The sequence below is a fragment of the Pinus tabuliformis genome, chromosome 1_1, assembly GCF_031772625.1.
Source record: "Pinus tabuliformis cultivar Carrire ecotype Pingquan chromosome 1_1, CPIR1, whole genome shotgun sequence".
Classification (NCBI taxonomy): Eukaryota; Viridiplantae; Streptophyta; class Pinopsida; order Pinales; family Pinaceae; genus Pinus; species Pinus tabuliformis.
The window spans coordinates 217,591,761-217,735,939 of NC_142297.1; positions in this window are offsets into that span (position 1 = coordinate 217,591,761).

A 144,179-nucleotide genomic window follows, 5' to 3' on the forward strand; every position below is an offset into this window, starting at 1 on the left:
GATGGATCAAAGTGTGTGGGACAATGGTGCCATTGATGTGCACATCTACTATAGGGCTTCCAGGGTCCAAATACTTTGGACAAATTACCTGCCCCAGCATTAAGTCAGCCAATTTTCCAATGACATTAATGGTAGGGGCATATCTTTTTCGCCTCCCTAGATGCTTGAAACACTTCTCCTTAATCAACTTGTTGTAAATAGGTACATCCTTGATGGCTTGGGGAAGTGGAATCTTGACACATAGGTTTTTCAATTCTCCCAGAAGTTCAGTATCTTCTGGGGTAGGCTGGAGTGGTTGAGTTAATCTCTCAGCAAAGGGTGGATTTACTTTAAGAATTTTTTCCTCTCTTTCTTCTTCAACCTCCCTGGGTGGAGGTGGAGGTTGGCTATCTAGGAGAAATCTCACAGATCACAGGTTAATTTCTTAGATTTCCACTGCATAAGTTGGATATGATGTCTCTCCACTGTATACTTGTTGTACCTTCTGTTGTTCGGGTTTGGAGTTGTCTGGGTAGGAACCTAGGGTTGTTTAAGTGGAGGAGAGTGTAACAGTTGTGGATGGATAGGTGGTGAAGGCAATAAAGTAGGAACATTATTGTATTGGGGCATCCCCCCGTGGGATGGTGCATTCCACTGAGGTTGTGGCGGAGCATATGGTTGAAATGACTAGTTGGCTAGTTGGGAATGATACTGAGATGCAAAGGACCAAGGAGGAGGTGTAGACCAAGAAGGATGAGTAGGAGGTCCCCAAGAAGGTATGGATGTGGTCTGGCTGGGGTTGTAATATGCATGGGATGACCCTTGCATTCCCTCCTAGTATGGCATATGCCCATGAGGTCTCCTTTGGTTTATGTAACAGAGTTGTTCAGTGGCCCCTTCAACTCCTTGATATACAACTTTGAGTACAAGAAAAGAAGGGAACTTTTCCGTGGAGTGGTTTTCTTCATAGACTGAGAAAATCTCAATAGAACTCAATGGACATTCATTCCTAGGGCGTCTCCTGCTACATTTAGGTCAGAAAATGGCCAAGGCTCTCTCTACTTCCTCCCGCTTTCTCCTAATGTTCATAGTGTCCATCTGTAAGGCAAGGGTTTGCAGCATCTCACTCTTGAAATCTTCCAGCACATTTCCAATTTCACCCTTGATGTGTGAATTAGAAGAGGATGTACTGACCATAGGTTGACTTCCCCTACCCTTTTTCCTAGCTGCCCTAGAATGGTTTCTAAAGAAAGTCTTGATATCCTCATAGGGTAACTGGTATATATCTCCTCTTGCTAACAAGTGTAGGGTATCCAAAAGGTCTTCCCTTACTCCTCTAAGCAAGACCAACTTTAGTGACTCAGGGTCAAGTGTGCACCTAGCCCTTTTGTAACTAAGCTGGAATATTTCTTCATAATCCTCTAGGGATTCATCATTACCTAAGGTCATCCTAAAAATTTCTTCTTTAGTATCCTTAGACCTACAGTAGTCTCGATACTTGTTGTTGAAGGCTTGTTGCATCTGAACCCAAGTTGTGATGCTATCCCTAGGTAAACCCATGAACCAGCACAAAGCTGCATCCTTGAGGGTAGATGGAAATAGTTTCAACTTCTGCTCATCATTTGTATAGTCATAGGTTCGGCATATAACAACAAACTCAAATAGGAAAGTGTCGGGATCTTCTGTGGTCAGGCCATGGAAATGAGGAAGGGCAGAGGGGCTTATATTTTTCATCTTAGTGTCCCCATTGGTTTCCCTAATAGGTAAGGCACCCTCAAGTCTCTCTCTATTCCCTCTGTCATTTCTATTTCCAGTCATTGGCTCTGTAGGAATGAGTTCTTTTTCTTCCCCTATAGGTTCTTCAAATATGTTTGGTTGCTCACCTAAGGGTTCCTCCAGTTCACAACCATTGAAGAAGAGAGAAGGTTGGTTGTTTGATGCAGTGGGGATATTTGGAAAAAATTTCCCTAAGTTATCCCTATTCCTACGAGGCATGAAAGGAAATGTTTTTGTTTTGGTTTTGTGATTTTTTAAAACTTTGAAAGTGCTTTGCAGAACTGAAATTGCAGATTGAATGAAAACTATTGACTGAATGAAAAACTAATTGTTGAATGGAAACCTAACTTGCAGAATTGAAATTGCAAATTGAATGAGAACTACTGACTAAATGAAAAACTAATTGCTGAATTGAAATCTAACTTGCAGAATTGAAATTGCAAATTGAAAAGGAAGCAAACTAAATTACGTTTGCAGAAATGAAACTAATGGAAGAATATTAGAAACAAGAAATAGAAGAAAGAAAACAGTAATCACACATTACTTAGACACCTCCCCGGCAACAGTGCCAAAAAGTGATGAGCACCAATATTGTAGCAAGAATGCTGCAACTCTTGAGCTACCAGCTTTACTTTATCAACCTGGGGTTCGTACAAACTTGGAGGTGACAATGCTGTATGCGCAAGTAAAAGTGATGGTTCTTCCTTTTGTCACTGTTCAGCTGGCGAGAGACCACTAGGGTTTGTAAGCCAGACTTTTATGGATTCAAAAGAAGCTTGTTTCCTTGATGAAAGAAATAGAAATATACCCTAAGAGAGAGCTAATCTACTGCAATAATGAAATTCAATGTTAGGGCACACCATTTCCTAATTAACTACTAAGAGATATGCTTTACAATGATGATAAATTAACATCAACAAAATGCCACTATCCTAAGCATGGAAGTTAAAAACATCAAACACAACTGTTATGCATGTAAAGGACTGTAATAAATCTGTTTTGTCCTTTTATGCTTTCCATGAAAAATCAAGTGTGCAAACTAATCTCTTTTGGTGATGTGGCAGGTGGTTTAGGGATGTTGGTGGATGGTTGGAAGGTTCAGGAGATGGTTGGAAGGTTTGGGAGACCCTTGGGTGACCTTGGGAGGCTTCCTAGAGGTTTTCCCTCAATTCAGCCTCAAAATAGGCCACTACAGGAAAACCTACAAGATGTACTAGAAACCTACAGGATTCCTTGTATTTCTACAAGATACAGTCGTGAGCAAAACGATGGGTGTTGGAGGTGATGGAAGGCTTAGGGAAGGTGGTTGATGGGTGGAATGGAGTGAGAAAAGGCCTAGGATCACTCAAAACCCAAAACCAAGTTTAGGAGATGGTTGGATTTGCTCAAAATGCTTGAGGAAATTTCTATGTAAAATGATGAAATTGGTGAAGGTTTTGATGAAAACAAGGAATGCCTATGGGTGGATGAAATTGGAAGGTGGTTTCTTGCTATGAGATCTTTTTCTACTTCTGAAGCACCTATTCTACATAAAACATGTGTAATTTCCAAAAAGCTATGTAAACAAGAAGAATTCTCATGAACTAGAAAAGAAGAGTTTAATGAACTAATTGTCTACCTTATGCATGGAGAAATTGCTAAATAACATGGAGTCATGGATGAGATATACTACAAGAATGAAGATGGAAGAGATGGAAATGAAATCCTACTTTGAAAAACTGATCAAATGCTAGTTTAAGTACAACAAAATCTAAATATCGTGAAAGAAATGGAAATCTGTCTTTTTGGGCTCAATAAGGGTATTTTCCTCAAATCATGATTCCAGAAGGAAGAAGTGAGGCCAAGACACCTACTGACAGCTTTGTGATGCTTCTTTGATCCCTTCTAACCTACTACTGAAGTAAGGCATAGATGGAAGCAAACTAATAAGCAATTAAACAAATCTACACTACTTGCAATGTAGTACTTCTAAAGACAGTTCAATCATGAATCTATGAAACTAAGCTAAGCATAAAGATACAAGAAGAGGAGCCTTTGATGCTAGGGTTGGGCCCTAACCCAAGAGATTCAGCCCTCTGAGTTAACTCAGTACTGAATCAAGGAAAATCTCATTCTTATTACCAAAACAAAAAATTACATCAAAAGTCTTCCACAAATCTGGAGCCCGAAAATAACTAGTGTTTTTGCAATAAAAAATTCGAATCCTAATGAGGCTCTAGGCCTCTCTACTTATAAAACTGAAGTCCCCAATGACTTCCTTAAATTTAGGGAGGCTTGGCTCCCAAACTTGAGATGAACTAACTCTTTTTCTATCACTTGCTCGACTGCCTTCTAATCTTCATGACTTGGTTGTTTTCACTCCGAGCTGGTGTGATTAATGGAGGAATATTCGAGTGGAGGAGGAGTAAATGAGGAGGATTTACCTCCTACAATCTCTCTCCCTTGTCCCATTCAAGTTTCAAACCTTAGTCTTGCCAAAATTCCTTGATTTTCTCTTCCAAACCTGCATTCAATGCATATTAATCCACTAGGCATAATATCTCACTTTAAATCATCTCATTAAACAAAATATAATCAAAACATGTAATAAGTTGTGAGAAAAGTTGGTTTGACTAAGCTAGGAGGTGAATTAAGGCCCATATAATTACCCAATGATGAGGCTCATTATGAGGCTCGACCATATATTGAATCAATGTTTTTACAACAAAGCATATGTTAGGACGAGAGTTGACCAAAAATATCAAGGCCCCCACAAGTTGACGATACTCAGTATGGTTCGCCAATTTGGGCCTAGCAGCACTTTTGAGTTCCATCAAAGTAGCCATGGACTTGTATTCCACCATCCCACATATCTCACATAGCTTCACAATATATTTTCCTTGAGAAAGGAAAATCTCACCTGGCTTTTGTAAGACCTCCAACCCTAGGAAGAAAACTCCTTCTTGCATTGATGAATGAGAGGGTCATCACCAGTCAGAAAGGGATCATCCACATAAATGACCAAAATGAGAGGTATGTATGTTTCAACCTTGAATTATAGGTTTGGGTTAGCATCGCTTCTTTTAAATCCCATCTTCATAAGATAGCTATCGATCCTATCATACCATGCCCTAGGGCCTTGCTTCAACCCATAGAAGGATTTCTTCAACCTGCATACATGAGTCTCACGATCTTGAACCTTGAACCCCTTGGGTTGTTCCACATACACTTCCACCTTAAGAAAACCATGCAAGAAGGCAGTTTTGACATCCATCCAGTGTAGGTTCCATCCTTGCGAGGTAGAAGGGGATATAATTGAAATGATGGTGGTATATCAAGCAACTGGGGAAAATATCTCATCATAGTCTACTCCTTCCTTTTGAGAGAAGCCTCAAGCTACAAATCTGGCCCTGAATTTCTTAGCACTCCCATCAGCTTCATGTTTGATCTTCTAGATCCATTTCGAAGTGACAGCTAAGTACCCTTAGTACTTATTTGGCTTCTTACTTTCACAAAATGTCTCCCTCGATGAAATATGTTTCTCGGAATATTCAAGAGTATCTTTGAGCCACAAAGGCATTTTCATTGAAGTAGAGGTCTCACTAGGAGGTGGATCAATGGGATCCATCAGACCTTAAACATTATGCATTGGTTCATCAAGCGTAGGTTCATCCTGCTTTTCTGCATCAACATCATCATTGTCTCTACATCCCTTTGACCAGGCACATAGATTCTATCTGCCTTCGAAGTTTCACTATAGCCCAAAAACGTTCCTTTCTTCCCAAATGTGTCTATTTTGTTTATTTTCTCTTTCAACACATGAAAGAATATGAGACAACCAAAAATTCTAAAATGAGAAACATCGGGTTTCTTACCGGTGAATACTTCTTCAGGTGTCTTGAAGTCAAAAGCTTGATGTGGGCATCAGTTTTGGACATAGACAACAATGTTGGCATCTTCTCCCCATAAGAAATTCAAAATACCTTGATCATGAAGCATAGCACGGGTGGCTTTTATGATAATGCGATTCTTCCTTTCGGCAACACCATTTTGTTCAGGAGTATATGTGGTAGTAGCGTCCCTCTTAATGTCAGCTTCTCTAGAATAGTCTTTGAATTCATTTGACTCATATTCGGTCGCAATATTGGTCCTCAATATTCTAATCTTCTTCCCTATTTAATTCTCGACCAAGGCTTTGAAGGAGTGAAACGATTTGAATACTTCATCCTTCTTCTTTAAGAAATAGATCCATGTTTTGTGAGAGAAATCATCCATAAAAATAGCATAATACAAATATCCACCCAATGATGTCACGGGAAACATACTTGATAGATCATAATGGACCAATTGAAGAATATCGGTGGTTTGAGTCACACTTGAGGGGAATGGCCCCCTTGTATGTTTTCTAGCTTCACATCCTTGACAAACACCTTCATGATTTAATTTGAATTCAGACATCCATGTGATCATCTTCCTTACATCAGGTAAGGCTTTTAAATGAAGGTCAACAAATCTTAGGTGTCATAGTTTAGATTGAAGAGAAGTATCACAAGTCATTTCTCCCAACAGACTTCCTCCAACCTAATAGAGACCTTCAACCTTGAATCCAAGAGTGAATGCATCTATTGGGTTCCTTTGCCAAACTCGAACCTTCCCATCAATGGATGTCACCTTGAAACCTTTGTCTTCCATCACGGAAATAGAAACCAAGTTCTTTTTTAGATCAGGTACATATAGCACTTCTTGCAAATGAAGAGTTTGGCCTTGATTTAAGTGGAGAGTAATGGTCACAATTCCTTTCACGGGAGAAGTAGCATTATCCCCAAGTATAATCTCCATATTCATCTTCTTTTTAACCAAGTTTCATAGAGCTTCTTTGTACCCAGTGAAGTGCCTTGAGGTACCACTATCAATTAACTGATAGTCCAATGTATTCAGAGGAAAGCCAATGGAGAGGGTAGAAATAAGATAAAATTATTTTTTCTTTACAAGATTAACTTCATCATACCTTGAGTTTCTCGACTTCTTGGGAGGAAGGCCAATTCAATTTCGAGTTGCGGGAGAATTATTTTTTCCTTTGTTATTGAACCTGTTGTTCCTTTGATTGCCACTGCCTTTGAAGTTGTCGTTATTGTTGTCATCATCTCTTGGAGTATCCTTCCTGTGAGGAAACTCTCTAGTGAAGTGGCCAAACCTGTTATAATTGAAGCATCTTCCTTTCCTTCCTTCTTTGAATCCTTGTCCTTGATTTCTTGGACCAACATTATTCCTTCTCTTAGAATGAGTAGAGAAGGCAGTAGTATTGTTTCCATTTGTGGGCTTCTCTCTTTCCATCATCTTTATTTCCTCTTGAGTGCATCCGGCCAATAGTTCATCAAATCCTGAAATCCTTTCATGCTTGAGAATGGTAGATTTGAACACATCCCAATCTCTTGTAAGGCACCCAAGTGCAATAAGAGAGAGCTCCTAATCACTGTGACTTCACCAATAGATAGGAGATCATTCTTAGTCTCAATAATCCATGTGAAGTAATTTTGGGTGGATTCTCCTCTATCCATCTTGATATCTTTCAACTTGTTCTTGAGAAAGAGAATTTGATTTGCATTGTTTACTTTGAATAGCCCAACCTATTTTTCATACATCTCCTTATATGTTTCCAAATCTGAAATATATGCAACAAAAGGCTTATGAATGGAATCAACAATAATCTTCTTAGCTTTTACCTCACCTTTCGTGTACTTTGTTTGTGCAACAACGGATGCATTTGAACAAGTCTTTGCTATTTTTCCTTTGACATAGTACATGTCATCATTCTCTTCCAAATTCAAATCCAAAGTCATCTTCCATTCATCATAGTCATATTTTTCCTTAAGCTTATCCTCTGATTTGAAGAAATATGTAGTCATCATTGGGACTAGTTCCAAATCCTTGTTCAACAACTTCTCTTAGTGATTTCTTTGCTTGGCTCTTGATTGGGCTTTCTCTTCACCTAAGCTCTGATACCATGTTAATTTTAGATAACAATGGTATGTTCTATGCTTAAGCATAATTTACTTCAATGTTCCTTTAGCAACCCAATGACAGTTTCCAATTATATCTAGTAGCAATCACATTAACTTATAAACTTTGGCAGTAAATGTAGATAGAACATAAAATCATACGCAAAAGACAAGCCAATACTAGAGGACACAAGATGTGGTAGATGTGAGAGACAAACCCCAATGTGGGGAAACCCTTCGATCAAATCTTCTTATTATTCTTCTATAGTTAAGTAGAGAGGGAGAGTACAAATATCATAAACAAAAGCCCAAAACAGATCTTCTAAATTAGTAGTCAATGCAGCCCTAACTAGATAGACAACGATGGTTAAAGCTTCCCCAAATCATCCTCTAATTTGCTCGGTCAACGAATGAAAAATGTAGCCTCCAAAGAGGGTCAAAGTGATCTGAAATTGATTGCTAGTTAATGTTGTGCTAGTATCATTTCCAGATATAAATTTTTCTTTGCTTTGGTTTGCTTATCCATAAAGAATTTATCCATGAGCATGTGATTTTCAATTCATCTAACTTGGTGAAATTTAGTGTTTTGAATGAACTTAAAAGGACGAATTTAAATGGTTGAACAACCGAATATAAAAACATACCAAGCACAAATAAAAAATCTCAATACACAATTTTTTGTTGAAGGAGTTCACGCCTCCTGGGCTACATATCCTTGGTCCAGCTTCATAGTGTGGGCCTTTGTATTAGATTCAATAGTGCTAAAATCGTTGTTACATGCATCCAATGCTCTTGGAACCTGCTCCAATGAGTTTATAACATCAAAATATATTAGAAATGACTATTTTGTTACTCAATTTGGTTACTAGCTGCTCTGGGAATGGCCTCCAACACCTGGTGGCCCTAGGCTTCAAAAATCTTCAAGTGACCAAACACACCTATATATGACCTCTTATACCTCTGAAACCTGCTACAATCAAATCCCAGCATTCCAATTAGCCAAAAATGACTATTCATTTTTGAAAATTTGTTGAGAATTGAGTAAGTTATGGCTCAAACGGTTTTTCCTAGAAAACCTCCGCTAAATCTGGAGAGACTAGAGTTAAGTCCACCAAGTTTGGTGGCGGTTCCGGATTTAGTGGCTCCACCATAAATTCTGCCAACTTAATTATGGATTAATTAAATTCTAATCCTGATTATGGCGCTAATCCCACTTCCGTTCTGGCCCTTGGTCATGTGGTTGAGGTCACATGAAGAGGGGGCTGGCCCCGCGAGTCTTTTTTTTTTTACCAAACTTTTAGAAGCTCTAACTTTTGCATATGATGTCAGTTTTTCGAACCATTCATGGCACTGGAATCCTGGTGACGAACTCTATCTAGTAATTTAGGTCTAAAGAAATTCTAATCACTTTTATTTTTTAGCTAAAACACTAATCCCTGATCATTCCTCCGCACTAGAAGCCTTTTGGACCCCAAAAGCTCTCTTGATCACTGATTATGTTGATGAGGGGGTTGTTCCCTCATCCTTCCAGTATTTATCCATTGAAATTTTCCTAATTTCATCATTTGGAGCTTTTCATACAAAGTCAAATTTTTCCTTGATTCCGATGACCATCTATTGTTGTCTTTAACACTGTCATGCTACAATATTTCTGAATTTGCAGAACAACAATCTAATTTTGTAGAAAACACCTCGTTCCTACCTTGGTCAAAAATCAAAGGAAACTTGGAATCTTTCTCACCTTGTACTTTATCTCTATGGCAATTTTTTGCTGCTTTTGCCTTGTACTTGAGTCGACTCTTGCCCAAGTTTCTTTGCCATTGTAATGTGCCTTTGAAAACTAGCAATGAAAATTTGTGAAACCCATGCCTTCTTTGCCAAGCTACTTTTGTCCTCTTCTCTTTGTCCTTTGCAGCTTCTTGCACCGACCCCTTGTTTTCAACACTACTCAACACCAATGTTAGCTGCTGCAAATGTTTTTCGCCTTCTTTCAAAGGAAACCTATTATCATTCTGAAACAACTCATTACAAATATAAGCATCTTTATGAAAAGTATGATTCAGAAAATCTCTTTGTTTTATCATCAACAATGTCAAGTTCTGACTTGCATTCACTAGCCTCTTCACTTTCCCTGCATTAACTAAAGAAATGTTCAGTTTCTTGCAATGAGCTCTCATAATATACTTCACCCCATCTTTAAGAAAATGATATTTGTGCTCATAGCGATGAAACACTGCTTTCTTGTCATACAAATATGGACTTCCCAAGACAATTCCATAAATGTCAAGTGGAACCATGTCTAACTCGACTTCATCAACAAAGTTTACAGTAATATCAAATCTAAAAATGTATTTCCTTGAAACCTGTATATTGGCATCCTTAACTATACAACCCAAAGGGTATGGTTTATGATGTGGTATGGTTTCAAGTTTAAGCTCTTTAACTAAGTCTTCTGAAATTAGGTTTGCTTGCGATCCACTATCAAAGAGTGCATCAATCTTGGTATGATTTGAGATTACTCTAACAGTGAACAACTCATCTCTTTTGTCTTCATTTGGAGTGTTGTTGTGACTATTTGAGGAACAAGTACTTTCAACATGTTGACCTTTCAAACCCATAGCTGTATTTTTTGTCTCGTCTCCTGAATTTGACCCTAAGTCCTTTTCAACTATAGCAACAGTTTTGCCCTTCTCTTTGGTTTTCAATCTATTTGGTTTTAATTCTAGATGAAGTTGCCAACAATGGTCTTCATCATGGCCAGTCTTTGAACAGTTTTTGCATGTGAGTTTTTCCTTCTCTTTTTTGATACTTGCATTCTTCTTTCCCTTCCATTTTCCTCCCTTCTCTTTTCCCTTACCCTCACTTTCACCTTTCTCCTCTATGTTTTGTTTTCCCCTTGCCTCAAGATGCGTGGCTTGCACACATACTTCATCTAAGTTTCTTGGGTTAAACATAAGGATAATATGCTACAAATAGGAATGTAAACCTCCAATATATTTCAAGAGTGTGTCTTGTGAATTCAAGTTTACTCCCAATAACAAAGTCCTTTTTCTAAACTCCTGAGTATAATCTTGGACTGTTTGACCTTCAAGCTGCCTAAAATTCTGCCAACTCATAATGACCTTTTTCATATAGGCTAAAGGATAAAATTGTCTTTTAATTGTACAAACAAATTCAACCTCAGAAATGGATATCTTACCATGGATTCGCATTTCCTCTTGAGTCCTTGCTTCCCACCAAACTAGTGCAGCTCCTTCTAGCCTCAATGAAGCCAACTGGATCTTTATGTCATCCTCTTGAAGATTCTGAATTCTGCAGTATACCTCCAACTGTCAAATCCAATTGTCTAACTTTTCTGCATTCACTTTTCCATTGTACATGGGAAGTTCAAATTTTATGTCCAATTTCAGTAATGGAGTTTTTCCTTTTGGGGTTTTTGAATGAGTATGGGCAGTAGTGGTAGTGGAAGATGATGTTGTGTGAAATGGTGAAGATGATGAGGAAGATGATGAGGATGGTGGAGATGGAGGTGGCTTTCCATCATTCCCTTTGGAATCCTTCTTCTCATCTTTTTTATCCTCTGAGCTTCCTTCTCCATGTGAAGGTTTAGAACTCTCTCCAACCATTCTGGCGTTCCTCTCTTCATAGAGGACTTTAACCATCTCAGTCAAAGCATTGAAAGCTTTCTTGAATTCTTCCTCTTCTGAAGAGGGACATTTAGACTTCTTTCTCCAGACATAATGGCTATGGATTCAAGCTCAGAATTTTGTACTGATTGTACCTCTTCAATCACTTCAGCCTCTTATGTAATATGTGCCTCTTCTATCTCAACAAATGAAGATGGAACTTGAGGTGATTCATGTGCTGCCTTCAGTGGTCCTTTGGGTGAGGATGGTGCTTTCTCGGCCTTCTTCCTTCTTGTCCTAATCTCAGGACTAGCTATCAGTAGCTTCCCTTCTCCTATCTGCAACTTGAACCTTGTAATCATAACAACAATTGCAACTATTAAACCCTTCAAGAAAATCAAGCAAGCAACCTTGTGCTCCGATACCAACTTGATCTAAATTGATTTCTATATAATGTTGTGCTAGTACCATTTCCAGATATAAAATTTTCTTTGCTTTGGTTTGCTTATCCATAAAGAGTTTATCCATGAGCATGTGATTGTCAATTCATCTAACTTGGTGAAATTTAGTGTTTTGCATGAACTTAAAAGCATGAATTTAAATGTCTGAACAACAACATATAAAAACACAACAAGCACAAATAATAGAGCTCAATACACAAATTTTTGTTGAAGGAGTTCACCCCTCCTGGGCTACATCTCCTTGGTCCAGCTTCATAGTGTGGGCCTTTGTATTAGCTTCAATAGTGCTCAAATTGTTGTTACATGCATCCAATGCTCTTGGAACCTATTCCAATGAGTTTAAAACATTCAAATATATCATAAATGACTATTTTTTACTCAATTTGGTTACCAGCTGCTCTGGGAATGACCTCCAACACCTGGTGGCCCTAGGCTTCAAAAATATTCAAGTGACCAAAAACACTTGTAGATGACCTCTTCTGCCTCTACAACCTACTCCAATCAATTCCCAGCATGCAAATTAGCCAAAAATGACTATTCATTTTCGAAATTTGGTTGAGAATTGAGTAAGTTATGGCTCAAACAGTTTTTCCTAGAAAACCTTCACTAAATCTAGAGAGGCTCCAGTTAAGTCCGCCAAGTTTGGTGGAGGTTCCGGATTTAGTGGCTTCGCCATAAATTCCGCCAAATTAATTATGGATTAATTAAATGATAATCCTCATTATGGCACTAATCCCATTTCCATTCTGGCCCCTGTTCATGTGGTTGAGGTCACATGGAGAGGGGGTTGGCTCCACGGGGTTTTTTTTACCAAACTTTCAGAAGCTCTAACTTTTGCATATGATGTCGGTTTTTTGAACCGTTCATGGTGTTGGAATCCTGGCAACGAACTCTATCCATTCATTCATGTCTAAGTAATTCTAAGCATTTTCATTTTTTTAGATAAAATACTGATCTCTGATCACAAAGTCAACCCAAAACAGCTCTGTCAACCCAAACAAACCTTGTTGTAATTTTTGTGGTCCTAGAAAGTCAACTTTATAGTAAACACGGTCAAACAATCCCCAATCACCTCGAATTTCCTTCCAAAGAATGCGGTTTGAAAATATCAAAATTATGACTCCAAAACATAAGACAACGCATGGTCAAAGTGCCCAAGTCAAAGCTAGTCAACGCTGACCTAATCACATAAATTTTGGCCTCCAAAACTAGTCCATAAATCTGCCTTTCATCCACACGTGCGAAGAAGAGAGAGCCTCCAAGTGTACGAACCAATCAAGAGAGGAGAGAGAAGATGATGTGATGAGATGACTGATGTCCAAATGAGAGAAGGATCACTCCTATGTATTCAATTCATTGAGGGTGAGGAGACACATCCATTGGGCTTCATGAGCCTACATTTGACTGAGGTCGACCTTGAAAATTATCCATGAGAATGAATTTATTTCTGCTTGTCAAAATGAGATGATCTTTATATCAAAATTGTACATCTCTAAAAGAGGAACCCAATGCAATAATCATTCCCATCATATGAGTTGCCCTAAGGTGAAAGTTGGCCCTAGTTTCCAATTTTAACATACTTTGTTTTCTTGTGCGTGAAATTTCTGTGTTTTTAAGATCGTGTCTAGTTGCGATTTGATCTCCGCAACTGAATTCTTGAGGAAAAGACTCCTCTCCTCTGTCCCCCAAATTCTTTCATTTTGTCTCCCCTACCCATTAAATAGGGTGTCCACATCTTTGGAGTTTTTGAAGCTTTTGTTGTGAATACAAATTCTAATTCGAGGTTCGCATTTTCTAAGTTCTACCGAGAAACACCTCGTCTAGCTAAGAATTTCTTTTGTTGCTTTGAGATTTAAACTGTAGTTTTGAGCCATGAGCTTCCTTAGAACTTGGTGAACTGAAATGTCACTTATAGGTCATGAATAACTCGTAATCTTTTTGAAATGATACAATTTGTTTTTAAGAAATGAGTATTCAATTATAGCTCCAAGAATTTGTTCACTCACATGAGGGCTTCAAACTATTTTTTTTCTTTTATTAACAGGTTTAATGCATTATCTTTCTGCCATATTTTTTATAACTGTACATGCAAAAGGAATTTCTTTCTACTTAAAGTTATTATATTTTATATCTAATATGTGAATATTTTAATTATTGTTTCATTAACCCTAGACCCTAAGCTAATAACCGATGAATCTGGTACTTCGAGTTCTAGGTTATATTATTAAAAAGAATGCATACTTTTGTGAATACTGGTCGGTCTTCTATTCTAGTCCAAACTAATATTTTTTTTATTAACATTTTTAATGCATTATACTTTCTGTCATATTTGTTATAATTGTAAATGCGAAAGCAATTTCTTTCTAGTTAAAATTATTATATGAAAGATTTATATCTAATATGTGAATATTTTAATTATTGTTTCATTAACCCTAGACCCTTAAGGTAATAAGGGGTGAATCTGATACTTATGTGAATATTTTAATTATGGTTTCATTAACCATAGACCCTTAAGGTAATAAGGGGTGAATCTGATACTTACCTGAATATTTTAATTATGGTTTCATTAACCCTAGACCCTTAAGGTACTTAGGGTGAATCTGATACTTCCAAGGCTATATTATTAAAAAGAATGCATATTTTTGTGAATACTGGTTTTATGAACTCAGATAGTTTTGATTTTCATAGACCCTAACCCTTAGGGTTTGTAACTAATTTTGCCAATACTATCCATTCTGTTACAATCAGTTGTGATTCAACAATATAGTCGATACTATCCATTCTCTTACAATCAATTTTGATTCAACAAATATCTATATATATATAAATTATTTTTTTACTGTAAACAAAGACGTACTCAAAGATAGATATACTCCTTTTGACTCAAGGAGATCATTATTTTTGTCATTCAATGTTTGTTTATATATATATCAACGTTCACTTTGTAAATACTTATGTTGAGTTAATGTTACACCCAGTGTAACTTTTAGTGCATTTACTTTATTATTTATTTCTATACCATGATTATTGTAATTCGATTCGAGATATATATATATATATATATATATATATATATATGTAGGTAGTTAGTTTAGTTATCACACAATCGCTTTTGTTCTTTTTCTCGTTCTATATGTTTTTATGTTTTTATGTTCAACTACAGTTGTTTAATTATTTTTGTATCTTTGCCTACTACGTAGATTCTTTACAGAGTTTAAAGTTAGATTATTTATTCATTTTTATTAAAGTTATTACGATTGCTACAATTGGTAGGCAGGACCTGACCTGATCTATTTTAGTGACCTGCCATTAGCCCTTCTGTAATGCTTAGATATAAATAGTTATAGAAATTTAGATGTTTCCATTAATAGACTTTTGTCTATAAAATTGGAACCAACCAGATTCCACAACTTATTATAATAGCGGTAACTCATACAACACTTTCTTTCTATAAATGGTTAAAAAAATCAGAACTTACAGAAATCTAGACTATTTTCTATTCCAGACTTATCTCTGTTAAATTGGAACCAACCAGATTCCACACTAATTATAATAGAAGTGACCAATACAACATACAAGTTTCTTTCTATTCTAGAGTAACACAACAATATTTCTTCTTTACATATCAAATCCTTCAACAACATTGGTTACATATTATCACAATTAAAATTAAATATAAAGTTATAATTATCTTAATTGATATGATCAACAATTATGTAATAGCCTATGTTTTATATTTCTATATTTATAAATATTTTTATTTTTAATTATATATTTATTAATTAAATTTATTAAGTTTCTTTATTTTTATTAATTATATGTTTTGAATTTTATGATTAAATATTATTATTTAAATTTATATTAATGTGATATGGATTATGAATTTTTTTTAAAGAAATTGTTTATAATTTTATTAGGAAAAACAAAATTACAATACAACAAATTGAATTGAATTGATTTTACTTTTTTCATTAAGGTAAAAATATATTAATAACACAAAATTAATTTGAACCATAAATAAAATATTTTAATGTCCATTTTAAATTATATATATATATATATATATATAATTAAAAAAAAAATCTTATATTTTTACTTTTCATTGTGAGGGAGATGTGTAATTTATTTTAGTGGTAATATGGAGTTGATTTATAATATTTAAAAAATATTAATATAAATAAATTTAATGTTGAATATAAATCAAATATTTCAATATGTATGTTGAGTATATCCCCATGGGTTAGCTCAATTGGTCAAGTTCCCATCACTAAAGCACCTTGCTAATGGGAAGAAGGTCATAGGGTCAAATCTCCTTGACCCGAGTATTTCAATGTCAACTATTTATATAAAAATAATGGGAGGGAGATCATTGGGTCATGTCAACTATGTATATAAAAATAATGGGAGCAAGGTCATGGGGCAATTCTCCTGAAACCTGGAGTATTTCAATGTCAACTATGTATATAAAAATAAAATATTTTTTATAGTTAAATCATTTTATTAGTGTACAACATAGATCCATTATCATTTCAAACTTACCAAAAATCAACGAATCAAAAAATAAAATATGTCAAATATTTATATAAAAATAATGGGAGGGAGATCATAGGGTCATGGAAACTATGTATATAAAAATAATGGGAGGGAGGTCATGGGTCAATTCTCCTGAACCCAAAGTATTTCAATGTCAACTATGTATATAAAAATAAAATATTTTTTATAGTTAAATCATTTTATTAGTGTACAACATAGATCCATTATCATTTCAAACTTACCAAAAATCAATGAATCAAAAAATAAAATATGTCAACTATGTATATAAAAATAAAATATTTTTTATAGTTAAATCATTTTATTAGTGTACAACATAGATCCATTATCACTTCAAACTTACCAACAATCAATGAATCAAATATGTCTAGGTGCAAACATTTCCTTAAGTTTTGCACTCAAAAAGAGATTTGCATCTTGAGAGATTTCGTCCCTCTTAGAGTTTGGGAGGTGGACACTTAAAATGGATCTATACTAATTATTAATAATTATATAAAAGAATTATCATATGAGTTAAACATATACACATTTAAAATATATATAATAAAAAAAGCATAGTGAAGAAACAATAAGGAATAAGAGTTCAGTGCCATAAATAAAAGCCAAATGGAAACTTGTGTACATGACAATTTTATGAATGACATGAATATTTTTGGAATTAGAAAAACAACTTCAAATCGAACTATGGAAAGGTGTTGAATGATAACCCTCCCTTCTGATACAAACCATTTGATGCTAAACTCACATAAAGATTAAAGCCTCCCAAATTAAAATCTCGACAAATGACTTACTAAATAATTGCTTTAAAAAGTTGTTTTAAACTTATACCAATTATAGATTCTAGGATATTCCTAGAATCTGAAAGTTAGAAGAGAGATCAATTCTGGTCACCCTCCCTTTTAATACACGCCACCACATGTTAAACTCGCATGAAGAATGTCCAATTTATCTCAACTATAGATTTTTGAGAATATCTTAGAATATGAAGATTAGGAGAGGGGTCAAATAATTGACCTCTCTCCTAAGGTCATATTCTAGGATGTTCCCAAAATCTACAATATACCATCCCAGGTTTTCACCATAAGCATTACATTATAAAACGAAGTGAAACCAAAATTGTCCATCCTGAATTTTCACCATGAATATTAAATTATAAAACCTAGTGAAACCAAAACTTGATGAAATTAAAAACCACTTTCAACCAATCCGTGGCTTATGTTTACCACATGAAATGGAAACCTAATGAAGTTAAAAACCACCTTGAACCAACCTTCTCGCTTCTTATGTAAAAAAACATCCTTCACCCCAACTTTTGATTCTTCTTACCATATGAAAACCGAAGCCAAACGAAGTAAAAAAAACACCTTGAACCAACCTTCCTTTCTTATTCCATTCTATATCATGAGAGAATAACAATGAAAATCACTAACCACCCTTGGCGTCTTCTTACCACCTGAAAATGAAACCTAGCAATGTAAAAAGGTGCACTGACCCAACTTTTCGCTTTTTCTTCCTCTCTATATTAAGAGAGAAATATCAGTTTTAAGAATTGTCTTAGTTTTTTTGTCTACAAAAGAGAGGCTAAGCATATTCATATTTGAAAAGTAACAAATTTCAAATTTGCAAGCAATTGTGAGTCTCTTTTACATATTTGTCGCGTTCACAACTGTTATGATGGATTGAGAACAACATCAAGAGCATAATTGAATCTATGAGAAAAGGGTGGTTGGTAATGCATCTCAATCTCTTTTCATGGATAATTGATATTTTTGTCATTGGGCCTTTGAATATCACTTAACATGACCTTGAAAATGAAGCAATAGGTTTTTCTTAGCAATTTCATACTTGTTGGTTTGATCAAATGTGGATCTTTAAATTATGTTTTTTAATATTTTTGAGTGTTTAGTAATATGTTTATAAGCCATTTAATTTATATGGTTGTCTTAGTTTTGTTGATTTGATAAAATGTGGAACTTAAAACTAATATGTTTATGAGACATTTAATTTATATCGTTATCTTAGTCTTTAGTTAAAATGAAAAGTAAAAATATAATTATACTTGTCTATGCTACCATCTGCATTAAATTTTGTCTTGTAAACCCATTTTGATCCTATAGGGACTTTATTTTCACGTAATTTTGTTAATTCCCAAGTTTCATTTTTCATTATAGAGTCATATTCTTCTTTCATAGCTTCCATCCATTCTTTATGATTTTTAGCTTGTTCATAATTTAAAGGCTCAAAAACAGTCATTACTTGAGACATTAAAGCATAATATTTATACTTGATAGGGGTTTGAATCTGTCATGTTGACCTTCTTAGATGTTCAATACATTGTGGAGTACCTTCTCCTCTTCTTCTTCTCTATGGAGTGCCTTCATCACTTATTTGTGGACTTTGACTTCTTTGCATGTCTTCTAGAATGTCCATGCTTTCTTGATTTTGAGATGATTCCACAACTTCTTTTTCTTCCTTAAAGTTATCATAAGGAGGATGACATACATTATGTTCATCTTCTTTTATTTGTTTATATGCATGCTCATGAAATATAACATATCTACTTGCAAAGACCTTGTGAGTACTTGGATCATACATTTTATATGACTTTTTATCAATACAATATCCAATTAAAATGCATTTGATGGATTTGGCTTCTAATTTTCTCCTATCCTCTTTAGGAATATAAGCAAAGGCCTTGCATCCAAATATCCTCAAATGACTAAATTTAGGTTTAAAAGCATAAAATGCTTCAAATTGTGCTTTGTGCTCATGATACTTGGTAAGGATTCTATGTTTTAGATATACAACTGTATTAATGGCTTCAGCCCAAAAACTATTGGAAAGTCCTTTACTTTTTAACACACTACGAGCACATTAAACTAATGTTCTATTATTTCTCTTAGCTACTCCATTTTGCTGAGGTGTATGTGGTACTATAAATTGTTGCATAATTCCATTTTGTGTGCAGTGTTTGACAAAAGCTCCTGAAGTGTACTCACCACCTTTATCTTATCAAAGAATTTGAATGCTCTTTCTTGTTTTCCTTTCAACCATACTCTTGAATTCTTTAAAGTATTCAAACACATCACTTATATTCCTTATAAAGTACACGCAGGTGTATCTAGTGGTAACATCAATAAACATAAGAAAGTAATATGCTCTACCAAGTGACTTAGTTTACATTGGACCACATACATCAGTATGCACTAGTTCAAGTATTTCACGTTTTCTTCTATTTTAATGCACATGGAATTCTTCCCTATGTTGTTTTCCTAGTGTGCAACCTTCACATTCAAAATGTTCACCATTAATATTTGGAAGGCCTTCTACCATCAATTTCTTTTGTAGTAACATTAGGTAATTTTGATTTAAGTGTCCATACCTTTGACACCAAAACTCTATATTTGACATGCTTGTTAAAGCCAAAGATTAATGTCCATTCTTAATTACATCCAACTTGTATAATCCTCCAACTCTCATTCCTTTTGCAACAACCTTGTAGTTGTCATGTACATCCTTTACCAAACAATGTGATTTCACAAATTCAACTTTTAAATGTTGATTTGTAATAGCAGATACTGAAATTAAGTTCTTCTTTAATTGTTGAACAGACATCACATTTTGAATTTGTTTTTCTTTTCCATTATGCATCATAACACTCATATCACCATATCCTTTAATTTCATGTGATCTATTATCTCCTAAATATATATGTGCACCATTAATAACTTCATGATAATTATGAAAACAATATCATTTGCATGACATGTGGATTGATGCACCATAATCTATAAGCCAAACATTATCATCATCAGTTTCTGCTAATAAAGCGGGATTGGACACAAAAAACTTAATATTGCTAAATTCATGACTGATTTCTTCATCTCTATCAACATAATTCCCTAAATTTCTTCTTTGTTTAAATTGATTAGACCTTCTTTTTATGCAATTCTTAGCAAAATGACCAAGTTTTCCATAGTAATAGCACCCATCATCTCTACCTGATTTGGAATTTTTCCTTGGTGAAGGTGTACCTTGAAATGATTTTACTTGTGGGATTTTGCCTTTATTTTTCTCCCATTGTTTTCCTTTGAAGGACTGCTTCCCTTTAGCCATCAATGTTAAATCTAAACTCGGAGATTTTTGTTTAAGACTTCTTCTCCACTCTTCTTCCTGCATAAGTATACCTTCCAACTCATCAAACATAGGAGCCTTCTCTCTAGATGAAAGACCAATGATAAACATTTTATATTCATCAAGCATTCCATTTAATGTCACAGTAACCAAGTCTATACTAGATATTGTTTCACCAATGTCACCTAATTTATCCTTTAGATCCTTAATTCTAGTAATAAAAATTACTGACATTTTCATTTTCTTCCATCTTAATTGAAAGAAGCTTACTCTTAAAATAAAATAATTGATTTGTAGTCTTCGTCTCATACAAATTTTTTAGAGTGTCCCATGTCTCCTTGGATGTTTTGCACTCTTTGGTGTGTGGAATAATGTTGTCCTTAACAGACATCTGCAAATGAAACTTCATTTTGTTTTCCCATCGTTCCCAATCTTAAATTGAAGCATTTATGGCTTGAGGTGATATTGGCTTAACTTTAGTTCCAGACACAATCATCCATATATTGTACCCTTTCATCAAAGTCTGCAGAAACTTCCAATTTGCTTAATTTTCACCATCTAGCTTATTAGGGTCAGATAAATAAGATTTCTCCAATACATTAGCCATGATACTAATCTTATGAGTCCTCCAATCACTAAATATCAAGATACTAATTTACAAAAATAATTTCCTCACACATATAAACCCTCAAGCATAAGCCATAAAATTTATATGGTTGCCCTCCTTTTTTTCAAAAACACTTTTTTATTGTTTTCTTTTAATTCTCATTTTTAAATTATATATATAGTTTTTTATTCCTTAATCACAAAAACGAACCATTCACGGGCCATGGCTAATAAAAAATGCCCATTTCAAAATCTTAAGAACCCACACTCTAATTTTTTTATTATAAATCATAGACAATGATCGCCACTGCTTTTCACAAATTTCAAACTTTAAGCTTGGGGTTAATAAGATGATTAGTCATTAAAGATTAGATAGCTTCCTAAAGATTTTTTATAACACGGTTATTTATCCTTTGCAATATTTTCTGTAACTTCTAGAAGATTTTAGAACACTAGAGATAACTAGAAACAAGTCAATAAACCATAACGATGGACAAATGACAACAACTAGTGAACATTCAATTTACCCTTCAATTTCACACACAACACCTTCTCCAACTTGAACAGAATGGCATCTTCGTCTGAGTGGCCTCTCTTACCATCACTCCAACTTCACGCAGATGTTCTCAATGGTTTGACTTCCTCCAACAAGCATCACGAAGTAGTCTTCCACACCAACACACTCTTACGTTCTTGTACAAAAAAACTCATACATAGCAAGGCAATAACCTCAATCCTTCATCCAGCTCACCCTTCACTGAGACCTTTAGGCACCACACATAGACTTTATGCAATAGACCTTCAACAATCTCTCACTCTCAATCTAATCACCCACATAGAACCTCACACTCTCGAGACTTAACCTGTCTCTGATACCAAATCAGAGAATGCAGATAACACAACAAAACTTGGACTTTACATTGCCATCAAATGATTTTTATACATGCTTGATGAAGTTTCTCGATTCTCTGGATTGTCGGTGGAAATAGTTTCTTTAGGAAGCTATCTGAGACTTCCTCCTAAACTCTCCAGAAGAAACTAACTTCCTACCTAACACATTTAATGCAGACGACAGTTGGAATTAATGTTTTCCAACAATTTTTTCATTGGAAGCTTTGAAGGTAAGGAGGACTATGAACAGTTTGAATCATATCGCAACTTATTTTGACAAGTTTGGGAGTCCTATGTTATATTTTCTTCTATAGTAACTAGGGTTTGAGCATACACTCCATTGCCTCCATCCACCAAAGTTTTGAGGCTTGACATGATAGAACATGGGAATAATGGTTGACCCTGACTCCTATTTCGACTTCAGCATGAACAACAACTCATCCACACACCAATGTGACTTGCAATAACTAGTAGAGAAAATAGCTATATGGACATTGGCAGTCTCAGTAAGACCTTTCATCTAAGGAGTTAAATTATTTGTTATGCAACCAACTCACAAAATAGAAGAAAGAAATAGATCAACGACTTGAAATGTAGCCTCTTCGAGGGGGAAACCTCCTTTACATTAAAAAAAATTAACAATTCTTGGATGATACAAATGATAAGACCTCCTTTCTATATATAGGAGTCTAAGGAGTCACAATATAATTAGAGCTGACATAACAATAATAATGTAAGGGCACAAAAATAACAATAAGGGGTACAATGGAAATAATAATAAGAGAACACACTAGTATTATAGGGACCTAACATGCCCCTCTCCTTTAAAAAATTGTTGTCCTCAACATTTGAGTAGTTCTGGATGCTTCTATATAAAATTCTCATCCTCCCATGTAGAATATTCGGTGGGTAATTTCTTCCGCTTGATGAGATACTCTGAAATTGATCAAATTCATAGCTGTCGAGTTCTTGTTTCTATGACTGCTTCAGGTTCCAATATGATTTTCCATTCCTCGTCAAGCTCTAGCAATATTGCTTGAACTGGGAGCTTGTCACCTATAACCTTCTTTAAGCATGAAACATGGAAAACTGGGTGCACTCAGGAAGATGTAGGAAGTTCCAATTTGTATGCCATAGTACCAATCTTTTGCAACACCTTGTATGGACAATAATACTTTGGTGATAATTTATTATCCTTCTTAGCTTGTTTGAGGGACATTTTTTTGTATGGGGGTAGACATAGAAATACCCAATCACCTACATCAAAGCTTCTTTCGTTGCAATGTTGATCTGCCTGTTTTTTCATTCTATTCTGCACCAAAATGAGGTTATCCTTTAAGAGTTAGAGAAACCTTTTTTGATGCTCAATTTGATCTTATATTGCTTGAACCTTAGAATTTTCTTTGAAATATGATGTGATGGACAGTGGATGATATCCTTAAAGTGCTATAAGTGGGCTCATTTTTGTTGTAGTATGGAAGGAAGTGTTATATCACCATTCAGCGATAGGCAACCATTTGACCCATTGTGTCTGTTTATAAACAAAGCAACATAGATATCCTTCCAAACATTTGTACATTATCTCAGTTTGCCCATCGAATTGAGGATGATAAGATGAGCTATGAGCTAACTGAGTACCTGGTGGGCCCCAGTATTGTAGCAATAATGCTACAACTCCTGGAACTCCCTTCTTTAATTTTATCAACCCGGTAGTTCGTAACAAACTTGGAAGCGACGGTGCTGTATGCACAAGTACTAGCTCTTGCCGCAGCTGTCACTTGGTCAACTGGCACAAGTCCGCTAGGGGCTCAAGCCAACTTCTATGAGCTCTTAGAAGAAGCTTTTTAATTGATGGACGAAAGCTAACTCAAAGGAAGCTAATCTACTTGCGGAAAGAAACTGAAAGCCAAAAAGAAATACAAACCCTAGCAAACCCTAATTCTACTAACTAGTCCTACTGATGCAAAAAGGAGAATGCAAACTACGAGAAGAGATGCCTTACTTCTAGGAAGGTAAAATGCATGTGTCTAAGTTATTACTATCTGAAGAAAACATATTTTTGTATTTTTGCTTAAGTTGTTGAAATTATCATGCATGGGCTTCTAACTAGTTCTCCACTGTGCAGGGATGGATCAAGGGATGAAATGCTTTGGGAAAGGTTGGGATGGTACAGAGAGGGTCTAAGGGATCCCTAACATTCTTTCTGAGAGTTTCACAAAGTCTGGATGACATGCAACCGTGTCTATGAACTTCTACAGGAAGTCTGCAGGGGTTTCTACAGGATGTTCTGCAATTCTTCTACAGGATGTTTCAAAATGGGATGTTTGAGGATGGATGGTTGATGGAAGATGCATGGATGGTTATGGAGGTAGGATGGGGGTCTGAAGTGACCCAGGAACTGATGGATGGAGTGGTGAGATGATGTGGAAGGCTGACTTGCATCAACGAAGGTGTAGGCAGTGGAAAAGCAAGAAGGTAGGGTTTCGTGGCAAAAGAGCAGATGGGAGATGAGGAAACAGACTTGGTGATGGAGGAGCTGATCTGGACGAGGCTCAGATGAATGAGGAGGTGATGAAGGTAATAGAGATGCCCTGCACAATGCTCATTCAAACGAATCAAAGAATCCTTGCAAACAAACCAAGTCCTAGCTAACTTAATCCAACTGTCAATGAAATGAATAAACAACAGCTTTGTTTGGAAACAGAACCATGTACATCACGTGAGTAAGAACATTCAAAAAGATCTAAATGCATGACAAACTCCTACCAATCGATTCTAACCATAAAAAGCTACTTTAACCATCAAAAACAACCACAATAACAAAACAAGATCTAAAGAGCAGATTTCATTTTAAGAACACAGCAAACACATAAAGATAGTCAAGGGAGGTACTGAGCGCTTGAGATGGGCCCAACCCCAAGAGCTACAGCCTCCCAAGAGAGATTTAGAGCTGGTGCAAAGCTGGATTCATCTTTATTAATCAAGGATGAAGAGTTACATCAAAACTGTCCACAAGGAGAACTTGAAAATGAGCTGACAGCAAAACTAATCTATTGCCTAAAAATCGAATTACAAAATGACTACAACAAGACTATGAAATGACTAACTACCAGCTACAAAATGACTAACCACTAGCTAACCAAAATGAGGCCCCAAGCCTTCTTATTTATACAATTTGAGGACCCAACAGTCCTCCTAAAAGTTAGGGACTTGGCTGCCCAAGACTTGTAGTTAACAGCAGTCCTACTTGACTTGCTTGGCTGCCCTTGTGCTCATTGATTTGGTGGCCTTTGAACTCCAAGCTGATGGTGGAGAATTCGAGGTAAGGGCCCATAAATGAGGGGGACACCTTCCTACAAATCCTCTAGCTTGTCTTCCCACGAATTTGGCTGCCAAGTGCTCCTTAAGACCTTCAATTTTGTCTCCAAGTTGACCAAAAAGGCTACACAAAGAACCCATTAGACTTGTTGGCATAATGACTAACCAAATTCACTCTATTAACATAAAAATAATCAAAAACATGCAATAAACCAATGAGAATGGTGGATTAAGTCAAATTAGGAGGTTGAATGAGCCCAAATAATTGTCCATTTTTGGGGCTCATCATCACCCCCCTACTGAAAGTGTTGCTCATCCTCTGAGCAACCAATCTCTCTCCTCATCTTTGATGGCCCTGGTGGCCTCCTTTTCATGCCAAGCTTCTGAAGTGATGTCCTCTTTTCTGTCATGAAACCATGCTTCTTTGCTTCTTCCCACTGCATGTTCCTTTTCCTAGTGAATTCTCAGCCTTGGTATGATTGTGCAAGTATATTCAATCTGATGGCGGCAATGGTGGTGAAAGGATATGAAACCAGTGGAGGATGGAAGAAAAGAGTGGTTGCATGCCTCCTCAACAGACTTCAAGCTTCCAATCCCTCTCCATAATTGATTCTGGCCTGCCCAAAGGCTTCTACAGGATGTTTCTGCTAAAAATACAGAACTTCCTATAGAAAGTCCTGTAGCTTCCTTTACAACTGTCTCAGCTTCCTGTAGAACTGTCTTTGAGTCCATCATCTTGATTTGCTCTCTTTAGGTGAAGGCTTTTAGCTTCCTCATTCCTAGATGAAGGAGACTCTTTCTTTTGTTTAGCTTGTGTGTCCTCAATGACAATTTGCTTCTTTGACTGTGGTTTGGGGTCTGCCAATTCTTATCTGCATGCCCTTTCTTGCCTTAAAAAATAGTGGAAGCTCCCTCTTTTACTTCTCCTTCGGCTTGGGAGAGGTACTTAGGGTGGCCAGCACAACTGCTGCCTCCCTAGCTAGGATGTCCGCCTTCTTCTCCTTGGGTTTCGCCTTTTTAAGGCTTCCTGTAGAAGACCCTGTTTTAGCCAATTTCGGGCTTCCTGTAGAAGCCTGTTTCTGCTTTCCTGTAGACACGGGTGTCACCACCTTTGCTTGCTTTGCTGCATGGGTTTTGCTTTTTGGTTTGGTTGCAGGTGCTGATGAGGTACTTGGGCTGATGTGGACCACCTCAGCTTTGTCCATTCTGCTCTTCAACCTCTTTTCTCTTGCTGACAAGATGGGTGTGTCACCTTCTTCTTTGTCATCCTTTTTCTCATGCTTCCTCTTTTGTTCTTTCTTCTGCACTGTGGTCGGGGTCTTCTGTCCTGTTTCTTTCTTTCCCTCGGCCACTGCTTCTTTTTCCTCACTGCTGGAGGAAGTGTAAGTTCACATGACAACCATGGATAATGCAGAATCATGAATCCCCCTGGCATGGTAAGAGTGCTCCCTTTTTCTTATTATTTTTTCAGAAACAGAAGTGTTGTTTATAGTTTCCCCCTGGACTCAAGGAAGAATTCATCAGCTGTTTGATATCAATGAACAACAATTCCCTCGTTTCAAGACTTTTGCTGCCCAAATACTCGACTGTCAGAAGGGAATTAGGCTCCCACAAACAAAGTGTAGAGCTTAATTTTCATCCCCAGCACGCATACAACCACATAAATTTCACATCCTTCATGCACATGTTAGTCCTCACAGTGCTTTAACTTTTGTACAGGAGAAATTTGTTAATAGGACCTATGGAGGGGAATGTGATGCATAACCAACTGAAAAATTTCATGTATCACACAGGAAAACTACCATTCTTGACCCACAGACAGATTTCTTTCCTACTTTCTTATTAAAAAATAGTTTTAATTCACCACCTTTCAGATGTATCATGCATGGAAGAGTGTTTTTTCAAGCCTACCACTTTCGGGATTCCCAATTTGTCGAAGAAAAATCCAAGCTTTTCTGCTCTAGAAGGCTCTGTTGTACTTTCCTGTAGAACGTCTTCCTGTAGAAACGCCTGTAGAGTGCGACAGGCGGGAATTGTTTAAGTAACTGTAGAGATCTCGAGAAAAAAGGGCAGAAATCGTGTAGAGCACCATCGGTTAACTGATCTGGAAAGGGTTTCACTTGACTGCAGTTGAATGGTGAGAGTTTCAGCTGAGCGTTGATTAAATTACTGCGTGATTTTTGGAGTGAGGTGGCACATACGTGTGCTGGCTTATACGACTGTTGTCTCCACTGCAGTGTAATTATGAACTGTAGTCCCCTTCTATTTGTTAATCAACTGATGCCCTGTTCACTGGAGTTCAACACATCTACCATTGCCGGTACTTTTCAACTTCCACGTGAATCTCATCCACGCATGCTACGTGATTTTTCAGGAGTGCTAGAGAAGACAATCGGTTGAGCCTTGCTAATCCATGGCTTAATTCCACCATTCCATCAATTCATGCAGTTTTCAAATTAAATCTATGCAATAGAAGAATGAGATCAGTCACATACCTCGAAGTTGAATGGCTGTCGTGAGCTTTTTGCTGCTGCCTGCTTTGATTCTGCTGCTGCATGCTTAATTTTTCTAATTGCATGTGGCTTGGCTGCTAATCCTTGATTGCTTTTCCTTGTGCAGGTGTCATCTGGCCGGATCTGAGCTGCATGCAATCGTTTCCACGTTCAACTCTGCCCGTTCAAGCTGCTGTTGCTGCATGGTCACAAAACCAGAACTTCTTTTTGCCATTTCTCCCAAACGGTAGATCGGATTGATCTTAAACTTGGTGAGCATGTTCCTACCATCATTATGCATCTCCCATAGCAAAATTGTGATCAATGAATGCACGGATTTCGAGAAAAATGGAAAATGGCTGAAGATTTCAGAGCTCGATTTCTCGGAAACCATGCATCGGAATCGGCTGAAACTGCTTGGGTAGGCTACTATCACCCATGTGCATCTCCCCATGAAACAGGTTTTAAAACGGATGCACGGATATGGAGAAAATGCAAAAATGGCTGATGGTGATGGAGGTTGATTTCTTGGAAACCGTGCACCGGAATTGCATGAAACTGCTCAGGCATGTTGTCATCAACCTTGTACAATTCCCAATAAAACGGTTTGTCAAATGGATGCATGGTTTTCAAGTTATGGCATAAACAAATTATGCTCTATGTGTTTTTGCTTCAAGGCACTTTGCATTTTGGTTGCATGTTATGACAAAATGAATTTTGGTTGTGATGCAGGTATGGAGATGATGGAGGAGGAGTTGGAAGATTGCAGGAGGACTTCTGAACCTTTGAGGAAGCTACCATGCTTGCCAAACCACTTTTTGAAATGCATGCCTAGTTTCCCACAATTTCTACAGGAAGTTCCTGTAGAAGCACAATGAGAAGCACAAGGAGGTGGAAAAAATGATGGATAAAGGCAAGGGATGGACACACAAGTGCTTGTATGCCTAATCAACAGATTCCCACCATTAGATTCACTTTTGAAATTGGATTTGGCTCGTCCAAAGGTTCTACAGGATGTTTCCTGTAGAAATACAGAGCTTCCTGTAGAAGGCAAAAAAATCCTTTGACCTTGATTTGAGTGCTCCTCCTGTCATGAAATGTCCTTCTTGCAACCTGCAATGTCATTGCTGAAACATGAAATTATTCAATGGAGATTAGCTTTATTTTTCTTTTTCTTTTTCTTTTTTTTTGAAAAACAACTAGGGCGCCTCATGGAGGTTTTCACCCTAATTGCCTGCCCTGGGCGCCTCCAAGGGAGGTTTTCACCCAGAGATCTTATTCTCTTTTCTCTTTTTTTTCCAACCCATTGACCGCCTCATGGAGGTTTTCAATCAATAAGCCAATCTAAGGCACCTCCGAGGAGGTTTTCACCTTAGATTTCTATTTTCCTCTTTTTTCATTTTTTCTTTTTCTTTTTTCTTTTTTCTTTTTTCTTTTTTCCTACCCTACCCTACTCGAAAAACAAAATCATTTTCAAGTATAAGAATACTTCCAATGGAGCCATGTGCACATCGAGATTAGAGACAAGATGATGTGAAGGCTCGGAATGCATGCTTTGACAACTATCCAAATTTCAGAGACAAAATGATCTGACTTTGAAAGTACAAAACATAGCTGAGGAGGAGAGTACTGCTGCAACTTAGTGACTGTCTGGAACCATGTCTCAATATAGCTTTGATATCCTTGGTCCTTTTGCTGATCTGGATCATGTTTCATGTCACCTTCGATCATGACCTTCTCATCTTCCTCTTTTTGTTGATCTTTCTCTTGAGTACATGGAGGATTCGATGGTAACCATGAAGGAACTCTCTCGATCTCTGATTCTAATCTCTTCTCTTCATCAAGTGCAGCCCATGGTTCTTTGATCTCCTCTTTGGAATCTTCTTTTGCTTTTGGTCCTTCAATGTTGTCAATATAATCTCTGCTTTGCAACACTCTTCCTGAGCTTTGGTGAAGATCATTGGGCTCAAGAGGAGTTGTTCGGATATGTTGTGCCTTAGATTTGCAATGGGGTTGAGCTGCTCCATTGTGTGGATTTTGAAATGGTGGTATGGGTAGCTGAGTGGAAGTGTGAAATTGAGATGGAGATGGATGGCATTGTGGTTGGGTAGGCATTTGGGGTTGCCTTGGTGGAGGAGGAAGCGATGGTTGTGGATGAGCAGGTGGTGGAGGAAAATGAGCGGGATGAGAGTTGTACTGGGGCCTCCATTCCTGATAAGGTGCATTCCACTAAGGCTGTGGCTGAGCATAAGAGTGAAATGAATGAGCAACTGGTTGGGCATAATATGGATCTGTGAAGGAACAAGGAGGATATGACCAAGGAGGAGGTGTAGACCAGGAAGGATGAGCAGGGGGGCCCCAAGGAGGCATGAAAGTGGCTTGATAGGGGTCATAATAGGTCTCGGGTGTCCCTTGCAGTTCCTGCTGGTAAGATCTAGGTCCATGCGGCCAACTTTGGTTCATGTAATAGAGTGATTCAGTGGCTCCTTTGGCTCTCTGATATGCAGCTTTGAATCTGGGTAAGGAAGGGCATTGATCTGTAGGATGGTATTCTTCACAGACAAAACACACTTCTATGGAGTACAATGGACATTCGTTCCTAGGATGCTTTCTAGTGCACCTAGGACAAAAAATGACCAAAGCCCTCTTGGCTTCTTCTTGCTTCTTTTGGATCCGCAAGGTATCCAGTTGCATGGCAAGAAACTGCCTCATATCACTCTTGAAATCCTCGATCTGATTTTCAAATTCATCTTTGGACAAGATGCTGCTCCCAACATTTATGCTTGTAGCCATTTTCTCCAGAGGAATGTTTTCTTCTTCTTCTCCCCTAGAGGTTCTTTAAATATGCCTTGATGTCCACCCAGGGGTTCTTCAATCACAGCCATCGAAGAAGAGAGAATCTTGGTTGTGTGGAGCAGTGGGGGTGTTGTGCAATCATTTTTCTAACTTATCTCTACTCCTACAAGGCATGAAATGAAATCTTTTTGGTTGATTTTTGTTTTTTTTCTACTTCTACTTGCAAAACTGAAATAGACTGAACTGAAACTAACTATCTTGCTAAAATGAAAATGAGGAATTGAAATGAAAGCAGGAAATGACTAATCTATTTTGCTCAAATGAAATTGCAGGAATGAAATGCTAGTCTAAGCTTGCGGAATTGAAATGCTAATCTACGCTTGCATAAATGAAATTGCGGAATTGAAATGCTAATCTATGAAAGCGGGAAAGGCTAATCTATGAAAGCGGGAAATGCTAATCTACTTTTGCATAAACGAAATTGCATAATGGAAATGAAATAAACTACTTAGAAGAAGTTTGTAGTGGAAAATAGAAGAAAAGCGACAATCACCAATACTCTGACGCTTCCCCGGCAACGGCGCCAAAAAGATGGTGGGCCCCAGTATTGTAGCAATAATGCTACAACTCCTGGAACTCCCTTCTTTAATTTTATCAACCCGGTAGTTCGTAACAAACTTGGAAGCGACGGTGCTGTATGCACAAGTACTAGCTCTTGCCGCAGCTGTCACTTGGTCAGCTAGCACAAGTCTGCTAGGGGCTCAAGCCAACTTCTATGAGCTCTTAGAAGAAGCTTTTTAATTGATGGACGAAAGCTAACTCAAAGGAAGCTAATCTACTTGCGGAAAGAAACTGAAAGCCAAAAAGAAATACAAACCCTAGCAAACCCTAATTCTACTAACTAGTCCTACTGATGCAAAAAGGAGAATGCAAACTACGAGAAGAGATGCCTTACTTCTAGGAAGGTAAAATGCATGTGTCTAAGTTATTACTATCTGAAGAAAACATATTTTTGTATTTTTGCTTAAGTTGTTGAAATTATCATGCATGGGCTTCTAACTAGTTCTCCACTGTGCAGGGATGGATCAAGGGATGAAATGCTTTGGGAAATGTTGGGATGGTACAGAGAGGGTCTAAGGGATCCCTAACATTCTTTCTGAGAGTTTCACAAAGTCTGGATGACATGCAACCGTGTCTATGAACTTCTACAGGAAGTTTGCAGGGGTTTCTACAAGATGTTCTGCAATTCTTCTACAGGATGTTTCAAAATGGGATGTTTGAGGATGGATGGTTGATTGAAGATGCATGGATGGTTATGGAGGTAGGATGGGGGTCTGAAGTGACCCAGGAACTGATGGATGGAGTGGTGAGATGATGTGGAAGGCTGACTTGCATCAACGAAGGTGTAGGCAATGGAAAAGAAAGAAGGTAGGGTTTCGTGGCAAAAGAGCAGATGGGAGATGAGGAAACAGACTTGGTGATGGAGGAGCTGATCTGGATGAGGCTCAGATGAACGAGGAGGTGATGAAGGTGATAGAGATGCCCTGCACAATGCTCATTCAAACGAATCAATGAATCCTTGCAAACAAACCAAGTCCTAGCTAACTTAATCCAACTGTCAATGAAATGAATAAACAACAGCTTTGTTTGGAAAGAGAACCATGTACATCACGTGAGTAAGAACATTCAAAAAGATCTAAATGCATGACAAACTCCTACCAATCGATTCTAACCATAAAAAGCTACTTTAACCATCAAAAACAACCACAATAACAAAGCAAGATCTAAAGAGCAGATTTCATTTTAAGAACACAGCAAACACATAAAGATAGTCAAGGGAGGTACTGAGCGCTTGAGATGGGCCCAACCCCAAGAGCTACAGCCTCCCAAGAGAGATTTAGAGCTGGTGCAAAGCTGGATTCATCTTTATTAATCAAGAATGAAGAGTTACATCAAAACTGTCCACAAGGAGAACTTGAAAATGAGCTGACAGCAAAACTAATCTATTGCCTAAAAATCGAATTACAAAATGACTACAACAAGACTATGAAATGACTAACTACCAGCTACAAAATGACTAACCACTAGCTAACCAAAATGAGGCCCCAAGCCTTCTTATTTATACAATTTGAGGACCCAACAGTCCTCCTAAAAGTTAGGGACTTGGCTACCCAAGACTTGTAGTTAACAGCAGTCCTACTTGACTTGCTTGGCTGCCCTTGTGCTCATTGATTTGGTGGCCTTTGAACTCCGAGCTGATGGTGGAGAATTCGAGGTAAGGGCCCATAAATGAGGGGGACACCTTCCTACAAATCCTCTAGCTTGTCTTCCCACGAATTTGGCTGCCAAGTGCTCCTTAAGACCTTCAATTTTGTCTCCAAGTTGACCAAAAAGGCTACACAAAGCACCCATTAGACTTGTTGGCATAATGACTAACCAAATTCACTCTATTAACATAAAAATAATCAAAAACATGCAATAAACCAATGAGAATGGTGGATTAAGTCAAATTAGGAGGTTGAATGAGCCCAAATAATTGTCCATTTTTGGGGCTCATCAATACCCAGACAAGAAAATACTTTTGTCCAAAAATTTCGAGTAAAAATACGATATTTGTCACTTACAATAATCTTTGGGTTTCCATTTCACTTTTGAATTGTTTCCATAAATGCAATAGCAATTGTACTGGCTTTAAATGGATGAGATAATGCAAAAAAGTGTGCATATTTGGTAAGTCTATCAACTACCACCATGATGACACTCTTTCCTTTGGATTTGGGTAAACCTATGATAAAATCCATTGAAACCTCCTCCCAAAGTTGGCTTGGAATGGCCAAAGGTTGTAATAAACCTGGGGTCTTAATTGTCTCAAATTTATTTTGTTGGCAAACCAAACATTCTTCCACAAACTTTTGAATATCAGATTTAAGGCCATTCCAAAAAAATTCCTTCATGACCCTTTCGTAAGTTTTTAAAAATCATAAATGCTATCCTATGGGAGATGTGTGCAATTCCCTAAGAATTTTTTGTTTGAGTTGGTAATTCTTACAGAGGTATAAGCGATCTTTGTACCATAACAAATCATTTTTCTAGCTAAATGTATTAGATGTATTGGGATCTTGCTGTAACTTTTGAATGAGTGCCCATACTTCTTCGTCATTCTTCCATTCATCCCTTGCTTCATTTATCCAATCTGGTTGGATAATAGGAATGGCACAAAGCAATGCTTCCACTTCCTCATCCTTTCTCAAGGGTGCATATGTAACAAAATTTTGCTTCCCTTTTTTGTAGATGATTTCAAAGCCATAACCCAAAATATTTGTGACCCATTTTTGCTGCTCTTCTAAAGATAATATTCATTATATAAAGTATTTAAGACTGTCATGATCTGTTTCTACCTTGAAGTTCCTTCCCATTAGGTAAGGTCGCCATTTCTTAAGTGCATGTAGTATTTCCAACATTTCCTTCTCATAAATAGCTTTGTGTAAATATTTTCCTTTGATTGGACGACTTTTGAAAGCAATGGGTCTTTCTTCTTGCATTAAAAAAACACCAATTCAATTTCCTGGGGCATCACATTCCACAATAAAGGGTTTTGTGAAGTCTAGCGTAGCTAAGACTGGTGCTTGGTACATTGCCTGTTGAAGATGTTGAAAGGCCTTCGTTGCTTCCGAAGTCCAAGAAAATGCATATTTCTTCAGTAATTTTGTTAGAGGTGCCACTATTCTCCCATAATTCTTAACAAACTTGCGATAATACCCTATCAACCAGAGAAATCCTCGCAGATGATTTATGGATGTGGGGATTTTCCATTCCTTAATGGATTTAATTTTTCTAGGGTGTACCTTAACACCGTTATGAGATACAATATGACCCAAATATTTCACCTCTTGTACTCCAAAGAAACATTTGGAGGTTTTTGCATATAATTGTTTCTCCTCCAATAGTTTGAGCACTCTATCAACATGTTGAACATGATCCTTCCAAGACTTGTTGTAGATTAGTATATCATCAAACAATACTAACAAAAATTTTCAAAGGAAGGGTTTGAAAATGGAATTCATCAAACCTTGAAATTTAGAAGGTGAATTGGTAAGGCCAAAAGGCATGACCAAAAATTCATAATGACCCTCATGAGTTCTAAATGTTGTTTTCAGAACGTCTTCAGTATTCATTCTCATTTGATGATATCCTGAACAAAGGTCTAACTTGGTGAAGTAAATTTCTTCGTGCAATTCATCCAATAATATTCATCAATGACAAGAATGGGGAACTTATCTTTAATAGTGAGCTTGTTGATCTCCCTATAATCCAGAAACATGCGGCATGATCCATCCTTCTTGTGCACCAATACTACTGGAGTAGAGAAACAACTTTGACTAGGTTGAATTATACCAACCTCTAGCATTTCTGCAACTGTACATTCAATTTCACTCTTTTGGGCATAGGGATATCTGTAAGACCTGATGTTTGGAGGAAAACTTCCTAGAATAAAATGAATAGCATGATCATGATCATGAATAGATGGGAGGCCTTTGGGAGTCTCAAATACCTTGTAATGATTGTCCAAGACCTTTTGGAGGTATGGAGAAATAGATGATTCCAATGTGGGAACCTCTAGTGAAAATAATTGTGCAATTACGCCTCATTGTTCTTTCTTTAGAAGATTTTTCATGCTATTAGAGCTGATTATATTTCCCGGTTTCCCTATGATATCCCTTAATTAAACTTCCTTTCCTTCCGAAACAAATTTCAAGAAAAGTTCTTGAAAATTAAAAGTTATCGTACCCAAAGATTGTAGCCATTAGACTCCTAATACAATATCAGCAACACCCATTGGAATGGAAAGCATTGGACTATTTAACACATATCTCCCATGGATAGCTTGATATTATAGCACTTTCCAAAGCAATTTATGGTTCCTCCATTTGAAACCATCACTTGACACTCTGGTGTTGGATATAGGAACCAATTCAATTCATTGGCTATCTTACAATGAATAAAATTATGGGCACTACATGAATCAATCGACACTATTACCTTTTTCTTCTTGATATGTCCTTCTATCTTGATACTTTGAGGAGTGGTAATTCCGGCCAATGCATTACAAGATATAGTCGAATTCATTTCTTCTTTCTCTAGGGTTTGTTCCTAGTCTGTATCCTCTTCTTTTGATGTTTCTTATTCCTTTTCTTCCTCCTCTTCACAATCTATGTAAAATAATTTCTTCTCAGCACACTTATGACCTTTAGTGTACTTGCTATCACAATTGTAACAAATCCCTTTTGCTCCTTTTTCTTCCAATTGTTGTGGTGTCAACCTTGTAGGTTGTGGAAGGCTAGGGGCAACAACACTTCCATCTTTATAGTTGTGAGTAGTAGGGTTCCTTGTTGCCATAATTTTGCTTTCAATTTTTCTTGCCAACCTGAATGCCTTCTCTAATGAATCAAGTTCCCGAAGGCGAACCTCATGTTGGATGATATCCTTTAAAGTCCCTATGAACACTTCAATCCTATGCTCCTCTGGAATATATTTTATCCTCATATTCAATTTTTTGAAGTCCTCAATGTGCTCCACCATTGAAACCTTTTGCTTGAGAATTATCAATTGGCTAAAAAAGGTGTTTTTTATTGTATCCTCATAATGTGATATCATTTCTTCCATAAAATATTCCCAACTGATAATTTCTTTATGAGAGAAAAACCATCGATACCATACAAACATTTGGGTTCCAAATATGAAGTTACAATGTGTATGTTTTATGTGCTTTGCACATTATGGAGATCGAAATATTGCTCCATCTATAGTATCCATGTTATGGGATCCTTGTCATCAAACTTCCTCATATCGATCTTTGGAACATGGCGGGTCTTCAATCCAACGTTAGAGTCTATGAAATTGTTACTAACATTTATTTTGTTCTCAACAAGAGTTTCCTTTACTACTCTTTCACCATTAGTAAGCATTTCTTGTAGAAACTTTGTCAAATCTATCTTCAAATATTCCATGTTTCCATCCATCTTAGGTTCAATTACTTTTTATGAGAGCAAAATTTGTTGCACTTGGTCTCTTAATTTTGATATATCATGTTGCATTTCTTCCTCTTCTTCATGTGTCATAGTAGAGATTTCAGGTTTCTTACTAGGTGTTTCCATTTTCTTTCTTCAGGTCATCAATGAATAATAATTATGCTTCACAATTCCCTTTGAATCACTTCAAACTACTTTCTCAAACAAGGCTTATGAAAATTAAAAAAAAAAAAACTACACACTTTTTTTTTTCCGCTTTGTATGAGCTCGATCTTGAAATGCCTGTAACTCTGTAATTTTGGATCTCCAAGTTCTAAAATTTCGGCCTATGATATCCCTCTGAGTATTCTTTCCAACCCCACAAGTTTGATCACAATTGGATTCCCGAAGAAAGAGTTATTCCCAATCTCCCACAATGACCTAATTATAGACTGATTCAGTAGAGTGAACTTGTACAACATACCATGTGTCACTGTTTCAACCTTAGGTTCTAAAAGAGATACCCAACAAACCAATGTTCGTCTTATTTTTGTCACTTTTTACGAAATTTGAATCAAATTCTCAAAGAGAAAGTTATGACGATTTTCCCAAGGTGACATGTTTGAGATCTAATTCGGGAGCCTGCAAAAACCCTAATGTCCTCAGTTCATATCTCTAAAAATATAGTAAGACAAGATCTGAAATTCAGTCATGCAATTCATCATGATTTCATCTCAAATGGGTTTTAATTTCACCTTCTGAAGCTTCCTAGAATAAACATTATAGCGAAATTTCCACGATGGCTTGTTTGAAGTAGTGAAACCATAGAATCCAAATCTCTGATACCAATTGTTATGCAACCAGCTCACAAAAAAGAAGAAAGAGAAAGATCAACGACTTAAAACGTAGGCTATTTGAGGGGGAAACCTCCTCTACATTACATAAATGAACAATTCTTAGATGATACAAATGAGAATACCTCCTTTCTATATATAGGAGTCTAAGAGGTCACAATATAATTAGAGCCAACATAACAATAATAATGTAAGGGCACAACAATAACAATAGTGGGCTTCTATGGGGCACAATAATAATGATATGAGGACAACATGGGAACAACAATAACAATAAGGGTTACAATGAGAATAATAATAAGGGATTGCACTAGTATTATAGGGACCTAACATTATCTCCCTTCTGCAACTCTTCCTGGTCCAGGAAAACTCGCAACCGGTGTAAGTCGAGGCCATGGTCAATATGGCTAGAAAATGGGGGCTATTGGCCAAAACACATGGAGGCTGAAAGGGAGGAAGATGCCATGGGAAGAAAAATAATAAAGTAACACCGAGATTGGTAATGCCGACTCCATCATCTTAATTATGTGAAAGGCATTTCTTAAAGGGGGACCTTTTGACTAAATCAAGTGCAAGCTAAAAGGGAGAAATATGCCATGGGAAGCAAAATAATAAAGTAACATTGAATACTTTGAATGCACAGTTGATCATCTTAAGTGTCAAAGGCATTTCTTAAATGTGGGCTTTTGACTAAAACAGGTGAAGGTTGATAGGGAGGACTATGCAATGGGAAGAAAGGGAGAAAGATGCCATGGGAAGTAAAATAGTAAACTAACACGGGAGATTTTGAATGCGCAGTTGATCATCTTAATTATGCTAAAGGAATTTCTTAAATGTGGGCTTTTGACTCAAATCGGTGGAGGCTGAAAGGCAGGAAGATGCTATGCGAAGCAAAATAATAAAGTAACGTGAGAGATTGAGAATGCGCACTCCATCATTTGAATTATGTGGAACAAATTCTTAAAATGGTTTTCTTCACTAATACAACTAATTTAAACCATCTACCTATTGTTGTTTTTGTTTTTGGAGCTAAGTTGATTTTCTTATTTTTTTATATGTGGTTTTTATTTTTAATCTTTATTCTCAACCTTTCTTCATAACTAGATAGCAATTAAATCTCACAAAAACCAATTGATTTACACAATATTCCCTAATCAATGTGTTGATTCTCCTATACCATATTTCCATCTCTTTTCTGCAACCCTGGAAAAACTAATCTCTTTTTGCAACCTTGGAAACACTAAAGTTGTTGGGAGTGTCATTGTCATGGTTGTGATAGCAGTCATTATTTCTTTCTCCTCATCTACCTACTTCAAGTTCACTACTAGCTGATTGCTCTAATATTTCTCACCATGGTAATCCATTGTTGCCTACTTCAAGTTCACTACTAGTCGGTTGCTTTGATATTTCTCACCTTGGTAATCCATTGTTTCCACACAGCTCGATCGAAAGCCATCTAGCTATGCTGTTTGTTGTCTCTCTTTCTTATTATCTTGTGCCTCATGCATCGGATATTGCATTCAATTTTTAGTGAAACTCATATTAGTTTGGTTTTGACCAAAAAAAATTAAACATTTTTTAGCTATAAAAATGAAGATATTATTAGTCATTTTATTGATTAATAAACCAAAATACACAAGTTCCATCATATCTTCACTAACCATTCTGATTACTAATGTATCATAATATTATAAATTTACACAATTTTAATGGCATTGTCTTTATACAGTGACAATTAGTGATATAAAATGACAATTACGTCTTGGACTAATTGTAGGTAACCTTTATCTGACAACCTGTCCTATCAATGCAAACGAAAATTTCATACTCAAAATTTCATCACCATCAAATAAGGTTAGAGAATAAATCATATATCATAATATTTGGAAAACTTCCTCTGACACTGCGGAGACTCTACGTTGTACGAACTAATAAATCTCACCAATATTTTTTTTGGATGGGAAAAAACGCGACGATGAATGTGGTTTATCGAACTCTAGTTGGAGTGAGTTCGAAGGTCTCTATACATTCTAGAGCATGCATTAAACTCACTTCAATGCTTCCAACAAGTGTCACCTTACATTGATAATCTCATCATACCCTTCATTTTTATAGTTTTGAAAAGTTGATAATTTAATTACTATATTAGGGAAATTACTAAAACAAATAAATAGGATGTGATTTTAAAAATATTTCTTATTATTGAAAAGCAAATCTATAAATATTATTTTGGTAACAAGTTAATTTCTAACTGTGAAATAAATATTTGTGAAAATTTTCCAAAAATCACATTGTTTAGATTTTCTTTTTTCAAAATTTCAAAATCATAAAATTCAAAATTTAATTAAATATTAAAACAACTAAATATTTATGATAAAATACTCTAATTATATTTAAGGAAAACATATTATATCTTCTCTATTTTAAAAATATAATATTAATATTTAAAATACAATAAATAATATACTAAAATGTATATTTTGATTAGAGATAAAGAAAAGCATGCTAAGCAGAGTATTTATGATAGTTTTATAGGCGGATTTTCTATCACATCCCAGTGAATATTAAGGCTATCATGATTCCATAGCTTTGGATCCAATTCAATTTTCTATCATTGAGATCAGATTTATATTTGTTTTTTGTATTATGTCATTTGCAGGCAATAATATTAAATTCACAATATTTGAGGATTTTTCTTTTATGTACTAAAATATTAAGTCGTCTCCTTCTTTTTTTTCTTAATTTTATTTGTAAAAAAAAAAAAAAAAAACAAAAAAAAACTTAAACATAAAAAATTCTATACAAATATGATGAATAACCAAAACTTTTCTCTATATAACACTTTTACTATACACAATATATGTGTTTCCTTTTCTATTAATTCCAAGAAATAAGACATTCCCACCTTATAATTTATAAAAAATAAGAGAAAACAATAATAATAATTTTTTGAAATTAATAATTAAAATTTAATATAATAATAATTTCATATTAAAGAATAAAAAGTATGGTTATTCACCTTTAATTCACATATATAATAAATATATATATAATCTTTTCAATATCTTTATCTTCCAATAATACAACTAATAAAACCATATATTTAATCAATAACCAATCATGTATATATAAGTTATTTTAGAACACTATAATAAAATATATAGATTAAAGAAAGTATAAATTTATGATGAAACTTTTAAGATAAACGTTTTAATGAAATCACTTTTTAGCTTAATCATGATAAAGAGTAATGGTGGATGAATTCATATTTCAACCAATCAAATTAATAACAAAATTGTTGGTACTTGTCAACAATACATAATTACAATTAAAAAAATATTTTAATTTACAAACTTAAATTAACTAAATTCTAAACTTTAACGCTAACTTAAATTCAGTATTTTTACTTTAATTTAACTATATTTAAAGTAAACCACCAAAACTAATTACATAAATAATAAAAAATTAACTATTACATAACCCTTATTTAAAAATGTTTTATACGTCATTTTTATTTTTAACTCAATTAGTTGGAAATATTATAGCCGTGTAAACTCCGGACTCATACCTAACCATTTTTTGTTAGCAACGTGGATTTTTTATTGACCGCTGGGACTTAATCCATGGAACCATACGGATTATCACGGGCTAAGGCATTTGTGTGAACTAGACCCGGCTCAACTGACTGCATATCAGAATCTAAGGATACCCACTGCATAGGGATAAGAGTCACACCATGTGAATATATATATATAAAAGAAAGTGAGAAAATTTGTTATAATTTATTTGTTAAATTAATAGTAAGGATGGTTATTATTTATTATTATTGACTTATTGTGATTCAAAACACTATTTTATCTAAAATTATTAATAACTTCAGTTTCATTCTAAAAAACAATTTTAAACCATACTATTGCATAATATTATAACATATTATTGAATTAAAAAAATGAGAGAACAATTTTTTTAGAAATTAAAAAAAAAATCCAAATTTATATTTTTTTGAAATTAAAAAAAATTAATTTTTCAAATCTTTTTATAAACATTAATTTTGATATTTAAGAGTTAGCAATCTTGCCAAACATTTTTAATTTAACTTCTTATTCATTATATTTTTAATTACATATTCGACACTTCTCGGGTCATTGTTTATTATGGTTTTATAATCTTTAAAAATATGTATGATATTTGAGGTTAGTTGATGCTTATTATTAGATTCAATATTTATTAGTTTAGTCTTTTATTAAATTCAAATTCTAATTACATATTTTGGAGTTTTAAGGCCATTTTTTTAAGACCAATAGTTTCTTAATCGGTTAGACTAAGAAATCTGATTTTCAACCATATTGACAGATTAGTATCAAATCTTAAGAGATATCAAGACAATAATTATAATTTTTAAAAATATATTTGATTTATGGAGCAAGTTATATATATATATATATATATATATATATATATATATATATATATATATATTAAATCTGCACAAATTTAAGTTATTAACTTTATTGCTATTTTTTTTCTGAAAAAGGCCAAAACCTAGAACTTTTAGACTTTATTATTAGCATTTAGTGAAGTCTAATATTTATGTAAGGGTCTTTAAAAAGTACTAAAGAATTGCTTAATTTAAGTCATTAACTTTATAGTTTTTTCTTTTCTTTTCTTTTTTGTTGTGAAAAAGCCCAAAACCTAGAACTTTTAGAATTTATTATTAGCATTTAGTGAAGTCTAATATTTATGTAAGGGTTTTTAAAAGTACTAAAGAATTACTTAATTTGTTTGGAAATTTTGGTTATATGTTAAAAATTATTTTAGATAAATATTTTTATTACCTTAGTTTTGATTAGTCAAAATATTAGGAAGGTTGGTATTGAAACAAATATTTTGAAATTAAGACTTAATACAAATGTATGTATTACATTTTAAAATGTGCTTTTCATTTCAACTTTCTCAGAGTTGATTTTTTTACCCCTAAGATTTTAAGAATCCTCCAACACCCAATTTCACTATAAAGTTCACCCCAATTTGTTGATATTTTAATAAATGCTGATTTTCTCTTTTATAAAAGATTTTATGGTAGTCTAGATTAAGTATTGATCACCTCCTTGCAATATTTTAATTTTATTTAATCCTTAAACTCTTTATTACACCATAAATTCTCCTTCAATTTACTTCCTAGTTTCTTATTTTATATTTTTCAAATTTATTTTCATTCAATGAATTTATTTGAAGTTAAGGAATACTTCAATAATATCAACTATATTTATTTAATTAAATTAGTCAAAACATGCTTGAATTGTGGAGTAAGTTAATGATGATGTTATGGTAATCATTAGTGTATTTAAATGGTCTATGTCTTGGTATTTTTTGGGTAAATTTATAATTAATGGGTTTAAATTTGCCAAAAATTTAAATCATTGAATTTATAGCCAATTTTTTTGTGAAAAAGGCCAAAATCTACAACTTTTAGACTCAACCATTATTAACATTTACTAAGACCTAATATTTATGTGCAAGGACCTAACTTTTAGAATTACATAGTTGATCCAAACTTATGTAGGAACACAACAAAATACATAAATACATATATACAAAGAGATGCAGCAGAAATAAAACTTCATTTCATTAGTATCAAAGAACTTAAATATGCTTACATATATAAATAGAAATAAACTTGCTCGGGCGATGGTAACTTATATCGAAGAAGAGATGTGGCGGCTACATGTCTTTGAACTTTGTTACAATGAGTCTTGAAGTCTCATTTATTATTAAGAAACAATGGAAAACCCTAAACATCCAAAAACCTAACCCGAGGAGATGAAATGCCAAAACTATGGGCCCAGTTTGGGTAAATGGGTACATCAACTTCCCTGGGTTGTAATTTTGGCGTACGATCTCCGTTTGACACGTACAACACCTCGTTAGAAAGATTTATTTGAGGGATACAACTTTTGGCTGCAAACGTTATTTAAATAATTATGTTTTCCCATTTTCCAAAAAAAATCATTTAGGGCCTCAAAACGACTTTGGAAGTTCAGGACCCGGAAAATTGCCAAAAATAGTATAGTGTGCTACAATTAATGAAACTAAAAAACTGAAAGAAACAATGGTGGGGGTTGAGGTGGAACGGGCAGGTGGCTACCAATATCCACTTGGATCAATCCTCTCCCCTTAGGAAGTAATAGTCCCCATTGTGTTTAGTGCCTCCATGAGATGAGGAAGCTTTTGATGAACTTCATCCCTAGTGAGCCACTTACCTTGGTGCAAGAGTTGGCGAGCTTCGACAAACTGATATAGTTGGATCCTATGTTGGCGAGTATTTTTGATCTTTGTGTCCATGATCCGATCAGTTGTGGAATGTTCCATGTAGTTTGAGTTTAAGTTTGTTGGTGTGAGTTGTTTTGCAATGTCGAATGTGTCCAGTAATGGTAGAATGTTGAGCATGAAAGTATTATCCCCTACAACCTTAGTGATGGTGTAAGGCCCATATCAAAGCGGGTGAAGCTTGTGATGGGGCCCTGCGAGGCACTCCCACTGCAAATGTAACCAAGCTTTGTCACCCACCTGTAACTTGTCTGGCACCCAATGTTGATAATGACGTTGCTTGTACTTAGCATTGATTCTGTCCAATATGTCATGGACCTGCTGGTGGATGTGATGAATGTGCTCAAAACGTTGTTATTCCTGTCACCTTCAGACTGCACATGAGTTGAATCTGTTGAGTAGCTGCAAATGGTATGGCCACAACAATGGAACATAATGGTTGGAATCCCAACCCCACCTAAAAGGGGTTGTGGCCAGTTGAGTAATAGAGAGTTATTTTGTAGTTGTACTGGACACAGTGGAGGATTTCATCCCATGTGTGTCGATACTTGAAGTTTACATGCTCAGAATGTGCACAATCATCCTGTTCACGACCTATGTTTTGCCATCATTTTGGTGGTGAAAAGTTGTGGACTTAGTGAACTTGGTATCCAGCATCGACCAGAGACTTGACCAAAATGTACTTAGGAACCTGTTGTCCCAATCTGAGATAATGCACTGTGGGATCCCAAAGTGCACCCACACCCATTCAAAGAAGATCTTAGTAGTGGCTTTTGTTGTGATACTCTTCTTGCAAGCCGCCAAAATGGCCATCTTAGAGAATCTGTCGATGACCACGAAAACAATGTCATTGGCATGCTTAGTAGAAGGAAGGCCTAACATGTAATCCATGGAGATGGATTCCCAAGGTTGACTAGGAGTAATCAAAGGAGTATATAGGCCTTGCTTCTTTATGGTTGGTTTGGCAATGGCATAGGCAGTGTAGGATCTGATGTAATTCGCAACATCTTGTCGAAGTTTCGGCCAGTAAAAATACTTTTGCAGCACTACCACTGCTTTTTCTACCCCGAAATGTCTAGCGACCTGACTGTAGTGCACCTCCCAAATCATGTTGGCATGCTCGCTTGAAGGAACACAAAAGTGTCCCAGGTGGTATACCAGTCCATCCTGGAGGTGAAAATTTGGAACTTTCTTTCCTTACAGGAGCATATTCTATGCGTTGCCAAATTTTGGATCGCTCTTGTAAAGATGCGACCACCCCGTAGTCTCATGCCCACAAGAATCGAGCATAGTGGTCAACGCCATGACCGATAGTTGACTAAGGCAGTTTGTAACATTGTTGGTTTTGCCTATCTTGTACTTAATGTTTAAATGGAACCATTGAAGGTATGTGGACCATTTCTGATGGCGATTGTTCTGCAACTTCCCTTATGTTTGTATGAACTTCAAGGGTCGGTGGTCTGTGTGAATGATTGTTTCCTTCCCTAGAATGTAATGCTTCCATTATCAGCAAGCCTACATAATGGAATACATATCTTTGTCATAGGTGGGATACTTTTAGACTATGTTTGAAAGTGTCTCACTGTGATATGCCACTATATTCCCATATTGAGTAAGAACTACGCCAATAACATAGTCAGAGGCATCTATCTCGATCTAAAATAGTCACTGCAAGCCTGGTAATGTGAGCACTAGTGAAAAGAAGAGGTGATTCTTCAACTCGGCAAATTCCCTTTGTGGGGATTTGGACCAAAAGAACTTTTCTTTCGCTCCTCCCTTGGTGACTTGAATCAAAGGCCAGGTGATATGAGATAACCCCAACAAGAACCTGCATTAGAAGTTGGCAAGACCCATAAATCTAGAAGCTTTGTTAGAGTGGTTGGGGCTACCTAATCCCGAATGACTTGTATCTTGGATGGGTCCACATGCACACCATGCTCATCAATTATGTACCCCAAATATTGAACTTGTTGGGTGTGGAGCCTAATTATCTTTTGTATTCAAAGGTATCGCCGCATTGGACCCCAGTTCATAATGGGGCGGAAACGCCTCCTGTAAAATATTTGCTGCAGGCAGGGTCTAGGGGGAGTAGTTGTGACCTTTTGGGAGCCTCCCCCTGGCGGGGGGATCGAGGGTAGTGCCCCTGAAGCTAAGAATAGATGTAGAATTGCCTTGTAAAATGTGTAATTTCGTAGTCAATCTAGGTCGTTCATTGGGTGGAGATTTGAGGGTAGAAGTGGTGTTTAATTTAGGGTTTTCTTCCCTAGAAGGAAACCCCTCGCTATATATGAGGGAATTGTATTGCATCTATGTATATCTTTATTCTGAGTGAGGGAGAGAGAGGAGATTGAGAGTGAGAAGGGAGTTATAGCGGATCTGTTGTAGGTTGTATCTCTTCAATTTGTTGGATAATATAAAAAGAAGGACTGCTTGTTTCTCTGTGGATGTAGCCCAAACTGGGTGAACCATGTATATCTGTGTCTCTCTTGGTTTATGCATTTTATGTGCTTATATTTCTACAATATTTTATGTGTTTCATTGATTGGTAATATATAATTTTCTAACAATTGGTATCAGAGCTGAAGGTCTATTTCGCTGATAAACTCGCAGGAGAGAAGGGTTCCTGATTCGAGTGGGAACAATGGTGGAAGATGGTAGGTTTAGGTTCAAAAAATTCAACGGCCAAAACTACCAGCTTGGAAGATGCAAATGGAAGATTATCGGTATTAGAGAGATCTGTACCAACCATTGATCGGAAAGACAAATAAGCTGACGAGTATGACAGACACAGAATGGGATATTCTTGACAGAAAAGCACTTGGAACAATATGGCTGTGCCTAGCAGTGTCGGTAGCGTTTAATATTTCAAAGGAAACAACAACACAGGGTTTAATGTCGACATTGGCCAAACTATATGAAAAACCCTCGGCCTCAAATAAGGTATTTCTTATGAAGCCTTTATTTAATATGAATATGTTAGAAGGTGGATCTGTCGCTGATCATTTAAATGAATTTAATACAGTTACCAGTCAGTTAAGTTTTGTAGGGGTAAATTTTGATGATGAAGTTAGGGCTCTTTTACTTTTGTGCTCATTGCCAGAAAGTTGGAATGGTTTAGTTATGGACATCAGTAACTCTATCTCTGGATCTAGTACTTTAAAGTTTGATGATGTTGTTGATGCAATCATTCGCGAGGAAATGCAATGGAAAAGCGACAGTGAGACATCAGGTAATGCTTTGACTACAAAGACTAGGGGAAGAAAAATGGAAAGAGGAAGGAGCCCAAGATATCACAATAAGTCAAGAAAAGGCAGGTCCAAGTCAATTGGGGATAGTGTGCTAGAAATGCGGGAAGAGAGGACACCTGAAGAAAGACTGCAAGTCTCGAAAGGGAAAAGAAGGAGATGCGCAACAAGAAACTAATCATGATGCGAACGTAACAGGTGATGTGTTTCAAGATGCTTTGATTCTTTCATTAGAAAATATTATTGATGCCTAGGTGTTAGATTCAGGGGCCTCATTCCATGCCACACCTGATAGGAAAAAAATTTATGATTATGTTAAAGGAAATTTTGGATAGGTTGGATTAGGTGATGATAAACCCTGTAAAATCATTGGAATGGGTACACTTTTCATAAAACAAAAAAATGGAAATCAGTGGCTATTAAAGGAGGTAAGGCATGTTCTAGATCTAAAGAAAAATCTGATTTCAACAGGGCAGTTGGGAGGTGAACGTTGCGTAACTACTTTCACAGATAAAACCTAGAAGGTCACAAAAGGATCCCTGGCAATAGAAAAAGGAGAAAAGGTTGGTACATTGTATTTATGCAATGGTATTTCTAATTCTGTTAATTCTTTAACCTCTCAGGATAATATACGGCATTGTGGCATCATAGGCTCGGGCACATGAGTGAGAAGGGGATGTAGATTCTTCACTCAAGAAATTTTTTGCAAGGTTTGAAGCATGTTTATTTAAAATTATGTGAGAATTGTGTTTATGGAAAACAGAAGAGAGTCAGATTCCTCAAAGTTGGGAAAGAAAAGAAGAGCGAAAAATTAGAGCTTGTGCACATAGATGTATGGGGACCTACTCAGGTATCATCTCTTAGTGGATCTCATTATTATGTTACTTTTATTGATGATGCAACAAAAAAAACCTGGATTTATTGTATTCGAAATAAATCTGATGTATTTGATACTTTCAAGAAATGGAAAGCTTTGGTTGAAAATGAGACATGAAAAAGGTTTTGTATAAGGTGTTAGAGCCTAGATTTACCTCAGGCTAAAAAGGTAAGCTTCTAGGTTCACATCAAACCACACTCAACCCCATAGCTAGCCCTACGAGGACAGGAGAGGGCTCTCTCCAAGTCAACTCAGCGAAATATAATCACTAAAGGCTTGAGATGACTGATTTAAATACTGATCTTAGGCTAGGTATATGTGTACAAAAGGTTGATTGAATTTTAATTGATGATTTGTTGGCTCAGGTGAGAAGGCAGATTTTGGGTGCGGGGATGAGGCACAGTCCTGCCTAGTTCTCAATGGGGCTGTTGACACCTAATCCTCTGCGATTGGGTGAATTTAAGTAAATATTTAAATTAGGAATGTGAACAGTCATCAGGAGATGAACTGAGCAGTCACACCCTTTGTATATATATCAATAGCATACTTAATGGAATGAATCGAATCATATTTTCTACCTAATGGAGTTACTACCTGTCCTGACCTGGTATCAGAGCCAGCTCCTTGTTTTAGCTATTATGCTCCTGTAACTCCTCTGTCCTGTCCTGAGTTACCTTCCAGCGCTGCTCTGCCTCTGCCATATTCTCCACTGTCCTGACATAACCTGCCTCTGCCATATTCTTTTCCAGCGCTGCCTCATAATGCCTCTGTCCTCTGCGTTGTGATTCATTTCCTCAACGCCTGACCGCTCCTCCTTGTTGCTTGGTTAACGCTTGAATTGAACCCTGAATGATATACGTTTGCTGCTTTTCGGTGAACTGTTATACTACCCTCCATCTGTCTGAACGGTGAATACGAGCTTCTGCACACTCTGCGTACCTCCATTCCCAGCAACCCCGCTATGGAACAATTTCGCTCCTCCAAACTTTGAGCTCCAAGTATTTGCCGCCATGCCGCCAGAAAATGGAGCTAAACTCCAGCCGAATTGGAAAGAACTCGGAGAGGATCGAATATGATAAGAGTAAAGATTTTCTCCTCCCACGGAAAGGATACTCGGACAGTGAAAGCATTGCATTTTGAAGATCTGGAACGTTCCACAAGCTTTTTTAGAATATTGTAGAATATGGCTGCGAGTAAATGGCAGGAGACTTAAATTGCTCGCATTCTACACAACTGTGGACGCCATTGTGAGCATGATTTTAAATGTTGCTGTTTATTTCAAATACGTTTTGAATGATGCCATTTCAAATAAGTTCGAATGTGGATGTTTCAAATAAGTTCGAATGTTGTTGTTGTATTTAAAGGCTAACTGTTCATGTATTTATACGCTGGCCTGTTCATGTATTTAAAGGCTAATGGTTGAAATGGTATTTGAAACGCTGACATGGTATTAACGCTGTTGAATGGTCCAGCGTATATATGGTATTGAACTGTGCGGTTGAAATGGTATTTGAACTGCGGCTTTATTGAGTGATATACACCGCTTATGAACTGCATTTGAATCCGTTGAATGGTCCAGCGAATGGTCTAGCGTATATATATTGAATGGTATATATATTGAATGGTTTCCATTTGAATCCTTTGTTGACTTTATATGTGCATGGAGCTCTTGTTTAAAAGAAAAAAAAGGAGGTGATATGGAAATATTATATGAGGATGTTTTTATAAACATTGGAGGGATTTGAAGAAAACATAGTGCATAAAGTATTTGAAATCTTTTTGCCCTTTTGAGTACAATTTCACTGTATATCAGCAGAAGTATTTTTTCTATCAACAGAAGTATTTTTTTTTACAGAATGCATTCAATCATCTCTATGGCAGGAATAGTTCTCACTGGCAAGGAAAACTATCCTGAATGGTCCTGAATGATAAAACACACCCTCATCTTCAATGAGTTGTGGAAAGGAGTGTGTGTCGGAGAAGGAGACAATGACCCTGTACAGCCTACCTCAGACAAAGAGCTCGTCATTTGGGAAAACAAGAACAGCAAAGCCTATGCATTAATCGCAGCATCTGTAAATGAAGAGGTGAGTTGTCATATTTCATCATATTCAATTGCCTTTGAAGCTTTACAAAAGTTGAAAGAACTCTATGACTCACATTATGCACTTGAAGTTGTTCAGCTCATGATTAAACTCTTCACTCTTGAACTGAAAAATAATGATCCTCTTGCTCTTGCATCTGAAGTAAAGTCTATAATGCATGATATCAAATCCACTAAGGTTGAGCTGGATATCCCTCTTATTTCTTTTCTCAAGGCACTCTATCCTACTTACTCCAATTATCTTGAGTCTTTACAAGCAAATGGAAATCTTAAAGATATAACCTTTGATTCTCTTGTGAAAAAGTTTGCTGAAAGAGAGAAAGCCTTTGGAAAGAAAACAACCCCTGAATCTTCTGAAGAGACTGTGTGCCTTGCTCATAAAGAAAAGCATCCTGCTCAAGATTCTACAAGAGGAAGAGGTGGACGAAGAGGAAGAGGAAGATATTTCAGAGGCCGGGGGGGCAGACATTCTCAAGGAGAAAAGGAAGACTTACACTGCATTCGCTGCAAAAGAAATGGATCACATGATACCTCTACATGCAAGCTACCATGGGACAAAATTGAGCAGAAACGAAACGAACAGAAAGGTAAAATTGATGATACAGACAAAGGTAAAGAAGGTAAAGTACCTGAATCCGCTCACTATATTGAGGCACAATGTAACATTGGAGTAAATGAAGATTTGTTTAATGCTTCACTAGCTTCTTCGAAAAATGATTGGTTTCTTGATTCAGGAGCAACCTGTCACATGACTCATAGAAAATATTTTTTTGAAGATTTCACTGACAATGTTGATGGAGTAGTATACTTTGCAGATCAGTCAAAAATCAAGCCATCAGGGCTTGGCACAATCAGGCTTAAACTGCCTGGTCTTCCAGACTTTCTTTTGGATCATGTTCTATATCTCCCACAGCTCAAGAGAAACTTGTTGTCCTTGGTCCACATCCACCAGCAAGGTCACTCCATTCATATGTTTGATGGCAAGCTTGAGGTAAGAAAAGCATCTGACCACTCACTTGTCATGAGGGGAATAGAAGAAGAAAGGCTTCTCAAATTGCAAGGAACCTCTGCTCATACACAACATTTCTCATATATTTCTCATCATGAAGAAGGTACACTTCCATCAAGTTTATTATGGCATGCTATATTTGGACATTTAAACTATGACACTATCCACTTATTGAAGAAAAATGTTGTTGCTGGTTTGCCTACAATTCCTAGGAAACATAAGCAATGTGATGCTTGCATTCTAGGAAAGCATAGCAAACAATCTTTTCATGATTCACAATCAAGAGCACATAGGAAGCTTGAACTCATTCATTCAAATTTATGTGGTCCAATGCCTGTTCCTTCTGCAAATGGAAATAAATATATCACGACATTTATTGATGATTACACCAGAATGTGTTGGGTTTATTTATTGAAGAACAAATCTGATGCTTTTCAAACATTCAAGAATTTTCATAAATGGATTGAAAATGATGCACAATCTCATATTGGGTCTATTCACACTGATAATGGAAAAGAATATACATCAAATGAATTTGAAAACTATCTTCGCCAACATGGGATCAAACATCAAACAACTGTGCCTTATAATCCCCAACAGAGTGGTGTAGCTGAGAGAATGAATAGAACAGTCTTGAATATGGTATGATCCATGCTTTTCTTCAAAAATGTAAATATAATGTTTTGGGCTGATGTTGTTCTATGTGCTGCATATATAAAGAATAGATGTCCATCTAATGCTATAAGAAACAAGACTCCTTATGAATTATGGTATGGACATGTTCCTTCGCTAAAACATCTCAGGATCTTTGGTTCCACCTATTATGCTTTGATACCAAAGGTACATAGAAACAAACTTGGTGCTAGAAGTCGTAAGTGTATCTTCCTGGGGTATTCAAACACCTCCAAAGCATACCGCCTCTATGATGAAGTAAATGAAAAGTTTGTTGTATCGAGAGATGTAATTTTTCTTGAATCATCCAAATCTGACAATGTTGTTGAGCGGTAACTTGATCGCTTGGATAGATTCGCTAAAACAAAATAATTTCAAGAATTTGATAATCAGATTCCACATCTTGAAGGGGGGATTCCTATTCTAGATCAACAGGTGGAATCTTCTTCTAAAGAACACTCTCCCCCGAATGAAACTCCAACAACGGATGATGCTTTAAGTGATGTAATTGATAGAATTGGGAGACTCAATCTTGATTCAGTCCCAACTCAATCAACAAAGCAGCATGGACCATCTCAGAAAGGTCCCCCGAAGTGGTTGACAAAGACACTTGAAAGTGTTCATCCTGATGAAATTGGAAAAATAGGAACCAGAAATTCAAATCGACAAAATGGAGGTGATGTAGATGACTCTAATTCACCTGTTGATATGGATGTTTCTTATGATTGTGAATTGAACTTGTCTACAGATTTTGAACCAACTTCCTTTAAAGAAGCTGCTTCTCATGATGAATGGAAAGAAGTGATGCAAAAGGAGTTTGAGGCCCTCATAAAGAACGACACTTGGAAGCTGGTTGATCCTCCATTTGGAACCAAACCAATTGGCTACAAGTGGGTCTACAAGAACAAGTACAAAGCTGATGGCTCACTTGACAAGCACAAAGCTAGGCTTGTGGAAAAAGGTTTTGCATAGAAGGAAGGGTTCGATTATGAGGAAACTTTTGCCCCTACAGCAAAATGGGCCACCATCTAGACACTCTTTGCACTAGCGGCTCAGAACAGTTGGAAAGTCCATCAAATGGATGTAAAAACTGCCTTCTTGAATGGAGATCTAAAAGAGAATGTTTTTATGTCCCAGACTGAAGGATTTGCTGTGAAAGGACATGAACATAAAGTATGCAAACTTGTGAAGTCCTTGTATGGCCTCAAACAAGCACCGTGAGCCTGGTATGAAAAACTAATTGAGCATCTTCTGAAACTCAACTTCAATAATTTTGATCTTGACGATGCAACTTTATTTGTCAAGAAAGTTGGCAAAACAGTTGTATATCTTCTGGTATATGTAGATGATCTTTTAATGACAGGGAACAAGGAAAGCTACATTGCATCCATAAAGAAGGAATTGGGGAAAAGTTTTGAAATGACTGATTTGGGCTATGTTCATTACTATCTTGGCATTGAAGTAACCCAACATCCAAAGTCCATATTTCTTTCTCAAAAGAAATACATTGGAGATTTGTTGAACAGGTTTGGAATGACAGAGTGCAATCCTCTTACTACTCCAATGGAACAAAACTTAAATCTCACATCTATTGAAGGAAAGGAATTTGAGGATGCAACAAAGTATAAACAGCTTGTAGGAAGTCTCATCTACCTCACTACTACCAAACCATACATTTCATTTTCTGTTGGAATCCTCTCCAGGTTTATGCAAAAGCCTTGTGAGGGACATTGGTCTGCTACAAAAAAATTTCTAAGGTACTTGAAGGGAAATCAAGACCTTGGGATCAAGTATACACAGGTGGACGACTTCAGCTTGATTGGATACTCTGATTCAGACTTCGATGGAGACAAAGAAACTGGGGTATCTACTTCAGGATATGCTATGAGTCTTGGATCAGGAGCTGTCTCCTGGAGATCACGCAAACAATCAGTTCCAGCAGATTCCACAACAGAAGCAGAATACGTGGCAGCAGCTGAAGCAACAAAAGAAATTGTGTGGCTTAGGAAAATTCTTGAAGATTTGCAAGTAAAACAAGTACAATCAACTCCACTCATGATTGACAACACCTCTACAATAAAGTTGGCCAAGAACCCAAAGTTCCATGATTGAATAAAGCACATTAGTATTAAATATCATCTGATCTGACATCATGTTGAGGCCAAAACAATCCATCTCCATCATTGTTCCACAAATGAACAAATTGCAGACATCTTCACCAAAGCGCTTGGAAGAGAAAAGCTTGAAAGATTCAGAACGATGCTTGGACTCACCAACATCCCTTCAGATTAAGGGGGGGAATGTTGACACCTAATCCTCTGCGATTGGGTGAATTTATGTAAATAGTTAAATTAGGAATGTGAACAGTCATCAGGAGATGAACTGAGCAGTCATACCCTTTGTATATATATCAATAACATACCTAATGAAATGAATCGAATCATCTTTTCTGCCTAATGGAGTTACTACCTGGCCTAATAGGGGCAAGATAGGCAATCGTTTTTGGCACTTAAAATCAAATGAGATGGAAGGAGTAGACATGTGAGGAGCTGAAGAGGGCAAGGAAAATCATGGATCCTCTCCAAACAGCTAAAAACATCAAGAAACTAAAGCAAACCTCAAGTAGAGAACTGCATTTTCAATGGATTCTACTTACACTCTTGTTTGTTTAGTTAAGAATAAATAAGATGGAGAATGGCATACATAAAAAAATTCACAATTAAAAAAGAAAGCACTGTACCAATACAATTTTCCACATGGATCCCAAAGAGTGCTGCAAACCCTGGTCTCAATTCCTTAGGCAAAATACTGATGTGAGTGTACAATGAAGCTCAAGGCTTTCTCAAGAGTCCAACCATGCTAATGACTGAAAAACAAAATAATATAGACAAACATAGCTCCTCCTTGCCTCTAGGGGTAGAGCTCACATGTTTAGGAGCTGATCCAACCGATCATAAACTGAGAACTGGAATCTAGGCAACATAACAGCATGCCTCTAGAAACAAGGAAACTGATTCATTCAGTTTGAAACAACTTCTAAGTTGATGAATCTACCTCTATGAGTAAAAATCCAACATATTTACATCATGATCCATCAATTTTTATCAAATTACATCATAGATTTGCCATTAGGAAAGTAAAAAAATCAAACTAGGCAAAACTGGGTGAAAAACAGAGCAAAACTCGGTCAAACTGGTAATTTTTCCTCTATGCGTTGTGCCTGATTCTCTATGCGCTGCACCTGTTTGGAACCACTTTTGGAGGCCTTTCCAATGTCCAAATCAGTTCCAATTGTGCTCTTTGGAAAGCTTTGTCCGTATACTTTCCAACCCAAGTGGAATTTTTCAATTTGGCCTTCATTTTCCCTATCAAAAATCCAATCTCCCAAGACTGCTTCCTGTGTGTCAAAATATGGGCAGTGAGGTCATTTTTTGAGTGTTTTTGACCTCTTTGAGGGCCCAAAACTTGCCAAAATTTCTTGGCCATGAACAAGAAACCATAATTTTTCATGCCAAATCTAGAAATGCAAATTTTTTGTAATTTTGAGCTCCCTAGAAAAAGCGAGCGCCACATGGCGGTGCATAGGGAGGAAAACCTTGTTTTTTGGTGCAAAAAATTTTCAAAATGAAAAAATTGCTCCAAATTTCTTGAAATTTGGGCTGGACCTTCTCTATCAAGAGCTATGATGGGCCAAGGATGCCTCAGCCAATATCCGAAGTCGATCATGCTCTTTTTGCCTCTTTTTCCTTTTTGATGCCTTCCTTAGTTTTGCCGTTAAATTCCTTATTCGTGCCTTGCAAACCTTGTTCCGTGCCATGTAGTGAAAATCCATGTGTCTCAGCAATGCTTTGTCTCTATCAACCTTATCCAGCAGTCTCTCCAAGTGAATGTTAACTCTCTCAAGCCAAGACTCCCGATCAGTATTGATCTCTTGCTCAAGTGAAGTAAACTCCACCCTCCTCCTTTGGGCAGCTTGGCGTTTCTCCCGAATGTTTTGTAATTCCATAATCACCTGCTGATATTCAAGCTACTTATTCCTCTGCTCCAAGTATTTTATAATCCACTTAACCCTCTCTAACTTGAGAGACAAGGCTTTGATTTCTGTCTGCTGCTCCGAGATGATCTCTCTAAGATTTTCACTTTGTTGGCCCATGTCTATATCGTCATCCTGAATAAGAATAAAGTACCGCTCACCTAAAGGCCCCTCATCCCGCATTGGCCTCTTGCCTTTATCTTGAACCTGTGGTGCTGATGTCGGAAGCAAGGCCCCTTCCACCCCAGGTGGAGATAACACTTGCTTTGCTACCGGGAAAAACTGCCTGGTGCCCTTCTGATAAGTAATAAAGATAGGCATCCTAACAACCTGTGTCTCCCGACCCTCATGCTGATAAGAAGATCCACCTGTCTAATGCAAAACCTCTGAAGGTCCCTGAGGACCTCTGAAAAACTCATGAGAGATGAAATCATCCCAAGTGATGCCCTGCAATCCAAGCTAATGAACAAACACAATTTTAATAAGAGCAAAATCATAAATATTGTTAAACTGCTACTAAGAGGTCTTGTGTTGCACTAGAGTGGTCATCCTTTCAATATTTTAGCACATGAAATAAGGAATTTTCATCATCCGTACCCAGGTGAAATGCATGAGCAGCGTGATGTGATAAGCATACAAGCGGGAGAATCGGCCCTCACAACTGAAATACTTCATGATCAATTTCATTAAAGGAGCATATTCATCTCTGAGGTATTGAAAAGGAAACACTCTCTTGAGTTGTTTCAGGAAGCCGGGCTTAATATAAGGTTCATAATACTACCGGTCAATTTTTTGCCTCTTGTTCCATGGCTCTCCAATGTTCGGAATGTCGATTGCTAATGAAATGGACTCTGGTGTTAGTGTGAAAGTGACACCAGCTAGAATGGCTTGATCACCATGCAAATGCAGTACAAACAAGCAAGCCAACTCATGATGAAACTGAATGGAGGCAACCTTCTGACAAAATTCATAACATGACTAATGTTGGAAATAAGAGATGGCAAGAGGGCAGGCCTGCAATTTAGTAAGGGTGGTTGGTCCTTCTCTGATATGTTTTCCCCCTCTATGAGGCCTCCTGGGTGCATGTTCTTCTGCAGGTGAGTCACTTTGGGTCTCCACTTCATAATCAGATGAAGGATTAGATGCCATCACTGCTGGTAGAAAAACTGTCCTGAAGAGATGGGTGTTGATGTGTCAAACTGTGTTGGACTGTCTTTAATGATTGTTCAACCTCTGCCACCAAGGGAAAATAGTGAAATAAGGGAGTATAAGGGGAGGGAAAAATAGTGGGGGATTAGGGACTGTTGGGATAGATTTGTTTAGGGAAATATGGGATGTTTTTGGGAGTTTTGTACAAGGTTAGGGTTTGGGATTTTACAATAGGAAATTTGGGAAAGGGAACTTGGGATAGGGGATTAGTGGTTTTAGGGGGGGTAGAGGAACTTAGGGAACAAGGAAATTAGGGAAAAATGGGATAAGGGAATGATGGAGAGAAGATATACTTGGTAGCAAAATAGTTGTCAAACCCTAGGCAACAATTTTTGTTTGAGGAATGTGAGATGGTAGGGTTTGATTATTTATTTAAACACTCACCACATCAACCATAAGAACAAACACACCAAACTTGGATAAACAGCAGAGGTGGAGCTCAACCTACTTGGAACAAGGTGAATTCATGTGTTTTTTGCGATTTGGAGGTCGTTCTGGAACTTTTTGGGACCTTTAGCTATATGCACCGCGCAGCATACCCAATGTGCCGCGCCTCACCAGTGCGCTGCGCCCGTGCAAAAATACACTGTGTTCTGAGGCCCAGTGCACTGCCCCTCACCAATGCGCTGTGCCTCACCAATGTGCCGCGCCTCCTGCCTAGTGCGCCGTGCCAATCACCAGGAGCGATTTTCACCCGATTTTTCCCTCTTGCTTAACAAAATCACTTGACCTTGCTTGTCTTTTGTGAATGAAATTTTCAAATTAAGGCATTACTTATAAACCAAGAGCTTTTGAGATTTTAGCTCATGAAACCCACTTTTACAATGTTTTTAAAATGACTTTATTTCAAACACTGTTTTTTGGACTTTTTCACCTTTTTGGCTTTGTGATGAACTAAATGAGCTGAGCTTTGCTTGTTTTTTGAAGGTGTTGGAGCTTCTTAGGCTAAGGAAGAAAACCAGGGAGCAGATGAAGGAATTTGCAATGAAAAAAAACAACAAAATTTACATAATTTTTGTACAATAAAGGCTAAATACTCTGTTTTTTCCTCAAAACTCTGAAAACACATTTTTGAACACTTGTCAATGAAATTTATCGATAATGTAACCTTCTTGGCCTGCTGCTAATTATTGGTCACTTTGAAGCATTTACTGACAAAACCCTAATGAAACCCTAGACCTACTTGACACTGAAACCCTAAAAACAACCTTTTGCAATTTTTAATGAAAAGAAGACTGTATATGGCTTTTTAATGATCAAACATGAACCAACAGGTAAATGACATGAGGAAAATTGTTGGAAGTCGCTACCGTCAGACGATCCGTGCACCTAATGGAATGCAAATGGTTGGGCAGGACACCTAAGATGAAATGCAACAAGAGGATTTGATCTCTGATGGAGGAATGAAGATACTGACACTAACATTGGCTCCAATGGGGATGGTAGCTCCTTGGAGATGCCAAGAACTACAGATCTCTAGGAAAGATGACAGTGCCTTCATCCATTGGGCTATGGAGTCAATAACTTCAACGAAACAAAACTGAACTCTTGACTTATAGACTCAATTTCAGGACTGAATGTGACTCAACATTGACTCATTTTCAAGACTGAAATTGACTCAAAGACCTGACTCTAACAAACCAAACTCAAAACTAAAATCAAAATTCAGCCTTATAGCCTTCACCTCGAGCCCCAAGCTGAAGAATGAAAACAATACACACTTTCTCTATCTCTCTTGGCAAACAAATTTGCCTCAACATTGACTGCAATCTTCTGCATATCTTCCAAGGTTGCAGGATCCCTCTCTCTCAATTGGTAGGCCATATCAGTATCAAAGCCATCCGGAAACTTAATCAAGGCTAACCCCACAGGTGGCCTTAGATGATCAGGGATTGCATTATAAACAGAGTTGAAACGAATGCAATAACCTTGGATAGACTCACCGACATTCCGCTTAATGTTATCATATTCAGTGAGGATATGAATAGGATTTTTCCTGACTTCCCAGTGATCTAAGAACTGCCTTTGCAAGTTGGCCAATGTGGTGATACTTGTAGCCGGCAATGCTCTGAACCATTTCCTAACTTCACCACCAAATGTTTGTACAAACAGTCTCATTGTTACATTTTCTACATCAATTTCATAACGCTCGAAGAAATCCGTCATTCTGTCCACATGTTGCTTAGCTGAAACACTGGGAGGGGTACCATAAAACAAATGAATTTTTCTTTGATAATCAGCGGGCATATCATCCAAAACTTGAGGCAACACGAGAGGTGAAAAACGAGCAGCCATCACTCTTGGTGGATTCGGTCTGGGGGATGTTGGGAGAGTGGGTGCAGCTGATGTGTGAGGTGTATGAGGAGGGGTGTGCGGAGGAGAAGCAATTTTGGATGTAGAAGGAGTAAACGGAGATGAATTTACTGCAGACTTTTGATCAGAAATAATAGGTTGCACGGGGTGTTGGTACCATTCCATTCCCATCCCTTTTCTTCTTGAAACACATCATTTGTCTACCTTTTTCCTTCATAGAACCCTTTTCTCCGTTGAAATTGATTAAGTAATCACATTATAGTTATTAGTTTGCATTAAAGTTAATTTATGAATTTTTATGTTAGAAATTAGGAATTTTCAATAAAAAGGTTACAGGAAGTCATAACATCCTGTAAATGGTTTATCATCTGACACGTGGCATGACAGGCAAGCCAAAGCAAAGGATAGGAATGAGAACTGGAATGTACAAGCATGGAGAAACATTGATCCTACAACAAATCAAACACTCTTGGTTACGCGGTCAACGCTGGTCAAAACCCCAGCCTTTTGGTGACAAAGGCAGTAACAGCCATAGGTTTCCCAAACCGGTTTCATTTTGTTTCTTTTTGAAATCGGTTTAGAATGGAAATTACCAAAAATCATTTCATTGTAAAAGCGGAAACAGTTGCTTAGTGAATGTACATTCAAAGACTACGTATTAATTGTTTTAAAAAAAAAAACAGTTATACTTACAGTTATGATTATTGTGATCTCTGTGTATCGTTTTGAGAACAGAGCTTTTTGTATGATCTTCGGAACTTAATTCCAAAATTCGATTATAGTCACGGTTTTATCATAACATTGTTCATGTGTTAATACCTTCGTTGCTTGAGCTTATTCCAGTGTACCATTGAAACGTGGACGGGCCCTACGTGGATTGGTATACTGTTATTTTCATTTCATTAGCAGCTTTTGAATATTGAATAGCTTGCATAGTATTTAGAGTTATGCTTATGATTTTGTTGATGTAATTAGCAATCCTCATGAATGGTATTTATGGTGATAGCTTAAAAGATTTATCATTAGATCATTGAACCATATCTTGTAAGAGATCTGATCCATCGTTATATTTTAAAGCATCCCCATAGACTCTGTTTTCATGTATTTAAATTTTAGTATGCTTTTGATCTTTCATGAATGTTGAGTGTTAACTAGACAGAGCTTTTGTGCATAGCATCCTTGTAAGGGGATTAAAATCTCAGTCTAGCAATACGCTGTATCTTTAGGACAGTTAGGTGAATTGAGTAATCTGAGTGTCAAGGTGAGGGGAAACATATCTTAACCTTCCGTAAAGAAGTACTGTAACCCATCACAATGAACACTTAGTTAGGAATCCTTTATGTCTATATATTTTAGATGCATGCCTCGAAGTTTACTTACCCTGGTTGATAATAAATTTAGCCTAATCTAGCACCCTAGGTTGGCCACTACATTTTGGCGTCGCTACCGGGGAGGTGTAGTTAGAGGATTTCGAAAAAACAAAAAAACAAAAACACAACATAGGTTTGATTTTAATCATCATTCTAGAAATCATGTTTACTTATGCCTAGATCTAGAGTTAATAAAGGTAGATTCATCAAACCCCCCATCCAAAAACTAACCTACCATCAAGAGCAGACCCTTTAGGAAAAGTTGAAAACACAAAAATCAGGGCAAAGACTCACACTCATCGAGAGGAAGATTCTATTATAACACAAATCTCAAAAGAAACATTTCCCTGGATCCTCTATAAAAGGAGAAAGCGGTACAGTAACTCAACAATCTATCCTTAATCTTCTCTTTGAAACAAGTGACATCGAACACGAAAATAAAACAGAAGAGGAACCTATAAAAATGGCTGAAGAAGGACATGGATCAGAGAGAGGACCACCAAATCAAGAAGAGGAAGATTCAACCTTTAAATTTCCTATCCAAGAACCAGAAGACAATCATGATGAGGAAATCAAAATGAAAAACATACCTCCTTCTGTGTTACCAAATTTTTATGGCATGGCTTCAGAAGACCCAGATTCATTCTTGTTTGAGTTTGACATTGTATGTCGAACATATGGTTACACAGATGATGCCCATAGGCTTAGACTCTTCCCAACAACATTAAAGGCATCAACACTAAAATGGTTCATGGGACTTGGTGAGCATGCAATAACTAATTGGGATGGCATGAGAAGAATATTCCTAAGGAAATACCAACCTTATTGTAGATCAAAGGATTCTAAAGATGATATCTTTAGGATGAATCAACAAGAGGATGAACGTCTAGAAGAGTACCTGGAACGATTTTCTTATAACTTACAAAAATCAAAACATCGATCCATGACTCTTGATCTCATCAGAACAATCTTTTTGAGGGGTATTCGAGAGGAATACTTAGATGATCTTAATTTGATGGGAAAAGGTGATATTTCCACTCTACCTTTTGAAGAAATTGTTGAGTTATGTGAAAAGTATTCTAGGAGCAAAGCCAAAATTGGAAAAAGAACCATATCATCCAAAGCCACAAAATCTGCTTCAACAAGTGTCACAAGAGCTGAAATAGGAAATCTGTTAGAGGAATTTAAAACATATTTATTGAGTACTTTAGGGACTCAAATTGACACCCTTAAAGCTAAGAAAAGACAAGAAGAAGAAGATCAAATGATGGCTGTCTTTTGCCCAAAATTCCAGAAGAAACATGCCTTAAAAGACTGCCCATTAGAAAACATTCAAGTTTGTGCTTTTTGTACTGAAAATCATGATATATTTCATTGCCCTAAAGTCAAGGTTTTGCAGAATTCTAATGTGGCAGCTAACACAGATATGGAAAATGTGTATTTCATGGGTGCAAAGAGACCATGGTAGCCAAGACCTTCACCTCAAGGTATGTTCACAAACCAGAATTTACAATTTCCTGCACATGATCAGATGTATGCTCAGAATTTGTGGAATGTACCCATGCCATGGCAGCACCAAAATTACCCACAACAACAATGGAGACCATCTTAGCCATACTCCCAACAATATCAGTCATATCCTCAACCATACCAACCATATTCACAGCCATATCAACAATATCATCAGCCATATTCGCCATATCCTCAATCCTATCAGCAATATACTCAGCAGCAAGTTGTTTACCCATACCAACCTCATCCCACTCAACAAGCATTGCTTGCTCCTCCACCAATAAATCCACCACCATTACAACTTCCATCTAACCAACCACCTCCTAGACCTACTCAAATCCCTGCTCAACCTATATCAAATCGAAATAACAGAGCAGAGAGACCAGCCTACAATGTAGATGAGGGACCATCATATCCCACATTACCTTTACAAAACATCAATCTGAGGTCTGGTAAGGTACTTAAAAAAGAACCTATAATAACTGAAAAACAAGAAGAAAATGAGGAAACTGAAAATTCAACTCAAAAGAAACAAAATGATGATATCAAAAATAAACAAATGCAACCATTGTATCCACCACCTTTTCTAGACAGATTGGTCCAAACAAAACTTCCCATGTCTATACCACAGTTTAATGTTTTAGATGAGCTGAAGAATGTCTATATCAAAATCCCATTACTGCAAGCTATAAAAGACATTCCCATATATACTAAAGCTATCAAAGAACTGTGCCTTAAAAAGCCTATTAGGAAAAGAGTTGATCCACAAACTATTAATGTTATTGGACATTTAGCAGGCCTTATTACAAATACCATTTCAATGGAAAAGTATGTTCATCCTGGTATTCCAAAAGTCACTACAATCATCAACAACATACATATTCCAAATACCTTAATTGATATTGGGGCAGCAATAAATGTAATGACTCTTGAAACCATGAAAAAACTCCAACTCATAAACTTGCAGCACACAACAATTGTTCTAGAATTGGCTGATACGTCTAAAGTGATTCCTGAAGGGATTTTGGAGGAAATAATTGTCTCACTAGACTCTTGGGAGTATCCCGTGGACTTTTTAGTTCTTCAGCCAGAATCCATTTTAGGAGGACACCCCATCATCCTTGGTAGACCATGGTTAGAAACAGTTGATGCATTCATAGGATGTCGATCGGGTAATATGATCATTTCACGAGGAACGGAAAGAAAACAACTCACTCTTTACCCATCAGCACAATCACCAGCAGTAGCACACAATTTATGGCTTGATGATAAATACAATGACAAGGAAGAAGTTCAATCTATTTTCAGCATCAACCAAATCTATGATTTTCAAGAACATAGTGATGATGATTTGGTAGAATTGTTCCTTTCTCAACCTGATGTTTCTGAAGAATTGAGAAATGACCAATATCATGCTGCAGATAAACCTTTGGCACCAAATTTTCAGGAAACTTGCACCATTCAATCTTTGCAAACAACATTTCATGACATTTTTCCCATTCAATCCATCACCAACACACAAAGTAAGACCATAGAGATTAGTCTAGGAAAAACTTTGAATATTGGCACTCACCTAGACTCATCTCAAGAAGAGAAATTGATTCAAATATTGAGAAAATACCAGAAAGCATTTGCTTGGGACTACACCGATATGCATGAGGTTCACCCTGAAACATGCACTCACCATATTTATACCGATAGTACTATCAAACCAGTGAGGCAACCACAGAGACGAATGAACCCCATGCTTCAGGATATTGTTAGAGAAGAATTACAAAAACTGTTGAAAGTCAATTTTATCTATCCTATCTCTGACAGTCAATGGGTATCCCCATTGGTAGCAGTGCCCAAGAAAAATGGTAAGTGGAGGATTTGTGTAGACTACAGACAATTAAACAAAGCAACTCTCAAATATTATTTCCCACTACCATTTATTGACCAAGTGCTAGACACATTAGCTGGGAAATCATCATTCTCCTTTCTTGATGGTGTCAGTGGTTACAACCAGATCAGGATAGCCTTAGAGGACCATGACAAAACCACTTTTACTTGTCCTTCGGGCACCTGTGCATATAATGTTTTTCCATTTGGACTTTGCAATGCTCCAGCTACATTTCAGAGAGTTGTATTAGCTATTTTTGCTGATTTAGTTCATGATTGTGTTGAAGTTTATATGGATGATTTTTCAGTATATGGTAATTCATTTGAGCATGCATTAGAGAATCTTGAAAAAGTTTTGAAGAGATGTATTGAAGCTAATCTGTCCCTGAGAAATGAAAAGTGTTTTATGATGTTAAACGAAGGGATAGTATTAGGACACTATATTTCTTCACAAGGCATTAAAGTTGATCCATCAAAAATTCAGATCATTGTCAATTTGCTAATTCCGACGAATCAAAAAGAGGTAAGAAGTTTCCTTGGGTACGCAAGCTATTACAGAAGATTTATTGAATAATTTAGGAAAATAGCTTCACCTTTGTTCAAACTTCTAGCAAAAGATACACCTTTCAATTGGAATGATAATTGTCAACAAGCATTTGAAACACTCAAAGGAAAGTTATCAACCACACCAGTCTTAAAAGGCCCAAACTGGAACCTACCATTTCACATCTTCACAGATGCATTTGATACTGCAGTAGGTGCCTCATTAGGAAAAAAAGAGGAGTCTTGTCATTACGCCATCTATTTCATTAGCAAAAATCTAACACCTGCAGAATTAAACTACATAGTCACAGAAAAAGAGATGCTTGCAGTCATACATGTTGTGAATAAATTTCGACATTATATAACTGGTTATGAAGTTTTTGTACATACTGACCATTCTGCCATTAGACATTTAATGAATAAACCAGTAACTAGTGGTAGAGTTACTAGATGGTTATTATGTTACAGGAATTTAACATCACAGTATTGGATAGACTAGGTAAGGAGAATCAGGTGGCAGATTTTCTTTCTAGACTGCAAAATCAAGGTGAGGTTGTTCCGGTTGAACATTCTTTTCTAGATGAGAATTTATTTGCAATTTCAATAGTGAATCCTTGGTATGTTGACTTGGCCAATTATTTGTCTACAGGAAGAACACCCCCATAATTTACTTCAAAAGAAAAGAAGAGGCTTGTCAAACAAAGTGCTCGATACTCATGGGTTAATGGCGATTTATTTTACCCTGGTTATGATATGATTATTAGACGATGTGTAAGAAATGATGAAGTAATTGAAATTTTAAAATCTTGCCATGATGAACCATGTGGTGGGCATGTTGCAGCTAAGCAAACAACATTCAAGATTCTTAGTCTTGGATACTACTGGCCATACATTTTTTAAGGATTCCAAGAAACGTGAAGAGTTGTGATAGCTGTCAAAGAATGGGTAGGCCAACAACTTCAGATCAGATGCCACTTCAGCCTCAAGTACACCTAGAGCCATTTGAAAAATGGGCTCTAGATTTCATAGGACCCATTAATCCTTCTTCCAACAGTAAGAAGTACATCTTAGTATGTACTGATTATGTAACAAAATGGGTTGAGGCTAAAGCACTAGTCCGGGCAACTGAGAAAATAGTGGTAAATTTCCTTTTTGAAGAAATACTTGTAAGGTATGGAGTACCAAGGGAGATCGTAACAGATCAAGGTACTCAGTTTACTTCAAAGTTAGTTAAGGACATCACAGAAAAATATCAAATCAAGAACAGAAGAAGTACACCTTACCATCCACAGGCCAATGGCTAGGTGGAATCCACAAATAAAACATTGGAAGGAATTATCACTAAGACTGTGGCAATGAATAGAAATAATTGGGAAGAGAAGCTAAAAGATGCACTCTGGGCTTATAGAATCACATGGAAGAATACTACAGGATTTACACCATATCAGTTGGTGTATGGCAAAGAGGTAATGCTTCCTATTGAATTTCAAATACATACTTTTAAGATGGTTGCAGATTTGGAAATTGATCTGAATGAAGCACAAAAAGAAAGAATTCAACAGTTGAACCAGCTGGATGAAATGAGGTAGCAAGCAGAGGAGACAACACTCCTCATGCAAAAACAAAGGAAGCAGTGGCATGATGCACATATCAAGAAGAAGCAGTTCAAAGAAGGCGATTGGGCTTTACTCTTTGATTCTAAATTCAGAGATCATAAAGCCAAATTTACTACACATTGGATGGGCCCATATGAAATAGTTAAAGTTTATGAAAATGGATCAGTCATGCTTATCACCATTGATGGAGAAGGCCACCCCTTTCTTGTCAATGGCCATCGGTTGAAACTTTACCATAAGCCCATCACCAAGCAGGATTTTCTTCAAACTGAAATTCACCCAAGGGAGGTTGAGATCTTGCAGCCTTCAGCTGTAACATCTCTACCTTAGTTTATTTTCATTTCAATTATATATATATATCTATATATATATATATATATATATATATATATATATATATATATATATATATATATATATATATACAAAACAAAATTTTAATAATGGATTAGATGTGAAAACCAGATTCTGGCACACTCTAACCCCGAATTCTTACTTGAAAACCAATTCTTTGGCTGGTAAGAATTCTATGTTTTATTTGTCTTTTGTTTGATTCAGCACTTCAATAATGACTTGAGGACAAGTCAAAACTTTAGTGGGGGAGAAGCATCAGCACTTTTGTTTTTTTTCTCCTCATTGTAAATTCTCAAAGAGTTTGTTCCAACACTTTAATATTTCAATAAAGAAGTTGTTTTTGTCTTTGATCTAACTAGAGGGACCTGTTCAACAAACAAAAGGGACCTGTTAGAGACTGCTATCTCAAGCTACTCCAGCAAAGCTTCAACAAAGTCCCAATAGAGATTCAAAGGTTGCTTGTCGCAAAGGCTCCATCAAACATCAAAAATCAAGGAAGCTGCACACATACAGTTCTTTTATAGATCTCAAAGAAGCTGCACAAATACTTTCCAAATCTCAGAGGGACCTGTTGCATTCAAATTCATCTCAGAGGGACTTGTCATGAACAGCAAAGATTAGTCACGAAAGACCAGTCCTACCTAGCATGCCAATTCAACGCTTGATCAACCAATAAAAGTGTAATGTATTCTTTATTTTTTAACATTTAAATTCTTAGATTATTTTTAATGTTAAATATGATGACTATGACGGCTTATAATCAATTTCAAAAACACCCACATATCTATCGCCCTTGTCATATTCCTAATCCTTATCATCTCCCAACACTCTATCCTATCCCATACTTATACGATTTTTAAATTCCCATACTCCTCATACGATTTTTAAATCCCCTATTATACCACCCTCCTAGCCTTTGTTATTAACTCCTTATCGGCCAATCAAACCTTACTGTCGGTCCAACATCTCCCTATTCGGCCAAGTACCAATGAACAAGGGACAGGTGGTGAACTATTGGAAAGCCAAATGTTATACGGTTTTATTCATTATGTTTGAATCGGCCAAGTTATAACATGATCATCCGACCAAGTCGAATTATGCAAACAACTATCCGTTATCATACTCCAATACTCCATACATGCTTACAACATTCTCATGATGGTATTCATATGACCCAGTACAACTATCCCTCTGTCATTAAAATATGAACATGCTCTGAATTGGGTCAAGTCGGTTGTTAAAAATTTCATTTAATTCCTAGTTGTTCTCTATTAGCAATTCAAGTTCTGTGATTTCAAAAACAAAGACTGAGAACAAAAAGTGGTACAAAAGGAAAACACAGTCATTGGGTTCACAAGTTTTGGCCTCCACCATAATTCAAAGACAGTCATCTGGTCATCGCTTAAGCCACTGAAGGAGCTAATCTCGAAGAACAGAGGGCGCCACCAGGTCAGAAGTGTGGAGCGAAAGGCAAAGGTAACAAACCAAAATACCTTTGTTAAATTCGTAAGCATAAACGAAGAGGGTTAGAGAAAAAATTTCTCTGTCAAAATGAATAATAGAGTAGAGCCAAAAACATTTGATAGTTCTCAGTACCACGATGACTGCATTGCAATTTTAAAAGAAAAACAATGGCTACCCTTCTTGGAGAAGTTTAATGGGAGCAATGAGGAAGTAACTAAACAGTTTTCCTTTACATTTAATGGGGAGAAAGCCTTGATAGGTAATTTTTCATTCAGGGTCTCAGAAGACACCATAGCACAGTCCTTAGGGATCAGCCCAGAAGGAGAGAAATACTTCAAGACAAAACAATTCAAAGAAAAATCATGGACCCAATTCATGTCCAGATCAAGGGTTTCATCCATTAACTGGAAGAAGGGTGTCCATAGGAGTTGGTTGATGCATCCATGGGATGAAATGATGTATATCATTCAAAAATTTGTTACTTGTGAGGGCCGCTACAACATAGTTTATTTATACCACATCAAACTACTGTTACATTTAAAAGGGCAGTGCACCATTAGCTTAGCATATTTCCTCTTGCAGAGCTTAACCAAAATGTCGAAAACTATCCAAAAGCAAAAAGGTAATGAGGGCAAAAGCTTATATAATTTCGGGCTAATTAAAATTCTTATTGAGTATGAAGTGCAGAAAAAGGGAAAGACATGGAAGGAATTCCTGATTTCCAATCAGATCAAAGATGGAGAGGATGAGCAAGAGCAACAAGAGCACTCAGGATTCATGCTTGACATTGATGAAGAGATCCCTGTGCACAAATCAAGCAATGTCCCTCCACCTGGTAGTAGTGTGAGGACGAGAAAGATGAGACAAGAGGCTGGCCATAAAATGGAGCAAGATAAAAGTCTTACTACATATACAAGGAGATCTAGGAGAGCACAAAAGACTCTGCCACAAGAAGACCAACCAGAATCAAATGCACGTGCACCGATGGAAATCGAGAGCAGTGCTCACTCACAGTCTGGACCAGAAGTCGAAATGGAGGTTGAGAGCAGCAATAGGCAAGAAAAAGAATCACCACCTGCAATCAAGAAACCAAGGAGGTCGGAGAAGCATATTGAAAAGTTAAAGGAAGAACTGATGGAGGCCAACATGCTGGAGAAAGTCATTAAGAGGGAAAATGAAATGCTGAGGACTCAGAGTAAGAAAACCCAGCAGAAGAATGAAAAGCGTAAAGAGCAAATCCAAGAGCTCAAGGCTAAACAAACTAACCTTTGCAAGTGGGAAACCAAATGGTATACCCAAAAGAAAGACCTCAAGGAGAAATACAAACATTTGAAACATGAGGTCCACATTCAGAAAGACACCCAAGCTAAGAAGAACGTAGATTCATTATTAAAAGCAGCAGAGGTATAGGCAGGAACAGAGTACAGAGGTAGTACATCAGGGTTAGCATGAGGACATGCTAAGTCATTAAGCTTGGGCGAGATGTTGGTACCATTCCATTACCATCCCTTTTCTTCTTGAAACACATAATTTGTCTACCTTTTTCCTTCATAGAACCCTTTTATCCATTGAAATTGATTAAGTAATCACATTATAGTTATTAGTTTGCATTAAAGTTAATTTATGAATTTTTATGTTAGAAATTAGGAATTTTCAATAAAAAGGTTACATGAAGTCATAACATCCTGTAAATGGTTTATCATTTGACACGTGGCATGATAGGCAAGCCAAAGCAAAGGATAGGAATGAGAACTAGAATGTACAAGCATGGAGAAAAATTGATCCTACAACAAATCAAACACTCTTGGTTATGCGGTCAACGCTGGTCAAAACCCCAACCTTTTGGTGACAAAGGCAGTAACAGCCATAGGTTTCCCAAACCGGTTTCGTTTTGTTTCTTTTTGAAATCGGTTTAGAATGGAAATGACCAAAAATCATTTCATTGTAAAAGCAAAAACAACTGCTTAGTGAATGTACATTCAAAGACTGCGTATTAATTGTTTTTAAAAACACAATTATAGTTATAGTTACAATTATTGTGATCTCTGTGTATCGTTTTGAGAACAGAGCTTTTTGTATGATCTTTAGAACTTAATTCCAAAACTCGATTATAGTCATGGTTTTATCACAACATTGTTCATGCATTAATACCTTTTTTGCTTGAGCTTATTCTAGTGTACCATTGAAACGTGGACGGGCCCTGCGTGGATTTGTGTACTGTTATTTTCATTTCATTAGCAGCTTTTGAATATTGAATAGCATGCATAGTATTTAGAGTTATGCTTATGATTTTGTTGATGTAATTAGCAATCCTCATGAATGGTATTTATGGTGATAGCTTAAAGGATTTATCGTTAGATCATTGAACCATATCTTGTAAGAGATCTGATCCATCGTTATATTTTTAAAGCATCCCCATAGACTCTATTTTCATATATTTAAATTTTAGTATGCTTTTGATCTTTCATGAATGCTAAGTGTTAACTAGACAGAGCTTTTGTGCATAGCGTCCTTGTAAGGGGATTACAATCTCAGTCTAGCAATACGTTGTGCCTTTAGGACAGTTAGATGAGTTGAGTAATCTGAGTGTCAAGGTGAGAGGAGACATATCTTAACCTTCCGTAAGGAAGTATTGTAACCTATCACAATGAACACTTAGTTAGGAATCCTTTATGTCTATAGATTTTAGATGCATGCCTCGAAGTTTACTTACCCTGGTCGATAATAAATTTAGCCTAATCTATCACCCTAGGTTGGCCACCACACGGGGATTGTGGGAATGAAAGGTGGTTCGGTGGGAATCCTTGAGCTAGATGCAATTACGGAAGATCCAAGGGTTGTCGATGTAGATTGTAAGAAATCAGCGAGATTTGAAGCCACGATCGTAGTTTGGAGCTGATTGAGGATATAATCATCAATGACCTATTAGCCCTTTCAGTTTTTAGGTCTACAAGAAATTGTGGATTGGGGACAGTAGAGCCAACAACACTTTCAGATTTGGTTTCAAAAAATGACAATTCAAACTGCTCATCAAAATCAAGCTCTTCAAGATACTCAAAAGTCACAGGGCATGAATGAGATTTAAACACGGGAGTCGCAGAGCTCTCTTGACGAAGGAGTCTTGGAATCAAATTTGGATTTTCGTACACCGGAGGAGGATCTGGATCTGGATTAGCTCTGGTATATCTTCTTGAAGCTAGTGTGTTGTTATTTTTCAAAGGATCAAATAGACATAAACAAATTACTCAACCTATCAAATTCTAAGCCTATCATCCAAAGCTTAGAATCATCAAATGCACTAGGGTGTTTGCAGGTTAGATTTTCCGTTCATAAGACTAGACTGGAGATTGACTGAACTAGCGTTTATCTACTTGCGCAAATGCAAAGAAAAAGTGTTTCAAAGGCTACCTGGCTAATCTTCAGACTCCGTTTGTAATCCAAAAACAAAGAATACTAACAAACAATCAAGTTGTTCCCCAGTGGAGTCGCCACTATGTTAGAGCCTAGATTTACCTCAGGCTGAAAAGGTGAGCTTCTAGGTCCACATCAAACCATGCTCAGCCTCGTAACTAGCCCTACGAGGACAGGAGAGGGCTCTCTCCAGTTCAACTCAGCGAAATATAATCACTAAAGGCTTGAGATGACTGATTTAAATACTGATCTTAGGCTAGGTATATGTGTGAAAAAGGTTGATTGAATTTGAATTGATGATTTGTTGGCTTAGATGAGAAGGTAGAATTTGGGTGCGGGGATGAGGCACAACCCTGTAGAGGTCTCAATGGGGCAAGGTAGGCAATCGATTTTGGAACTTAAAATCAAATGAGATGGAAGGAGTAGATAGGTGAGGAGCTGAAGAGGGCAAGGAAAATCATGGATCCTCTCCAAACAGCTGAAAACATCAAGAAACTAAAGCAAACCTCAAGTAGAGCACTACATTTTCAATGGATTCTACTTACACTCTTGTTTGTTTAGTTAAGAAGAAATAAGATAGAGAATGGCATACATAAATAAATTCACAATTACTAAAGAAAGCACTGTACCAATAAAATTTTCCACATGGATCCCAAAGAGTGCTGCAAACCCTGGTCTCAATTTCTTAGGCAAAATACTGATGTGAGTGTGCAATGAAGCTCAAGGCTTTCTCAAGAGTCCAACCATGCTAATGACTGAAAAACAACATAATATAGAAAAACATAGCTACTCCTTTCCCCTAGGGGTAGAGCTCACATGTTTAGGAGCTGATCCAACTGATCCTAAACTGAGAACTGGAATCTAGGCAACATAACAACATGCCTCTAGAAACAAGGAAACTAATTCATTCAGTTTGAAACAACTTCTAAGTTGATGAATCTACCTCTACAAGTAAAAATCCAACATATTTACATCATGATCCATAAATTTTTATTAAATTACATCATACATTTGTCATTAGGAAAGTAAAAATGTCAAACTAGGCAAAACTGGGTGAAAAACAAAGCAAAATTGGGTCAAACTCGCAATTTTTCCTCTATGCGCCGCCCCTGATTCTCTATGTGTCCTGCCTGTTTGGACCCACTTTGGAGGCCTTCCCGATCTCCAAATCAGCTCCAAGTGTGCTCGTTGGAAAGGTCTATCTATCTACGTTCCAACCCAAGTGGAATTGTTCAATTTTTTCTTCATTTTCCCTATCAAAAATCCAATCTCCCAAGACTGCTTCCTGTGTGTCAAAATATGGGCAGTGAGGTCATGTTTTGAGTGTTTTTGACCTCTTTGAGGGCCCAAAACCTGCCCAAATTTCTTGGCCATGAACAAGAAACCATAATTTTTCATGCCAAATCCAAAAATGCAATTTTTTTTTGTAATTTGGAGCTCCCTAGCAAAAGCGAATGCCACGTGGCGCAGTGCATAGGGAGGAAAACCCTGATTTTTAGTGCAAAAAATTTCCAAAATGAAAAAATTGCTCCAAATTTCTTGAAATTTAGGCTGGACCTTCTCTATCAAGAGCTATGATGGTCCAAGGATGCCTTGGCCAATATCCGGAGTTGATCATGCTCTTTTTTCCTCTTTTTCCTTTTTGATGCCTTCCTTAGTTTTGTCGTTAAATTCCTTATTCGTGCCTTGCAAACCTTGTTCCATGCCATGTAGTGAAAATCCATGTGTCTCAACAATGCTTTGTCTCTATCGGCCTTGTCCAACAGTCTCTCCAAGTGGATGTTGACTCTCTCGAGCCAAGACTCCGATCAGCATTGATCTCTTACTCAAGTGGAGTAAACTCCACCCTCCTCCTTTGGGCAACTTTGTGGTTCTCCCGAGTGTTTTGTAACTCCATAATCACCTGCTGATCTTCAAGCTGCTTATTCCTCTACTCCAAGTATTTTATAATCCACTTAGCCATCTCCAAGTTGAGAGACAAGGCTTTGATTTCTGTCTGCTGCTCCTGAATGATCTCTCTAAGATTTGCACTTTGCGGGCCCATGTCTGTATCATCATCCTGAATAAGAGTAAAGTCCCGCTCACCTAAAGGCCCCTCATCCTGTATTGGCCTCTTGCCTTTATCCTGAACCTATGGTGCTGATGTCAGAAGCAAGGCCCCTTCCACCCCAGGTGGAGATAACACTAGCTTTGCTGCCGCGAACAACTGCTTGGTGCCCGTCTGATAAATAATAAAGATCGTCGTCCTAACAACCTGTGTCTCCCGACCCTCATGCTGATAAGAAGATCCACCTATCTCATGCAAAGCCTCTGAAGGTCCCTCAGGAGCTCTGAAAAACTCACGAGAGATGAAATCATCCCAAGTGATGCCCTGCAATCCAAGCTGATGAACAACCACAATTTTAATAAGAGCAAGATGATAAATACTGTTAAACTACTGTTGAGGAGTCTTGTGCTGCACTAGAGTGGTCATTCTTTCAATATTTCGGCACATGAAATAAGGAATGTTCATCATCCATACCTAGGTAAAATGCATGAGCAACCTGATGTGATAAGCATACAAGCGGGAGAATCGGCCCTCACAACTGAAATAATTCATGATCAATTTCATTAAAGGAGCACATTCATCTCTAAGGTACCGAAAAGCAAACACTCTCTTGAGCTGTCTTAGGAAGCCGAGCTTAATAGAAGGTTCATAATACTGCCAGTCAATTTTCTGCCTCTTGTTCCATGGGTCTCCAATGTTGGGAATGCCGGTTGCTAATGAAATGGACTCTGGTGTTAGTGTGAAAGTGACACCAGCTAGAATGGCTTGATCACCATGCAAATGCAATACAAACAAGCGAGCCAACTCATGATGAAATTTAATGGAGGCAACCTTATCACAAAATTCATAACACGACTGATGTTGGAAACAAGAGATGGTAAGAGGGCAGGCCTGAAATTTAGTAAGGGTGGTTGGTTCTTCTCTGATATGTTTGCCCCCTCTATGAGGCCTCCTGGGTGCATGTTCTTCTGTAGGTGAGTCACTTTGGGTCTCCACTTCATAATCAGGCAAGGATTAGATGCCATGATTGCTGGTAGAAAAACTGTCCTGAAGAGATGGGTGCTGATGTGTCAAACTGTGTTGGACTCTCTTTAATGATTGTTGAACCTCTTCCACCAAGGGAAAACATTGAAATAAGGGAGTATAAGGGGAGGGAAAAAAGTGGGGGATTAGGGACTGTTGGGATATATTTGTTTAGGGAAATATGGGATGTTTTTGGGAGATTTGTACAAGGTTAGGGTTTGGGATTTTACAATAGGAAATTTGGGAAAGGGAACTTGGGATAGGGGATTAGTGAATTTAGGGAGTAGAAGAACTAAAGAACAAGGAAATCGGGGAAAAATGGGATAGGGGAATGATGGAGAGAAGATAGACTTGGTAGCAAAATAGTTTTCAAACCCTAGGCAACAATTTTTGTTTGAGGAATGTGAAATGGTAGGGTTCGATTATTTGTTTAAACACTCGCCACATCAACCATCATAACAAACACACCAAACTTGGATAAACAGCAGAGGTGGAGCTCAACCTACTTGGAACAAGGTGAATTCATGTGTTTTTTGCGATTTGGAGGTCATTCTGGAACTTTTCAGGCCCCTTAGCTATATGTGCCACGTAGCATACCCAATGCGCCACGCCTCACCAGTGCGCCGCGCCCGTGCAAAATTACACTGTGTTCTGAGGCCCAGTGCACCACGCCTCCTGCCTAGTGCACCGCGCTGGTCACCAGGAGTGATTCTCACCCGATTTTTCCCTCTTGCTTAACAAAATCACTTGACCTTGCTTGTCTTTTGCGATTGAAAGTTTCAAATGAAGGCATTTCTTATAAACCAAGAGCTTTTGAGAATTTAGCTCATGAAACCCACTTTTACAATCTTTTTAAAATGACTTTATTTCAAAGACTTTTTTTTGGACTTTTTCAACTTTTTGGCTTTGTGATGAACTAAATGAGCTAAGCTTTGCTTGTTTTTTGTAGTTGTTGGAGCTTCTTAGGCTAAGGAAGGAAACCAGTGTGCAGATGAAGGAATTTGCAATGAGAAAAAACAACAAAATTTACATAATTTTTGTACAATAAAGGCTAAATACTCTGATTTTTCCTCAAAACCCTGAAAACACATTTTCAAACACTTGTCAATGAAATTTATCGATAATGTAACCTTCTCGGCCTGCTGGTAATTATTGGACACTTTGAAGCATTTATTGACAAAACCCTAATGAAACCCTAGACCTACTTGACACTGAAACCCTAAAAAAACCTTTTGCAATTTTTTAATGAAAAGAAGAATGTATATGGCTTTTTAATGATCAGACATGAACTAGTAGGTAAATGACATTAGGGACATGAGGAAAATTGTTGGAAGCCACTACCGTCAGATGATCCATGTGCCTAATGGAATGCAAATGACTGGGTGGGACACCTAAGATGAAATGCAACAAGAGGATTTGATCTCTGATAGAGAGATGAAGATACTAACACTAACATAAGGATCAACTGCAGGAAAAGAAACAGGAAAAACAAAACAGAGAATACACAATTCTTGATGAGATCACAGAAAAAGTGATGGTGCCTGAAAATCATAATGATCAACAGCTAGAACAACAACCACAACAGAAACAAGCACCTCAAACACCTGAAAGGGGTGTTAGAAGATCTACCAGGATAAGTAGACCCCCTGAATGATACTCTCCTTCATTATATTATGTATTATTGACTGATTCTGGTGAACTAGAATTTTATGAAGAACAAGTACATGTAGAAACCAGGAAGAAGTGGGAGCAAGCCATGAAAGAAGAGATGGACTCCTTAGCACATAACCAGACTTGGGACTTAGTCAATTTTCCTGTAGGTAAAACAACATTACAGAAAAAATGGGTTTACAAGCTGAAGGAAGAAGATGGAGGTAGAAAAAGGTATAAAGCTATAGTTGTGGTGAAAAGGTTTGCACGGAAAAATGGTATAGACTTTGATGAGATATTTTCTCCTATTGTTAAAATGACTTCAATCAGAACTATTTTAAGTCTAGTAGCAGTTGAATATTTGCATCTTGAGCAGTTAGATATAAAGACCACCTTTCTCCATGGGGATTTGGAGGAAGAGATATATATGCCGCAACCACAAGGATATGAGGTAAAAGGGAAGGAGAAACTAGTGTGTAGGTTGAAGAAGAGCTTGTGTGGCTTAAAATAGGCTCCAAGGCAGTGGTATCTAAAATTTGATAGGTTTATGTCTAAACAAGGTTATACTAGATGCCACTCTGACCATTGTGTTTATCTCAAAAGGAAAAATGATGGAAGCTATATTATATTGTTATTATATGTAGATGACATGCTTGTTGCAGGTTCTAACATGTAGAAAATAAATGTGCTCAAAAGAAAAATGGAAAACTCATTTGCAATGAAGGATTTGGGTGCTGCAAAATAAATCCTTGATATGAGAATAACTAGATACAGCAAGAATCGCAAATTAACATTGTCTCAAATTGAGTACATAGAAAGGGTGTTGAAAAGGTTTAATATGCAGAATGCAAAACCAGATATTATACCTTTGGCTAGCCATTTCAAATTAAGTAAAGGGGAGTGTCCCAAGACTCAGGAAGGAATGGCTCATATATCTAAAGTTCCATATGCATCAGTAGTTGGAAGCTTAATGTATGCAATGGTCTGCACAAGGCCTGATATTTCACATGCAGTGGGAGTTGTAAGCAAGTACATGAAAAATCTAGAAAAAGAACATTGGATGACGGTGAAGTGGATTCTCAAGTATTTTAGAGGTACCACAAATCAAGCATTATGCTTTGGTGGGTCAAACGTCTCTATACAGGGATATGTTGATGTAGATATGGTGGGTGATAGAGATAACAAGAGGAGCACCACAGGGTATGTGTTTTCTATAGGTGGAACAACTGTCAGTTGGGTCTGAAAACTGCAAAATGTTGTTGCACTCTCAACAACAGAAGCAAAGTATGTTGCTGCTACAGAGGCTAGTAAATAAATGATTTGGTTACAAAGGTTTCTGGATGAATTGGGTAAGAAGCAGGAGTTGGGCAAGTTATACAGTGACAGCTAGAATGCCATACATCTTACAAAGAACTCTGCATTTCATTCCAAGACTAAAAATATACATCTCAAGTACCATTTCATACCGTCAGCATTGGAAGATGGACAGTTGAAGCTGGAAAAGATACACACTAGCCAGAATCCTGAAAATATGTTAACAAAAGTTGTAACCAGGGAGAAACTAATAATCTACTCAGTTTCAATTGGTCTTCAAGTATGATGAAGAATATGAGAAACAACCAAGTCTAAAGTGGAGTCATTGTCCAGTAAACAAAGTAGCAATGGAGTTGCTATAATCAGTCTCCAAGTGGGAGATTGTTGGGTGTGGAGCCTGATTATCTTATGTTTTCAAAGGTATTGCCACATTGGACCCCAGTTCATAATGGGGTGGCAATGTCGTCCATAAAATATTCGTTGCAGGGGGGGTCTGGGGGGGGCTGTGACCTTTTGGGAGCCTCCCCCTGGTAGGGGGATCGGGTTCAGCGCCCCTGAAGCTAAGAATAGATGTAAAATTGCCTTGTAAAATGTTGTAGTTTCATAGTCAATCTGGGTTGTTCATTAGGCAGAGATTTGACGGTAGAAGTTATATTTAATTTAGGGTTTTTAACCCTAGAAGGCAACCCCTCACTATATATTAGGGAATTGTATTGCGTCTATGTATATTTTTATTCTGAGTGAGGAAGAGAGAAGAGATTAAGAGCGAAGAGGGAGTTACAACGGATCTGTTGTAGGTTGTATCTCTTCAGTTTTCTAGATATTATAAAAAGAAGAACTAGTTGTTTCTCCATGGACGTAGCCCAAACTGGGTGAACCACGTATATTTGTGTCTCTCTTGTTTTATGTGTTTTCTATGTTTATATTTCTGCAATATTTTATGTGTTCCATTGCTCTGTAATATATAATTTACTAACAGAACTTGGGTCATGCCAAAAGTGCATTTCTCTAAATTGGCAGACAACTTGTGTTGTCACAGGGTTTGGAGGACCTATCAAATATGGTGGAGGTTCTATTCCCAACTCTAATTGAAGATAAAAATGTCATCAAAATACACCACCACGAATGAGTTGGTGAATGGTCATAAGATGCCATCCATTAGCCTCATGGAGGTTGCGGGGGAATTCATCAACCCAAAAAGCATGACCAACCATTCGAAAAGGCCCTCCTTGGATTTGAAGGTAGTTTTCCACACATTAGAAGGTTCAATCGGCACCTGGTGATAACGGACTTCAAGTAAATCTCGTTGACATATTTGGCCCCCTTAAGCTGGTCCAGAAGGTCATTAATCCATGGGATTGGATACATGTTCTGGATAATGACCTTGTTCAGCATGTGATAGTCAATACAAAGTCTCAAGGTCTCGTCCTTCTTTTGTACCAACATGATCAGGCTCCGACAGGGTCATGAACTTGGCCTGATGTGCCCTTTCTGAAACAACTCCTGAATCTACCTCTTGATTTCATTATTCTCCAAAACAAAGCGTCGATAGATTGGTCCATTAAGTAGCGTCACACCCGAGGTCATATCGATGGGGTGCTTGACTTAACAGTGTAGAGTTACCCCTATGGGTGAGGTTAAGATGTCCATGTACTCCTCCAAAAGCTTGTTCATCTACTGTTGTTATGCGGAGGAGCCCTATCTAGAGGTTGTGGCCACAATCTTGTTCTTGATCTGAGGGCGAACCATAAGGAAAATAAATTTCCTAGTCTAGGAAATGATCTTAATGCATTGCTTCACAATAATAAAATAAATGGAGGTAGGCAGTGTTACCTCTGGTATCTTGTACAACTTATCACCCAAAGTAATAATAACAGTGCAAGGCCTAGACTCATGCACAGAATGCCACTTCCACAACTATGGTTGGCCTAATAATACATCACAAACTTCAAGAGGAGAAACATTACATAATACCTCATCTATTAAGGGCTTGATGTTGTACGTAAGGAGGCACTATTGGATGAGACGAAGATATTGCATTTGGTGAAGCCACCTGATCATGTACGACTATGGGTGTGGTGTGGTTGGTGTTATCCTCCACAATGTCCCAGGCTAAGAGGAATCAATGGAGGTAACCACAGACCAAGATTTTAGTTTGGTAGCTAGCCCTACCAAAATGGAGAGGGCTCTCTCTATGAAATTAAAGTCAAAAGAAGACTGAGATATAAAGGATTTTAGGCTAGATATGTTTAGATCAAGGTTTGAATTTATTTTGATTATTTGTTGGATGATGGCTTAGGTTTAGGGAGCTAAGTATAGGCTTTGAGAATCGGATTACAGAGATGTAATGGTGCAAGGTATGCACACACTTTAGCACTTTATGGTTTTCATTGTGTATATGGGAGAAATATGGGGTTTCTAAACAAGCATGAGTCTCATGAATTCATTTATGTCAGAAGAAAAATGAACAATATTGTGAAAGTTTCTCCAAAACGGAACATTTCATGAATGAATTTTGTTTATTATCTTAGGAAACAAGAAAATGAAACATGGAAATGGAAATGAAAGATACAATACATTCAAAATTATGATCACAGAAGGAAAAACATTGCTAAAACAAATACCACAGGAATCCCACTATAATAGTTGCAAACTCTGTCTATTAGTTCTTGCCAAATTTTCAATTACACTAGCATTCAAGGCTTATTTTCACAACATAAAAGCATTGAAAATGATTATGAAGGGCCCAATATAGGCTCTGAAGTCGAAATCCTCCCTAGGAGGACGAGCTTCCAGCAAAGAAAGTCAAATACATGCACCTATATGATCACTACTACATACTAGGGATATTACTCAACCATTTCCTCTTTTATCTAACTATCACAAGATATTTATCCAAAGCAGTAAATGGAGGATAAAACACCTTTTTACCCATATATTAACCCATTTAAATTTATATTTGACCATTTACATTCATCCACTTTCAACTTTTGACTTTTACAAAAGTCAAACTAGAAACTCTGAAAAATTACACACTGAAAATTTTAGTTAAAATCTCACAAAATTTCAGAAGTGTAGCTCCATGTTTGAGGCCATTTTTAGGTGCCTTACTGAAGTAAAAATTGAAATATGAAAGAATGGTAAACTAGCCTTGTCTGTCTAGCTTCTATAACATCTTGAATTCTTTAAAATTACACATGGGAAGGCCTCCAAAAATTCATTCTCCCAAGGTGTATCTAGATGGATCACGCCAAGACCAGAAGGGTTGCACCAGCCAACAAAAAGGTCTCACCTCCTTAGAAAGGTCACAGGAAAGGTAACACTTCCTAAAATGCAACAAAACCCTCGTTTTTTCACAAATTTTTCTCCTTTTTGATTTTGCACGATGATGATTGAGAGATATTGAGATTTTTAAGAGCAAAAATGAGTTAAAAAAAAAAAAAAAAAAACTAATCTTATTCTTTTAAACTCGAATTTGGAACCTTGACACTTTATAACTTTTCAAATTTGAACCTTTGTAACTTTATTGGCTTTCTTGAAACATTGGATCTTTTTGGAACTCTAAATTGTAGCCTTTGGAACTCTGAAGTATTTATTACATATAAAAACATAAAATTACACTTGAAATCAAAATTTATTGAAGAGACTTGCTTATTACCACTCCTCCTTTGTCGTATTTTATACACGAAATGGGAGTTTTAGTGACCTTGAAACCCTAATGACCTAATGGATACACTCAACTGAATGAAATCATGATGGTGATGACTAACATGATGATAATAGTCTCTTAATGATGATACACTTAGCTGAGTTATGAAAGTGACTAGCATGTGAAATTCTTGAGATAGTAGAAATAATCCTATACACACTAACCAGTGACCAAATTTTATGTTATGAAATGAGCTCACAAAAAGATAGAAAACAAAGATAAACGGCTTATAATTCAGCCTCTTCGAGGGGGCAACCTCCTTTACATTACACAAATGAACAATTCTTGGATGATACAAATGACGAGACCTCCTTTCTATATATATGAGTCTAAGGGGTCATAATATAATCAAAGCCGACATAAAAATAATAATGTAAGGGCACAATAATAACAATAGTGGGCTTCTATGGGGAACAATAATAACGATGTGGGGACTACATGGGCACAACAATATAATAAGTGGGTTGTACTAATAACAATAAGGGGTTGCACTAGTAGTATAGGGACCTAACATTTTATTCTGAAAACCTAGTGAAACGATAAAATTTGGCTTTGTGGCCCTTAACAAAACTTGGTAAAAGCATATTTGATCACTAGTGACAGGTAGAACTAACTGACACTAATAGTTGGTAGGCCCAACCACTTCACGACCTCTACTGAAATGAGGTTCTTTTGGCTCCCATTGTCAATAATGAACTGCACTGGAGAACCCTTCACCCACATTTGTGAGTGGAAGAGTCGCCCCCCCCTCCTCTAGATCTTCAAGCTCATCCTTCTAGATCTTAGTGGTGGTAGCGGTGGCACTAAGCTCCACATCAATAACATGCTTCTCTTTGTCATTCCCCTTGTCAGTTTTTGAATCATTTTCAAAACATGCATCTAATTTAGAATCCCTTAGCTCGGCCACCTGTGATTGCTTGGCTTGGCACTCACTTGTGTTGTGAGTGGGCCTCTTATGGAAATCACACCATTTCCCTGCGTCCCTCTTTGTCTTCATGGTGTTTTTATTTACTTGCGGCTTTAGTGGGTTGTCTTGGGTCGCCTCGCCTTGGCTTTGTCCTTTGTTCTATGACTTGGGGGCACCTTTCCATTGCTTCAGAATTGCATCTCCAAAGTCTCCCTTCTTCTATTTAAATTTTTTCTCGGTCTTGACAGCGTATCTACAGGCAGTGCCAAGTGAGGAAATGTCCAGGAACTCCATCTTGTGCTCGATGTACTTATGTAGGCAGTCGCGGTACTTGAGTACCAAATGTGGCTCAGAATCCTTGATACCCAGCTTCGTGCCAAGGTTATGGAAAACATTTGTGAACTCCGACATATCTTGGTCCCTTCCCTACTGTAGCATGATCACTTTATGTATTTATCTTCATAGCTCCCTACATGGTAATATTATTCCTTGACGGCGTCTTGGAAATAATTTCAAGTGGGTGCAGTGGAAAACAGTGAGGATTACCTCTCATCCTTTTGTTCACAGTAGGTTTCCCACTAGTTCTTGACATGTGGAGTAGATTTGAGAAGTGAAAAAGTAATATTTTCTCAATTAGAAAAGTCATGAAATGAAAAATATCCTTCCAATAGATTTAACCATCTACCTATGGCGTCTACATCTATCTGACCCTCAAATATGGGAATATCAAAGTTAACTTGTACCTTAAAAGGAGTGGTTCCTCTAGAGTGGTTGATGGATGAAGATGTGTCACCTGTGGGTAGTTGTTGAAGGATCTGGGCAACGTTATCCATCATCGCATTCCTTTGTCCCTCGAGGGCTTTCTCGAGCAATATTTTGAAAGGATTTCCTACCCCCTCATCTTTCTTTTCTTCTGCCACCGGAGGTCATCGGGGTTTGCGAGGTTGGTCTTGCAAAGGTTCAACCAGTTCAAGCCCAAGTCTTTATACCCTGACCTCGTTAGGGACATGCAAATAAAAAAAGAGAAAGAGAAGATCTCTCTGATACCATTGATGCAGACTTATGCAGGAAATGAAACAAAATATAGAAATACACATATACACAAAGATGGGGCATAAATAAAAGTTCATTTCATTAGTATCAAAGAACTGAAATATTCTTACATACTAAAATAGAAATAAACTAGCTCGGGCAATGGTAGCTTATCTCTGAGAAGAAATGTGCCAGCTACATTCCTCTGAACTATGTTACAATGAGGCTTGAATGCCTATTTATTATTGAGAAATAATGGAAAACCATAAACATCCAAAAACCTAACCCTAGGAGATGAAATGCCAAAACTATGGGCCCCGTTTGGGTAAATTGGTACATCAACTTCTCAGGGTTGTAACTTTGGCATATGAGCTTCGTTTGACGCACATAATACCTCATTAGAAATATCTATCTAAGGAATACAATTTTTGGATGTAAACATTATGTATACACTCATATTTTCCCATTTTCTAAAAAAACATCGTTTAGGGCCTCAAAATGGTTCCGAAAGTTTAGGACTAAAAAACTGCCAAAAATAGTAAACTCTACTAAAATTAAGGAAAATGAAAAAAAAAAAGAAACAATGGTGAGGGTCCAAGTAAAATAGGTAGGTGACTACCAATATCCACATGGATCAATAGTTTTCTCGAAATTTTGGTTACATGCTCCAAAGTATTTGTTACACAGTATTTTGTCACACTTCCCATCCCATATCTTCAAGTATCAAAATGATGAAAGTTGTTAGTGTATTCACAATGAAACATATACATAATCATCCCTAAATAAAAGAAGAAAATTTTCCCTGAAAGAGTTTATGAGAAAACTTGTCAAAAACCTATTTTTTACGATCAATGTGTTTTGCGCCACTAGTGACATGTGCTGGTAACTTGTTGCACTATACTGGAATAGGCTTGCCAACACAACTTTTATAAGGAAAAACTGTGTTGATCCTCTTCAGGCAGTTTTTCCTAAAGTGGAGGAGAAGCTTCTCTTACTAGAAGTCTTAAGAACAACGATTTGGTTACAAGTGAATTAGGATTAGAGCGAGATCTCCCATTTTTTGTCCTTGATCCTAATTTCATGGATCTTTACCTTAAGATATGGAACCTCACCTTCCTTTTATGGATCCTTAACTTCCTCTCCTTTCATATAAATCAAATCCCTACCATCTACATATGGTTATCTTTTGGTTGACTATTCCTTGGCTACCTTCCTATGCTGAGACTATGCCTAAATGTTGGCCATTTTGCTAAGGAAAAAGAAGTGCGTGAGGGTATTGGCTACAACTTTGAAACTCACCTAAAGGAGGCTTCCAACATCAAGGCTTAAGTGGTTGTATGCTTCCCTTACTTTCTATTAATAATACATTATTTGTTTACTTTTGATAGCCATGTAAATCATTACTCATTTAGTGTGATACTCCTTAGTCTGTCACATAGTTTATGTTAGAATGAATTATGTTATGTATGCCTTTGTTGTCTCTGTTTGATCTTCCTTGCAAGTATTCATCCACGACGTTGTAGAAAAGATTGAACTTGGAATCAAGAAGATCGAGAATGACACCAACTGGTGTTAGCATCTGATTGAGGTAGGTCATCTATCTTCCTTTGTATTTTCTGATATAAACTAGGAAAGTTTGCACATATTTTTCTAGTTTCTTGCTAGATCCTCCCATATGACTAGAGGGATCGTTTATGTCTACAGAAGGGAGATCTTTCAAAACAGAATGGAAACTCCACTGGGGATCTTATAGCCCTTCAAACCTCCTTTTTATGTTTGGTCTTTGTGATTAGTTTGGCCAACCTCCTAGTGATCTGTAATTTAGATTCATTATGGGTTTGCATTCTAAGTAGTTTGTTCTTTAGAGTGTCAAGTTTGGATCTATCTTTGAAATTCTTTTTATTTTTCCAAGTCTTTCTCACCCAACACATTTTATCCAGGAATAGTAATGTTGAAAGCCTTGTTAGCATGGATTTTGATTGTTATTATCGCGTTGATCCTTAAAACATAAGAATTTTTAGGGTTTCTCCCAAAAAGGTCTAGTGTGTCTTGATCTCTGAAGTATCATCCTACTCTATTTGCTTTGGATTTCTTAGTATTTTGGTTTATTTCTTGTTGATTTGAAAAATTCCACCCCATTGTTCAAAGTAGTGAAAGTGAAATCTGGTTGAGTCCTTAGGTCTTTAGGTCAATTGGATTTACTATTTGCTGCTTGTGTGTGTGGAAGGAATATTGATTTTCTGTTGTTAAAGCATTATTAGTTCTTTTGAAAATCATAAAAGAAACCACATTTGCATTTTCTTAGATTTCATCTCAAGGTTTACTTTTTAGAATTGCATTAGGTTACATTGCATTGAAAAGTTGTTTTTGGGATTATAATTGAGCATAGATTACATTGCTTAGTTTTGAAAGCTGAAAATAAGTGCATTCTCATTCATTGAAAAGAAAAAGTGAAAAAATTCATGTAGGTGCATTTGAATTGAATTTCATTTTACTTTTGGTGAGTGCATTGAAAAAGAAAAGTGAAAAATTCATGTAGTTGCATGTTAGTGAATTGAAGTTCGTTTTACTTTTGTTGAGTGCATTGGAATAGTGAAAGTGAAAGATCTAGTTAGGAAGATTTGTTTGTTGCATACTTGGTTGTTGTATCAATGCTTTGGCCTCTTCCATATTATAGATAACTTTCATCGAATTGAAAAGAATCATTTTTTTCATACTAGCTGCATCATAGGTGTGTTCAGGTGACATCTATCTCTGAGCCTTAAAACCAAAAATTAATTGAAGATCAAGTGAAAATTTATCTCAATTACCTAAGGAGCATTTTTCATTAACGAAAAACATTTAGAGGTCTAGACTAGAGATGTGTTCCGATGTTGTTAAATGTAGTAGTTGTCATTATTTTCTAGCATTGTATCCCAAGGGTGAAACCCCATTCCACGTATGTAAGTGTATAAGACCGTTCTCCAGTAATTTTGGGTATATCGGAGGTGCTCCATGCATGGTAAGAATATGGGAACGCTCTCATGAAATGGTTATGCATTAGACAACACTACTACGGAGTGCACTCCCACATACCGTCGCATATATTTTGGGAGTCCCCAATAGGTTGTTTTCCATCTACACGTAACCGAGTTTGTCGCCTTGTATACCATGATACACCAAACACAACATTTGGGGAGATTGGTTGTCGTACATTAAGTCCTTGGTTCACTAAGGTGTATATTGCAGTTCATGGTTGCTTGCTAAACCCTCATGCCTAGTTTACCCCTTTTTGATTTATTTATTTTTGTTAATTTCTAAAATTAATCGACCAAAAAATAACATCTTACTAATGAAACAAAACCTCCTTTTGTCCTCAACATTAATGGTTAATTGTAATATTGGAATTAATCACAAAGCATTCACCAACACACATTAGTGATTGATTTCCTAAAAATACATCGTGGAAAAACCACAAGGAGTCCAAAATGAGACCTCAAATATCAATGGAGATGCTAATGTACCTAATTCACCTAGAGTTGTAGGTTATGATGTTGTTGAGACAAAATCCATTGAAAGGTGTTGAACTTGGTCTTGTCCTAAGTATCCAAGCCCTTGCTTCCCGACCACCACCATATTCGGTAGGCTCATCACTGAACTCTCATCCGGCTAGTTCTCAACCTACTTCGAAGTTCTTTATTTTTCCTCCTAATCCACTCTTTGAATCAGATCTTGTGTACTTATCGTGTCCACATCTATATAGTCCTTTTGAGACTCCCAACGTACCTTTGAGTCCTTCTCCCAAAGTGACTTGGGTTCCCAATCGAGAATTGTTCCCAACCATGGAAACAAAATGTGATAACCCACCTGTAGAGTCAACACCCTAAGGTATTCCCGTGGAAACTTCTGGAACTCATATTCCAAGTACAGAGATTGATCCTCTATTATTTCTTCTTCCTGAAAACTTTCCTTATGTTTCTGCTCCCTACATGACGAGTGGGCCAAGTACTCCTCCTGCTTATAGTGCACCCTTGGTCCCACTGGGCTATAATTCTCTTGATGATGAGTTTTTCAAAAATTCTGGTGCAACTTCACTATTTCACAATTGTATTTGGTCATCTAGTGTCACTCCTACTACTAGCTCATTTGTTCCAAATGCACAGACCCCTACCCAACCTGCATTGACTTCTCAACCTGCAATGATGGTAGGTGAAACACATGTTCCTCTTAATCTTTCTGCTCCTCCTACTGTAGCCATGGTAACTGTGGTTCCCAATGTGAGTGGAAAGCCTGCATGTTTATGTGTTCCATTGTTTGGGGGGAAACTACCTCTACCTTATGTATCTCCTGCTTCTGGTGGAAACGATGCACCCCTTCCTCCCTCATTGGGGGAAAATTAACCCACTGGTGTTTTTTCTAACCTAAGTGGAATGCCAATTCCACTTATATCAGGTAACGTCACAGGGACCACTTTACAAGGTCACCAAGTCCCTTTGACTCAACCTTCCTATCAACATCCTTATGTTCATACTGGCTCTCAATAGCTTCAATATCCTTATCAGCAGGCAGGTCCTCAAATGCAGTATGCTTATGGGACATGTAATCCTCCTTTGTAGCCAAAGATTCCTATACAGCCACAGCAGGGACCTTACCCATAACCATAGCTGCAGGTTTCTTTCCAACAGCCATAACCACAGGTTTCCTACCAATTGCAACAGGGACCTTACCAGCAACCATGACCACAAGTTCCTAAACAACCCTAGCAAGGACCTTACCCACATACGCAAGAGTAGGTTTCCTACCAATCTCAATAAGGACCTTATCGGTAGCTGCAGTCGCAGGTTCCCTTGCAATCACAACAGGGACCTTACCAACAAATGTCGTCATAGTTGCAACAGATGCAACAAGGACCTTACCAGCAGTAATATGGTAAGTTTTCTTCACAGACTCCATACATCAAATATAGTTACTAGACTCCATATGGAAAGCCTCCTTATGGTAAACCTTCATATGGTAAAACTTCTCATGGTAAAAATGATGAAATATGTTAGTTTATTCACCATGAAACATTTACATAAGCATTCCTGAAGAAAAGAAGAAAAATTACCCTGAAAGAGTTTATGAGAAAACTTGTCAAGAACCTAGTTTTCCTCATTGATGCGTTTTGCAACACTGGTGACCAGTGTTGGTAACTTGTTGCACTATATTGGACTAGCGCTTCCATCACATATTTTATAAGGAAAGCCTAGGTTGAACCTCTTCAGACATTTTTTATTAAAGTGGAGGAGAAGCTTCTCTTACTATAATTCTCGAGAATAATGAGCTAGGTACAAGTGAATAAGGATTAGAGCAAGATTTCCCATTCTTGTTCCTTGATCCTACTTTCATGGATCTTTCCCTTAAGATATGGAACCTCTCCCTCCTTTTATGGATCTTGAAGTCCCTTTCCTTCCCTATAAATCAAACCCTTGTTGGACCTTGAAATTGTCATTCACTTCCATTACATTGTCACTTACATTTCCATATTGTCACCTTCACTCCACCTCTATTTCATTACATTTACCTCCATTTCATTACATTTACCTTACCATTATCATTATTGTGTCACATTTATGTTTTTCCAAACTTTATTAATTCTTAGCATTTTAAATGAATTTATGGTTAAAAATTAGAAAATAATGTGCATATGCTTATACTTAACAAGTGGGATGAGATTGTTGACATGTGTAGGTCAAAAGAAAGCTTCTAAAAGACCTTTATGTGGCCTCTCAAAACTAAATTCGAATTTGAGTGGAGAAGATCATGGGATCATAAGGATATGTGTCTCATTTCCTATTTGTATTGAAACTCTAAGAAGACGTGTCTTATCATTTCCTATTTTGATTGTAACTCTAGAGATATAGGGGGAGATTCATGTACTCTCATTAATGAGATAGCTTCTCATATTTTTGTATAAATAGGGGAAGTTTTCTCCTATTAAGGGGGGTAAAAGGAGGAAAGGAAGAGAAATAATTATAGAATGTTTTGCAACAAGGCTTGAGATGGAATGGGATGTAAAGTGAAGAGCTATTGATGTAATGATATTAGGAGTGTAGATTTCCATTGTGTAAAGTTGTGATTTTATCAATAAAGAAGGTTATTTTCTATTATTGAGTTTTAGAATGTGAGTTTTGTGAGTTGAATGCTATTGGACAATGAAAGGGTCCCCATCAACCATGTGCATCCCTTTGTAAATTTGTAGGATTATTTAGTTTGTTTTACAGTGACTCATGCAAATAGTTTAGCTTTCCATTGAAAATGTTATTTTATTTTTCAAATGTAGATTTACCTCACTATGTAATTTTATGTTTCCTAAGAGAATCTCAAGAAAGTAGTGTTTTATCTATTTTCTAAAATTGGATTGCTTGAAGCATTAGAGCATATAGTGACTTAGTTTTCATTCACATGTATTTACAATGCTTTCTTAGATTCATCTTTACATTCACTGTTTAACCTTATGTTTTCCAAAGATCTTCTCAAGAAGGTAGCATTCAACTATTTTCCAATATTGGATGCTTGAGGCATTAAGAATAAATAGTGATTTAGTTTCTTTCCTTATGCTTTTTTCATGATTTTTAGATTAAGATTTCATCTATTGTGTAATCTCATGATCAGCAAGTCCAAGAAGGTAGTTCTTCCAATTTGGGTTGCCTAAGAGGCATTAGATTACATAGTGGCTGCAAGTTTTCCTTTCCATGCTTTTATTATGCTTTCTTATATCACATATAATGTATACTCAATTTCTTGAGTCATTTCAAGAAGATGATTTCGACATCTTCCTATATTGATTGTTCACAATAGTATTTGAGCATGAAGTAGATCATAGTTGTTTTTATATTTCTTGCTTTCATTTCATAGAATAGGATTAGTTTTATTTTTGATCAAGAGTTTTCAAGGATAGGATAGGAAGTGATTTAATTTTCATCTTGTCAATGAATACAATTGTATCTAGAATAATGCTCTACTTTTCATAGACACAGGGTCGGCCTAGATTAGACTAACCATTCAAGTTTTTTATTTCATTTTAAGCAAATTAAATTAGTTGAAGTACATTTCCTTTTCTTATTTCTTAGAAATTAGTTTTTATATTAAACATCCATTAGACTTAGTTGATCATTTACACTTAACATCCATTAAAATCATTAGGCATAAAATACAAAACCCTCAAAACAATACAAAAGCATACTCAACGAAGTAAGAAACAAGGTTAACTAAGCACATATTGTGCACCACACTTCATTAGTTTACTAACCCTGGTCGATAATTTATGTTAGCAATTTAAGACATTAAATTGACTGAACACCCCTACCCTCTACTTTGGTTATTTGTTGGTCGGCTATTGCTTGATTTCCTTCCTATGCTAAAACTATGCCTAAATGATGCCCATTTTCCTAAGGAGAAAGGAGAGCTTGAAGGTCTTAGCTAGGACTAGGAAACTCACCTAAAGGAGGCTTCCAACATCAAGGCTTACGTGGTTGTATGTTTCCCTTACTTTAATAATGCATTATGTGTTTACTTTCCATAAGCATGTAAATCATTACTCATTTAGTGTGATACTCCTTGATCTGTCACATAGTTTATGTTAGAATGAATTATGCTATGTATGCTTTTTTCATCTATGTTTGATATTCCTTACAGGTATTCATCCACAATGACATAGAGAGGATTGAACTTGGAAGTGAGAATATTGAGAATGACGCAACCGAATGTTAGCATCACAGTGAGGTAGGTCATATATCTTCCTTTGTATTTTATGATATAAACTAGGAAAGTTTGCATATATTTGTCTAGTTTGTTGCTAAATCCTCCCATAGGACTAGAGGGATCATTTTTTTTCACATAAAGGATTTCCTGCACAACAGTATTTAAGACAAATATTATTATATCACAATAGTTTTGATGAGTTAAAAGCTTAGGAAGGTTGGTATTATAATAAATATTTTTAAATTAAGATTTAAGTTGGACGCATGTAGGATATTTTGAAAGCAGGTGGTTTTGGGCCTTCAACCCTCTTAGTGTTATAATGATTGTTTTAACCCATAATATTTTAGGAAATATCCAATGACCTATTTCACTATGGAGATCACCGGAATTTTTTCTTATAATAACAATGTTGATTTTCTTCTTTATAAAAGATTCTTTGATATTATGGCTTAGGGTTGATCACCTCCCTCTAATATCTTGATTTTATTTTATCCTTAAATTATTTATCATGAATTTATCCTTAAGTTTAGATTTAGTAATATTTCTAATATTAACTCTATTCTACAAGGTGGTGTTTTCCTCCATACCCCAAAGATTAGCCAAAATTTGAAATCTTTATGTTAATCTTGTTTGAGATGCAAGTGGTTGACTAGAATTGAAGCAACCTTAGGAAGCCTCTTATCTTCCATATTTTTTATTTTTTCCTTCTACATTAGCTACCTACTCACAATGATGCTATTAATGGGCAAGAGACTTGCTTCAATGAGGAGGATAAGATAGGATGTATTATGTTTAATTTTAATATTATAAGTTATAAAATTCTTTGGATTTTCTCTTTATTTCTCCACAATTATTTAGATATATTGTAACTCAAAACTTCACAATGATATAAGGTAATGTGAATGATAATAATCTCATAGAGGAGGTTGTTCTTGTCCTAAACCCAAAAGTGTACTAAGTTATGGCTTATTAACTCACTCATTTTAGCTTATTTTTCATGCATATTTTACTTATCCCTTTCTTATGTTTTCTCTTTTGAACTTAGTTCCATTCAATAAATTTATCTGAAGTTGAGTAATTATCCAATAATTTAAACTATGTTTCCTTCATTAGATTTACCAAATATTGAAGGCATCACCGCCATTTTTCAATCAAAATTGTCTTCTGCATGCTACCCATTAGTCTCTCAAAGAAACATTTAGGCTCAAAACTATATCATTGTGGCTATATCCATTTCAATAACATAATCGCAAGAGAATGTGGTAAATCCTTTTTATGAGCACTATAAGGTCAGATGTCTTTATTTACTTAACCTTTGGATTTGTCATTAGATTTTTTTTTTCTTTTGATGAAAATGGGTAATATTCATTAATTATGTGCCCAAATTACAACAGAAATACTAGGTGATTTACCATGATGAACTAAGAATTGGTTCTTCCTCACATAAAGGAAAAATGGAGGAATAGACTTATTCTATTCTGGAAAATCTAGGGCTGTACATTCTACTAAGTAGATTGTTATTATACAGCCTGCAAAATTCACCACATGCCAAAAAAGTTTTAGAAAATACCATGTTGGATCAATTCTAAGTTATGCATATGAAATTCTATGGAATTGATTTTCATCCATGTTTCCAACTTGCAACAAACTACCCTTTCTCCAAGTGGCATGCTTGGTTTTCCTACTCATATGCATCAATGTTTTAAGCCCTGAGGACATGAAAGAATGATTTTTAGGAGAAGGAATTCAATATACTCCTTATTTTGAGTAGGAGGAGATTGAAATTATTTGATTTAGGGGAGGATCCATGGATGAGAAATTGGATTGTTATAAGATAATCCCTAATTATTGATATCTTGGAGACACTCCTTTCCTTTGCTAGAAGAATGCCAAATAGGAGTCCATACATTTCATCCATGTTATTATTGACCTTGTTGAGTCCCTAGGCATACTTAATTTCCTGATTTTCTTCGGGATCCTAGAGGGTCCCTCCTCCTCTTTTCACCCTAGGATTTTATTCCAAGGCACCATCAAAACTAAGGATTCGGTAACTCTGAGAGGCCTTCCATTGAGAAAACTCGCCATATTAAAACAAACCTTCCAACTTGGGTTGGGAGAGATTATTTTAAAGGGAGGGGAGGGGTAAAACATTTGAGGAGAAAGAAAACAATCAAACCATATTTTCTCTTAACTATCAAGTATAGGGTCCAAGTGACAAGCTTTAGATCTATTAAATTTAGCACACATGGAGAGGGCTTTAAGGGCATATACGTTGGAATGGATGTGGCCATTTCTAAAGATAACACAATTGTGGGAGAGCCTTATTTTCTAGCAAATATACTTTAGTAAATATGACCAGTTCCATTTAAAAAGGGCTTTCCAAAGAAGGAGCCATTGTAATAAGAATTCCATTTAAAAAGGAAGCATTGATATTAGATGGCATCTAGAGGAGAGGAAACAATGGCCCTAACACAAAATACCATATCTGGGTTGTATAAGACTACCGAAGAAATATATGGGTAGAAGACTCCTTGTCCTAAGTGCATAGAGGACATTACAAAGGTTCACATATACCTCTTATTCTGAGGTTCTCTATTGTCAAAATGTTTTTATGGAGTAGGAGCCAATAGAAAAAATTAATCTTGAGGATTGCTTTATTTTGCCACAACTTCTTCCAAATGGAATACTTAGTGGAATTTGTTGCGAGAAGAGGATATCTTCATATCCTGGCTTAACTAAATATGAATGAGATTTCCACCCTAGCTTATCCTCTACCTCATCAGACCAAGGCACATATCGAACAAATTTATACATCATCTTGTTAGAAAGACTAGAGAGGTTAGGGGTAACATTATCAAGATGCCATCTAGACCACTTACCCTCTTCATTCCATCTCAAAAGCTGGTCTAGAGAGGAGATTCTAAGACTTGATAAATGAAGTTGGAGCGGCCCCAATTCTAGGTCAGATTGAAGAGAAGGGAAATTGGAAAATGGAATCTGATGCAGGAGCACCTGAATGAAGAGGCGATAGCTGGGAGTTGGTTCTTGTTATTTTTTTTATTTTCTCGTTCTATTTTGACAAGTAGAGAGGAAAACAACTCAAATTCCTATTTTATTTAGCTTCATTTTTTGTTATTGTAAATGAAGGTTGAATCAACCATTGTTAGTTTTGAATTAGACAAGATAGGATTAGATGGGAATTAGTTTGAGGAAACTATCACATAACTGAAAAAATAGTTCCTCGAACTGCAAGAGGAACTGCCACTGATGTATTAAAAAGGAAACAAGAATGAAGAGTAAGGGGTTAGTTGAGTGGAGAAGAATTGTAAGCCTATGTGCAGATTGTAAGAGAGGCCACTGGTGTTAGGTGAGCAAACCATAGAGGCAGACAGAGTCTCTAAATATTTCCTTTGTTTATTTGTTATGTGCAATCTTATTCCAATTTAGAATCCGTGCAACTGTATTTCAAATGATTGAAGGCTGAATCTAATTTGAATTAGAGCTTCCATATATATATATATATATATATAGAGAGAGAGAGAGAGAGAGAGAGAGATAGATATAGATATATATATCTATATATATATATATATATATATATATATAGATATATATAGATATATATCTATCTATATATATATATATATATATATATATATATATATATATATATATAGATATATATATATATATATATGCTTGCAGGTGAATTCGGCGGGCCCAAGGAGGTGAAAGTGCACATAGAGAAAACTTTCTCTCAATGTAGCGAAAGCATGAAAAGGCCTAAAAATAGAGGAGCGCAAGATTAAGGAGGTGACACTCAAGGACCATTAGATCCAACAGATCAATGACAGAGATTAAATCAGTGGAGTTGAAATCGGCGAGTGGAGTAGTTCCAACCACAGGCAAACGCTGAATGCGATCAAGCGATTGTGTGAGGGCTATTGGATCTGTGGGAAGATCAATGGTGGATATTAAATTGGCGGGACTAAATCGGTGAGGGTAATAACCCTGACCACGGGTGATTGTTGATTTTGATAGAGCGATTCAACGAGGACCGTTAGATCTGTGGGAAAGATCAATGGTGAATATTTAATTGGTGGCGTTTGGTCGGCGATCATCAACGTGATCGCATCGCTACCTTTTGAAAGGAGTCTATTGGCGGAGGAGAATGGACGCAGGCAAAAGGCAGACCTGATGATATTTATAGGCCCCGATACATAGAATTTGAGATCCAGCCTAAGTGGTCGGAGCGGGATTTTCTTTGTATTCTCGTGTTTTCTGAAATTCCCGATATAACAAAGGGAGTGGGATTTTAGTGTAAACAGCGCACTTGTGGAGTCCAGGTGGGCCCGACAATATTTATAGGCCCCGATACATAAAATTTGAGGTCCGGCCTAAGTAGTCGGAGCGAGATTTTCTTTTTATTCCAGTGTTTTCCAAAATTCCTAATATAACAAAGGGAGTGGGATTTTAGTGCAAACGGCGTGCTTGTGGAGTCCCGATAGTGTAATCACACATTGGGGAAGTGGAAGGCTTGGGTATTGTGACCCGCGGAAGGGCTGACGCTTGACTGCGATAAAGTGAAGCCTCGAGAACTGTGCCAAGCCTATGGATTCAACGGGGTGATTGGATTTTATGCGTGTTTGTGCGTAAATCCTTTGTAAAGGCTTTACTACCATAAAAGCGTTGATTTTAAGGATTTATACAATAAATCCAACAAACCAAAGGAAAGAGGGGGCAGTCACCTGTATGCAGGCTTGAGGGCTCGAAGGGTTCTCAAGGGATTGAAGAGTCCCGATAGAAAGAATCGGTGAAGGGAAAAGGCTGAGCTACTATGCGAAAACATTCCACAGTGACTGTTTAAGGGGGGCCGTAACCTACAAGGTTGAGAGACCAGTGCCTGTTGTTAATTGGTGGCATCATTTTGGTATCAGAACGGGTTTTTCCTTTCTCTCAGTAAATATGGAGTTAGGAAGAAGGGGTCGAGGAAGAGTCGTTAGAAGAGTAGCAGATGAAGGATTAAGAGAAGAGATTAGAAACCTGACTTCACATTTGGTAGCGTTGGAAGCAAGGAGGCATAGAGAGCTTGGAGGTGGAGATGATAGTGAAGAGGAAAACGTGGTTATGATAGATGGATCAGATGATGAAGGGCCAGAAATTAAGCTATTAAAGTCAGTTTTGTTGGCTAGCAACAAGCCAAAGCTAGAGCTCTCTAATTATGATGGCAGTTTGTCCACAGAGGCACTGTTGGACTGGATAAATGAATTAGATAAATATTTTGAGTATGAAGAAATCAGTGAAGATAAGAGGGTCAGGTTTGTTGTCACCAAATTGAAGGGACATGCAACATTATGGTGGGATAGTGTACAAGTAGAAAGGAGGAGATTAAACAAACCCTTGATTAGAAAGTGGGACAGGATGGTTGCGAAAATTAAGAGCAAGTTTTGCCTAAAGAATATCAAATTTCCCTTTACAAATAGGTACAAAACCTAAAACAGAGAATGATGACTGTGAAGGAATATACAGAAGAATTTTATAAAATTAACTTGAGGGTTGGTTATGTTGAAGATACCCCTGAGAAGACAACGAGTTTTGTAAATGGCCTATGGATGGAGATCTTAGACAAAATTAGCATTCTTTCCCCTAAAACCATAGATGAAGCTTATCAGAGTGCTTTGAAGGTAGAAGAAAAGATTGCTAGGAAACAAAATGCCAGGAGAGGATGTGGTTCTGGTAGAGGTCGAGGATAGACCTTTGGCAGAGGTAAGACTGCCAATAGCAATGAAGAGGGTAGCAATTCAAAGACTTCGAGACAAAGCGAAAGGGAAGGTAACACCAGAGGAGGAAGTCCATACCATCGAGGAAGAGGTAATGGAAGAGGCAGAGGAAATGTCTATCAGTGTTACAAGTGTCACAAGTGGGGACACAGGTCCTTTGAATGTCCTGAAAACAAACAAACCAGGCAGAGGGGAGCATATATTGCTCAGCCCAATGAAGCAGAGGAACCACCACAGGAGGTGGAGAATATGCCAGAAACTGGGGAAGCCTTGGTGTTGAACAAGGTGTTATTAAAACTAGCCAAGGAAGTAGCTGATCAGACATAGAGGAAAACATTGTTCCCTACTGTGTGTGAGTCACACGAAAAATGTTGTAAATTGATTATTGACAGTGGGAGTACCGATAATTTGGCAGCTACGGAGATGGTGGAGAAATTGGGTTTGAAGAAAGTAAAGCACCCAACTCCATACAGGGTGTAGTGGTTGTAGAAGGGACACCAACTGTTAGTTGATGAACAATGCGAGGTGGATTTTCAAATAGGCAAGTACAAGGATAAAGTGACTTGCGACATAATGCCGATGGATGTGTGCCATATTCTGTTGGGTAGACCATGGCAGTACGATAGAAAGGTAGTCCATGATGGAGTGGCAAATTGTTACAGATTTGTCAAAGATGGGATAAAGCATACCTTAGTACCTATGAAAGAAGCCAAGGAAGGAGAGGAGACAACAAAAACAAGTGGAACAAAAGCATTACTGCTAGGAGGAAAGGAGTTTCTGTGACAGATTGAAGAGAGTGAAATGGGTTATGTAGTTGTGAGAAGACCAAGAGCAGTGTTAGTACATACCAACCTTATTGATTTACCAGAAGAGATATAGAACATGCTGCAAGAATTTAGTGATATTGTGGTAGATGATCTACCGGACAAATTACCACCGAAGAGGAGCATTAGTCACCATATTGATTTTATTCTGGGAGCTAGTTTGCTAAACAAGGCTGCCTACCAGATGAGTCCAAAGGATAATGAAGAAATCTGGAAGCAGGTGCAGGAGTTGTTGGATAAAGGACTGATTTGGGAGAGTTTAAGCCCTTGTGCAGTTCCAACTGTTTTAGCTCCCAAGAAAGGAGGTGAGTGGAGAATGTGCATGGATTCTCGAGCCATTAATAAGATTACTATCAGATACATATTCCCATTAACTCAAATGGATGATATGATGGCTTGTGTAAGTGGAGTAGCATACTTTTCAAAGATAGACCTGAAAAGCGGCTACCACCAAATTAGAATTCGAGAAGGTGACGAGTGGAAGACAACTTTCAAGAAAAATGAAGGCTTGTCCGAATGGCTGGTTATGCTGTTTGGATTGAGCAATTCTCCTGGTACATTCATGGAGATGATGAATGAGATGCTCAAGGAATTCATTGGAAAATTCGTGATTTTGTATCTAGATGATATACTTATATTCAGCAAGACGAAGGAAGAACATTTTCGACATGTGAGGTATATATTAGAAAGGTTGCAGTAGAATAAATTACTAATAAATTTGAAGAAATATTCTTTTTTCAAGAAAGATTTAATTTATTTAGGATTTGTGATTTCTGAGAATGAATTAAAAATGGATCCAGAAAAGGTTGCAGCTATAGTTAGCTGGCCATCCCCCAAAATTTTGTTTGAAGTACGGAGTTTTCATGGATTGGCGAGTTTTTATCGGACATTTATTAAAAATTTCAGTGGGATTTGTGCACCTATGTTGGACATCATTAAGAAAACATATCAGCCTTTCCATTGGACAAAAATGGCAGAGAAGAGCTTTCAGTTGCTTAAGAAGAACTGAAAGACCAATTTTGAGATTACCAAACTTTAACAAACTTTTCCAAGTTCGTTGTGATGCCAGTGGGACAACCATTGGTGCAGTATTCAGCCAAGAGGACAAGACGATAGCTTATTTCAGTGAGAAACTAAATGAAAGTAGGAAAAAATACACGTCCTATGACAAGGAATGTTATGCAATGGTTCAAGCACTAAAGCATTGGAGACATTATCTATTGGCCAATGAATTTGTCTTATTTTTAGACAATTCTGCATTGCAGTATATTAGGTAGAAGCATAAGCTGAACCATAAACATGTGAAGTGGGTGGAGTGGGTGGAGTACTTGCAGAGTTCTACATTTGTGTTGAAACATATCAATGGTCAAGCCAACAAAGTAGTAGATGCGTTAAGTAGGAGGAATCTAATCCTATAGGAAAGTACCATACAAGTCTTATGATTTGAACATCTTAAGGACTTGTAAGGGGCAGATGTAGATTTTAAGGAAGCTTACGAAGAAGGATTGTTCATGGCTGGACCATAACATGCAGGAAGGATTGTTGTTCAAAGGAGGGTAGTTATGTATTCCGGAATGTTCTATGAGAGAGAACTTAATCCAGGAAAAGCATAGTGGAGGTTTAGCCAGGAATTTTGTCATAGACAAGACCTTGGATCAGTTGAGCCACTTTTATTATTGGCCGAAGATGCGCAGATATGTACAAAGGTTTGTAACTAGATGCAAAATGTGTCAGCTTGCAAAGGGACACAACCAAAACATAGGGTTGTATGCACCCTTACCCATTCTAAGCAGACCTTGGGACTTAGTCAATTTAGACTTTGTCTTAGGTCTATCGAAGACACAATGGAGATTCGATTCCATCATGGTGGTGGTGGATCGTTTCACTAAAATGGCACATTTCATTCCATGCAGGAAAACCAATGATGCCACACATGTAGCACATTTATTCTTTACCGAGATAGTCAAATTACATGGCTTGCCAAATTCTATTGTTTTGGATCGAGATGTTAAATTTACATGACATTTTTGGCGAACCTTATTGAAGAAATTAGGCACCAAACTAAAATTCAACTTATCTTATCATCCACAGACCGATGGCCAAACCATAGTGATGAACCGGAGTCTGGGAAATTTGTTGAGGAGTTTGGTTGGAGAAAATTCTCGACAATGGGATCGTGTGCTTGCACAAGTGGAATTTTCTTATAATGATTCGCCCAACCAGAGTACAGGCAGTAGTCCTTTCCATATCCTATATGGAATGCACCCATGTGGAGTACATGTGTTACAAGATTTGGGATAGTTGGAGCGTAGGAGTGCTGATGGTGAAGACTTCACAAAAGCAATGAGCAATCTTCTTGAATAGGTAAAATTAAAATTACAGAACAACACCCAAAGATACAAGTAAAAGGCAATTTTGAAAAGGTGGGAGATGCAATTCAACGTAGGAGACCTGGTATTAGCACACCTATGCAAAGAGAGGTTTCCTAAAGGAAAGTACAACAAATTTAGATGGAAAAATATTGGGCCTTGTAGGATTCTTCGGAAATTTTCTACAAATGCTTATGAATTGTAGTTACCCCCAGGTATTGGACTTTCACCCATTTCCAATGTAGCAGACTTGTACCACTACATTACGGTAGAGGATGAAGACAATTCAGAAAGACGAACACGGGACACCTGGGAAGAGAGTGATACTGGATTAAACAAATGCCCCCAGCAAATCCTCTAGAGATCGAACAAATCCTAGATACCCAGGTGGCTAGACGAACTCGATGGAAGGAATATCTGTAGTACCTAGTCAAGTGGAAGGGTCATCCTATTGAAGATAATTCTTGGTTAGATGCTAGTCAGATCCAAAATTCTAGGTACTCTATTGAAGAGCCCATGGACAAGAGCCATGAATTTCATTCACCCGAGGAGCCTAATGCAAGAGCACCCGAATGAAGAGGCGACAACTGGGAGTTGGTTCTTTTTAATTTTTCTATTTTCTCGTTCTATTTTGACAAGTAGAGAGGAAAACAACTCAAATTTCTATTTTATTTAGTTTCATTTTGTGTTATTGTAAATGAAGGCTGAATCAGCCATTGTTAGTTTTGAATTAGACAAGATAGGATTAGATGGGAATTAGTTTGAGGAAACTGTCTCATAACTGAAAAAACAGTTCCTCGAACTGTAAGAGGAACTGCCACTGATGTATTAAAAAGGAAACAAGAATGAAGAGTAAGGGGTTAGCCGAGTGGAGAAGGATTGTAAGCCTATGGGCAGACTATAAGAGAGGCCACTGGTGTTAGGCGAGCAAACCACAGAGGGAGACAGAGTCTCGAAATATTTCCTTTGTTTATTTGTTATGTGCAATCTTATTCCAATTCAGAATCCGTGTAATTGTATTTCAAATGATTGAAGGCTGAATTTAATTTGAATTATAGCTTCCATATATATATATATATCCTTGCAGGTGAATTCGGCAGACCCAAGGAGGCGAAAGCACACATAGAGAAAACTTGCTCACAACGCAATGGAAGCATGAAAAGGCCTGAAAACAGAGGAGCGCAAGGTTAAGGAGGTGACACTTAGGGGTTGTTGGATCCAACAGATTGACGACAGATATTAAATTAGCGGATTTGAAGTTGGCAAGTGGAGTAGTTATGACCAACGGCAAATGCCGATTACAATCAAGGGATTGCGCGAGGGCCGTTGGATCTGTGGGAAGATCAACGATGAAGATTAAATTGGAGGGACTGGATTGGCGGGGGTAATAACCTTGACCATGGGTGATCGCTGTTGCGATAGAGCGATTCAACGAGGACCATTGGATCTGTGGGAAAGATCAACAGTGGAGATTTAATCGGCGGTGTTTGGTCGGCGATCATTGGCGTGATCGCATCGCTACCATTTGAAAGGAGTCTATAAGCGGAGGAGGATGGATGCAGGCGAAAGGCAGTCCTGAAAATATTTATAAGCCTCAATACATAGAATTTGAGATCTGGCCTAAAAGGTCGAAGAAAGATTTTCTTTGTATTCCCGTATTTTCTGAAATTCCTGATATAAAAAGGGGAGCAAGATTTTAGTGTAAACGGTGCACTTGTGGAATCCAGGTGGACCAAACAATATTTATAGGCCCCGATACAAAAAATTTGAGGTCCGGCCTAAGTGGTCGAAGTGGGATTTTCTTTGTATTCTCGTATTTTCCGAAATTCCCAATATAACAAAGGGAATGGGATTTTAATGCAAAAGGCACGCTTGTGGAGTCCCGAGAGTGTAATCGCACATCGAGGAAGTGAAAGGCTTGGGTATTGTGACCCACAGAAGGGTCGACGCCCGACTGCAATAAAGTGAAGCCTCAAGAACTGTGTCAAGCCTATGGATTTAGCGGGGTGATTGGATTTTATGCATGTTTGTGCGTAAATCCTTTGTAAAGGTTGTACTACCATAAAAGCGCCGATTTTAATGATTTATATGATCCGGATTTAAAAAAGAACGCAACAAATCACAGAGGTAACCATATACACAAAGATGCAGTGGAAATAATACTTCATTTCATTAATGGAAAATACTGAAATATGCTTACAACCAGAAATGGAAATAAACCAGCTAGGGCGATGGTAGCTTATCTCTGAGAAGAGATGTGATGGCTACATGCCTCTGAACTATGTTACAATGAGGCTCAAAGGCCTATTTATTGTTGAGAAACAATGGAAAACCCTTAACATTCCAAAACCTAACCCTAGGAGATGAAACGCCAAACTGTGGGCCCCGTTTGGGCGTAAATTGGTACATCAACTTCCCGGGGTCGTAACTTTGGCATATGATCTCCGTTTGACGCGTACAATAGCTCATTAGAAAGATCTATCCGAGCACTATCATTGTTGGAACGGGAAACATCGATCCATACCATGGACCCATGTTGCCCCTGGATTCTCCAAAAAATGTCGTTTAGGGCCTCAAAACGGCTCCGGAAGTTCAGGACCCGAAAAACTGCTAAAAATAGTAAGTTGTGCTACAATTAAGGAAACTAAAAATGCTGAGAAAGACAATGGTGGGGGTCCAGTTGGACTTGGCAGGTGGCCACCAATATCCACCTGGATCATTCCTCCCCCCTTAGGAAGCAATGGTCCCCATTGCGTTGAGCTCCTCCATGAGATGAGGAAACTTCTGCTGAACTTGTTCCCTGTTGAGCCACTTGCCCTGCTGAAGGAGTTGGCCTGCTTTGACAACTCGATACAGTTGGATATTCTATTGGCGAGTGTTCTTGATCTGTGTGTCCATGATCCGATCAGTTGCAGCTTGTTCCATGCAATCTGGATTTAATTCTGTGGGTTTGAGCTGTTCTGCAATGTCGGATGTGTCTAGCAATGGTGGAAAGTATGGCCGAAGGCGGTCCACATTGAACACTGGGTGCAGGCCAAGGAATGGGGGAATGCTGAACTCAAATGCATTGTCTCCCATAGCCTTAGTAATGGTGTAAGGACCATATCGGAGTGGTCTCAATTTCCGATAGGCTCCAGTAAGGCGTTCCTTTTGCAAATGCAACCAGACTTTGTCGCCCACCTGAAACTTGTGTGGCACCCGGTGTTGATCATGTCGCTGCTTGTACTTGGCATTTGATTTCTCAAGAATGTCATGGACCTGCTGGCGAATATGTTGGATGCGCTCAATGAAGCTGGTGGCCTTATCTATTTCGGACTGGACATGAGCTGAATTCATGTGAGTAGCTGCAAGGGGCATGGCCACATCAATGGGGCATAGTGGCTGGAATCCCAAACCCACCTGAAAAGGGCTATGGCCAGTGGAGCTGTGAAGAGCTCGGTTGTAGCTGTGCTGAACATAGGGGAGGCTCTCGTCCCATGTGCGTGGATGCTTTGAGTTATACATGCGCAGAATGTGCACAATCATCCTGTTGACAACCTCTGTCTGGCCATCAGTTTGAGGATGGAAGGTTGTGGACTTCGTGAGTTTGGTGTCCAGCATTGACCAGAGACTGGACCAAAATGTGCTGAGAAACCGACTGTCCCGATCTGAGATGATAGACTGTGGGATCCCAAAGTGCACCCACACTCGTTCAAAGAAGAGTTTAGCAGTGGCTTCTGTTGTGATATTCTTCTTGCAGGCCATCATAATGGCCATCTTCGAGAACCTGTCGACGACCACAAAAAACACAGTCATTTCCATGCTTAGTGGAAGGAAGGCCTGACATGTAATCCATGGAGATGGATTCCCAAGGTCGACTAGGGGTAGGCAACGGGGTATAGAGGCCGTGCTTCTTAATGGTCGGTTTGGCAATGGCACAGGCAGTACATGATCGGATGTACTTCCCAACATCCTGTCGAAGATTCGGCCAATAGAAATAATTTTGCAGTACTGCCACTGTTTTCTCAACCCCGAAATGCCCAGCAGCCCGACTGTAGTGTGCTTCCCAAATCATCTTGGCACGCTCGCTTGAAGGAACACAAAGGTGACCGAGGTGGCATAATAGGGTGCCCTGGAGGTGAAAATCTGCAACATGCCGACCCTCCAAGAGTGTCTGGTATGTGTGGCCGAATTCTGGGTCGCTTTTGTAGAGAAGTGGCCAATCAGAAGTCTCGTGCCCACAAGAGTTGAGCACGGTGGTTAGTGCCATGATCGGTGGTCGACTGAGGCAATCTGCAACATTATTGGTGCTGCCCTTTTTATACTTGATATTCAAGTGAAACTGTTGCAGGTATGTAGACCACTTCTGATGGCGATCATTCTGCAATTTCCCTTGGGTCTGTATGAACTGCAGAGGTCGGTGGTCTGTGTGGATGACCGTTTCCTTCCCCAAAATGTAATGCTTCCATTGTCGGCAGGCCTGTACAATGGAATACATCTCTTTATCATAAGTGGGGTACTTCCGGACTGTGTCTGAAAGTGTTTCACTGTGATATGCCACTGGATGTCCATGTTGAGTAAGGACTGCCCCAATAGCATAGTCAGAGGCATCTGTCTCGACCTCAAATGGTTGTTGTAAATCTGGTAACGCGAGCACTGGTGCCGTGCAGAGGCGATCCTTCAATTCCCTGAATGCCTTCTGTTGAGATTCAGACCAAAAGAATTTTGCTTTCGCCCCGCCCTTGGTGACTTGACTCAAGGGCCAAGAAATATGAGAAAACCCCAACACAAACCTGCGGTAGAAGTTGGCAAGACCTAGAAAGCTGCGGAGCTTTGTTAGAGTGGTTGGAGAGGGCCAATCCCGAATGACTTGGATCTTGGCTGGATCGACATGCACCCCCTGTTCATCAATGATGTATCCCAGATACTGAACCTGGGTCATGCCAAAAGTGCATTTCTCCAAATTGGCACATAGCTTGTGTTGCCGCAGTGTTTGGAGAACCTGTCGGATGTGGTGGAGGTGCTCTTCCCAACTCTGGCTGAAGATCAGAATGTCATCCAAGTATACTACTACAAAGGAGTTGGTGAATGGCCGCAAGATGTCATCCATTAGCCTCATAAAGGTTGCAGGAGCATTCGTCAATCCGAAAGGCATGACCAACCATTCGAAGAGGCCCTCCTTGGATTTGAAGGCAGTCTTCCACACATCGGAGGGTTCGATTGGTACCTGGTGATATCCTGACTTCAGATCGATCTTGCTAAATATTTCGCCCCCTTTAGTTGGTCTAGGAGGTCATCAATCCGCGGGATCGGGTACCTATTACGGACAGTGATCTTGTTCAGTGCCCGATAGTCAATACAGAGTCTCCACGTCCCATCCTTCTTCTGTACCAACACGATCGGGCTCCCACAGGGCGATGAACTCGGACGGATGTGACCTTTCTGTAGGAGCTCCTGAATCTGCCTCTTGATTTCATTGTTCTCCAGAACGGAGCGCCGATAAATTGGTCCATTGGGTAGCGGCACACCTGGGGTCAGATCAATGGAGTGCTTGACCTGACAGTGCAGAGGAACCCCTGCCGGGGAGGTGAAGATGTCCTCGTACTCCTCCAAAACCTTGTCCATCTGTAGTTGTCGTGCAGAGGGACCCCGTTTGGAGGCCGTGACCACTGTCTTCTTCTTTCCTTGAGGGCGTATCATCAGGAAAACAAATTTCCTGGTTTTGGAAATGATCTTACTGCATTGTTTTGCAGTAATCAAAGAGATGGCGGCAGGTGGTGTTACCTCTGGTATCCTGAACAACTTATTTCCCAATGTAATAATAACAGCATGGGGCCTTGATTCATACACAGCATGTCGCTTCCACAAGTATGGTTGTCCTAGTAATACATCACAAACTTCAAGGGGAGCAATGTCACACAATACCTCATCCGTGAAGGGCTTGATGTTGTATGGAAGGCGACACTGCTGGCTCACGCGAAGATCTCGTCCTTGGTGAAGCCACCCAATGGTGTATGGTTGTGGATGTGTTGTGGTCGGTAAGCCCAACCGCTTCACGACCTCTGCCGAAATGAGGTTCTTTTGACTCCCGCTATCAACAATGAACTGTATCGGGGAGCCCTTTACCCACATCTGGGAGTGGAAGAGACGCTCCTCCTCCTCTGGATCTTCGGGTTCATTTTTCTGGATCTTTGCGGTAGCAACAGTGGCGCTGGGATCCGCATCAATGATCTGCTTCCCTTTTTCATACCCCTTATCGGGTTCTGACTCAGAGTCGGAACATGCATCTGATTCTGAAACCTTTAGCTCAGCCACCAGTGACTGCTTGGCCCGACACTCACTTGTGTTGTGAGTGGAGCTCTTATGGAACTCGCACCATTTTCCAGTGTCCTTTCTCGGCTTCGCGGCGCTGTTCTTTGCTTGCGGCTTCGGCTGGTTGTCTTGGGCTGTCCCGCCTTGGCTTTGTCCTTTGTTCTGTGGTTTAGGGGCACCTTTCCCCTGCTTTGGATTTGCAGATCCAAAGTCTCGCTTCTTTTGTTTAAACTTCTGCTCGACCTTGACGGCATATCGGTATGCTGCGCCGAGCGAGGGGATGTTTAGGAATTGTATTTCTTCCTGGATGTACTTGTGCAGGTAGCCACGGTATTTGAGTATCAAATGTTTCTCTGAATCCTTGATACCCAACTTTGTGCGAAGGGTATGGAAAATATTGGTGAACTCCGGCACGTCTTGGTCCCTTCCCTGCCGCAGCGTGGTCCACTTTATGTATTCATCCTCATAGCTTCCGACAAGGTAGTACTGCTCCTTGATGGCATCCCGGAACAAATCCCAGGTGGGTGCGGCTGAAAATAGTGAGCCAGTACTTTCATCCTTCTGCTCGCAGTAGGTTTCCCACCAGTCCTTGACGTGGGGCACTGCTTTGAGAAGAGCAAAAACAATCTTTTCCCGACTCGAAAATTCATGAACAGAAAAATAACCCTCTAGCAGATTTAACCATTTATCTACGGCATCTGCGTCTATCTGACCCTCGAATATGGGGATTTCAAAATTAACTTGTACCTTAAAGGGTGTGGCGTTTCTAGAGTAGCTGCTGGAAGCCGATGCGTTGCTTCTGGGTAGCCGCTGAAGGATCTGGGCAAAGTTGTCCATCATCGCGTTCCGTTGTCGCTCGAGGGCTTCTTCGAGCAAGATTTTGATGGGATCTCCTGCCCCCTCATCTTTCTTCTCGTCTGCCATGGGAGGCCGTCGGGATTTGCGAGGCTGGTCTTGCAAAGGTTCAACCAGTTCAAGCCCTAACTCCTTATATCCCGACCTTGTTGGGGACATGCAAAGAAAAACAGAGAAAAAGCAGACCGCTCTGATACCACTGATCCGGATTTAAACAAGAACGCAACAAATCACAGAGGTAACCATATGCACAAAGATGCAGCGGAAATAATACTTCATTTCATTAATGGAAAATACTGAAATATGCTTACAACCAGAAATGGAAATAAACCAGCTAGGGCGATGGTAGCTTATCTCTTAGAAGAGATGTGATGGATACATGCCTCTGAACTGTGTTACAATGAGGCTCGAAGGCCTATTTATTGTTGAGAAACAATGGAAAACCCTTAACATTCCTAAACCTAACCCTAGGAGATGAAACGCCAAACTGTGGGCCCCGTTTGGGGGTAAATTGGTACATCAACTTCCCGGGGTCGTAACTTTGGCATATTATCTCCGTTTGACGCGTACAATAGCTCATTAGAAAGATCTATCCGAGCACTATCATTGTTGGAACGGGCAACATCGATCCATACCATGGACCCATGTTGCCCCTGGATTCTCCAAAAAACGTCGTTTAGGGCCTCAAAACGGCTCCGGAAGTTCAGGACCCAAAAAACTGCTAAAATAGTAAGTTGTGCTACAATTAAGGAAACTGAAAATGCTGAGAAAGACAATGGTGGGGGTCCGGGTGGACTTGGCAGGTGGCCACCAATATCCATCTAGATCATTATACAATAAATCCAACAAACCAAAGGAAAGAGGGGGTAGTCACTTGTATGCAGGCTTGAGGGCTTGAAGGGTTCTTAAGGGATTGAAGGGTCCCGATAGAAAGAATCGATGAAGGGATAAGGTTGAGCTATTGTGCGAAAACATTCCGCAGTGACTGTTTAAGGGGGGTTGTAACCTACAAGGTTGAGAGACCCTTCCTATTGTTAATCGGCGACATCAAAATCTAAGAAACATTTTATATGAGAGTCATTTCCAAGGATTCAATTGATATTATTGTCAATTATAATAGAGGAAACGAAGATTAAATTTCAAATTGGACATTTGGATGCCAACCATCTTGACCTTGAAGTTTTTTTCCCTTCACATTATTTGGTTTTACGATATTTCACCCACCAAGCCTTCAATTTTGATCTTATTTTCTAAGTTATTTTTTCACCCATTGCCATATTTGCTAAGGAAGGGTCTCTAATTCCCATGTCCCCATGATCCATGGGGCTCGAATCATTTTCCAATTTACTAAATGAAATTTCTTGGTGGCGGATATGCATCCTTCATAAAGGAATTATTGGTTATTTTCCCTAAGGAGTTGAGGATGTACTGAGGAGCTAGGACTATAGAAAATTGATATATAGGGATGGCAGAGAGGACGACTTTGATATAGAAAATATGCCTAGCAAGAGTAAGCCATCTAGCTCCCTACATTTCCAACCTGATTTTGACTTTAGTCAAAACATTAGACCATGCTTTAGGGGAATGATATCTTAGACATATTGGTATATACCCAAATATTTAAATTCATGCCAATTTTCACCCATATTGAAACAAAACACTTCCCCTATTTGTATCCTTTTGACAATTGAGATTTTCCAAGTACATATTTGTGATTTAGAAGAGTTCTCCAAGCCCCAATTAGCTTCCAAGAAGTTATCTAGAACAACTTTAAACCTTTTATCTATCATCACTGAAGCTCCTCCCATTAGAATTGTATCATCAACAAGATGAGCATGGTTTCCACTTTTGACTTCTAGTGCAAATTTTAGACTTGGATACCACCCATTTTTGCATTCAAGTTCGAACCTTTGGCTCAACGAGTCAACTACAATGACATATAAGAAGGGCGAGAGTAGAAAAACTTGTCAGGGACCTTTGGAGGCTTAACAAAATCTCATAATTCTCCCAATGACCAATGGCACAATCCAAGAAGAGATTATACAAAGTGAAATCCAGTGGATGCATGTGTTTTTAAATCTAATTATGCTTAGAACTTTAAACAGAAATCGATGTATGCGTCGATCAATTTTTTTTACATATTGAGCTTTATTAACATTCCTTTGTCTCTGATTGATCTACTAGAAATAATAGCTTCTTGAATGAGAATTTTCCTCCCTTGGAAAAAAACCCCTTGGTTTTCAAAGATGATAGATTGGAAGAGATTTTTAAGTATGCTTGCTAGGATTTTGGAGATAATATTATAAGACACATCACATAATGAGATTTGGTGAAATCTTAAGAAGGAGGAAGGATTTGTATCCTTTGGGATCAAAGCTAAATAAGATGAGTTAATTCCACCTCTCATGCAACCTTGCTTCAACAAGTAACCAATCATTCTACAAAGATCATCTTTTATGGTTTCCCAGAAATATTGATAAAAATGTCCCAAGAATCCATCTAGGCATATGGCTTTGTCTAAGTGGAAGCAGAAGACCACCCTAGGGATCTCTTTGTCAAAGGGGAAGGATATTTAATTGGTTGTCCATATCCTCGGTGAACATGTGAGGAATTTTATCCAACATGTATACCTCTACTTCTTCATATGAGAGATCCCCTTTAGAGTATAAGGCACTGAAGAAGATTGGGCCATTTCCTCCTTGATCTGCTAAAAATACTCAATATTGATACCATTTACATTGATTGTTTGGATAATTTATATCTTCTCCTTGTTCTTGGCCTACTTATGAATAAACTTGGTATTTTTGCTGCTCGCCTATAACCACACACTTCTGGATTTTATTCTCCAATATTCTTCCTCTTCCTTTAAGAGTGAGTTGTATTTATCGAAGGAAGACCTCTTTGCTTGTAACAAATAAGAAGTCACCACGTTGTTGTCCATTGAGGAGAGAAGTGAGTTAATTTTTTGTTCCATATCTGTTATCGCTGCTTGTCTGTCATTATGAGTGGATCTGGCCCATAGATTGATACTTTCCTTTGGCTTTCAAATTTTTTGCTTCGATATTTTGATAGGACTACCATTGACCCGATGAGACTAGGATCAATAAACCAAGGAAAGGAATTGTGGGTGCTGGAACAATGATGGCTTGCATCTAAAGGGGATGGTGCCATAATTTAAAGGGGAAGAAAGAGTCAAATGAATGAGGTGATGATTAGATTCATTCCAAGTGAGTATATCCAATTTAATAGAAAAATTGCATTGCGGATAGTCGTCAAAACTAAATAATTTATCTAGCCTGACTACAATATGATTGGGGCCCAATCTTATTGTTCCATATGTATTTGAGGCCAAAGAGTTTTGGATTAAATAATTTGGAAAAAGAGATCAAATATTCCATAGACTCTTGGAAGGGATCACGAATAGGAAAGCCCCCTTTATTTTCCCTCTATGAAAATTTGTATTGAAATCCCCTCCAAAAATTCTACATGCTTCATACTCAAGTATTTTAGCTCTTGAAGAGAAGTCAAAAAATATTATTTTTATCAAAAGTGGACAACCATATAAACATTAATGACATAGCTTACCTTATTTGTTTATAGATCTAGGAAAGAGGTTGTTAGCCAATACACATTCTTGAGAGAATTAAGAAGGTGGACCTAATTTGGATCTCAGAGAATGCATAAGCCTCCTAACATGCCACTAGCATTGACTATTACGATTGCATTGTCTTTCCAGATCTGATAATGGTTAGCTATCATTTCTTGTTCTTGCATTTTTGTCTCTTGCAATAGGATGATTGAGGGTTTTGACTTATGTTCTTATTTTTTCAGATCCCATTCCTCTACAGTTCCAGGAGAGGATGATCATTATTATTCCTATGATGAGAGATATGGCATATGATCTGGGCCTCCAACTTCAATATCCCCCTTCCTCTGTGAATGACAACTCCTCTAAGAGCCCATCAAACTCCACTGCGCACGAGACCGTCCCTTCTAGGTAAACAATAAGTCACAAGAGTTTCCAACTTCCAGCTATGGGTCGTGAGCAACATAACACCATCAAACACTCTCCTGTAGATCAGGGCACATCAACCATCATGGCAACTCCAATCAGAGGCCAAGGCACTGACACTCATCTCCTGCTAGTTGTACACCCAACACCTGATGATTAGTTACAACCAGAGATTGATGACTATTACGACACCATGTTGGTTGAGTTAGAAGATACGCCTGAGCACCAAGCTGGCTTGCAGAACTTAGATCCACTCAAGTTCTCAAAGACAACTTATCTCTTCTATTGTAACTATCTTTTTTCATGTTCTAATGCTCCCAATAACTCTTACCCTTCTCAAACCTCCTTAGGAGGATGGTTTTAGCTTTTTGTTCTTCTCTTGTCATTGACACTAGTGGCAATGGCTCTGGCTCTAGTAGTGTTGGATTTTTTGTGTTATTGGCTTATGCCAACAATCATGTGGATCAATCTCCACAGCGATGTAATCTATGTGAATTCCCTATAATAAAAAAGTCTTCTTACCTATATCTAAGTTTTTTTTTATATTACTATTTTTTTGAATTTTTTTAATATAAATTTAGTAATAATTATAGTGATATTATTTATTAAAAAAATAATATTAATATAAATAAAAATAAAGAGGATTGTTTTATATATATATTTTTTATTTTACAGCTTAATACAGGGAGTTGAGAATTTCCTCAAGGGTTATTAAGAGGTCATAGGTGCACCTTTGTTATTGAGAGGTCGTAGGTTCAATTATCTAGACAGGTGTACAAATTTCTTAGAGTGTAGTGGTCACCAATCTCCTGGACCCATAAACAATATAGAAAAAAAGAGGGGGTAATATTGTTCCATAATGTTTCATTTAAAATAATAAAATAATACTTGGATTAACAAATGAACAACAAAAACATATAATAGAAGATAATTCCTTTACTATTTAAAAATATTAAATATCAATTTTAAATAAAATTTTGAATATGCTAATTAATATATTTCAATATCAATTTAATGAAATATTTTAAGATCAACTTCATGTATATTTATATATTAAGGGAGGGGAAAAAAGTTAGTATTAACCATAAATAAAATATTTCAATGCGTATTATAAGTAAAGTAATCTTATGTCAATTCGAGAAAGAGAAAAAGTACATGAAATTAAAATTTGTTTACTTAATTTCTATTTGAAATTAACAAAATTCAATGTAAATCATAACTAAAACATTCCATTTTTCACATTAACTAAAATATTTCAATATCAGTTTTCTCTATTTCCTTAATATGGATTTCACATGTAAAATTTTTTATTTTTTTGTAAGTCAATAATTTTCTATTAATTTAAAAAGAGATTACATCGCGAGTAGAGCATTTACCAGCGAACTATGGCCTCACCCCTACCATATTTTTTGGCCATCAAGTATAGACAAAAGAATATTGATATTAACTGAACAAAACTATAAGACCACATGTCAATGGCCCAACAAGCCCAAAACTGAGAAAAAAAAAAAATGTATCTGACTTGCCTCATTACACATTATCATTGTTGGGATCCTGAGCATCATTACCTCCCTCACCCGAGTGATGAAAAGAATCATGAACATGGGACTCCATATGGGCCATACACCCTTCAAAGTTATCTATCTGGTCCTGCAATCTCTTTTTGTTGCGACAGAGTGGGTCTCGTCAATCCTGAATGTACCATTGGTTGTGTTGAATGTCATTGAGAAAATTATTAACTCCATTGCAGTTATTGTGGCGGTCTCAGGCTTGTTGTTCCACAAGTTCTTGGACAAGGCGAATTTGTGCTTCTATAGAATCGAATGGGGTGGAAAATCAACCAGGTGAGCCACTGAGAGGTTGTTCTAGCTCTCCATATTCTACCGATGGATCTCCTTGAGGTCTATCTCTGTGGCCCCATTAGCCTCCCCCACAATGAGGCTGTCCTCATTTCCGAAGCATGCGTGGCTCTCATTTATATCTACGCAAGCCCAAAAGAGCTAACCCTGTGACTTGAAGATAGACAAAGCTTCTCACCTGAACCCACACTAGCTTAGGAAATGGAGTGGGCACCACACCAGTGGTTGTCTTTGATGAGCAGCAAACAATTTCCATAGAATCCCCAATGCGAACACAGTAGTGTCACACCAAGCTACAGAAAATTGTTGGTTTTGCCAAAACCCAAAGTTAGCCTCAACCACCCTCATGAGAATACAAGAATGTATAAAGTGGGTGTTCCTATCCCCAACGTTCCCACAATACCAACATCCAGACTCCTTAATGAGAAACCTTATCAGACACCACCCCCTCCCCTTTCCAGCTAAGACACGAAGGAGCCTAGAGAAACACCAACTCCCACCTCTCATACGAATACAATACATCACAAGGCCCCTCGTGGAGAAAAACGTAGTAGAAACTCACCCACCGTGACCTCTTTCACCATGCCTATAACACCAATTCTAGAGGGCTTAATTGAAAATTATGCCACACAGCTAGAGAGGACCAGACAAAAAATGCGATATGGGAGAATAGGAGATGAATTATCTAAAAGAACATGCTAGTTTCCAAACCAAATTCCCTACCACTACACAACCCAAAAAAACCGATGGAGACCCTCTAAGGATATTTCAACACTGCGATTCAAATTCTTAGGGGTGCACAAACCAAACAAGCAACATGATCCTGAATCCCAGATAACCACCTAGGCATCGCTAAACAACTTCACATAGCCATACTTAGTCGCTTGGATAACTATTAAAGACACACACTCACCAGTGAACCAACTCAACTCTCCACAGAGGCCCCCAAATATTTGATGCCGACACTTCCCTCTGTAACTACAAATTTCATTTCATAATTATTACAAATTATTGTCCAAACCAAGGTCATTGATATTATACCCTTGACTTTCTCGAGAATGTTCCTCCACCTACTTCTAGGCACTACTTGCTCAGCACACTTCGATGTCATGGTTTCCACATGGGGAATAATCATTACCATTGTCTTGCATATGGTCCACATTCGTCACTTGCAACAGAAAGACATGTATCATATTAAAAACACATTAATAACATTATATATATATATATATATATATATATATATATATATATATAGATATATATATATAAAGAGAGATATATCATATAAAGAGAGATATGTTTTTTATTTCTCAATATGAAGGATAAGAGTATTTAAAAATATACAAATAACAAAAAGTCGTTTTATTGTGTAAAATGTGTGCCATAAATAAAATATTTCAATGCCAACTATGTATATATTATATAAACATTTTATTGATGTTTTGCTCAAAATAAAGGACAATTAATTCTTTCCATGCTTGTCATGGAATTGAGACATCGTACATATATATAAATAACCAACATTGATCCATCTTAACCTTCGATCTACTAAGACCCAAAAATCCCTCAAGTCACAGATCTTTCGTCAAGATTTGAATAGCTCTAAGTATAAATATTTTTTTTTTCCCTCTAAGATTAAATCCCTCTGAGTATAAATATTTTTTTTTTCCAAATTTTGCACTCAAGTTTGCAACTCAAGAAAAGTGATCCTTATAGGGGCTTGATAAATCTACGATTAAGATGGATCTATTCTAATAATAATATTATCTCACCAGAAAATATTTTCACTGATAAATGCTCTACAACCTTGTATGGAAAACATAATAAAATACAATGTCAATGTAAAAGGTAAAAATAATAAAAGGGATGATAAAAATAATAAATTGGCTCAATTCAATTTGTTATATTACTATAGCATGTCTTACAAAACTAATTCATAAAATGTATATTACATCAAAATAACTTTAAATAATAATAATTCCTATTCTAATCCTAATATTTAAAATTTTTGAATAACCATATTAAAAAATTAATACACATATATATACCATACCCTTATACTTGTTTTTAAACACTACATTACTATACTTATTGTCTCACTTAATATTTTTTTTTTATTCACAAGTTGCACATGCAACACCATGCAGTAAGTTTTAAAGAATTTACAATTTAAATCCTCCAAGTCCACATCATAGTATATTAGGATGAGGCTTATATGTGGCATACTTATTACAACTATATAGAAATCATAATAACATATCAACGATGTTTATAATTTGATCTACCACATGAATAACAAAAGTTGCAATTTCAATTCATTTAATAATGGTCACAATCTATTGGTTAACCTATGTTTTTACCCTAAGTTGGAAATGAGGAGTTCTCTTGAACCTTCTCGAGGTTATAATTGTCTGGTACTCGCCTTGATACAAATGGTATTCCTAATTGAAGGCACTCGTGGATTAGGGCTAGATCGACAATTCAAAATGGTCAGGATGGTTAGAGAGTAGCCACTTCTCACCCAAGCATCACAAGAGGACCATTCCCTGAATATTCTATTGTGAAAATTACTTACAACCAACTCTACTAGGGTTTCTCCCTTTGAGAATCCTTGTCAATTACCTGGTCTTAGCTTCAAGCTTGAGGGTTTAAGAATGTCGGAATTCATGGCCTACTTGCATTGTCGTCGGAAACATTCACAAATTTTGTTATGTATGGCTTATATTTAATAATTAGAGACCATGGGTTGTCCCCTATGGTGAAATATTATGGACTTATAGTTTCAACAACTTGTTGTATAATTTAAAGCACACTTGGTAAAATTGTGATCTTATTCTTCCTATAATTACACATTCTATGTTACGATAATATTTTTTTATTTTTAATACAAAATGGATTCATTGTACTTTTGCTTGTGAGCCGAGTAAAATATTTAATGTTGTTATTTTCGTTATGTTGCAAGGTTGGTTACTTGCTGAGCTTAATCCTTTCTCATCAATGTTGATGTTTTCTACCACAAGTTTTTCCATTGTTGATTAACAAAATTTGATTTTCCTTCTTAGATGTATCTGCATATGTATATAGTCATGTTTAGGTCACAGGAACTTGGAATTAGTTTGGTTCCCTCATATTTTCTCTACAGAAATAAATTATGTAAAGTTCCTCTGTTATTCCATAATTATTTTATGGTTAGAATTACTGGTTATTACTCACATTTTACATGTTCTAGTGCTCATACGCTTTTTTTAGATAGAATCCTATAGAGTGGAGGGAGTGTTATGGGGTTGCTAGTTGCTCGGATTGGCCCCAGGGACTAACTCAAACCTCTTACAGGGTTATACATACATTTTCCCAAGACCATGTCTAGCAATATAATAGGTTTGCAGTAGTCTATTTTAAGCCATGTGCATATAATGGAATTGTAAATTATAGGTTAATGATTTTTTCTATTTACATTCTAGGAAAATAGGAACTATTATGAGCCTGTCAACTTCATCAACTTGGCCTAGGAGCTAACCCTAGACCCTTGTTGGGTGATATCATTTTTTGAATCCCAAAAAATGATATCTAATAAAATGTTATCAATCCTTTTCTATATATGCTTTGTAAATTCAGTCATAAGTCATTAAGATTTTCATTTACCACCGCACGACATAAGTCTTTTTTTAATCTAGTTCACATAAGACAACTTGCAAATTCCTTCTAAATATTTTCCATAATCAAATATTAGGTGATCCTAGTCGTATTACAATAATTAACATAGAAAGTAGGTTAAGTAGTACTTATTTGTTCCTTTTCTTGTTTACTGATTAGTGAACCATAAAGTCACGGGGAAGGGAATGCTCTTCCCAACCTATGAAACCAATCATGTCACTGGATCTCCCCCTAAGCTAGCTTCAGACCAAGGTAGTTTTAGAACAATGGTTTGCACATAATTTATCCGAAGTTTATCTGATCCCAACCAGGCTTAACCTATGATTGGAATGAAAACTAAGCACACAAGCTTCAATTGAATTCCATTGGCCAATCATCTCGTGAATCCTCACTTGACAAAATTCAGTTAGATGCCTACAATCTTCTCTCCTCCAGGTTTCCTCAGGTACTCTCTACCCTATTGGCTTTCCCCTTTTCCTTTTTGAGGAATTCCATTCCCAAGGAGGATTATGGGAAGGCAACTGCCTTTCCCATAACTATTCCAACTACCTAGAATGTGATCTCTCTCCATAAATACTTCCAATGTGACCTTATGGGTTAGTTGAATATAATGCCCATGTATTTTAATGCATGAAATAAAATATTCATATGGCCTTTACATGGCCCATGAACTAAGTAGTTATTCTCTTACCAATAGTAAAAGAATATTTACAAGTCTTTGCTAGGGGGAAATACATCCCCCCCCCCCTTTCAGCAAAACACCATCCTGATGTTTTATGAGTCCTCAAAACAGGCTTCGGTATGATTCTTTGATAAATTCCTCATCTTCCTAGGTAGCCTCTTCTGGGCTAAAGTGCCTCCACTGCACTTTAACCTAGGTGATAGCTCATTTCCTCAACATTATTTCTCTCCAATCTAGAACACATAAGGGTTCGACTAGAAATTGTTGGCATTATGAGACAAGTGTTGTCCTTGATGGCAACTCACACAGATGGTAGATCATAGTGAAGCAGATCAGTAGCAAAGAATTGATGATCAGACTACAAAGAATGAAGAAAAATATATATACGCAGGTTCACTATATACCAAGTAGGGTATACGCACAGTTTCACTATATACCAAGTCACATATACGCAGGTTCGCTATATACCAAGTAGGGTATACACGCAGTTTCATGCACGGAAAAGCGCGTACATGTCGGAAAGCTTACTTTGGGTCCGTGGTAGTTAGTCCCCAGTATTTGAACCTATGGTTTTGGACCATGATATCTCGACAAGTGTGTTGAACCCAAGTATTGGGCTCTTGGTATTGATTTATTATGGTTTTGGACCGTGGTATTGAGAAAGGCCTAAGACTATAAAAGGAGAAGAAGATCATTAGGCAAGGGCATCAAGAAAGTCTTGAATATCTGATGAAGTATGAGATCTAGTATGCAGGTTATGGGTTGATGATGCATTGCTTGATCTAAGCTAAGGAGGGATCTCACCGGTTGACGGAGAACAAGATCTAAGGATAGATCGGGATCAAATGGTTTGAAATGAACTATCTCTATATTATTGATTATGTTTATTCTAGATCTGTATACTGACGCATGTAATGATCAGAACTGGGTATAACTTAAGTTTGAAATCGCTGCAAGTCATGATTGAATATTTATAGATCTGTACGCGGGTTGGCTTTGGTGTAAGCGCGTATGTACGTAGGTTGAGTTCATTGTAGTAGCGTATACCTTTTGAGCTATGATATTTGAAGTTACAGGTGGTTCTGGTTGTTGAAGGGTTCTGATGACAGTTTAAAGGAGTCAGTATTTTGCATATCTTGTTTGGATGATTGTGTTTAGCTTTAGTACTGATGGATGAGAACTAATATTGGATCAGGATCATAATGACTCATATTTATGAGATACGATGGACTAGATTTGGGTGCTAACACATATATTATCCTTGTATATTTCATGATCTGGTTATGTCTAAAGTCAGGAAGTGCAGCAAAGTTATGAATAAGTGATTAATGACATATACGCTGGTTCATCTTGATGAAGTTGCGTATACATGCAGGTTCGGCACTTCCAAGTAGCGTATGCACTCTGATGCATGATTTTTATGGTACAGTTGGTTCTGGTTGTTATTGCAAAGTTCTGCTCTGTGTTATTGACAGGGTTTTAGTGTTTCAGTGATTCAGAGATTGATGATACTAGTATTGATTGTTTTGTGCTTCAATGATAGTTATGGGTCCAGTATGAAAATTTGATGAAACGTGGCCTTCCAGATTATATGTTGTGCTTCAGGAGTATCCAGTCTGAAAATTTATGAAGCGTGGTACTCGGAAGAGAGAAGATTGTAGGCCGGCGCCTACATACTAGTATCTTAGCTAGTGCAAGAGCAAAGGGGGTTGGAGCTCCCTTCCAGGAGAGTCTAGAGAACGAGAGAAGGTTGTAGCCTTCCGCAGGTTATAGCCTGCATGCTGGTAAAGGACTGCACCAGTACATTGTAAAAGAAGTTTCTTAATAAAGGAAGATAGAAAAGAATTGCAACAGGTGGTTTTCACCCACATTGGGTTTCCACCTTATATCATGGTGTTCATGTGTGCTTCTTGTGTGTAATGATCTGTTCTGTTTTACTACACCTGCTTGTTGTTCATATGGTTAATGAAGTTGTGATACACTAACTAAAGATCAACATTTAATGGATTAACTGAATCATAAGTATTTTGGATATATGCTGGTTGCTTTAGACACAGTTGCGTATACACGTGGTTTCCCTTGAATGAAGTAGCATATATGTATCTAAGTATGGAAATGGAAAAAGTTTTATTGATCTGATAATACTGATTCACCCCCCCTCTCAGTATTATTTCCAACAATTGGTATCGGAGCAGGTCCTTCTGAAGAAGCTTGATCGCTTGAAGGAAGATCTTTCATCATGAGCAACTACCAGAGGGAAGCATCAATCAGGCCACCGATTTTTGATGGGACAAACTTCGTATATTGGAAGGTAAGAGTTACTGCCTATCTGCAATCTTTGGGTACAGAAGTCTGGGATATCATAGATACATGATATACTTTTCCAACAAAAACTCCTACAGATCTAGCTGAGAAGAAGAAATATGAAACAAATGCAAAGGCGGTCAATACTCTATTGGGATGTCTATCTCAATCAGAATTCGTAAAATTTATGGAGTTAAAGTCAACAAAAGAAATATGGGACAAGATTGTCCTAAGCTATGAAGGAGATGATCAGGTAAAACGAGCAAATCTTCAAACCCTCAGGATTCAGTATGAAAATCTCAAGATGTATAATGATGAAAGTGTGGCAAACTATTTTCTTCATGTAGATGAGATTGTTAATTGTATGAAAAATTTGGGTGAGGAAATAAAAGAGGTTGTTGTGGTTGAAAAAGTCCTAAAATCTTTGTCCCCTAGGTTTGAATCTAAAGTTTCTGCAATAGAAGAAAAGGAGAATCTTCAAAACCTTAAAATGTCACAGTTGCATGGAATTCTAACTGCTTATGAAATGAGGAAAGGAGGACCTTCAGACAGGAGAGAAGCTGCCTTCAAGGCTTCCGACAAAGGAGACTACTATGAGTCAGGAAACATATCAGAAGAAGAAGAAGAAGAATCAATTTTTTTCAAAAATCTTCAAAGGGGTGTTGGACGATTCCGAGGTAAGTTACCTTTCAAGTGATTTGATTGTGGAAGAGTAGGTCACTATGCTGCCAAATGTCCTCATAAGGATAAGATTGACAAGGGAAAGGAACCTGTTAGATGGAACAAGAAACAGAATGCAAATAAGAAAAGCTATTACACTCATGAAGATAGTGATGGTCTTTCAAATAGTGACGAAGATGAACGAGGTAATGAATATAAACTTTTAATGGCTTTTGAAGATGATGACTACATGGATGCTATAGATGTAGAAGGTTTTTGTGAAGAGATGACTAATCTCAAAATTTTCTTAGAAGAGAAAAGTGCAATTATTGATTCTCTACAATGTCAACTGGCTGAAAGGGAAAAACATCTTGAAAAATTGGAATGTGAAATTGTTTGTCTTAGAAAGGAGATTGAGAAAACAAAAGCTATTAATCTTCAATTTGTTAAAGTATCTAAAACTCTGGATGAGATTATCAATGTGCAGCGTTCTCCACTAATCAAGACAGGTCTGGGCTATAATGGAGAAACATCTCAAGCATCCACATCCAGAATTTATCTTGATGCAGCAAGGAGGAGCGAGCAAAGGCCTAATAGAAATCATCAGGTAAATCAGGGACAGTTTACCTCAAGAACAAATAAAGGCTATCAAGAAAATCGGGGGCAAGCTACCTTAAGGACAAATAGAAGCTACAATCAGCCACAGGTAAAATCTTCTCAATTTGCCTCAAGAATGGATGTCAGTAGAAACTACAATCGGTTGGATGATAGATTTGATAATCGCAAGAGTTTCTTCAATGGCCAATGTTTCTCTTGCCATAATTTTGGTCACAAAGCAGCTCAATGTGTTGCCTATAAGACAATCATGACTAGAGAAGCTCAAAAACAAAGGAATATGACAGGGATCACGAAAAGGACTTGTAACAACTTTTCGGCCCTTGAAAATGAAGTTGAATGTTCTATTTGTAATAACTTTGGTCATGAAGATTCTGAATGCAGGAGCAGGTTCTGGAATACAACTCAGAAGGAACAAACCTCAAGTGCCAGAACATGGAGAATGAAGGAACCACAACCAGAAAGATGTGGGATAGTTTTTTATGCAGAAGGACAGGAAAATCTATGGTATATCGACAGTGGATGTTCGAAGCATATGACAGGGGATAAAGAAAAACTTGAATCATATACTGCATTAGAAAAGGGAAAGAAGGTTTCTTTTGGAAACGATACCCCTGCAGCCATAAAAGGAAAAGGCATTGCTCAGTTGAAAGAAAAGGTCAAAGCTGGAAATGTTTTGTATGTTGATGGCTTGAAGCATAATCTCCTGAGTGTCAGTCAGATGTGCGATCAAGGAACCGAGGTAATATTTAGATCAAATGGATGTCGTGTTCGTGATCTTGATACAGGTGAAACAGTGATCAAAGGTAGAAGAACTCCAAATAATTTATACATATTTGAAGAAGGACAACAACAATGCTATTTGAGCTAGGATGATGAACAATGGTTATGGCACCGGAGGTTGGGGCATCTAAGCTTTTCACAAATAAGGAAAGTATGCAAATACCAGGCAGTTCGTGGTCTTCCAGATATTAAAATTCCAGACAACACCATATGCAAATCATGACAGTTTGGTAAGCAAACCAGAACTAACTTTCCTGAGAAGGAAGGATCATCTAGCAGACCTCTTGAGCTAGTTCATACAGATGTATGTGGTCCATCTAGGAAAAGGTCTCCTTGAGGAGAAGAATACTTTATATTACTCATTGATGACTTTTCCAGGATGGTTTGGATAGGACTAATGAAGCACAAAGATGAAGCGTTCGAAAAATTCAAATCTTTTAAAGCATTGGTTGAAAATGAATCAGATCGCAAAATTAAATGCCTCAGGTCTGATAGAGGTGGGGAGTTTACCTCAAATGAGTTTTTCGATTTCTGTGAAGAACATGGAATAAGAAGGGAATTCTCTACAGCTAGGACTCCTCAACAAAATGGAGTAGTGGAAAGAATGAACAGAACAGTTCAACAAATGGCTCGTGCTATGCTTGATGAGTCTGGAACTCCTACAACCTTCTGGGGTGAAGCGGCTTATGCTGTGGTGGTTATTCTCAACAAAACAAATGTCCGGGTAAATAGCACTCAAATTCCTCATGAGATTTCGTATGGTAAGACTCCCTCCGTAAAACATTTCAAAATTTTTGGAAGCATATGCTACATTAAGAATAATGATGAACATCCTGGCAAGTTTGAACCTAGAGCTGATGATGGCATTCTTCTTGGTTATTCTCCCCATAGCAAAGCATATATATGTTACAATAAAATACTTGGAAGAATTGTTGACAGCGTTGATGTTGTGGTTGATGAAAAAGGAAACGTTCCTAGGCAAGTAAATTATGAAAATATAGAAGAAGATGAAGACTACCCTCCAAATCAAACTGATGATGAAGAAGAACCTCAAGAGGCTCCAGTGGAACAGATAAGGATAGAAGAGAAGACTCCATCCAAGAATGTGCAGAAGAATCATCCAGAATCTCAGATTTTGGGGCAGAAAGAAGCTGGTGTACAAACTAGAAGAACAATTGCAGAAGCCTCAAGCTATTTGGCATTGCTCTCCTCCACTGAACCACAAAATGTAAAAGAGGCATGCAAAGATGAATGTTGGGTCATGGCAATGGATGAAGAACTTGAGCAGATCGAAAAGAACAACACTTGGCAGTTGGTTCCTAGACCAAAAGATAAGAATGTCATAGGAACAAAATGGATCTTCAAGAACAAGTTGAACGAACATGGGGAATTTATTAGAAACAAGGCTAGGCTTGTTTGCAAAGGGTATGCTCAACAGGAAGGAATAGATTTGAAGAAACTTTTGCTCCCTTAGCTAGACTTGAGGCCATCAGAATGTTCCTTGCCTTCTCTAGCTTTCAAAAATTCAAAGTATTTCAAATGGACGTGAAGTCAGCCTTTTTGAACGAAGACTTAGAAGAAGAAGTGTACATTGAGCAACCAGATGGCTTTATCCTTGGAAATGATCCAAATCTTGTATGCAAACTTAAAAAGGCTCTCTATGGGCTTAAACAAGCTCCAAGGGCTTGGTACTATCGGTTGGACAAATACCTTCATCAACAAGGTTTTTCAAAAGTATCAGCAGATAGCAATCTCTATATAAAAATTGAAAATAACAAATTGCTAATACTTGTTGTGTATGTAGATGATATTATCTTTGGAAGCAATGAAGAAGCTATGAGTCAAAGCTTTGCCTTGGTGATGCAGAAAGAATTCGAAATGTCCTTGCTTAGAGAACTGACATACTTTCTTGGATTGCAAATCCAACAAAATGAAGGCGGTATCTTATTGTCTCAAACCAAGTACCTCAAGCAGATTCTAAAGAAGTATGGCATGGAAGATTCGAAACCTGTATGTACCCCCATGATTACAGGATGCAGCCTCAGTGCAAATGATGAATCAGCAGCAGTGCATCAACCAACCTACAGATCCATGATTGTGAGTTTGCTTTATTTGACAGGTACCCAACCAAATATTATGCATGCAGTGGGAATAGTTGGAAGGTTTCAAGCCAACCCAAAGGAAACTCATCTTTAGGCAGTCAAGAGAATCTTCAAGTACCTTCAAGGAACTCAAAACTGTGGTTTATGGTATCCTAGAGATACAGATCTCACTCTTCATGCTTACACAGATGCAGATTGGGCCGGAAGCGTGGATGACAGGAAGAGCACAAGTGGCGGTGCATTCTTTATGGGTTCCAGATTAGTATCTTGGTTCAGCAAGAAACAGAGTTCGATTGCTTTATCTACAGCTGAAGCCAAATATGTGGTTGTTGCATCTTGTTGCATACAACTCCTTTGGATGATGCAAACCTTGCAGGATTTTCAGATCACTTGTACTCCACCTGTCTCTATCTTATGTGATAATACAAGTGCAATAAGAATTTCAAAGAACCCAGTCATGCATTCAAAGACCAAGCACATACCGATCAAGTATTACTTTCTCCGGGAACAAGTGTTGGAACAAAAGGTCAAATTGGAGTGTTCCTTCTAAGGAACAAGTTGCTGATATACTCACCAAACCACTGCCTAGGGAAACTTTTGAATATCTCAGACAGAAGCTGGGAGTCGTTGATGCTTCATCCTGCTGTTGAAGCTTGTCTGTTCCAAAGAAAATTGGTGTACGCGAGTTGGATGAGGGGTATCCGCGTACATACGCCGATTTATGCAGGTTCAGTCGCATATATGGAGTTCTGAAGAAAATCAACAAGGGCAGACTCTGGTTGGAGAGAGTCTGAGATGGATATGTCAGAGACCATCAGGCACAGGTTCAGGGGGAGCAGATAATCTTCTAATAATGCATTGTTGGGATTACCTTAGAAGCTCTTGGTTCTAGTACTCAAGCTATTTTTGGCTCAGGTGGATCAGCTGCAAAAAGAAGATCAGAAGGAGAACATGATTGCTGATATATACAGTGATTGTCAGATGCTGCTGATAGTAGTTATTGATCTTGCCTATAGTCAGGAAGAGCATGAAAAACACACTTCAGCAGTACAGAGACTCGGCATGTACTCAGGGGGAGCATGGACAGATTGGTACACCTTGGCATATACAAAGGGGGAGCTCATTCAGAGATTTCAACAAATATTCAGGGGGAGTATGGACAGCAGAATGTTTATCAAGGAAAGAGAATATCTTGGTCCACCCTTTGCCCTTGATGTCAAAGGGGGAGAGTGATTTGGTGTTGTTGCCATCAAGTCCAAAGGGGGAGATTGTTGGCATTATGAGACAAGTGTTGTCCTTGATGGCAACTCACACAGATGGTAGATCATAGTGAAGCAGATCAGTAGCAAAGAATTGATGATCAGACTACAAAGAATGAAGAAAAATATATATACGCAGGTTCACTATATACCAAGTAGGGTATACACGCAGGTTCACTATATACCAAGTCGTGTATACGTAGGTTCGCTATATACCAAGTAGGGTATACACGCAGTTTCATGCACGGAAAAGCGCGTACATGTCGGAAAGCTTACTTTTGGTCTGTGGTAGTTAGTCCTCGGTATTTGAACCTATGGTTTTGGACCATGATATCTCGACAAGTGTGTTGAACCCAAGTATTGGGCTCTTGGTATTGATTTTTTATGGTTTTTGACCGTGGTATTGAGCAAGGCCTAAGACTATAAAAGGAGAAGAAGATCATTAGGCAAGGGCATCAAGAAAGTCTTGAATATCTGATGAAGTATGAGATCCAGTATGCAGGTTATGGGTTGATCATGCATTGCTTGATCTAAGTTAAGGAGGGATATCACCGGTTGATGGAGAACAATATATAAGGATAGATCGGGATCAAATGGTTTGAAATGAACTATCTCTATATGATTGATTATGTTTATTCTAGATATGTATACTGACGCATGTAATGATCAGAACTGGGTATAACTTAAGTTTGAAATCGCTGCAAGTCATGATTGAATATTTATAGATCTGTACATGGGTTGGCTTTGGTGTAAGCGTGTATATACGCAGGTTGAGTTCATTGTAGTAGCGTATACCTTTTGAGCTATGATATTTGAAGTTACAGGTGGTTCTGGTTGTTGAAGGGTTCTTATGACAATTTAAAGGAGTCAGTATTTTGCATATCTTGTTTGGATGATTGTGTTTAGCTTCAGTACTGATGGATGAGAACTAATATTGGATCAGGATCATAATGACTCATATTTATGAGATCCGATGGACTAGATATGGGTGCTAACACATATATTATCCTTGTATATTTCATGATCTGGTTCTGTCTGAAGTCAAGAAGTGCAACAAAGTTATGAATAAGTGATTAATGACATATACGTTGGTTCATCTTGATGAAGTTGCGTATACATGCAGGTTCGGCACTTCCAAGTAGCGTATGCACTCTGATGCATGATTTTGATGGTACAGTTGGTTCTGATTGTTATTGCAGAGTTCTGCTCTGTGTTATTGACAGGGTTTCAGTGTTTCAATGATTCAGAGATTGATGATGCTAGTATTGATTGTTTTGTGCTTCAATGATAGTTATGGGTCCAGTATGAAAATTTGATGAAACGTGGCTTTCAGATTATGTGTTGTGCTTCAGGAGTATCCAGTCTGAAAATTTAAGAAGCGTGGTACCCGGAAGAGAGAAGATTGTAGGCCGGTGCCTACGTACTAGTATCTTAGCTAGTGCAAGAGCAAAGGGGGTTGGAGCTCCCTTCCAGGAGAGTCTGGAGAACGAGAGAAGGTTGTAGCCTTCTGTAGGTTGTAGCCTGCGTGCTGGTAAAGGACTGCACCAGTACATTGTAAAAGAAGTTTCTTAATAAAGGAAGATAGAAACGAATTGTAGCAGGTGGTTTTCACCCACATTGGGTTTCCACCTTATATGATGGTGTTCATGTGTGCTTCTTGTGTGTGATGATCTGTTCTATTTTACTGCACCTGCTTACTGTTCATATGGTTAATGAAGTTGTGATACACTAACTAAAGATCAACATTTAATGGATTAACTGAATCATAAGTATTTTGGATATACGTTGGTTTCTTTAGACACAATTGCGTATACACGCGGTTTCCCTTGAATGAAGTAGCGTATATGTATCTAAGTATGGAAATGAAAAAAGTTTTATTGATTTGATAATATTGATTCAGCCCCCCTCTCAGTATTATTTCCAACAGAAATTCCCTGTCTGGTTCAACCTACATCCAAAGTTATAAGCCATGATTAGTTCATCCTTAACTAACAATTACTAGAGCACATTTACATAAATTTACTTCATCTATCACTTACTTGTATATCCTATTAGCTAATATATTCCTAGGATCATAAATGTACTTTTTCAACAATGAAACATGAAACATGTTATGCACACGTATGTGACTAGGTAGGACTAATTGATAAGGCACAGGCCCAATGCAAGCAAGGATCTAAAAAGGGCCAAAAAAGTAGGGAGAAAGTTTTACATAGCCTCCCCACTTAAAAGTAATCCTTTTGCATTTGAACCACACATATGCATGATCCCCTACATGAAACCCTCGTTAACTTCACCTTTTTTCAGCATAAGTCTTTTATCTGTCTTTTATAGCTTTCAGAATCATTGTCACCCTTCTAACAATATATTCCATTTCTTTCAGTATATTGGGCCCCAACATTAATTTATCTTCAAGACAACTCCAATTAATAGGTATTTTGCACATGCGTCCATATAATACCTAAATGGACTCATTTTTAAAGAAGCATGGTAACTATTATTGTAAGTGAATTCTACCAAATGAAGGTCATCATTCCATTTAATTGGTAGTTGCATCACATACATCCTTAGCATGCATTCAAGTACTTGGTCCACTTGTTCATTTTTTCCATCTTTCTAAGGATGATAAGCAGTATTGAGTTGTATCTTCATACCTAATCCAATAAAAAATCTTTCCAAAAGGCATATGTGAATTTAACATCCCTGACAAATATTACCGCTTTAGGCACACCATGCAATCTAAAAATTTCTCTCATGAAAATGTCAGCAATTTGAATTGTTTTGTAAGTAGATTGAACTAGTATAAAATGTGTAGACTTACTTGGTTTATCTACTACCAACATTATAGAATCATTTGTCCTCTTTGATTTACCTAAATTGGTAACGAAATCAAGTGTGATGATCTCCCATTTCCATTGAGGAATGGGAAATGGGTGAAGCAATCTAGCTGGATGCTGATTTTTAGCCTTTACATGTTGACCTTCCAAGAAATTTCTCAAATACTATGTTACATCCCTTTTCAAGTTAGACCAAAAATAATCTTTCCTTAAGGAAGTAATTAGTTTTTGATAACTACGATGAGAAACATAGGGACTTTTATGGTACTCATCCAAAATTAATTGTGTGATGCTTAACTGGTTGGGAACATAGATTATGTACCTATACAACAATACGTTTTCTTCATTTACCTCGTATCCCAATTGTTTTCATTGTTGTTCTATTGTCTTTCTTACTCCCATAGTAACTAATATTGTGGATCTCTTCGAGCAATATCTTTGACTTGTTCGACAAAGTCAATTTTCATCGAGCTTAATGAAATTTTGTATACAAAATTTAGTTTTATGCTCAAAGAATCTTCCACCTGATTCTCTTTACCTTTTAGTTGTCTAATCTCAAAATTGAACTCGCTCAAAAAGGCAGTCCATCATGTTTTTTTGTGCATTTAGAGTAGGTTGTTTAAAATAACTAGTGAGACTATTGTGATCAGTCATCAAAATGAACTTTTTTCCAAGTAGATAGCATCACCATACCTCTAAGGCATGAACCACTGTTGTCAATTCCAAACCATAGGATAAATATTTCTATTTGTTCTCTTTTAATTTTCAAGACTCATATGCCACAACTCTACTATATTGCATTAGCACTCCTACTCTAGTTCAAAGGTGCTTTAACATTCAACTATCCATTGAAAAGCTTTCCCCTTGTTTTGTGAAGAGTTAATGGGTTAAGCCATTCTGGAAATTCAATGAAACAACGATAATACCTAGCTATCCCCAAAAAAGATCTAATGTCTACTACATTCTTAGGAACAAGGAATTCCATTATGGTCCTAATCTTCTTCAAATCTACAACTATCCCATATTGTGTGACGACATGCCCTAAATATTGAATCTGATCCTTGTAAATTTCACATTTTCTATCTTTAGCGTATAGTTCATGCTCCCGTAAGGTTTTCAATGTGATTTGTAGATGTCTTTTATGATCTTCCATTGTTCTTGAATAAATGAGGATATCATCAATAAAAGTTAATACAAATTTATCAAGGCATTGATGAAATATATTATTCATAAGGCACATGAATGTTGTTGGGGTGTCAATAATCACAAAATGAGAAACAAAAAACTTGTAGCGCATGTAGGGAGTTCTAAAAGAAGTTTTACATATACCTTATTCCTTAATTCAAATTTCATTGTATATGGAGTGCAAATTAATTTTTGAGAATATGGTATCGCCCTTTACTTGATCAAACAGATCATCTATCTAGGCTAATGGTTATTTATTCTTAATTATTAATTTATTTAATTGTCTATAATCAATGAAAATCTGCAAAGTACCATACTTCTTCCTAACAAAGAGTGGAGGATCTCCCCAAGGTCACACACTTAGGCGGATATAATCTTATCTAACATCTCCTGTAGCTACATTTTTAGCTCATTTAGTTCTGGTACACTCATGCGGTAGGGTGATCTAGATACCAGAGTGACTCCCGAAATTAGTGCAATAGTAAATTCTTTTATGTTTAGGAGGTAATCTCATAATCTCTTCAGGGAACATGTTAGCAAAATATTGTATAATGGGAATATTTTCTAAAGTTGTAGTCTTTTCGTTGGAATTATTGTACCCCACATGTACAAAAAAAATTTGACACCCCTTTCTAATGTACTTTCCTAACTAGGGGGTTATAATTGGCCTCAATTTTAAAGGTCTTATGATTCCTTGAATTGCTTGCCTAACCCATTCTTCATTAAGGAAACTGATTGTTTTATCTTTACAATTTATAAGAGACCAATATTTTTCAATCCAATCTGTTAGCACCTAAATCTGCCCTAGGCTGAAGGAAGGCAAAATTCAGGGTAACCACAAACCACGCTCAGTCTGGTAGCTAGCCCTACCAGAACAAGAGAGGGCTCTCTTCGAGTCACACTCAGTGAATAGATAAGAAAAACAGTCTGAGATGACTTACAGTGAAATATTGATCTTAGGCTAGTAAGTGAATAGGGATACAAGAAACAATTTTTATGAATGACTGAGCTTCTGGGATGGTATGGGACCAACAGTCAGCAAAGAACAAAGAATTTAATACAAAGGCACAGATTATTTCGTGGGGCAAGGCAGGTGGAAAGTGTAGCAATTTAGTTTGGAATAATGCGGAATGGAGAGATTGCTGAGGAGTGTGAAAAGGGCATAGGAACATGAATCCTTTTCAACATAAGAAGAACACTGAACATGAAATTTTCCCACGGGTAGAGCAATAAATTTGAATTCTACCTAATCTCACTCAGAAAATTTCACTAGAAATGAACATGAATTGAATTATGAAACATAACGAAATACATATGAAAACATAAGAGACACATTTGCTACACTCAGAACCACAAGAATCTCATGAAATAGAGCCGCTGCCTTTCATTAATTCTCTGTCAAAAATATACAGTGAAGAAATATAGTTTCTTTCCCACAGTCTCCCAGAATTTACAAGCTAACCAACCCTTTGCAAATAGCTTACATAAAATATATAGAATCTGCCATGAAGAGATAGAATGCCCAAGGGTTGGGGAGTTACTCGAATCATTACAAAATGGAGATGAAGAGCGAACCATAAGCTATAGGTGCAGTGCTACAAACATGACATTTGGCTTGGGTGACCGTTTGCCTTCCTTCACCACTTGGATAGAAGTTCATCTGGAGAGAAAATGATTTAAATGCCGCCTTTGGTGCCAAAAAACCAAAGTGTAGATGAGCAGGCCCACTTGGAGAAGTCGTGAACCAAAATCTCTCGAAACGGAAGCAAATTTGGCAATTTTTCCTCTGTGCACCACGCTACTTTTGGGCTGCCTTTTGGGCACTTCAGATGTCCAAAATGTGCCCAAGTGGGCTCGTTGGAAAGCCTGCTCTGTCTACTTTCTAACCCAACTAGAATTTTTGAATTTGGTGCTCATTTGCCCCTCCAAATCTTCATTCTCCCAATATTTCTTCCTGTGTGTCAAAAAAGAGGCAAAGAGGCCATTTTTTGGGTATTTTTGACCTCTAGGAGACTTAGATCTTGCCCAAATTTCTTGTCCGGACACCAGTAGTCATGATTTTCCATGCTAAATACAAAAATGCAAACCACTCCTCATTTGGAGCTCTAGATTTTTAGCGCCGCGCCATAGGGAGAAAAAAACCTATGTTTTGCCCAAAAATTTGTCATGTGACCAAAAATTCCCCAAATTTCTTGAAATTTGGGCTAGAGGTTCTCTATGGGGTATTATGATGTGCCAAGGAAGCCTCAGCCAAGATTCGAAGCTGATATTGCTCTTTTACCTCTTTTTCCTTTCTTGTTGCTTTCCTCAATTTCGCCTTCAAACTCCTTATTCGGGCCTTGGCACTCATGTTTCGTACCCTGTAACGGAAAGCCATGTGTCTCAGAAAAGCAAGGTCCTTGGTGGCCTTGTCCAGCAGCCTCTCCAAGTGCATGTTTACTCTCTCAAGATTGGCCTCCCGATCCTCATTGATTTCTTGCTCTAGTGATGTGAGCTCAACTCTTCTCCTTCGTGCAGCTTGGCGATGCTCACAAATGTTTTGCAGCTCCATAATTGCCTGTTGGCCCTCTCGCTATTTGTTTCTCTGATCCAGGCACTTCATGTTCCACTTGGCCTTGTCCAATTCAAGGGATAAGTCCTCAATCTCTGATTGCTGCTCTTGGATGATCTCTCTAAGTTCTACATTTGTCGGTTTTGTATCTGTCTCATCATCATGAAGGAGAACGAATTCAGTCTCTCGTTCACCTGATGGCCCTTCCACCTACATTGGCTCCTGCGATGTTGATGTCAGAAGTGAGGCCCCTTCCACCCCGGGTGGAGATAACACTCGCTTTGCTGCTGCAAACAAAGGTCTATTGCCTTTCTGATAGGTGATGAATATTGGCATAGTAGCGGCCTCATGGTGCTCATACTGATGTGAAGGACCACCTATCTCATGCTCTGCCTCTGATACTACCTGTGGAGTGTTGAAGAAGTCACGGGAGATGAAGTCCTCCCAAGCAATACCCTGCAATCCCAACTGATGGTCCACCAAAATCCGGATAAGAGCAAAGTGATAAACATTGTTGAGCTGTTGCCGAGGGGTCTTGTGCTGCATGAAATTTTTCATCCTCTCTATGTTCCCGCAAATGAAAAATGGGAGGTTCATCATTTGCACCCTGGTAAATTGCATGAGCAAGTTGATGTGATAGGCATAAAGGCAATAAAACCTCCCATCACAAATGAAGTACTTCATGATCAATTTCATGAGCGGACCATACTCATCTCTCAAAAATATGAACGGGAAGACTCTTGTAAGCTGACTTAAAAAACTAGCCTTAATGTAAGGCTCATAATGATGCATCTCCACCTTCTTCTTCTTATGCCACTGTTGTCCAATGTTTGGTATGCCTGTTGCCACTGATATGGTTTCGGGTGTCAATGTGAAAGTGACCCCAGCCAAGATAGACTATCCTCCATGTAGGTGAAGTGCAAAAAGATGGGCCAACTCATGATGAACTCTGACATTTTCCACCCTCTGACAAAATTCAAAACATGCTAAGTGCTGGAAACAAGACATAGCAAGAGGGCATGCCTACAACTCAGTGAGGGTGTTTGGCTCATCTCTAACATGTTTGCCACTCCGGTGATGTCTCCTAGGGGCCTATTCTCCTGAATTTATATCATTGTGGTTTTCCTCCTCATTCTTTGATGAACCCTCAGAAGCCATGATTGTTGTTTATATACTGTATTTAGGTTGCCCCTTTGATGATGGTGAAGCTGGGTGTTGTTTTGATATCTTTTAATTTGATGGGCTTCACAAAAATTTGGAGGTGATTTGGCCTTGTTTCAGCCCTTGGTCTGTGTGCGCCGCATGCAAAACCTAGTGCACTGCACCCTGGATATGCGTCGTGCCTATGGAAAATCTGAACTGCGAGCAGGCTTTGTGTGCGTCGCGCCCCTGAGTATATGCGTCGCGCTTCTTTAAACTACCTCCAACTCCCTCAAACACTCACGATGCACACTCACATCTTTTGCAACGTTTCTCCAAGGCTTGGATTAGCACAATGCCTTTGATTTTGATGAAAATTTGTATATATAGCCTTGGAAGTGATGGGTTAAATTTTTGCTTCCTTGAAAACCCATTTTTCTAATGTTATGTTTTGACACTTTTTCACTGACTTTAGAACACACTGATTTTCACTTTCCCTTTGAAATTTTAGCTCAAACGATGAAATTTTCGACACTTTTTGCAGGGATTTCATGACAGAGCATCTGGTCACGGAAACCATGATTGCACCTAAAGAAATCAACTGTCGACCCTTTTTGAAAATTTTGTCACAAATGACACTGTTTGACTTTTCTTCAAAACAGAGTTTTTAAGAATAGTCGAAGTTTATCAATATGATGATGAAACTCTGTGGATCATTACTTTGCAAGAGCATCACTCTAGCCTGCATGGCTTTACTGGACATACTAAAGACCAAATTGATTAATTCCTAGACCTAATGACCAAAAAATGACCTTTGTCTATTAATGGACCAAACCTTCACTGTCATGGACTCTGGTGATTATTTGACACAAGACCTAAGCCAGCAGGAGCCCTACATGAGGGAAATGACTAGCACGACCTTTCTCCATCAGATCATGGCATGCCCCTAGTGGAATGTAGTTGAGTGAATGGAGAGGGACACCAAAAATGAAATGCATAAAGAGTTTTGATCTCTGACGAAGGGCTGACCAGACTGACTCTAACATTGGCTCCAATGGGGGATGGTAGCTCCTTGGAGGTGCCAAGAACAGCAGATCTCTGGAAGAGCTAGACAGTACCTTTTTTCCATTGGGCTATGGAGTCATCATTTCGACTAACAACACAGGACTCTGACTCATTTATGAAACTGAAATGACCAAAAAATTGACTAAAACTTGACATTGAAATGACTCAAAAACTAACTTGATAGACTGAAACCAAACTAAAATAAAAATGGTATTTACAATGACAGTGGAAGCAGCGTTAATAACTTAGCAGTGGTACCACTTGAGTAGCCGACCATTGATTGGCCCTCCTGGACAATCTTCCCCGTTCATTTCCTTCAGATGAAAGGCATTCTGACCCCTATATGCTGCAATCTTGAAAGGACCTTTCCAAAGATTCTTGAACTTTCTGTGCTTACCTTTCTCTTCATTCCTTACATCCCACTTCAGCACCACATCATCCAACTGAAATTTATATGCCTTTGCTTTTCTGTCATAGATTTTCTTTATTTTCTCCTACAATTTGGATGTGTTCTTGAAAAATTCTTCTCTAGTTTGTTGAAAGTGGACCATTTGATTCAACCTTCTCTGCATGGGATCTTCTTCACTGCCGGCCTCCTGAAGAAGTTTGACTACCAGGGCAACGAGAGAGGTGGGAAATATTGTATCAACTCCATAAACAACCTCAAACGGTGACATATCAATGGATTTTTTCTGACTGATCCGATCTGCCCAAAGCGCATGGACCAACCTCTTATTCCAACTCTTTTTATTTATTTCTAGCAGCTTCTTGATAATGTTGACCAATCATTTGTTTGAAGACTATGCCAATCCATTGCCTTGCAGATGATAGATAGTTGAGTGACCCAAAATGATGTGATATATATGACAAAATTATACCATCCTTTTTTATTTGAACGCTGTTGCATTATCAGTGATTAATTTATTTGGACAACCAAAGCGAGACAAGATGTTATTTTCAAGAAATGAAATGATTACCGTATCTGTAGCTTGTCTGGTGGGAGCTGCCTCAATCCAGTTTGTGAAATAATCTTTCACTGTAAGGATCCATATATGATGTCTAGAAGAAGTGGGACGAATTTCACCAATGAAATCCAACCCCCACTGCTAGAAAGGAGCACTCACCTCAATAGGCTTAAGTGGAAAAGGCTATAATTTCTATTTTCCTTCAAAAATCTGACATTTATGACAGCACTTGACCATCTTGTACACATCAGCAAACAATGTAGGCCAATAGTACCCTGCTCTCAAAATTTTATTTGTTGTTAACTTCCAAGAAAGGTGACCACCGCACTCTCCTCCGTGGAAATCCTCCATGACTTTCTTTGCCTCTTCTTCCACCAAACAATTTAACAAAACGCCACCTAGATCTTTTCAATACAATGAAGAATTTAAAATGCAAAACTTGGCAGCCTTCAACTTGAGTGTTCTCGCTTTATTTCTAGTCATGCTGGGCGGTGGTGACAATTTTTTTAGCACATGTATTATATCTGAATACCATGGGGACAGAGCAAACATTTCAGATACCTGAATGGATGGTATTTCCTTGTTCTCATTGGACATAGCAGCGATCAGATTTATGTCCAAAGCGTGCAAGTTTGATTCGGCCATTAACTTCGCCAACCCCTATCCTTTGACCAGATTTGTGGGTTTTATTTCCACATCATATTCCAGCAGGGCTGCAATCTATTTCCTCTTCTTCGTTCCAGATCGGTCTACACTAGAACATATTTTATAGCAGCGTTAGGAACATAGGCCAGAATATGAGACTGTAGAATATATACCTGGAAATCCTTCAATGCCTTCACCAGTGCCAGGGCTTGCTTCTCAATGATGTTGTACTTTAAAGCTGCATCTCTTATAGCCCTGCTGAAGAATGCTATGGGTCTTTCGTGATCATCTCTTTTCTGCAATAATATTGCTGCCATAGTGTGCTCCGAAGCAAATGAAAACAATATGAAATCCTGAGTGTAGTCCGGGCTGACTAGAACTGGAGCTGAAGAAAGGGCCAATTTGACCAAGTTGAAAGATTTTACAGCCTCCTCTGTCCATTTCACTTGGTTGTCCTTCTTAATCATGTTGGTCATCTCTCTTAAGTGTTCAGCAAGATTAGGCACAAAGCGACGCAGAAAATTCATCTTACCATTGAACGATTGTATTTCTTTTTTGTTCCGAGCAGATCGATTTGCTGAATTGCTTGCACACATGCTGGGTCAATATGAATGCCATCCTTTGAGATAATGTGCCCAAGTAATTTTCCTTCCTCCATGGCGAATAAGCTCTTCTTCAGATTCAGCGACAAACCATATTTTCTGCACTTTTGAAAGACAATTTTTAGATGGTTCATGTGTTCTTCATCATATTTGGAAAACACTGTCAAATCATCTAGATACACCACCAAAAACACATCCTTCTCATTTGCAAAAGCCAAGTGCATTGCCCGCTGAAATGTAGCACCTACATTCTTCAAAACAAAAGGCATTTTGGCATAATGAAAGGTTCCCCATGGAGTGGTGAATGTTGTCTTGTCTATGTCATCTTCATGGACAGAAATTTGGTTATATCCGGAATAACCATCAAGCAGTGACATACGTGATGCCACCATTACTAGCTGAAGTATATGATCCATTTTGGGCAGTGGATAGTTGTCCTTCAATGAGACTTTATTGAGATTTATGAAATCAATGCACAAGCGGATCTCACCTGTCTTCTTTTGTACAGGCACTAAATTTGAGATCCAATCTGAAAATCTGATGGGCACAATGATACCTGACTTGTACAACCTGTTTACCTACTTTTCAATGGATGGCAGCAACTTTGGATTTATCCTTCTCAACTTTTGTCTAAATTGTTTTTATTGGGCTTGATGGGTATCGTGTGCTGAATTATATTGGTATCATAGGTATTTAAATCAGAATAGTCCCAAGCAAACACATCTGCAAATGAAGCCATCAAACGGATGTATTTGTCCTTGGTCTTTGGCGGTAATGTTTTGGACAATTTTACCAACTTAGGATTGGCAGTTGTTCCTATGTTGACCTCTTCTACACCCTTCTTTGTTGGCTGCAATGTTGGCTTGCAGGCTACATCATCCTGATCAAAAATTTATTCTAGAGGTATCAAGTCTTTAGGAATAATGTTATTCTTCAGCTGCAACACGTCCATTTCATTGATCTGCACTTCATCTGTACCATTCCCTTTACCATCGTCATTTTCTACATCAATTGAGGTTTCTTTGAACTTGCCTTTGTTTTGCAGAAAATCCTTAATCTCCTCATCATCTTGAAGCACTTGCCAATATCTTTGATTTTCTGGAATGGTTGGACGATGCTTGACATGGATTTCAAATTTATTGCTAGAATTCATTGGGATCTTCAAACTACTTGCTGCCTTGGCAAGAGCGTCAGCAACACTATTTTGTATACGAGGCACACGTGTCAAGGTGTATTCTGAAAATAATTTTAGGATGTCTAGAACTGCATTACGAGAGGCCCGCATCCTAGGATGCTTTGCTTGATACTCGCCTCTGACATGCTTTATTACCAATTCGAAGTCGCCATATACTAAAATCCTTTTAGTATTCAACTTTCTAAGAATCTTCAGGCCAGCAATCAGAGTTTCATACTCAGCTTCATTGTTTGAACACTCAAAGGCCAGCTTGTAAGAGCAAACCCTCACGCTGCTAGGCACTTTGTTTGGGGCGGAGAAAGGACTGCATACCCAAATTCCAATTCCAGCGCCATCATTTCCTACTGCTCCATCAAAATCCATGGTCCACAAGCCTTCTTCCTCCTCTTGTAGGTGCTAGAAATCTGTTTGTTGTGCCTTGTCTGCTTGTTGTCTATTACTTTCAGCTGATTGCCCAACATTGTTCTGCTGTTCTTGTCCTTCTTTCTTTAAAATTTATCTGAAATTTTCTATTATTTCTGGAATATCATCTGCTTCTACTATCTGACTATCTATATCATTTAAACTATCTGAAAACAAAACAAAAGACTCTAAATCTGTATGTACATAATTAATTGGATGATTTATGGGTTTCTCCTTGCTTGTGATCATATATTTCATTTTTTGTTCCGATATAATTTCCTCATTTTTCCAAACACTGGAATCGTTGCATAGGAGAAATCTAGCTGTAGTGTCCCTTTCAATTTCGCTACCCAAGACCTGGAAATAAGCATGCCAAACCTTGGAGGAATATCTGCTACCACCACATCCATCAAAACACTTTTCATGGGAGCTGATCCAAACTCATAACCAAGTCTTTGATGAGTGCTATACATCTCACTCTACTAGAATCAAATGAATAGAGATCGTGGTATTGTCGAGTGATGTCCAGACCGAGCTTGTGAGAAGCTCTGAAATCGAACATGGCATTATGTAACACAAAATCATGCAATCTTAAACTGATGTAAAAGGGTGGCACATCACTATCAGGGGACTCACCATTCGATTTTGGTCCAAAAATCATTTCAGGTTGATCGTCTTCAACATTCACCATGTCGGACATTGGGTCCAAATTCAACATTTTAGATATTTGTCCTCTATAACTGTTGTTCTTCATTATTTTAGTCAAGGTGATGGATACCTTTAACTTAGAAATCTCATTCTCTAAGCTAAAAGCGGGAGTCTTTCCACCTCTTTGACTGGGATTTCTTTCTTTTCTTTTTCTTTTGATGTGGCTTGCTGCTGTGATTGTTCTGCTGATTTTGATTTGCTGCTCTCCGGACCAACCGCCTCCTTTACTTTTCTTTGTGTAGCTGATGACACATTCTTTGCTGCTTCAACCTCCTTCTTTTTCTGAATTGGCTTGGCCGACACATCTCTGTTTCTGAGTGAATATCGCTATTTTTGTGCGGACAGAGCATTCATATATCCCCTTTGATACTCCTCTGATTCTTCTTCTAAAACAGTGTCACTACCTAGTATGAAATCTGCATCTTTGTATGCAGCTGAACTCACCGCACACTCTTCTTCTTCAGTAACGTAAGTAGGAAGCTCATTTGGAGTAAAGAGGTGGTTTTCTTCACCTATTACATTCCCGTCCTCATGTGACTCTGGTCCATTCACAAAATTTTGCTGCAAAGGTGTTTGTACCTACTGTTGTGTTGTCTGCTCTTGGGGTCGCTGATCTCTCTGTCTTATTCTATATTATGGTTGTTGTTGGCCACGGAAGTTAGGATTTCTAACTTGTGGCTCAAGCTTGTCTAGTTTCACCCTTTCAAGCATCTGCTCTACCTTTTTTAGTAGCTGATCCATTGAAGAAGACTCTTCCTTAGCAATGACTTTCTTTTTTGCTTTTGCTCTATCTCTTTTGGACCGCAGATTTGCTTCAACACTGGCCGCAATTTCCTGCATGTCTTCCATTGTGGCCGGTTCTCTCTCTCTTAATTGATAGGCCATGTCAGCATCAAAACCATCTGGAAACTTCATCATAGCTAGTCCCATAGGTGGGTTTAGATGATCTGGAATTTCGTTGTAAACTGTATTGAATCTAACACAATAATCTTGGACCGACTCACCAGCGTTTCGTTTGATTTGTTCATATTCAGCCAGAATTTGAAGGGGATTCTTTTTCACTTCCCATCGGTTTAAAAATTGTCTTTTTAGTTCAGCCAAGGTAGCGATACGTGCTACTGGCAAACCTATAAACCATTTCCTCACTTCACTTGCAAATGTCTGTACAAAAAGTCTCATTGCCACATTCTCCTCATCAATCTCATGAAGTTCATAGAAGTCTGCCATTTTGTCTACATGTTGCTGAGCAGTAATGCTATTAGGAGTGCCATCAAGATACATAATTTTTCTTTGATAATCTGAGGGCATATCATCTAGAACTTGGGGCAGAACAAGGGGTGCAAAACGGGCAGCCATCACTCTCGATGGATTTGGCCTTGGAGGTGTTGTAGGAGTGTGCACAGTTTGCAAGGGGCTAGCAATTGGAGTTTGAGGCTGTGCCACAATATAATTATCAATTAATTGGTTAGCTCTTTCGATTTATAAGTCTACCAAAAATTGTGGATTGGGGACAGTATAATCAACAACCCTTTCGGATTTAGACTTAAACAATGATATCTCGAACCGTTCATCAAACTCAAGCTCTTCAAGATATTTGAAAATGTCAGGAAATGAATAGGATTTGATCAAGAGATTTATGGTGCTTTCTTGACGAAGGAGTCTTGGAATCAAATTGGGGTTTTCGTAGATATGAGGAGGATCCAGGTCTGGATTGGCTCTGGTATCTCATCTCGAGGCCAACATGTTATTGAGAAAAATCACAGGACACAACCAACTTATTCAGCCTATCCAATACTAAGCTCATCATCCAAAAGCTTAGAATTATTAGGAAACAAGGGGATTTAATTTCAGTTTTGCGTTCCCCAGTGGAGTCGCCACTATGTTAGCACCTAAATCTACCCTAGGCTGAAGGGAGGCAAAATTCAGGGTAACCACAAACCACGCTCAGTCTGGTAGCTAGCCCTACCAAAACAGGAGAGGGCTCTCTCCAAGTCACGCTCAGTGAATAGATAAGCAAAAAATGGTCTGAGATGACTTACAGTGAAATATTGATCTTAGGCTAGTAAGTGAATAGGGATACAAGAAACGATTTTTATGAATGACTGAGCTTCTGGGATGGTGTGGGACCAACAGTCAGCAAAGAACAGAGAAATTAATACAAAGGCACAGATTACTTCGTGAGGCAAGGCAGGCGGAAAGTGTAGCAATTTAGTTTGGAATAACACGAAACGGAGAGATTTCTGAGGAGTGTGAAAAGGGCATAGGAACATGAATCCTTTTCAACAGAAGAAGAACACTGAACATGAAATTTTCCCACAGGTAGAGCAATAAATTTGAATTCTACCTAATCTCACTCAGAAAATTTCACTAGAAATGAACATGAATTGAATTATGAAACATAACGAAATTCATATGAAAACATAAGAGACAGATTTGCTACACTCACAACCAAAAGAATCTCATGAAACAGAGCTGCTTCCTTTCATTAATTCTCTGTCAAAAATATACAGTGAAGAAACAGAGTTTCTTTTCCACAGTCTCCTAGAAGTTGTAAGCCAACCAACCCTTTGCAAATATCTTACATACAATATATAGAATGTGCCATGAAGAGATAGAACACCCAATGGTTGGGGAGTTACTCAAATCATTACAAAATGGAGATGAAGAGCCAACCATCAGCTACAGGTGCAGTGCTACAAACATGACATTTGGCTTGGGTGACTGTTTGCCTTCCTTCGCCACTTGGATAGAAGCCCATCTGGAGATAAAATGATTTAAATGCTGCCTTTGGTGCTAAAAAACTGAAGTGTAGATGAGCGTGCCCACCTGGAGAATTCGCGAACCGAAATTTCACAAAATGGAAGCAAATTTGGCAATTTTTCCTCTGTGCACCGCGCCATTTTCTCTGTGCATTGTGCTACTTTGGGGCCTATTTTGGGGCACTTGCAGGTGTCAAAAATGTGCCCAAATGGGCTTGTTGGAAAGCCCGTCCTGTCTAGGTTCTACCCCAACTAGAATTTTTGAATTTGGTGCTCATTTTCCACTCCAAATCTTCATTCTCCCAAGACTGCTTCCTATGTGTCAAAAAAGGGGCAAAGAGGCCATTTTTTGGGTGTTTTTGACCTCTAGGAGACTCAGATCTTGCCCAAATTTCTTTTCCGAACACCAATACTCATGATTTTCCATGCTAAATCCAAAAATGCAAACCATTCATCATTTGGAGCTCTATATTTTTAGTGGCGCCAATGGCGCGGCGCACAGGGACAAAAAACCTCTGTTTTGCCCAAAAAAAATTCATGTGACCAAAAATTCACCAAATTTCTTGAAATTTGGGCTGGAGGTTCTCTATGGGGTGTTATGAGGTGCCAAGGAAGCCTCAGCCAAGATTTGAAGCTGATCTTTCTCTTTTGCCTCTTTTGCCTTTCTTGTTGCTTTCCTCAATTTCGCCTTCAAACTCCTTATTCAGGCCTTGGCACTCATGTTCCGTACCCTGTAACGGAAAGCCATGTGTCTCAATAAAGCAAGGTCCTTTTCGGCCTTGTCCAACAGTCTCTCCAAGTGTATGTTGACTCTCTTGAGATTGGCCTCCCGATCCTCATTGATTTCTTGCTCCAGTGATGTGAGCTCAACTCTTCTCCTTTGTGTAGCTTGGCGATGCTCACGAATGTTTTGCAGCTCCATAATCGCCTGTTGGTCCTCTCCTTGTTTGTTTCTCTACTCTAGGTACTTCATGTTCCACTTAACCCTCCCCAAATCAAGGGATAAGTCCTCGATCTCTGATTGCTACTCCTGGATGATCTCTCTAAGTTATGCATTTGTCGGTTCTGGATCTGTCTCATCATCATGAAGGAGAATGAATTCAATCTCTCGTTCACCTGATGGCCCTTCCTCCTGCATTTTCTCCTATGATGCTGATGTCGAAAGCGAGGCCCCTTCCACCCCGGGAGGAGATAACACTCGCTTTGCTGCTGCAAACAAAGGTCTACTGCCTTTCTGATATGTGATGAATATTGGCATAGTAGCAGCCTCATGGTGCTCATACTGATGTGAAGGACCACCTATCTCATGCTCTACCTCTGATACTACCTGTGGAGTGCTGAAGAAGTCACGGGAGATGAAGTCCTCCCAAGCAATACCCTTCAATCCCAACTGGTGGTCCACCAAAATCTGGATAAGAGCAAAGTGATAAAAACTGTTGAGTTGCTGCTGAGGGGTCTTGTGCTACATGAAATTTTTCATCTTCTCTATGTTCCCGCAAATGAAAAATGGGAGGTTCATCATTTGCACCCTGGTAAAGTGCATGAGCAACCTGATGTGACAGGCATAAAGGCGAGAAAACCTCCCCTCACAAATGAAGTACTTCATGATCAATTTCATGAGCAGAGCATAATCATCTCTCAAATATCTGAACGGGAAGACTCTTGTAAGCTAACTTAAACAACTGGCCTTAACGTAAGGCTCATAATGATGCCTCTCCATATTCTTCTTCTTATGCCATTGTTCTCCAATGTTTGGTATGCATGTTGCCACTGATATTGTTTCGGGTGTCAATGTGAAAGTGACCCCAGCCAAGATAGACTATCCTCCATGTAGGTGAAGTGCAAAAAGACGGCCCAACTCATGATGAACTCTGACATTTGCCACCCTCTGACAAAATTCAAAGCATGCTAAGTGCTAGAAATAATACATAGCAAGAGGGCATGCCTGCAACTCAGTGAGGGTGTTTGGCTCATCTCTAACATGTTTGCCACTCCGGTGATGTCTCCTGGTGGCCTATTCTCCTGAAGCTGTATCACTGTGGGTTTCCTCCTCATACTCTGATGAACCCTCAGAAGCCATGACTACTATTTATATACTGTATTTAGGCTGCCACTTTGATGATGGTGAAGCTGGGTGTTTTTTTGATATCTTTTAATTTGATGGGCTTCACAAAAATTTGGAGGTGATTTGGCCTTGTTTCAGCCCTTGGTCTGTGTGTGTCGTGCGCAAAACCCAGTGTGATGCGCCCTGGGTATGCACCACCCCTGTGGAAAATTTGAACTGCGGGCAGCCTCTGTGTGCGCCGCGCTTCTTCAAACTGCCTCCAACTCCCTCAAACACTCACGATGCACACTCACACCTTTTGCAACATTTCTCCAAGGCTTGGATTAGCACAATGCCTTTGATTTTGATGAAAACTTGTATATATAGCCTTGGAAGTGATGGGTTAAATTTTTGCTTCCTTGAAAACCCATTTTTCTAATGTTATGTTTTGACACTTTTTCGCTGACTTTAGAACACACTGATTTTCACTTTCCTTTTGAAATTTTAGCTCAAACGATGAAATTTTCAACACTTTTTGCAGGGATTGTTGACAGAGCATCTGGTCACGGAAACCATCATTGCACCTGAAGAAATCAACTATCGACCCTTTTTGAAAATTTTGTCACAAATGACACTGTTTGACTTTTCTTCAAAACAGAGTTTTGAAGAACAGTCGAAGTTTATCAATATGATGATGAAACTGTGCGGATCATTACTTTGCAAGAGCATCACTCTGGCCTACATGGATTTACTGGACATACTAAAGACCAAATTGATTAATTCCTAGACCTAATGACCAAAAAATGACCTTTGTCCGTTAACGGACCAGACCTTGACTGTCATGGACTCTGGTGATTATTTGATATAAGACCTAAGCCAGCAGGATCTAGACATGAGGGGAAATGACTAGCATGACCTTTCTTTGTCAGATCATGGCATGCCCCTAATGGAATGCAGCTGAGTGAATGGAGCGGGACACCGAAAAATGAAATGCATAAAGAGTTTTGATCTCTGATGAAGGGCTGACTAGACCGACTCTAACACAATCCATTGCAATTAGGATGTCATATGACCCTAAAGGAAAAAATTGAAGTTTGTTGTGATTTGTTGATCTTCCAACACAACTGAAAAATTACTCACCTTAGTTGTCACTCTTCTTTTGGACCCTGTGGCTAATTGCACCAACCATGGATTCCTAAATTTATCTATTTGTAA